This window comes from Cupressus sempervirens, chromosome 7, assembly GCF_028749045.1.
Source record: "Cupressus sempervirens isolate cs-2001-9-10 chromosome 7, ASM2874904v1, whole genome shotgun sequence".
Taxonomy (NCBI): Eukaryota; Viridiplantae; Streptophyta; class Pinopsida; order Cupressales; family Cupressaceae; genus Cupressus; species Cupressus sempervirens.
Window position 1 is genome coordinate 4,159,181 of NC_143124.1, and position 144,179 is coordinate 4,303,359.

The window sequence follows — 144,179 nt, forward strand, 5'->3', positions numbered from 1 at the left end:
ATCAAGTTTTGGCCTGATAGAGTAATATTTATTGGTAGTTGAGTTGGATAGAGTGACTAGGGGGTCCTTAATTATTTAAGGTCCTATAGGTGACAAGTGGTGTGGAAGAGACACCCTAAAATCTTGTAAGAAGACCAAGAGCATGAATCAGTGAGTGATTCATCCAACCTCCCTATTAGAGTGGAATTAGACCCTCAAAAGATTTGGCTTGTGGATAGATTGTAACAACCCCTCTAATTATAAAATTAATTAGTATAGTTGTTAAGTCTAAGATTGGAACCCAATAAATATATTTAATCATAATTCATTTAGACATTTAATATATTGAATTTATGATATTAGAGCATAAAATATAATTCAATTGCACATATATCAAATTAATTATAAAAATATACACTTAAAAATTTATCAATAAATCAATGCATTGAGATAAACTGAACTACAAATAATAACAAAGGATGGAAGAAATAGTAAAGTAATCATCTATTATTTCCCTAAAACCTTAATTATTCTGTAATATTGAATCCATACTCTGCACACCCCTACATGTCACGTCCCTTTGAAATAAGGGGTATATATAACATGTGACTCAGCATTAAATGGGGAAAGGAAAAAAAATAGCAAAAGAATATACCATCCATTCCATCAGAATGGAGAACGAAAAAAAATGAAGTGAATATATTGAGCATCCCATCAAAGAAGATAGAAGACTAATCACCACGGACGAGAAGTGCAATAGCTATCTAGGGAATATTGCAAGGGAGAAATTCTAGGTGGAGGCCATGTCAGACTATGGAGGATCGCCTTTGGGACATGCAAGCATGGTAATTACATTGCACACTACATCCCCGCTAACATAATCATCATTGTTGATGTGACAAGTGTAAGCACAATAACATTGGTGGATTTTGTGAGATAGGAATAGAGTACTAAGTGGCCACATAGGAGGAGGTATGACCAGAATAAAAGGGGAGAGACACAATCAATAGGAAACCAATCAAGCCTCACACTCAAAATTAGTATATGCTCAGGCCCTACACTCATAAAGTAATTGCCAGTAATATATATTCCTTTTATATCAAGTATAATAAAAAGGTAACATATTTATAGAGATTTATATATATGGTAGTATTGAATAAATAATTAATTAATAAACAATTATCATAATGGAAACATATAATAAAATGAAGATTAAAAAGAAAGATATCAGATTTTTGATCCAAGTAAATCTTGGTGGAGGGCATTCATTTGAATGTCATATAATGGTCCAAGGTTATAGCTTCACGTATTTTGTATTAGAGATGGGTTCATTCCCATTTGGCAATTACAATAAATTTAATGGGAAACTCTTAGTGTCAATATCAAAGATAGGTATTACTACCTGTTTGGCTGACACAACAGAGATGGATGTAAGTGTTGGTATCAAAGATGGGTGTAATACCCAATTGGCCAAAACTAAGTGGGTGTAATAGAGTACTAAGTGGCCAAATAGGAGGAGGTATGACTAGAATAAAAGGGGAGAGACACAATCAATAGGAAACCAATCAGGCCTCACACTCAAAATTAGTATATGCTTAGGCCCTACACTCATAAAGTAATTGCCAGTAATATATATTCCTTTTATATCAAGTATAATAAAAAGGTAATATATTTATAGAGATTTATGTATATGGTAGTATTGAATAAATAATTAATTAATAAACAATTATCATAATGGAAACATATAATAAAATGAAGATTAAATAGAAAGATATCACATTTGTGATCCAAGTAAATCTTGGTGCAAGGGCATTCATTTGAATGTCATATAATGGTCCAAGGTTATAGCTTCACAAATTTTGTATTAGAGATGGGTTCATTTCCATTTGGCAATTACAATAAAGTTAACGGAAAACTCTTAGTGTCAATATCAAAGATAGGTATTACTACCTGTTTGGCTGACACAATAGAGATGGATGTAAGTGTTGGTATCAGAGATGGGTGTAATACCCAATTGGCCAAAACACTATCTAATGGATGCAACCTCTATAATGTCGGTATGTGAGAATTATCTCCATCTAACCAACAATACTTTAAGGAAGTATAATGGAAGGAATATTCTAATGGTTTCAACATATGTGTATGGGAACCTGAAATGGTGCACTCTAGAAAAGACAGTTGAATGAATAAGGGTTAGATAACCCGATCTAGAGACGTCTTTAAGGTTGGGTTAGGATAGAGGGTAGAATAGTAAGATATATTTTATTATTTTATAAATTCTAACATTGGTTTTGCAGGTATTAATATCCTAGTTAGTGGGGACATTATATAGGTGTTTCAGACTAAAGAGTCCATAGGAGAAACTACAATAGTGACTAATGCCGAATTGGCCAAGAAGGTGAATGGGCAAGAGGAAGAAAAAAAATCTCTCAGAGAGAGATTAGCCCAACTAGAGGATAAGTTGGATCAGGTGGAAGAAAAAAATGATGAAGACAAGGAAAAGGTTGATGGAAAGAAGCCAGAAGTTGTTGTAGAGGATGAACTTCCCATACCAAACCATGTTCTCATAGAAGAGCCTTTCTTGAAGGCATTGTAGGCTATGAGTGGGAAGGCACTTGAAGGCATTCCATTTTTTAGTGGAAATATGGAGGTAGATCTACTCATGGACTGCACATAAGGGATAGAAAACCATTTTGAATTTGATGGCATCATAGAGACACAAAAAGTTAGGGTGGAAAAATCAAGATTGAGAGGCTCTGCCCTGACATGGTGGAAATTCATCGAGGTAGAGAGGGAAAAGGTAGGTAAGAAACCAATCACATCATGGAAAGGAATGGTTCTTAAGGTGAGAGAAGCATATATGCTTGATGATTATGAAATTCAATTACACCAAAGAGGCAAAATCTGAAGCAAAGGGATCTTGATGTAAGTTCCTACACTAAGAAATTTCAAAAACTTTACATGAGATCAAATGTGGCAAAGGATAAAATCCTTAAGGTAGCTAGATAACTTAGTGGTATAAAGTGGAACATTCAAGAAGAGATGACTCTTCTCAATCCTAAAACAATGTACCAATGCCATCAATTGGCTATAAGGATTGAGGAAAAGAATAAAAGAAAGCATGACTAGTCCTCCAAAGGCAGAGGCAGAGGAAGAGATCAGAGAGCTCATAGAAGTGGTTACTAAGGTAGAGAGACTAAATTAAGGGGAAAAAGGGGATTCTAAATCTATAGAGCATGGGAGTTAACCCACTCCAAGAGGAGGCCATGGAAGAGGTAGAGGATCTCAAGGGGGTTCGAATAGAGGAAGAGGTGCAGGTAGAAGTAACTCATACTTTGCTAGCATGAAGTGTTATAGCTGTGTACAGTTGGGTCATCCTGCTTATAGGTGTCCTAAGAAGGCATCCTCTTCTAACAATGACAAAAGGGTTGGATATGCTCAAGAAGACACATCAAGTGTCAAGTCACTTAAGATCAACCATATTGAATTAGAAATGGGGGAGAACCTAATGTTTATAAGGGTTTTGGTTAGACAATCTATGAAGGAGGAACCAAAGTGAAGGATATCCTTATTTAGAATAAGATGCAAGATGCTTGGAAAAGTTTGCAAGGTTATTGTGGATTTAGGGTCCATAGATAACATAATCTCTAAAGAGGTAGTGGACAAGCTCAAACTTGAGAAGATACCCCATACCAATCCATATAGGGTGACACGGTCGAACAAAGGGAAAAATGTCCTTATGAATGAACAAGCATGGGTAGAGTTCTATATTGATGGTACAAGGATAAGTTGATTTGTAATATCTTGCCTATGGATGCATGCCATCTCCTATTGGGAAGACCGTGGCAATATGACAGAGGTTTCATCTATGATGGGAAGGAGAATACCATTTCTTTTAAGAAGGATTATAGGACATTCAAAATATAGTCACTCATAGAGAATGAAGAATCACAATCAAAGACCCCTGGTGTCTTGTTGGGGAGTAACAAGGAGTTTGTCAACATCCTACAACAAGATGGTGAAGGATATGCTATAATGGTACAACCTAAGGAAGGAAAAAAGACCATGCCAACACCTATACTAGAGGAGGTACAAAATTTGCTTGGCAAGTTCAAAGACACAATTAGTGATCAAACATCTACAACATTACCTCCAAAAAGGGCTACTAGTCACCAGATTGACTTTATCCCAGGGGCCTCTTTACCTAACAAGGCAGCTTGTAAGGCAGCCTACAAGCTCACTCCAAAGAAGAATCAATAAGTGGCTAGACAAGTACAAGAGTTGCTAGACTAGGGATTGATAAAGAAGAGCACTAGTCCTTGTGCAGTACCATTGGTATTGGCATCCAAGAAAGGGGGTAAGTAGATACTTTGTACTGATTCTAGGGCTATTAATAGGATCAAAATCAGATATAGGTTTCCTATACCTATGACTGAGGATTTGATTGATTATATAGGAGGATCTAGGTATTTCATTAAGTTGGATTTAAAAACTGGCTATCATCATATTAGGATCCAAGAGGGAGATGAATGGAAAGCAATATTCAAGACCACTAAAGGTTTATATGAGTAGAGAGTTATGCCATTTGGGCTTACAAATGCCCCTAGCACATTCATGAAGTCAATGAATTACTTTCTTAAGAACTTCACTGGTAGGTTTGTAGTAGTTTTCCTAGATGACATCCTCATCTTTAGCAAAACCAAGGAGGAATATATGAAACACTTGGAGAAGTCTGAATTTCCCAAGCGGGAACTTATACATCATATCTCAAGGTTCATTGAGGATGGATCCAAGCAAGGTGGAGGCTATCTTAAATTGGCCAACACCAACCACAGGGATAGAGGTAAGGAGTTTTCATGGGTTAGCTCAATTTTATAGAAACTTTATTAGGAATTTTATTGGTATTTGTGCACCAATGTTAGACACCATCAAAGGTGGATTGAAAAACAAATTCAAATGGACTCTTGAGGCAGAAAGAACCTTTGAAAGATTGAAATAAGAAGTGGATACCGGATACCCAACCTATCCTATTGTTTCCTAGTGTAGTCATTAAGGAAGTGGAGACATTACATCCTACCTAAGGAATTTGTTGTGTTCAGTAATAACCAAGAACTTAGCTACATTAATACTCAAGAAAAGTTGAGAAATAGGAACTTTAAATGGATGGAACACCTACAAGATCTCACATTCACGATCAAGCACAAGAAGGGACAACTAAACAAGGTAGTTGCACTAAGTAGAAGGATGTTGACAGTGCAAGAGGTTTAATTGCAAAGCATTAGCATAGAAAGTTTCAAAGACCTCTACAAGGATAATGAAGATTTCTTTGAAGCATATAAGGTATGTGCTGATTTTCAAAATCATTTTTGTAGTTAGTTCTCTAAATATACCCTACAGAGTGGGTTGTTGTTTAAGGGGAATTGATTATGTATTCCACAAGGTTCAATGAGGCAAAACCTTATTCAAGAGAAGCACAATGGTTGTCTTAGTGGCCATTTTGGTGTTAATAAAACATTGGAGTTGGTTCAAAGGTTCTACTATTGGTCGAAGTTGACAAGAGATGTTAGAAGGTATGTAGAGCAATGTGTGGTGTGTATGAAATAAAAAGGGGGAACCAATAATGCAGGTTTTTACCAACCCCTACCAATTCCTAACAGGCCATGGGAGTGCATTAAAATGGAATTTTTGGTAGGTCTTCCTAAGACTAAAATATAGTTGAACAATATCTATGCGATGGTAGATAGGTTTAGCAAGATGAGTCATTTTATCCCTCGTAAAACCACTCATGATGCTAGCTATGTTTCTCATTTGTTTTTCAAAGAGATTATAAGAATCTATGGATTACCATTAAGCATATTCTCTGACAAAGATGTAAAGTTCATGAATCACTTTTGGAAGACTTTATGGGGCAAACTAGAAACTAATCTATCATTTGGTTCATCTTACCATCCTCAAACTGACAGTCAAACTGAGGTGGTCAACACAATGTTAGGTAACCTTCTAAGATGCCTAACCAAGGATTATGGATAGACATAGGATTTAATCATTAATCAAGCTGAATATGCCTACAACGCTAGTGTGAATAGGACAATAGGTAGAAGTCTTTTTTAGATAGTGTATGGTATGCACCAAAGAGGAGTGTGTGAACTCAAAGATCTAGGATCTATGCAGTATAGAAGTGGCAATTTGAACATTTCATTAGTGTTCAATGTGGCTGATTTTGTCAAATACAAGGGACCATTGTTAGAGGTAGGTCAAAATAGTAGAGAGATACTAGAAGATGTCACTGCAACCTTACTTCCCAAGATGAAGCAACAAGTTGAAAGGATCTTGGAATCTAGGGTAAAGAAGTCTACATGGCACAGGATCAACATGGAGCACCTAATCCAATGGAAAGACAACCAAAAGATGAAGCTACATGGGTAGAAGAAGAAAATTTCAAAAAGCTTGGCATTGATATGTTTCTGATTTCTCCTCATGTTCCTTCACAATTATGCAGAGGGGGAGAGCGGTGTAGGAGCACCTAGGGATTGCCTATGCAATCTAATGTTTCATGTTTTTGTTGTGTGGGTGTGAGCCTCAAGGAATTTTTGTTGTTTTGGATATAAATTCATGTTGACCATAGTGGTAGTAGAATCGAGATTTTTTTCATAGGGTCCTTAAAGCCCTTTACTAAGAGCAATTAAGGGCTAGCAAGTTGTAAAGCCTTTGATTGGCCCAAGGCATGATGATGATGTCATCATGAGCTCAATAGGGTCTAGGAAGAGTTAGGGTGAGGTTTTTACCTTAGTTAAGGTTTGCGGTTATCTTTGGGAAGAAATGGAGGTCATTTGGCCACATTGGGGAAAAGTTGCTAAAAGATGTAAAAGTTGAATTATGCAACTTTTCTTGGAGCAAATTTTGGCAAGAAAGTTGAAAATCAATGGAGAGGAGTCCTAAGGATTAAATAACATTAATTACAGAAGTATATTAAATCTAATTACAATAATTTTGTATATCTAATTCCAAATAGTTTGCTACTTCAGAATCTACAATTTTTGGCTTAGTCACTCAATATGAATTTGGTCGAAAAATAATTGATTGCCTCTCTTCTGCTATGTTGAAGGATTTATTAGGAGAGGAAAAGGTTTCAAAATAAGCATTCTAAGATTGTACTTCACAAGAAGAATTGTAATGTCCAAAGAGTACCTCAAGTTGAATTCATGGTGCTCAAATATAGGTGTTAGACATGAAAATAACCCACAAGCTAACCCAAAACCAAACTGTTCTAGTATAGGTCAGCCACCAAAAACACAATATTTAATCTTATTAATGGTGACCCTTGAGAATAACAAAATATTTAGTGTTCCCATTCATGTTGGCCTATTTTTATTCAATAAGTCAATTGTTCTTCATTGCTGGAACAAGATGACTACACCTTTATAACTCCTTGCATACACACTTTCTCCATGTATTATAGTGGTGAGATACTTGCTATTTTGAGTAGAGTATCAACAAACAAATATCCTAAGGTTACTAGAGGGCATAAGAAGCCATTGAGTAGGCTCTTTAGTGATCTCAAGGTGGCACTAGATGTTAGGAGAGATTTTGAAGAGTTTATCTCAAGAAAAAATGCAAATCTTAATGCAATCGATGACCAAATTAGAATGGATGCCATTGAATGGTGGTACCTCCAAAGGAAAGATTATGTGTACCTCTAGCCTCTTACCATTAGGATCCTATCACAAGTAAGCTTTTAAGTTTTTCTTCCCTTTTTTATGGCCACTTAGCTTGTAGAATTAACACTCTTAAATTCCTATTGTATTACAATTTCAAGTTTAAAAACCAAAATTGGTTGTCTCTATAGGTTGCAAGCTCTTCTGTTACTGAGAAGAATTGGGGTACCTGCTCCTTTATCCACTGAGTGAAGCATAACCGTTTGGGTTCTAACAAAGCAGAGGATTTGGGATGTATTCACAACAACTAGCACCCCCTATCATGCAAATCCAAAATACAAAAGGTGCCAAATGTATTAGCCGAATCTACTGACTTGGATATGGTTGTCCAAGATTTAGCTACAATTACCTTGCTAGATGTTGAGGGGGATATAGCAGCATTTGGGGCTAGTGGAACTAGTTTTTGGGTTACAATAATGAGGATCTATATATAGTTGTGGTTGGGAATGAAGCCATTGATGCCTCATTTTGATGACCCATTTGACCCTTACAAGGCATTTGATACTATGATCATTGATCAACTATTAAACACTTGTCATCTATTATATGTTTCAAGCTATATTATTTGATGAACTAGTCTATGTTTTCAAATTTTATTTTGCAATTTACTAATTCAATATGTGATTTTCTTTAAAATCATGAACATAGATTAATGAGCGAGTATTTAATGTTTATCTTTGACATTTGGCATTGATCGATGATTAGGAAACATATATTCATACTATGAAATGACTTAAAATTTACAATAATGCATGTTTCTCTTTTTTTTTGTATATATATTGCATATATAATATATATACCCATGAACCTAATCGTGGGAGAAAATTACTCAAACCCACAAACCCAAACTTGAACCTGAATTTTTCCTTGAACGAATCGATAACTTAGTTCTTCATGCTTCATCTTTGATCAATGGAGTTGTAGTTAGCATTTTTCAATAGCTCTTTAACAAGCATACACTGCATGCAAAGATTACATAAAAATAAATCATGTATCAGGTTGCATAATAATAGGTTAGCACTTTTAACAAGTAGCCAATGATCAAATAAATACAATTCAACAAACCAATTTTAAAAATTGCACAAAATTTAACAAGCACTACAGTAAAATGCAAAAGTGCTACAAAAATATACAAAGACACTATGGGAATTTGTAGAAGTGCTCTACGGACTTACAAAAGCATTTCAGAAAAATAGAAAAAGCACTACTTTCTCTTAGATAGAGCAATAAAACATTTACAAGTTGCATTGTTTCAAAGAGGTAGCTTGTAATGGATTTGCAAGAACCCTATGAACTCCATAAATGCACACATGAGAAGATAGTGAAAGCTAAGAAAAATACAAGACTAAACGATGATGAAGTATCACAACCCATCCTAGTTAAACTATGTGGTAGAGCTCTCCCTTATATAGATTGTAGAAATCAAGATACTAATGAGATGAAGAAATGAGAAATGATGAAGATCTAATCATTGGTGATCTATGTACTCATTGTTTTAGAAGTTTCCCAATAGTGTGCACTTAAGTGTTATTATTTTATTTTATTTTATTTTAGAAATGGGAATTTCATTTGCACTTTCGAACAGGGATTTCATTAATTTAATTAAAAGTGAAGAGGTTCTTCTAATTAAATAAACTTAGGATATAATGATCAAACATAGGATATAATCAATTTAATGATTATTTGATGAGCATATTAAAGGTTTAATGATGAATTTAACTATGCAAATTTGATTCAATGCATAATAAGGTCTGGTGTTAAATTTCATTTAATTATTCTAGATTGGGGGCATATAATTTACTAGACCAAATATGGATGATTACATCTGGTGGTAATCTCCAACACTTTGGTGTATTTGTTCAACAACTCCTATATTTGTGGAGGATACTCACATTGCTACTCAATGACCTCTAGCATCACCAAAATCTATGTTACCCACAACACCCAATCATGTCATATCAATCTCTCCATCCACCAGAGTGATGCCACTCCAGGGCCCCCATTGTATAAGGACCACTTTCCTATCTTCATATTCAAACTTCATCTCTATTCTATCTTTGAAAGTGAGATCATAGAGTGACTTCATCCAAGTCATGTTGAAAATAACATCATAATCGTCCACGTTGACTACAAAAAAAATCCCAACTACAATATAGTCTCTCATCTGCATGTGTAGATCATTAATCAAATGAATGTTTTGCAACTTATGTCCACTAGTCACTATAACTTTAAAGCCCTTGGGCCCCTCAAAACCAATTTCTTTGAGATAAAATTGTAGGAATCACTTATGTCCACCATAGAAATAACTTGTTCCCTTGTATTACACTTCTCACCCTCAAAATTTTCACTTGATCATCACTTGAGGGACGTTCAATAGTTTTTCATCACCTATTTCCTCTCTTACAAGTTTCACCTCATTGCTTCCTTTAGAATCAAATTATTGTTCTACATCCTTGGAGACTGACTAATTGTTATCACTTATAGTCTTAACGCATCCTGGTATCTTGGTATCATGTTCGTCACCAAAGTTGAACTTGAAGTTCTGTTTACTTTGACTTCAACTTCAGGTCAGCGTCAATCATCATCCGCCAGCCCAGTTCTTTCCTCACATCTACCTTATTGAAACCGAAATTGAAGTTGAAACCCGTCCCTCCAAAACTTCAACTTCAGGTTCAATGTTGATTTTGTGCGCTAACATAAGTTGTATGCAGGTTTTATTTCGCCGAATCAAATCAAGATGGGTCCGAGTACAACATCTCTTGAGGCATGTTAAGTCATGAATAGAAAAATCTAAGGTGGTACGTGCTCAAGCTACGGCAAAAATTGGAAAAGACTAATATTGTCATGTCATGATTATCCAGTTGAGCTGCATGCGTGCGAATTTGATGGAATGTGTAAAACAGAGCACACGCGGCGTCCTTCCCAGTGCATGCCACATTAATGAACAATTATTGCCCTTACTTGCCGAATCTACCCTATAATCTTTTGCACAAGCCTACCTTTAAATGCATTGATTTTTGGCCTTTTTCCCACTCTTTCCATTTTCTCCATAGAAATTTCAGCATACTGGATAGGAAGGGCGAATTGCAAGTTGTGTCTCTGTTGAGTTGTAAGTGCATTTTTCATTCCCTTCTGCATTTCAAATTATGTTTGCTTTGTTTTAGGCCATTTCTAGCCTTAGCTTCTTTTGATAATCATGATGTTTTTTCGCCCAAAGTTGCCTAAGTTAGAAAAACCACCTTTGCTCAGCTCCCTCCCTGAAATTCGCGACACATTCCTGGTAAATAGAAACCTATCTGAAATAGTAGAGCAAGCCAAGAACACCCCATCAAGTCTCATTTACCAGAGATTAGTGGAGAGCGGGTTAATAGAAGTTGCTTATTTTCCCGCTGCTATCCAATACCCTGAATGTATCCTTGAGTGTGCAAATCATTTCGACCCTGTTTCTAGGTGTGTTAGGAAAACCTCGGGGGAAGTAGTTGTCAAAATCAACAAAACCAGTGTGAATTCCGCCCTCAAGATCCCTCATAAAGAATCTTATGAGCCATGGACATTTGAGGAGGTTGAGTGCCTGTATGCAGCAAACAAAACCAGCTATGACACCAAGATTGCTCAATCCTGGCTCTTGAAGCCCGCAGAGGGGGGTTCTAGGCTGCCTAAACCATTGACTATTGACCATTTTATCAAAGAGATTGCTGATATTGTCCTCTTGTTGAATAGAATTAAAGGGAACGAGCATGCTTTCCACTGGGAATCCTGGATGTATTTCTTTATACAGAAGATAGTTGAGGGAGTCAAGTTCATTGATTGGTCAGACCTCATAGCCGAGAACTTGCACAGGGGCTTGATTAATGTGACCAACTATGGTCCGTTCTTCTTGTCTTCTTACCTGATCTACATCTTAGCGGTGTCCAAAGATTGGGACTATCTCCCACATTCACCTTGGGTAGATGACATGCCTATCTATCAGTATTACAGAGATCTCCAAGAAGACACAATATGCAAAGAGTTTAAGAAAATCAATGATGTCTTTTTAGGGAAATTGGTTTTTGAACTACAAGGTCGAGAGAATGATAGGATGTCAGAGGAAGCCATGCAAGCTGTTCAAATTTATGGTTGCTATTTTATTCAATTTCCCAGATTTACCTATATTAGAGTAGGTGCTTTTCCTGGTGAGCCCTTGAAATTACCACGCTACTATTTAGACTCTATGGTGTTATCAAAGATGTGTAGACAGTTTGCCTCTCTTGTTGAATCCTTTCAAATTTCTAAAAAATCCTCTTCAGTATTCTTCCCAATTGAAATTGGACATTATAGATGCCCTAGTGTGAAAGAAGCTCTAGTGTCAGCCGAGTCATTGACCCACTTGTTTCTTAAACCTTTCACCTCTCGGTTAGATTTTGATTACACTAGCTTTACCAGAAACAATGTCAAAAATGCATTTTCTCTGTTTCACTCCCCACAACTAGACGATTTTTTGGGCGAATTGTCACAATGAATTCGAGGTGAGGAAGAGGCTTTGGTCACACTTAACCATTAAGCAAGTCATCATGTTCAACGTGGAGCTGGATACTTATGGGCTAAAGGATGATGATTCTGAGGAAATAGTTGATCAATTTTACATGGATCAAATTGAATGGATGCCTATTCTGGAGATCGACTGGGAGAAAAGAGAAGAGAATGATGTGTATGCCCGTACCAAGGATGTGATAGCCAGAACTGCCAAATGGATAAAGTCAAAGGCGGCAGTTACTCCAAGCTTTTCTGAGAAATCTTCAAGGAGCAAAGATAAAAAGGTTGCCCAGAAGAAAACTAATCAAAGTGTCCTTGAATTTGTTGCAAGTCCACTTGAAGTTGAACTTGAAGCAGTTCTGGAAACACTTCAACTTCAAGTTCAAGAGGAGACTCTGAAAAGTAAAAGGATAACTCGCTCGAGTATGAAGAAGGCACTGATCGCTAAAAGCAAGAGCACCATAACTGTGGACCTCGAGACAACGGAAGACCCACCCATGGTAGACAATTTAATAGAGCCTCAAAGCTTGTCAGCGACAGCCGAGAATCAACAGGGTAACCTTACTCTGGTCATTACTTCCACCACTGCAGAAAAAGAACAGGCAACTCCCAAATGGCTGGAGACATCAATGGAAAAGAAGAGAAGCATTGTTCCCATATCCATGCCAATTGATGACCTGGTTAGCAAGTTCCTTGGTAAGGCGCCTAAAGTGAAGAAAGCGAGAACAGAGTCGAGGATCAACTTTGACAAAACCTCAAGGTGATGGGCGGCAGAGATAGCTACACCACCTGATGGAAGTGCTCACGACTCTGTAGCTCCTCAGGATTACCAAATAACCAAGGTCGACCTTGGTAAGGCAAACCGCGAGACAGATATGAAATTCTTCGAAGTATCCAACAAGAAGATCACAGAAAGGGTGTTGAAAGATGGGCAAGATAAGCAAGAGATGAAGGAAACGATTAAAAGCATGGCTCAGTATATCAACGTTGTCCTTCATCCCGAGGCTAAGCCAATCAGTGAGATGTTAGCGATCATTGACGTGTCTTCCCTGGCCAACCAACAGTCACTGGAAAATTTGCACAAGTGCAAAGCGGTGGAAAAAATAGCAGGTGAGTGGGTGTTGGATGTTCTGCATAACACTGTCAAACACATAGGTCACCTAGATCAAGCATCAAAGGAAATATTGAATACCTCCAAGAAGGTGGAAACAAGAAATGATGGGTTTGAAAAGGAGATGAATAACTAGTCCAAAATAGTTATGGGGTTGGAAGACGTACAGGAACTCGATCTACAAAAGTTTCAGGCCAAATGCCCTATGGCCGATCTCGATGAAAAAACCTTGTATGTCATTAAAGATTGTATTGAGTGGATAAATGAAGTACTGACATAGGGAATATCTGAGATTAAAGAAGCTCTGCAAGAACTCAGAGTCATTCAGTAGATTATTCAGAATGATCTCAAATGGTTCGCCAAGCAGTTCATGGAAAAGAATGATGACTTCGTTGCCCAATCAGAAGAAATAATTAAAGAAGTGCAAAGGAAATTCCAGGAGTGGCAGGATAAAAAGTCACCAGCTAAATAGGACTTCTCCAACGTAGCTCATACCGAGGAAATGCTAATCATTAACTTAAAGCACCTAGAGATGCACGAGGAAAAGGTCGCCAAGCTGAAGAAGATAAAAGAGGTCTGAAAGCAGAGATTCGCCTACATCGGCTTGCCACATCAGTCGGTTATCTCAGCCTTTTCGACTGCGTATAAAACATGGAAAATAGCTAAAGGCGTGGCCAGTGGAGACAGCACTGCAAGGGGTTACGCTTGATAGTATTTTTCGTTATCTTTCCTTTGCTGTTTTTCAATTTCGGTTACTTTTCAAGAATGACAGTTTTCTTGGCAAAAAGACAATTAACTCCTGGCGGGGTAATTTTGGCTTTGGTCCAGCCCCATGCCTATAAATGTAATAATTAGTATTGTTTAAGGGGTTCAAATTTCTCTAGTAGACCGGTAGACAGAACTACTTTTGTTTATGGTTTTATTTCCGGTTTAGAAGTAACATTTCAGAACTTCAGCAGATATATGAAACTCTATAGTTTGATTTTGGGTTGAAAGCTTTGTAAGTGGATACTATTGTCTACTTATTTTGGTATTTCTATAGATACTATTTAAGCTTTTAACTGCACCTGTTATTGATTTTGAAACTGTGAACTCTGAATTTTGAAATTTTGTGGGAAATTAGTTCATGAAATTTGCCTGCTCGATAATTTAATTTTCAGCTATGTGGATCATTTTGATAATTAAAATTGAGTGGTTCTTCTGCATTAAGGTTTGTTTCATGTTGATGAGATAAAATAAGTTGTTTCAACATCTCCAGCAGATTACATTCTTGGAAAGTTATTCTTTTGAGTTTATTTAGTTAAAACTTTCAATGCAATAAAGGTAGCTGCACCTGTTTCAATTGAAGAAATTTTAAGCAGAGAATTCCTAAGTTCTTCAAATAGGAATTCATTTGTTAGTTTACTTTCTTTTCTCAGTCTTGATATATGAACATGCATGGGAAAAAATGTTCACTAACACAAATCAACTAGAAAATACTTGATATGTGTTTCCTTTGCCTTTACTAAACATTTGTGTTTGAGATCCCAATGCTCCTTGCAATGAAAATATTATTTTTTCCTTAAATCATTCAACTGTTCATTGTCCAACTTCTACATTTCATTTCTATTTTGAGAGTCTTTTTAAAAATCCTTCTTATCCTTGTTATTTTTTGATGCAAATCTCTTTGAATCAAACTTGTCATTTGAAGAAGAAGAAGGCTGACTCTAGCCTTCTTGTAGGCTTCCTATAGTATGGGTCGATAAAGGCCCTTAATCCATCCCTTCAGAGGTTCTGTAAGCCCATCCATGAATAGCACCAATAACCTCAACTGAGAACTCTATAACTAAAACCAAGTCTCTCAAACTTTGATATGGAAGTATCAAATGAGCCCCTCTATTTAAGTTGACCCAACAACTTGAAATGCAATTTTGGATCAATTATATCAGACCAATCAATCAAACTCTATGACATCCATATATTAAGTAATCTGATCATGCCATAGAGTGACCATGTGATAATGCCACCACTCATGTGCTAAACTATTAGATGGGATGCAACAAATTTTATGCCTTCTTCTAGCGTTAGGTTCATTTGGATATAAGTGTCTACCATTTATACTAATGCTTTAGCAGTAGTTTTCCCAAATCCATTGAAGTATAGGATGGAGAGCTTGCTAACCTTCTTTTCCAAATCACTATGTTGGCTTCTACCACTTGTGAGTGGAAATTACTAAAACCTAATGTCCATATATTCTTTGAAAGAAATGGTTTCCTAGAATTCCTCTACTCTGTTTTCCCAATCTGTCCGAGATTGGACCTATAACTTAGTAATTTGTGGCTCATTCTCCTACTGAACTAGATCTCTAGGTGGGAATGTAGGCATGGGCTATCTTGAACATACTATTCTCGTTGGTCTAGGGGCCTACCCAAAATTATCATCCACCTATCCTCCTCCATTACCACCATTCTACCCATTATTCCCTTTGTTGTTTCTGCCATTTTTCCCTTCAATATTTAAATTTATTCTTATCTACTTTGCCATCATTTACATCATAAGTTCGATTTCCTGATTATATTCATGTGCTCTATCTGGCCAAACATTGTCCTTGTGCCAAGGTATCTAGCATGTAATAACCCTCAATAGGTGATTAGCTTAATTAAACATCAATTTTTCTTCACATGATTAATGGTTTGACTTTGCATGAAATCTCTATCTCGTTGCCTTTAATCTTCAAATTACTTCCGCTTGCTTGTAATGGTTCAAATTTTGATTAGACAAATTATCATCCACCTATCCTCCTCCATTACCACCATTCTACCCATTATTCCCTTTGTTGTTTCCGCCATTTTTCCCTTCAATATTTAAATTTATTCCTATCTGCTTTGCCATCATTTACATCATAAGTTCGATTTGCTAATTATATTCATGTTCTCTATTCGGCCAAACATTGTCCTTGTGCCAAGGTATCTAGCATGTAATAACCCTCAATAGGTGATTAGCTTAATTAAACATCAATTTTTCTTCACAGGATTAATGGTTTGACTTTGCATGAAATCTCTATCTCATTTCTTTTAATCTTCAGATTACTTCCGCTTGCTTGTAATGGTTCAAATTCAGATTAGACAGATGCAAATGGCTAGTAGATGTCCAAACAAAGAAGCTGAAGTACAAATGCAATCTTTTTTTACCATTCAAACACATACATGTGATATCAACCTATGAAATGTACATCTACATCCAATAGATATTTTTACAAACACTTGGCATGCAATCTACTAATTGAAACATATAACTACAGCTCTCATAAAATTTGCAATTAAAAGAATCTGTAACTGACTATTGTAGATATCAAATTGCAGTAGATTTGTATGAGGGCATACAATAATATGCTCCCTCCAACTTAAGGCAGATCACAATTAGCACGTAATAGACATTGCCCCAAGAAAAAAAATATCAAACTCCAAGGAAAATGTAGGTCTACAACTTATAATTTCTATCTCTAAACCCTTTCAAATCAAACCAATTCACTCACAAATATCAGCTTCTCTTGCATAGTTAATGCAATTGAGAAGACAAATCAAATTGCTATACTTCAATAGTAATTTGCCACGGTTCATAGCCTCCTCCATTACCACCATTCTACCCATTATTCCCTTTGTTGTTTCTGCCATTTTTCCCTTCAATATTTAAATTTATTTTTATCTACTTTGCCATCATTTACATCATAAGTTCGATTTCCTGATTATATTCATGTGCTCTATCCGGCCAAACATTGTCCTTGTAAAAATATCTCCTTGCCACGGTTCATAGCATTCCTTTGTCCCTTAATTATCTATCCCTTGATAACCTATACATGTATGATCTTTTGGATTTCTCTGTTCTTGCCCATGATTTCTTTGTGTATGATCGTGATGAATTAAACTGTTACTGGATGCATGTTCCAATCAGTCATAACAGTGAAAGTTCGTAATAACCCCTTCAAAATGGCAGGAGTTTTGGCTCTTATGCCACTATAATAGGATACCCCATTATGCATTGATATTTTCAAGTGTTTATCTTGCAAGAATGTTAGCAATTAGTTTTCATGCACCCTTTCAAATTAAATTTACTGATTTATTTTTTTGATTTAGAATTGCTTGGTTTAGAAATAAGAGAAGACTAATCATGCAATTCACAATAATATTTGAACAATCATAGCTTTCCAGATTTTTGAACGCACAAGATATTTTTCCAGAAATCATTGAAGTCAAATATTTTAATCGAGAAACTCATGTGACAGTAATAGCAATGTCATTTGCGGATTTGGTACAAATTGTAAGAACACAATATTCAGATTAGCAACTATGGTTCACATACCAGATGTCTAAGACATAAACGCAGACTGCGAAATGGGTTGCCAGCAGATATGTAAGTGTCTAATTCAGATTGACTATGGCATCTTGATGTCTAATTCCAGCTCACTTCTTCCCTCCTAAACAACTCTTTTCCTTGCTGGAATAATGTGCAGATCTGTATGTGGTCCACGTTTTTCTGGTGTCCACCTCAAGCTCCTTCCTTGGAAGTCTTCAAGCATCAGATGGGCGGTGAATGGGTTACTCACACAAGACCAATCTGTAATTCTAATCGTGCTTCATTTTACTTAAAAATCCCTAGGATTAAGAAATTGAACCCAACAACATAACCCAGTATTGCAGATTTAAGTAAAACCCTATCACATGAATATCATCAAACTTCCCTATAAAGCTTCCTGAGTGTATAGTTACAACAACAATGAAGATGTTAACCAAGACGCATAACATCCTCAAAGCCCCAGCATTAAAGCCTCCAACAATTTCTCAGTATAGAAGCAATCTTCAGCATGCCTTCAAACTGGTCTCAAAGCTCTAGTTTAATACATTCTCCAAGAAGTGAGCTCTTTTGAGTTATCAATGTGGGATAAAGTGAAATATATTATTTTAATATTATTTCTTGAAAAGACTGCTCATCTAAGTTGCTTTAATTTTTCAACTTTTTTATAAAGTTCTTTATGAAGACAACATATGATATTTGATTAAATAATTGCTTTATAAATATAACTTCGAACATTAAAATATATAGAAAAGGAACTCAGAACCCCATGTATAATAGCTCAGTTGAAAGATCTGGACAAAGCACATCACAAGCACAAAATCTCTACCCTACCAACATACTAAAAACAGTAAGGCTCGTCATAACTCCATCAAATGAATTCCATTTGACCCAAAACTGAATTTAACTATGTCAAATCTCAAGATTCCTCTAATTTCCAAATTAGCCTAGACCATGACAGAACAGCTAACGACAGGTCATATCATACCAGCTAACGACAGGTCATATCATACCTTGCTAAAAAGGGGAAATTACAAAGATCAAATACTTTTTCAAGTAAGAAAGCCAATCATTTACAGAAACGTGGACTTTCTGCTAAATCATGACCATGAGATATGAGGGGGTTGACTAGCTGTAAAACCACCTAAGACATGATCGAGAGGACCTGGGCGAAGAAGATGAATTGCCAGAGTTTCTGTTTGAAATTATAGCAAGGGGAAGAGGGTCACAACTCCAATGCGGCAACACCCAATGCCATTAGAGAAAGACAAGACAAGATAGGCAAGAAGCTTCGAAATAGGCCATATTAAATAGAAGTCTTGACTAAGATTTGGGATATTTATGTAGCCTGAGCAGGTTCTCTGATAGGTGTATATACTATACGATTGGTTAGGGTTTAAAGTCCTATTTTGTAAAGTTGTATAGCTGATTATAAATAGAGATAGTTTAGGGATGTGGGTGTGATTAACTGTCTATGTTGGTTCAAGATAAACAATGAGCAGCTCTCTTCATTTTGGCAATTAAGTGTATGGGAGAAAATTCAACAATTAATAGAAAACTTAATATTATACACATGTTGATATAGACTTGTCCCTCTGAAAATCTTATCAGGATTTAATTTATTCATTTTTGTTCTGTGGAGAAATTGATTAATCCAGATAATTAGGTTGTGGTCTTACAAATGTTGATAAAAAATCATGTTTCATTTAAAACGATCTCCAAAGGAATTATAGATATGTAGGTATCAGAGAAAATCCGGGAGTATCATAATTAGGACATGTATGGTGTCAATTCTTATTCAATTTGGTTTTGGACTGTTATAAATTTATGATTGTTATCCTTGCACAACTTTGATTGATAGGTGTCCTAAAGAATAAGGGTTCGTAGTGACAAAAACAGCAAAAATAAACTATTCAAAAATTTGGGGCATTCTAGTCAAAGTCTTCAGGTAACTTTGGCACTAAATGAGTATTCAGATTTTCATAGGTAGTCTTCAGCAACAATGCCCTCTCAAAACTTTTTTGCTTTGGCACATTTCAACACCGTGCATCTTCTCCCAAGCTTGATGGTCTCAACATGCAAGATAAAGTTCCAAAGTGTTGTGTAACTTCACACAAATTTAAGGAAAAAAATAGAAAATATTTTGTTTTGATAAGTAGGAGATAATTTCCACAGCAAGTCAAATTGTGATATTGCTATCAGGATTTAACTGTGTGATTTTGAGTCAAACTCATTGACCCATATTTCATGAGTAGTGATTCAACATGAATCTATCTCTAATGAGAATAAATGGAACACTTAACACTCATTCACCCCTGTGAGCATCACATAGGTCCAATGAGTGCTAAGTGTTCCATTTATTCTCATGAGAGATGGATTCATGTTGAATCACTACTCATGAAATATGGGTCAATGAGTTTGACTCAAAATCACACAGTTAAATCCTGATAGCAATATCACATATTTTGTTTTACCGTGTGCCCAAACCTACAAAAGCCACATGTCATACAGGCGTGAAGCAGAAGGAGTTTCAAGCCTTTAAATGTCTTAGGTGTTGCGTCATTGGTCCACTTTGTAGGTAACCCCACTACAAGCTTCCAATAGATATTGCCACATTTTAGGACTGCACAACCATCAACAATAGAGTAAATGTTCAGAGTTCTTCATCTGAAGAATAGCTGGCACCACTTTCATTTACAGAGGAATTGTTGTCATTATAAAAAGTTCTTAGAAAACTGTAAGAAATATTTTTTTTTGCCAATTTCTCTTCTAGAGGAAAAGGGAATTTTCTATGAAGCCCAAAAATGGCTTCTGATTGACATTTAATAATCATTCTTGGTAAAATATAATTAGAATAAGTTTTGATTAGTGATTGTAGTACTTTCGAACTCGACATTTTGGCTCAAGAACATATAACGGACACATGTTATTCTATATTCACCTTTTACACATTATAATTTCTATTTCATTAATTAACTTTATGTTCTCCCTTTCTAGAAGTAATCATAATCATTAATTATTGTTGTTTGGATTTTCTAAATTCAATTACATCATGAAAATCTAGACTTTTGAATCATGTCAAAGACTCTTTCAGATTCATGTAATAACTTGTGACATTAAAATTGTATTAAGAAATGAGATGATTACAATTGTTTAGCATAGGACCTCAGTTTCGTGCATTTGCATATTCAAATTCTTTCCTATTTCCATCTACCTTAAAATGAAGAGAAAATTTATGAAATCCTAGAGCTTGCTCTATAAAGTCCAATGTAGTCCCCCAATTTGCAAAACTTCCCAAGGTTGTCTTTTCATATTTTGCTTCCAAGATTAATAGTTCTTTTCTGGCGAGCCCGGTGGGATGAATTTAAGGATGGATATATTCCTAAGATCAGTTGGAGAGTTATTTTCTATTATCAACTTCTCTTCTAGAGAAAAAGGGGATATTCTGCAAAGACCAAAAATGGCCTCACATTAACATTTGATCATCATTCTTTGTAATGGACACTTAGACTAAGTTTTGATTAGTGATTACAATACTCTCGATCTTAGCATTTTGGCGCAAAAATAGATAACAGACATATGATATTGTTCTATTATCACCTTTTAGGCTTTTACAGTATATTATTTTTATTTCATTACTTTATTTATGCTCGCTCTTTCTAGAAGTAATTATAATCATTAGTTATTCTTGTTCATCATGAAAATGTAAACTTTTGAATCATAATAAATAGTCTTTCAGACCCAAGTAATATCTTGTCATATTGAAATAGCATTGAGGAATGAAATGATTACTATTCTTTAGCATATGACCTTAGAATATCATGTTTTGTATATTTAATTTCTTTCCTTTTCCCTCTCCCTTAAAATGAAGAGCCAACATCTAAAATCCTAGAGGTCTTTCTAGAGAGCAAAATATAGAACCCCCATTTCCAGAACTTCCTAAGGTTGTATCTTTTAGTTGTTAGCTTTAGAGAACAATAATTTGCTTCTAGCACACCTGGTGCAGGTGGGATGACTTTAATGATGAATAAATTCCTAAGATGATTTTAAGAGCTCTTCACGACAAGTTTAATGATCTGTGAAAATGTAAGAATTTCCTACTGACTTAATAGGGAATGAAAGGAGAGATACTCATTGGTAAATTGAAAGAAATACATTTTAAGTGCTAAAAATATCTAATGAGGAGGCCAGTAATCAAGATTTTGGAACCTACTACTTAGTTAGACTCAAACCTTTACAGCAACAAAATCTTCATTCGCTTATATATAAATAGTTACTTAAGCATATATTATTTAACAAAATATATAATTTACAGCAATAATTCTTGCAATATATATTTAATATATTTAGTGGAATAAATAAACCTGCAGTGCTCACAATTGAATCATCAGACGGATTTCCATTATCTTAAACCATTATGGAATGTTTCGTAAACAGCATGGGGTGTATGCTAAAAAATATTGCAGCCCCTAAAATAAATTCTTAAATAAAGCTTTAAAAAATCAAAGAATTTCTATTTTAAAAAAAATCAATGTGCAACTAAACATTTATTTCATGCACACCTTTAAGATTGAAAAAAAAATCATTAAAACTACTCTTTAACAGGAAGGGTAATGGTTTCTTACCCCATCTCTTTCAAATTCCATCGATTCTAGCAAAACCATTTTCCATCGAATTCTGTAAAATAAGTTTGCGTCATCTCCTACCACTACCAATTTGCAGCAGAATAAAATAAATTGGTCATAGGTCAAGAAAAAAAAAATGAACAGCTAAGGGGATTAGAGCCAGAGTAAAGAAATTTGGATCAAAATTTTAAAAATTTAAGGCTTAAAGAAAAATAAAATTATATCCACACGTAACCATATACTTTATTAATTTAGTTATTTGTTTTTAATCTAAATTAAAACAAATTACAGAGTTGCAAAAGAAAAAATTAAAGATTTTATGAACATAGAGAAAGAATCTATGCTTTCACAAGGCAAAAATATCATCACCAATAGATTTTTGTTATGATAGTTTAAAGCATGGTTTGCAAACTCTTTGAGTACTCCCCGAGTTGCTGAGTACTCTCTATTTTTTTTCATTGGGCGAGTACTCTCAAGTTTAATTCTAGTGTTTTTATAGAACAAAAAACTAAGGGTAAAAATGTCTATGCAAGTAAAATGTTGGTTAAAGTGTGTTTTTCACATGTTGTTTTTGCTACAAAACCATGCATTTTCTCTTTCAAGATAACAATATTTAATTTAACACATTTTGTAATTGAATTTTACAAAAAAAATGTTTCTTTTGAGAATTTAATATTTAGTCATTTTTAATTTGCCGAGACTTTGGGTTTTCACCGAGCTGAAAATTTTAGGCTTATTGAGTACGCTCCAACTCCGAGTTTGCAAACTATGGTTTAAAGTAGAAAAATAAGTTATACTAACCATGCATCTGATCTTCCAAACTGAAAGCCTTGACCAAGTTTTGCTCATCCAACTTCTTTTAGAAGCCCTAAAAATCCACAAAAGAGTGAAGGATTAAATGGAGAGGGTAGCACTCGGAATATGTATAGAATCAACGTAAGGAAGAGAAATAATATTGTGATTACAATAGTCAATCTTACCAAAGCACATATAATGGAATTATCACAATTGTCTCCTCCATTGATTAAAACTCAATCCTATCCAAACTCCATCCTCTAAATGTCCAATTCTTGTGTATATAAACCTCAATGCAAGCAGTAAAATCCTTCAAAATTCATCAAAGTTCTAATGGTCACTGAATTGTCTAAGTATAGATACAAGAGACAATGATTAAATAACAGTCAAAATAATGCTTTTACATCTAAATGACTAGTACTAGTAATTTGTTGATTAACGGATATCCTCTTATCTTAGAAAACAATGATACAAATATAGTGCAAAAAAAAATGAAAGATACAAAACATTCAAAGATCATTAGAAGCAAGATCAAAGGACCAAAGAATGTAGTGTTCAAGAAATCATACATTGTAGTGCACTCCTTCAAGAATTAATATTTAGTGTCAGCACCCATTCAGCTCTATATTTCTGTGAAGTTGCAAATTTGTTACACACATTCATAAACAAATCTGCACATTTTTGTATTCAAATCTACATCTTAGAATGCAACTCAATTCAGATTCACTTTTTAAACAATATTCAAACACCTATACAAAAATTATATGGAAATTTTCTACCACCTCTGCATGCCAACAAATTGTGCTAGTAACAATAGTGAGTAGCCAGTCATGTGCTTGCCCTATTTACAAATGTTGTCAAAATTTCATTGATAAAGATTTGCTGAACTTTTATAATTGAAAACCACAAGCTCGGTTCAATCAGGTATGCTAATATTGCCTACTCCAATTGCCCTATGAACTTTTTCATATTACCTACTCTAATATATCACGTGGGTTAAAGTATGTTAATAGAAAAATAATTAACTTCATATTAATCATAAATTGCAAACAATTTAAATCTTCTAAATGATTTGGTCAATTACATCTACAAATATAAATATTTTTCATCTCCTGTTTAGGGCATGTGATTCCATAAGTATGCATTTTGAAGTGTACCATTTCCCAATTAATATTAAAAATAAATTGCAAAAGAGGATTCGCTTAAGCAACTTATGTCAATAACCTTATAATCTATTTTTAAAAACTCTAGAAATACCTCACAAAAATAGTTCAGTACTTCACTAAACTCATTGTCAAATATAGATTTTACCAAAAGAGTGATAGTTCATCATAATAATAATACATATTTCTAAATAGTTTAAGCAACTGATCGAGTTGCTCATCTTTATAAGCAACTCGATCAGTTGCCTAAACTATTTAGAAATATATATTATCATTATATAAATTTTTAAATAGTTTAAGCAACTAATCGATTTGCTCATCTTTATGAGCAACTCGATATGTTGGTTAAACTATTTAAAAATATATATTATCATTATACATATTGCTAAATAGTTTAAGCAATTGATTGAGTTGCTCATCTTTATGAGCAACTCAATCAGTTGCTTAAACTATATAGAAATATGTATAATCATTATAATGAACTATCATACTCTGTAAAATTTGTATTTGACAATAAGTCTAATAGAGTACTGAAATAGTTTTGTGAGATATTTCTGAAGTTTGTTTTAATAGTTTATAAAGTTATTGACATAACTTGTTCAAAAGAACCTTATTTTGCAATTTACTTTTAATATTAATTGAAAAATGTTACACTTCAAAAAACACACTTATGAAATCTCACGCCCCAAAATAGAGATGAAAAATATTTATATTTGTAGATAAAATTGACCATAGCATTTAAAATATTTAAATTTTCTGAAATTTACGATTAAGTATCAAGTTCATTATTTCATATTAACATACCTTAACTCACATGATACATTGGAGTATGCAATGTGTAAAAATTTACGAAGCAATTAGAGTAAGTAATATTAGCATACTTGACTGAATTGATGATCGATGATTTCACGATCAATATGATCTTGTACATCTTGATGAAGTAGATGCTTCCAACTGCCTTGAAAAATGTGTGACCCTTGTGCTTTAAAAGTATCTCTAATTGATTTTTCATGTGAATCTGGGTTACTTGCCAATGGCGAATGTGAAAAAGCTTTTAGCATTCGCTTTTTGAAGGAAATAGATGCATTTTTAACATTCTAAAAGAATGGATCTTTCTAAATTTCATTTATCTGCATCCTGAAATAGAAAAATTAACATAATAAATTACTTAATAGATATCTATTCGAATAAGATTCTATAATAAATTTATTAAAAATTGTCTTACATTCCATGACGAACAAAAAGTTAATTCAAGTCGCATGCTTCTGCAAGATGACATATGACCAAAATACTATACTTGTCTTTATTTTTGTTCTTCCCAATTAAGACTACTTTTGCGAAAGGCATGCTCTCCCCCAGCCAAACAATACAAAATCAACAATCCCAAATTGAAAACATTCATTTTAGTGATTTATTGATTTTCTTCTACTTTGCTACCCATCCATATGTTGCTCAACCTGTCATAAAATTACATTTTTAAAATATATCATGTTTATCAATAGTACTAATAATATTAAATATATTAAACTATTCAATCTAATTATAATAATCATTTATATCTAACTCCAAATAGTTAACATAAAACTAGTTGAAATATGTATATTTTGAATTTAAAAACATTTAAAATATATGTTAATAGCATCTACAACAAATTTTCAACTCAAAATATGTCACATACACCAAATTGACACAACCTACATTATTAAATCCTACAAACATTTACTAGAACCACTATTATCTTTCACTAGAAACATCCTATATCGATATTATTGATTCACTCAAAACTACAATATTTTAAGATTGATAAAAAATTGTAAATAGCTTAGGTTTTCTTTTCTTTTATTAATTAATAATGTAACTTGAGTGGAATAGGTAAGAAATACTAAAAAGATGAAATGTGAGTTGACCCTAGGTTTACAAATCTTCATTTTGTAATTTAAAAAAAAAAAAAAAAAAAAAGTAGATACATTGAAAGCTAAGAGTGAAAGAAGCAACAGTGAAAGATAAGATTGACAATCTGAAATCAACTTCAATTGCCACACATTGAAACTAAATAATAATACTCACCACCATACATTAAGACAAACTACCCCCTTCATTATGTCATCTTCACAGGGTTCTTGTGGTGCTGAAATTCTTGAAACCTCCATTAAACAAGAAGTAGCTATTAGTTTTATCTCACCATCTGAATGTTTCAGCCACTTTTATTAATTTAGTGTAGCTACTATAGGTACAAGAGCAAGCTTCAACAAGTCATGTGGTGACTTTTGTACAATGGTCAAAACACCCTTCCAATTGGATTAAAGTGATGAGAGCATTTTCTCTTGTTTGTGAATACCAAGCTAACTAGCTACCTGTCTCATAAAGCACTTTAGGTTTAAAATATTATTTGTTGCCATTTAAATCTCTGAATCTTTTGAGTCTGCTAGCTTCACTCCTCTTCCAATAATCTGTTAAAATAGTTTAAGATTTTGTTAAATATGAAAACCTGAAAGAATGACAAATTTGTGATGGAGAAATTTCATTGATGTCAAAGGGCTTCACTAGCAAGGATAAAATTATTAGCATAACCACCATCAATGTCAAAGGTATGAATATGAGCTTACAAGAAGTCATATGCAGAAGATTCTTGTATGAATGAAGGAACTATAATGAATAGCTTAGAGGTGGCATACCATTGATTAAGAGTTGACTACAAATATGTAGAGGAGATTAGACTAAATCAAGATGTGATTGCTTTCTTGCTAGGCTAAACTTTTAAGTGAATGGATATTTAGATGCAAACTGTGATATCATTACTCATTAAGCAATGATCAAGGAGAAGCAAGAGTTAATAGACAAAGAAGATTGGATTCCTCAGATTAGAAGAATGGTTATGAAAACTATTACTAATAAATATTCGAAATTAGATAAGATGTGTGATATTACACAATATTCCATGAAAGCAAACTCAAAATGTGATTATGATCTTTTGAAGGCACAAACCTCAATGTGTATACGAGGGCAATATAGAGACTGCATGTCAATAATTCTTCAAGTCGCGTATGGTATGAAGGTGCATATCAACGACAATGGAATCAATATTATGAGTATGCCCAACACTGAACAGATAGAGATTTGAGTCTGAGCAAGGATATATAATGACAATATAATCGTTTATTAGAACATGTTGGACAGAGCAAAGATCCTGGATACCTGGTGGTATTTATAATACATGTCTACAGGTAGAGTAAGACTAATGCACATGAATTTGAGTTGAATGTTTTTTATATTTATATAAAAAAGTTGCAAGCATAATCTACATACAATGATTAAAACAAGCAGCAAACAAAAATCCTAATTGAAATGTCAAAGAAATAACTAAAAATAAGAATTCATATTTTAAAGCTTAAATGTTGTAAAACATGTTATATAGAGCAGACACAATTCAATACAAAGATGCCAACAGCAACATGATCGATAGATATCAACTAAATGATGTGAATAGCAGAGTTATTAATGGAACAATTAAAAATGACAAAATTAAATTGTTACATATTATATATGTATTGGACGGTAAAATCAAAGGGCTCGATATTGCCCAGAATCAGGACACGAATCGTTAAATAATAAAAATATGACTATAGCAATATGACTGCAAACTGCAACCATGTCTTTATCCATTGAGAGTATAGCCAAGATTTCTTAAGGAGGAATTTTATCCTAAGTTTAATATGAGCAAAGGATTTACATCATCAACAATCACCAAACAAGTACTTGGAAGAGGGCAATGTAAGCATCTCCAGATCATAGGTGGAATCAAATCAATATTGTCAATTCACACATGGTCACCATATTGAGAGAAAATGAGTGGGCATGAATGTGTTGAAATATTTAATGCAGTAGGTCGGTTGCCCCTAGAGCCAAACACCCACCTACCACCCTGACGTCCTGCACAACAGTCAGGAACATTGAATGCACAGTAGGTGAGTTCAAATTTGAAATAAGAGAGAGAACAATTTTCGCAAGAGACAAAAGGAACGAATCTGATTCATTCAATCAATTGGAGTAGTAGGAGAGAGAGCAGAGCAGAGAAGTGCAAGAGCACAAAGAAAATAAGGAAATCGATCAACAGATCAAGTTAGAGTTCAGAAGACAGAAGGGTTTCAGTTTTGTATTTGCAGTTGCACGTGTTGGATCTTTTGTCATTCTGTAAGTTTTTATCAATTCGACCTGTGAAGCAGTGATTGCTCCAGGCATTGTTGTATGCAAAAATTAGAGCTCTAAGTTTTAAGTTTTAAGCTTTATCAATTTGAAGATTTTAGAGTTTTCTGGTTGAAGCCGAATGCTCCCATATTTTGTAATAGTTTTATCTTATTTGAATAACAAGAAAGCAAGCATACTAAACTGTGTTGTTTCCTCCTTCTATTCATCATTGCATGATATTTTATATTTGAGAAGTTCATAGTTGAAATCTTCATCCTTCAGCTCTCTACATTTTAGTGGCAGTCTGTTATACTGCCCACTCGGTCTTAGTCTCTAACTAGGTTGTATCTCTGTTGTTATTGCCAAGCTCACTCGGCATCCTCTATTGCCGAGCACCACCTTGCAACAGTGACCGAGCTCACTCGACATCTTCACTATCAAGATCACTCCACATACACTGTGTCGATTTTCCCTTAGTGCCGAGTCACTTGGCCCCTTCTTGTGTCGATCTTACTGGACACCGTTTTCCTGTCACTCGACACCCTCTTGTGCCGAGCAAGTCTGTGACTCAGCATTGGTTCTTGCTGAGTGAATTTTTTGAAGTTGTGATGTATTTTTCACATGATATCAAAGCTTTGAGGCCCCACATCTACACTAAGTTAGGGCATTTTTTTTTGGGATATTTGACATGACAGGAGATGCAGGAAAGATATAACAACAGCCACCGTCCTTTAATGGACAAAATTATGATACATGAGCAAAGAAGATGAAAACCATAATGGTTTCTAATGACTTGTGGGAGTTTGTAATGAATGCGTTTAATGATGTTACAGTCCCAGCATTGTATGCTACCCTCTCAAACCCACAAAAGACTTAGTTGAAAGAGTCAAGGAGAAAGGACGCTAAGACATTAAGTCTTATTGAGGCAACAATGACAGACACAGTTTTTTCCAAGATTGTAGCGGCAAATTATGCAAAGGAAGCATGGGATATCCTTGAGACGAACTTCAAGGGGATTGATAAGGTTAGAGTAGTGAAGCTACAGATGATCAAAAGAGAGTTTGAGAACCTTCAAATGAGGGACAATGAACCTATTGCAGAGTTTAACTCACGAATCTCCACTTTGATAAACCAGCTCAAATCAAATGGAGAAGATTATGATCAACAGAGGATTGTAGAGAAGATATTGAGTTTACCTCAAAAATATGACAACCTTGTGATGACCATTGAGGAAGCAAAGGACCTCACCACATTGACCATGGATGAGTTGATGGGAGCTCTTCAAACCCATGAGCATCGGATCAATAGATCAGCAACAACTTCCCAAGAGCAGTCTTTCAAGGCTCAAGAGAATTCAAGAGGTAGGGGGAGAGGAAGAAATGGCTCTGGTAGAGGCTCAAGAAGTAGAGGTCGTAAAAGGAATGGTCAAAGAAATGTTGGTGCATAAATCGAAGGACGAGCAAATAACCAAGAGGAAGCAAGCACCTCTCAAAATAGCTCTAGAGGAGGTAAGAAGAATTACAACTCCAATATGAGAAATGTTAAATGCTACTACTGTCACAAGTATGGGCATTATGCAAGTGAATGCTGGAAGAAGTAGGGTGATCAGTTAGAGAAGAACGCTAATGTGGTTGATGTGAACATGAGAAATACAAACAATCCCATAGCCTTCATCATGTGTAACATTGGTGAAGAAGGAAGCCCTGAGGTATGGTACCTGGAGAACAGTTGTAGCAACCACATGAGTGAAAGAAAGTTTATTCTCTTTTATTGATAAGACTTTTAAGTCTGAAATTAAGATGGGAAATAATAAAACCATTCGCATAGTGGGCAAAAGATCTATTATTGTCCGCACCAAGCAAGGTGAGATGAAGGAAATACAGAATGTGTATTTTGCCCCCGGTATGAAGCACAATTTGATGAGTGTTGGACAACTCATTCAAAATAGTTACAAGGTGCTGATGGTAAATGACGAGTGTTTCTTTCATTAGAAGGATGGGAGTTATAGATTACTCGCACCAGTCCAAATGACAAAGAACCAAATGTTTCTCTTCTCAAGTCAGTGTTGCGCCTCCCAAGCATGCGTGTACAACAATACATCAGCAATCAGCTCTTCGGAGCGTGATTGAAGACCCCTCCAAGCTTTGGCATCTCAAGTATGGACATCTTGGCTTTGTTGGTTTAAATTTGTTGTCCAAGAAAAGAATGGTAGATGGTTTGCCATGCATAGTAGATTCTTATGACAAGTGTGAGGCTTGCATTTTGGGTAAGCAACATAGGCTTCCCTTTAATTCTGTAAATTCTACAAGGGCTAGAGCACCATTAGAATTGGTGCATTTTGATTTGGTAGGCCCTATGCAAACTACTTCTATTAGGGGGGGTACTTATTTTATGACATTCATAGATGATTTTAGTCATAGGACATGGGTGTATTTCTTGAAGAACAAATTTGAAGCATTTGATAAATTTGTTGAATTTAAAGCCCTAGCTAAAAAAGAATGTAGACACTATGTAAAGGTCCTTAGATCAGATAGAGAAGGAGAGTATACCTCCAATATGTTTATAAATTTTTGCAAGCAAAATAGCATCAAGAAAGAGCTGATAGCCAGTTATACTCCGCAAAAAAATAGAGTGGTTGAGAGGAAAAACAAGACCATTGTTGAAATGGCTAGAAGCATGATGAAAGCAAAAGGGCTCCCAACTGAATATCGGGGAGAAGCTATAGCAACAACAATATACTTGATCAACAGGTGTCCTACAAAATTAGTTCATGATAAAATTCCTCATGGTCAAGGAATAGATGGATAGTTGAATACTTAAGAGTGTTCAGATGTGTAGCATATGCACATGTGCCTAACGAACAAAGGCAAAAGATGGATGACAAAGGTGTGAAGTGCATCTTCACAGGGTACAATTCAGAATCAAAGGCTTATAGATTGTATGATCCAATTGGCAATAAGATCATCATTTCAAGAGATGTAGAATTTCTTGAAAATCAGTCATGGGATGGCTCGGTAGATGAATTTTCAAGCACTTCAAGTAAAGTGCCTACTATTGAAGAGGAAAAAGATGACATTGGTGATCAACACGAAGATGGAGCACCAAAAAGGTAAGCATCCCTTAACATGCCAAGCAACAGCTCCAAGCACTTCAAGATAGCCACGAGCTAATATGCAAAACAATAGCAGCAGCAATACTGAAAATTCAGAGTCCACTCCTACCTCCCTGTTGCTAAGAAAGACTAAGAGTCTAAGGGAGATATACCAAGATGAAAGGTATAAGGAAGATTATGATGAGAGTGTAAATTTTACATTATTTTTTCATAGTAATCCAATTTATTTTGAGGAAGCTATGAATGAAAAGAAATGGTGCAATGCCATGGATGAGGAAATAGATGCTATTGAAAGAAATGAGACATGGGAGTTAACTACTTTGCCTCCCAAGAAACAAGTAATTATAGTGAAATGGGTCTATAAGACCAAGTGTAATGTTGAAGGAAAAATAGATAGGCATAAGGCACGTTTAATAGTCAAGGGTTACAAGTAGTAGTATGGCAAAGATTATGATAAGACATATGCCTGGCTGCAAGAATGGAAACCATGCATGTTGTCATAGCAATTGCAACCCAACACAAACGGAAGGTATATCAAATGAATGTGAAGTCTGTCTTCTTGAACGGTATATTGAAAGAAGAGGTTTATGTGGAGCAGCCACTTGGTTATGAAGTAGCAAGTGATGAACATAAAGTGTATAGATCGAAGATATCTCTATATGGGCTCAAGAAAGCTCCATGGGCATGGTACAGTAGGATTGACTCATATTTGATGAGCAATGGCTTTAGCAAAAGCGATAGTGAGCCCACTCTGTATATTAAGGCAACAAGTGGAAATGTGTCGATTGTTATCTTGTATGTAGATGACTTAATCTTCACTAGAAATAATAATTTCCTAATTGGTGAATTTAAAAAGGCCATGAAGAATGAATTTGAAAGGATAGACCTAGGTCTCTTGAAGTATTTTCTAGGTATAGAAGTAAAACAAATACATGATGGTATCTTCGTCTCTCAAGAAAAATATGCAAGGCATATTTTGGAGAGATTCAAATTGAAGAACAATAAGGCAACCCCAACACCAACAGCAGTAGGTCTAAATTTGAGCAAGGAAGATTGCAGCAAAAGTGTGAATCTAACACTATACAAGAGTATGGTTGGAAGTTTGGTGTATTTGACTACAACTCGGCCAAACATGATGCATTCAGTAAGTTTGATTTTCAAATTTATGGAAACACCAAAGGATTCCCATTGGCAAGCGAGAAAGAGGATCTTAAGGTACGTGAATGGTACCAAGGGATTTCGGATCTTGTATACTACATAAAATTATTTTAAGTTGGTTGGTTACACCGATAGTGATTAGGCTGGAAGTTTAGATGATAGAAAGAGCACTTCCGGATACATGTTTCATATAAGATTGGGTGCAATTTCATGGGTATTTGGTTGGTTACACCGATAGTGATTAGGCTGGAAGTTTAGATGATAGGAAGAGCACTTCCGGATACATGTTCCATATGAGATTGGGTGCAATTTCATGGGTATCCAAGAAGAAACCTATTATTTCTCAATCTATAGTAGAGGCTGAATACATAGCAACAAATGCAGCAACATGTCAAGCTATTTGCTTAAGGAGGATCTTGACAAATTTGAATAAAAGGCAAGAGGATGGTACCACAATCTTTTGTGATAACATCTCAATTTCTTTGTCCAAGAATCCATTCTTCCATGGAGAAGCAAGCATATAAAGATCAGATATCACTTCATCAGAGAGTTGGTAGAGAATGGGGATATCAAGATGAAATTTTGCAAGTCTGAGCAACAGGTAGCAGACATATTTACTAAGTCTTTAGGCATTGGAACTTTTGTGCACCTAAGAGAGAGTCTTGGTGTAGTTGATTTGGATTAGTAGTGATCCTTGTTTTGTTTGGTTTGAGACAAAGGGGGAGTGTTGAAATATTTAATGCAATAGGTCGGTTGCTCCTAGAGCCAAATGCCTACCTACCACCCTGACGGCCTACACAACAGTCAGAAACATTGAGTGCATGATAGGTGAGTTCAAATTTGAAATGAGGGGGAAAACATTTTTGGCAAAAGACAAAAGGAATGAATTTGATTCACTCGATCAGTTGGAGGAGTAGCAGAGAGTAGAGTAGAGAAGTGCATGAGCACAGAGAAAAGAAGGAAATCGATCAGCAGATCAAGTCAGAGTTCAGAAGACAGAAAGGTTTCAGTTTCATGTTTGCAATTGCACATGTTGGATCTTTTGTCATTCTGTAAGTTTTTATTGATTCGACCTATGAAGCAGTGATTGCTCCAGGCATTGTTGTATGCAGCCATTAGAGCTGTAAGTTTTAAGTTTTAAGTTTTATCAGTTTGAAGATTTTAGGATTTTCTAGTTGAAGCCGAATGCTCCCAGATTTTGTAATAGTTTTTATCTTATTTGAATAGCAAGCAAGCAAGCATACTAAACTATGTTGGTCCCTTCTCCTATTCATCATTGCATGATATTTTTTATTTGACAAGTTCATAGTTGAAATCTTCATCCTTCGGTGCTTTGTGTTTTAATGGCAGTCTGTTACACTGCCCACTCGATCTAGTCTTTGACTGGGTTGTATCTCTATTGTTACTGTTGCGCTCACTCGGCATCCTCTATTGCTGAGCGTCACCTTGCAACGGTGACCGAGCTCACTCGGCATCTTCACTACCGAGTTCACTCAGCATACACTGTGCCGAGTTGCCCATAGTGCCGAGTCACTCAGCTCCTCCTTGTGCTGAGCCTACTCAGCACCGTCTTCCAGTCACTCGACACCCTCTTGTGCCGAGCAAGTCTGTCACTCGGCATTTTTTCTTACCGAGCGAAATTTTTGAAGTTGTGATTTATTTTTCACAGAATCATCAGGCTGGAAGAAATTGTTCTGAAGTATTAAAGATTAAAAATCACTGTGAAATGGAGTCAACCCGTGCCATATCATCTTTAATATGCCATCATGTGCGTATGGTGATATTGTGGTATTTGTAAACATTAAAGAGAAAGCCACCCAATAATTACCTTATCATAATTTTAATTTTAATACGTATTATTTGGTTAAAGGAGATACATTTTTTCAGTTTGAAAAGTCACATCTTTTAGTTGAAAAAAACATAAGTAAAGAAACATCTCAAAAAGAGTAGTAGTTGTGTGAAGAATATGAAGTGAGAAACAGTGTGGCTGCGGAAAAGTGTGTATTCAATATAATTAGGAAGATTGCTAATGAAAAGAGTCAATGTGAATTTGATGCTGCTGTGAAGAATGTAGAAGAAAGAATGTGTGAGATATGATATAAGGGAGAAGAAGTCAGCAGATTTATTTAAAAGTGTGCGAGTGCAAGTCAAGGAATACATATATATAAAGAAAGTGAAAGTGCGAGAAGAAAAATATTGGCTAATTCTAAAGTTAGAGAAGGAAATAAATTGCATCCATCATCAAGTTAAATAAGCAACTATATAAAGGTAGGATTTCAGATTTTTCATCAGCAGTGGGAGTAGGAGCTTCCAGTAAATTGGAACCTGGAAACTGTGGGACTCGGACCTTCCTTCTCATATAAATTGACTTTCAAAGAAGTCCTTAAGCATATGATAAGGATTATCTGAAGTCAATAATGCCAAGACTACTTACACATCACACAAATTAGTTCACCGATCAGTGAACCATATTGCAGAGTTAATATATACAGTGGTGCTCTGATTGAGAGTCAAATGTGGGAACCTAAGAGTTAACGAGAGACTTAAAAGATTGACTACCATAACAAACAATTAAATCAATGTGTGATTCAGAAGTTCTGATTGTCCAAAAGATATGTGAATATGTTTAGCATCGTTGGCAAGTTCAAATATTTGAATATTTGATGGCAAACATAGATAAGTTTCAATATAAAAGTAGAGGTTGCGTCCAAGACTGGAAACAGTCACAATGGACACAAGAATTCTCGTCTAGACAATTATTAAAAAGATTAGGGCATTCAACAAACTACAGATAACATCTCGATGTGTGCAAGAAAGTTGAAAGCAACATGTAGTGAAGCGTGTCTCTATAGAGACAACGATTGAACAAAAAATAAGAAACAATGAGGAGTAATAATGGCAACGACAATCATTTTTGTTGATTATATGTGCAAAGCTTTGCTGGTGAATATCAAGCGTAAGTCAACAACACCATGCATTGTAGCAGAGAATGGTTATCGTCGAATCAACGAGAGTCTTCAAAGAATCAAAATTCAATATTATTAGTGACTCTAAAATGCTATAGCAGCGACTACAGTGGGTAACGGTCAAGAGGTTTTATAGATAATTTGATTGACACAATAATCAGTATCATGGTGATTTTGCTATACATATCAACAATTATATGTTTGATTCATAATATTGATGGGAATATGAGAGTGTATGTGTTTCTTGAGAGATAATCAAAACAAGAAGACGGATAGCTGATTGCATTGATGTCAAAGTCTAAGAGAGGAGTCTTTGAAGAGGTAAATGCATTAATAGTAGAACAACAACATGCAATAGCGTTGATGAATCCTTCACAAGGGGGAGTACAAGTGAACATTTACATGGGGGTAATTGACGACTTGTATAATAATCCAAACCTGAGGAGTAATGGAAATAACTTATCAAACGCAAAACGATGTAGAGAGTGGTGCCAACAATCCAAACCAAGTGTTCAATTTTGCCCAACATTATGCCAGTGACAGCATGCAACAATATAAATATTTGGAAAGATAATTCAGAAGTTACATAATGCTCCCAAAATGCATCAAATCATGTATTCAATGTCTTCGTGTGTTTTAGCCAATACAGGACATGTCATAGAAAGTACTTGGAAATCTCATACAATCGTGCTAGAAATCTAAACAATAGAGTAACAACATGACTGTAGAACAACCTTTATCCCACGCACGTGTTCAGCCAACTAGCCTCTCGTGATGAGGGGAATGGAATATCTGAGACTTCTTAAAGCTACATCCCTATCCGAGATTAATGTATTTGATCCTCACGCTCCAAAGAACGTCAAACTGACTGGACGTTTCCAGATATATTGAAGATTGATCATGCGGTTTCCAGCTATTATCAAAACCCACAAAAGCTTATACGTGTTAAACAGACTTACTTTTGAATGCAGATTCAACTGTAACAATGTTTCACAATGCAAACTCCCTGCCTAAATCTGAGTGAAATCTCCAATGAGATGCTTGGGCTACGTCCTAAAGAGTAACCTGTCACTTTTAAGCAACCAATATCATTTTCTGAATAATAAAATATTTTCATGCTCCAAATCTCAGGAAAGCCTATTGCTTTTATAAGCTTGATATGAGGGAGAGCACAACAACTATGCAATGTGGGATCAAGACCTTTTTCGTCTTTTAGTCACTTAAGTTACTTTTGTTATAAAATGACTTTAAGTCATAAAGTAACTTTATAAATCTGGCTTATAAAATAAAGTGACTCAACTATAGAAATAAGCACCCTAAACTTAAATATTTCACCAAACGAAACCAAATAAATTCCTGTGAATGCACTGGGATCCTCTTAGCCTATCTGGATGGGAAGATAGACCAACAAGGTGCTACAAAGGCCTAGCGCAGAGAAGGGGGCATTACATGTTAATATATTGATACTTGGCATTAGGTTTAATCATTGTGTCATTGTGTTCGTGTGCATAATTGTTAATTTGAATATTTAAATTTATTGTATGGATAAAAGATTTAATTTGGCAAAGTTGTTATTATACTAATTCAACCACCTTCACAGTATAATCGTGTGCTCTTCAACTGATTGGTACACAACAATTTTTCTTGGACTCCGTGGGTATACACTATTGGAGAGAGGATGGCTTGTTACGATGAAGAAAAATTCGTAATTGGAAAAGGAATACTCTTTCCATTAAAGCCAACGGCGGAAGTATGTCATTGACCTCTGAAACCAAATAGTATGCTAGCAGCTAGCCTTAGACTCAGAAGCAGACAAGGAAGAATGGGGAAAGGATGAAGGAATAGAACCTAATGAAGAGGGCATATTACGGTTGGGGAATTATTCAAAGGATGATACATGCTCCCTCAACGGGCTATTTTAATAGCAAATAGAGGATTATGGGGTTTCCCAACAATAATGTAATTTGTTTCAAATTCTAGAAATAGAACCAGAGGAAAAGTACCCAATAAATAGGTCCAAACTGAAAATCTATGCTTGAAGTGGAAATCCAACCTTAGGACCAATCAACACAAGAAGAACAACATTATATAAAGAGTGAAGGCAGAAAAAATCAACAAGGAGAAAAGAGTGTATGAGTAATAGACCTCCATACGCAGATGAGAGATGGAATTAAGTCTGTACGAAGCTACATAATTGACCTCTAAACCTAAATAGTGAGCCAGGAGATGGCTTCAGACTCAAAAGAAGACAAGGAAGAATGGGAGGAGGATGAAGGAATAGAACCTAATGAAGAGGGTATATTATAGTCAGGCAATTGTTTAGAGGATGATCCAAGCTCCCTCAATGGGCTATTTTACTAGAAAATGGAGGATTTAGGAGTTTCCAACCAAAATGTAATTTGCTACAGATTTTAGGAAATAGAACCAAAGGAAAAATACCTAGTAAACAGGTCCAAACTAAAGATCTATATGGAAAGAAATCCAGTGTCCCAAGTTAATCTACTTTAAGTGAAAATACAACCCAAGAACCAATCAACACAAGAATTAAAAGAAAGAGATATTAAGAGTGAAGGCAAAAAAAAATTAGCAAGGAGGAAGACAACATTTTCCCATAAAGGAAAGAAAGACGTGTGTATGAGTAATAGACCTCCATACACGGATGAGAGATATAATCAAGTCCATACGAAGGTTTCCATACGAAAGGAGAATTCGTACAAGGTATTGACGGAAAATGCGACAAGGAGAAAGAAAGGAAGGACATATATGAATGACGTAAAAACGACATATAAGGGACCAGACTTGCATATGGATAAATCAGACTTTCGTACAGAATGAGGAAAGACCACCCTTCTGGATGGTGTACGGGTGCAGGAGAAAATTTGTTGAATGAAAAGATCAATAACATTGAGGTTGAACGACGTGTGGGTGGGGTAAAATTGTTGGAGAAGGAAGAAGGGTGATTGTATGATGTACACACTATAGAGAAGGTTAGAAGAATACATTATTTTGTACAGACACAGACAATCAAGTAGAAGGAAAGGAACAAACATGCGGTTATAAAAAGAGGTAGGTCATGAGTAAAAAGTCGTCAAACGCAATAGTAGAAAACCTAAGTATAGCTTGAGGGAACTTAGACGAGCAAGACGAAAAGGGAAAGTTCGTACGAAAGGGGCTATGCAAACGTGAAGGGAAAATTTGGATAGCCGAAGGAGGCCACAAGAGGACTAGAACTTCTATACGGGAAGAGGAGGACTACAAGACTGTACAGACCGATCACACAAAGACCGTACGTGAAATAGGGAGGATGGTTCATACAATGTACAGATGCCAAAAGCTAGAAGAACCAGTATGTACGATGTACGGATACCACACAGCCGGAAGCAACCAAACTGTACGACATACAATGTCTAGGAAGTTGAAGCGCCATGCATACCAAGATGTTGGAGTTGCCACATTCCTGCCACTTATAAGTGTAATTTTGTAGGTTATTGTGTATAGTCATCCAAAAGATGAATTCTTTCATCTTTTGAGGGGATAATGTAGGATATAGTAAATCAACAATGTAATTAAAGTGAGTTAATAGTGGGTTTGGGTAGTTAGGAAGCAAGGGGGTGCATCTGTTAGTCTCTCTAACCAACCAAGAACTATTAAGAACATTGGAACATGAAGTACTGGTTGTTTTTTGGTAATAAAGAAAGAAAATTATTTTCCCTCACGAATATCAAGTACGATTTTCATTGGTAGTAATTGCTTATGTTGGAATTGGTAATATTGAATTCATGCTTTAATATATTGTATTGTAACCATTATCAACAAAAGAAAGAATACAAGAGATCATTTTTGGAATGGGAAGTTTCAATCAATAACACTGAAAAGGATATCTCTCAGTAGTTGGATTAAGAGATAAATATTCAAAACTTTATGAGTTGGCTGTCAAACTTCCCACATCACTTTCTTTCAAAAAGATTATGTCATGTCAATGTTATATGGAGCAAATAAGGTGACAATAGTTCAGAATAAACAAAAAATAAGGCGACCGTAGTTCAAAATAAGCAACAAAAAGTAATGGCTTTAATGTGTATGTTGCATGTGGACTATAAATATGCAGCATTCAATAAAGACTAAAACTACTGAGCAAATCAATAAAACTTGCAACATCATCATTAATGGGCCAATAAGGACGCAAGGTTAAATTACTTGATATAGCAGCGAGAATGTATATATAGAGAATGAGATAACTAGACACTGATCAAGATAGATCCTATTAAACATAAAGTCAACCATATGTGGATGGTACGATCAATATGTTAACTCCAAGATGGTTTATTGCATATAAAATCAGTGGAAGTCAGCATCCAAACTATCAAGCATATATGTTTACTAGCAGAAGCCATAGTAGGAAGGGGAACAATTAATGATGAATATCTCCCTAATAGTGGTAGAAATCAAATGCAAAACATAGATGGTTAAAATACATAAAGTGATGAATAAATTTAAGTAGCAATATCGGCATGGTCAAGTTCATATGTTGACAAAACTACATAACTATATGGCATGTAGTCGGCGAGAAAGCAGTACAGGTGAATCATTAACAAGCATTGGAAGCAGTAATACTCCAAAATTGGTCTCCTAAACCATTTTGTTCCTAATCTCTAAATTGATAAATGAAGTACTAATTTGTTAGGCATTTTGAGCACTAATTGTCTCTACTTATTTGAATATCACTTGCAGAGAATCACTAATTTGCAAATCACTAAATCTTAATAAAATCCTAATTATCCACATCTTGGCTATTAAACCCACTTAATTAGTTGATTTATTTTAAAAGACCTAACACTTTTATTAAATTAATTACCCCTTTTGCAAAAAACAAATGACAAGGGAATTTATTAAATATTTGAATTAAATGTCTCTAAACATTCATAATTTCAATTTAAATATTCAAAATATGAGACAAGATTTAAATAATATATTCAAAATCTCCTCTTGAGTTCAAAAATGGAAACATTAACTTTCAAAATAAAGAAGGAAATTGAAGAATTAACTCTGTCTTAAATGGAAATTTCCCATTTGAGTTGAACTCTCACTCAATCTTGACCGTTCATCTAATTTAATATATACTGTTGATTTATTTTGGATTTGTATAAATTGGGAATTCTCATCTCTCATTTCTAAGGTTCAAGTTTTGAGTAAAGAAAATATGTCAAATCGAATACTCATCATTTGTGCATCCAAGCTATTTTGTTGCTATTGTTTATTCTTATTTTAGTTGTTAGATTGCATACATGCTAGCTTAAATTTCTATTTATTGTTCTCAGAATAAATTGCAATCATCCAATTTAGATTCCTATGTGTTATGCTTTGATTCCTAGAAAAGATAAGGAAGGTAGTAGTGAAATTCCACTTGAAGTTTCAGATCTCTTAAGTGAGTTTGGAGATATCATCTCTGATAATGTTCCAAAAGGGTTACCACTAGTAAGGCAAATCAGTAATCAGACAGATTTAATCCTTGGAACTAGTTTGCCTAACAAGGCTGCTCATAGGATGACTCCTACTGAAACTGAGGAGCTAAAAAGACAGGTTCAAGAGCTATTGAGGAAGGGTTTGATTCGAGAGAGCCTGAGTCTATGTGCAATACCTGCAGTACTGGCACCAAAGAAGGATGGAGAGTGGAGAATGTGTACAGACTCCCCAGCTATAAATAGGATAACCATCAAGTATTGGTTTCCTTTGCCAAGAATGGATGATCTTATGAACTGTTTGAGTGGAGCTCAATACTTCACAAAGATAGATCTCAAGAGTGGCTATCACCAAATACAAATCCGAGAGGGAGATGAGTGGAAGACTGCATTCAAGACCAAGGAGGGTCTGTATAAGTGGTTAGTCATGCCCTTTGGATTGACCAACTCCCCAAGCACCTTCATGTGGCTTATGAATGAGGTACTTAAGAAATTCTTGGGAAAATTTGTTATTGTCTATTTGGATGATATTTTAATTTTCAGCAAGACTTTGGATGAACATTTATTGCACATTCGTAGTGTCCTTGAAAGGTTGAGGGAAGAGAAATTGTTGATTAATCTGAAGAAGTGTTGCTTTGCTAAAAAGGAGTTAGTCTACTTGGGGTTTGTTGTATCATTTGAAGGTCTCAAAACGGATCCAGAGAAGGTAAAAGCCATCTTGGAATGACCTACTCCAAGGTCTACTACTGAGGTGAGATCATTTCATGGTCTGGTTAGTTTTTACAGAGAGTTCATTAAGAATTTCAGTGGCATATGTGCACCCCTGACTGACACGATAAGGGGGGATAGAAAGGAGTTCAAATGGACTACAACAATTGTGAGAAGTTTTGAATTGCTGAAGAAAGGTGATAGAACAACCTGTGTTGGCACTTCCTAATTTCAGTAAGGTGTTCCAGGTGGATTGTGATGCTAGTGGCAGTGCTATTGGGGTTGTATTGAGCCAAAAAGGTAAGCCTATTGCATATTTTAGTGAAACATTGAACGATGCAAAGAAGAATTATTCTATTTATGATTAGGAGTTCTCTGCAATAGTTCGGGCCTTAAAGAAATGAAGGGATTATTTATTGCCAAAAGAATTTGTCTTATATACTGATCACCAGGCATTACAGTACCTAAATAGCCAAGGTAAATTGAACCAGAGATATTTGAAGTGGGTAGAGTTCATGCAGAGCTATACCTTTGTGTTGAAACATAGAAGTGGAAGGTCTAATAGGGTTGCAGATGCATTGAGTAGGAGACAGTTGTTGCTTATAGTAATGCAAGTTGAAGTGGTTGGGTTTGATGAACTCAAGAATCTGTACCCTGAGGATCCTGATTTTGCTGAAGCGTGGAAGGCTTGTACATAACCTATTACTATAGACAGAACCTGGTGGCTAGACTATTTGATTCAGGATGGTATGTTGTTCAAGGGCAGCTAATTGTGCATTCCAAGGAGTTCCATGAGGGAAAACCTGATTAAGGAGAAACATAGTGGAGGGATGGCAGGACATTTTGGTCAAGATAAGACCATTGCCATTCTTAGAGAACATTATTTTTGGTCTCAAATGTCACAAGATGTGAAGAAGTTTGTGCAGAGTTGTCAAGTATGTCAAGCAGCCAAAGGATTTAGTCACAATACTGGACTATATCAACCATTGTCGGTTCCATCAAAGCCATGGAAGGAAATAAGTATGGATTTTGTTCTTGGATTGCTGAGGACACAAAGGGGTAATGACTCAGTATTTGTGGTTGTTGATAGGTTCTCCAAGATGACACATTTCATCCCATGCCACAAAACTCATGATGCCGTACATATTGCAAATTTGTTTTTCAAACAAGTGGTGAGACTACATGGTCTCCCAAGGAGTATAGTTTTCGACAGAGATACTAAATTTGTAGGGTACTTCTAGAGAACTTGGTGGAAGAAGTTGAGGACGGACTTGAAGTTCAGTTCTACACATCACCCACAGAATGACGGATAGACAGAAGTGGTTAACAGAAGTCTAGGCAATTTGTTGAGGTGTTTAGTGGGAGAAAAGCCCAAGGGATGGGATTTGATTCTACCACAAGCAGAATTTGCTTACAATAACTCTGTAAATAGGAGTACTGGTAGATCACCATTCCCAATTGTACATGGAAGTAGCTAAAGGACTGCACCAGAATTGAGGAAGATGGAGCAAGGGGAGAGGACAAGTGCCGAGGCAGAAGAATTTGCTGAACATATCAAGCACCTACATGAGAAGGTCCATGCACACATTATCAAGATGAATCAACAGTATAAAGCTAGGGATGATCAAAGGAGGAGGCATAAATAGTTCCAAGTAGGGGATCTGGTCATGGCACACTTAAGAAAGGAAAGGTTTCCAGCAGGTACTTACAATAAGCTGAAGATGAAGAAATTTGGCCCCTGCAAAATTCTGAAGAAACATGACTCCGAAAATGCATATGAGGTAGAGTTGTCAGATGGGATTCACATTTCTCCTATCTTCAACATTGCAAACTTAACAGAGTATCATGATGATGGTGCAGATGAGGGGTTGACGCTGGAGCCCTGTCCAATTCCTACTTCTAAGAAGGAAGAGATAGAAGAGATTCTAGATAGCCATGTAGGTAGGAGTACCAAAAGTAGTCAGTATGAAGAGTACCTGGTTAAGTGGAAAGGATGGCCGATAGAGGACTTGTTGGGGGCTCGTTTGACACGAGGCCAACGGTAGGAATCTGTTGCGTAATTCCTCTCTTGGAAAGCTAATCCCTTTTGAGGATCAACTCCAAGGTTCCGTATTTGTCTTATGACGCACCAAAATCCGCTCAATTGAAAATAAATGTAGTTGTTCACAAGGAGGCCTTTGTTGGTACTATGAACCCTTTCACTCTCTGGGAATCAAAATCGATTTGATCGTTGTCTCAAAATATCACATCAAAAGAACAATGTTTTTGTATTTTCTATTTTTTTTAATGAATGCAAGTCTAACAATGCAACTATGATGAGGTCCTAGTCTAACAAGGGGGTTAGCAAAGCAAATAACGAAATTGAAAACAAATAACGCGAAATTGAAATAACTTGAATTTGAAATTCCTAAACAGACATAAGCTACAGAACACAACACGCTACGAGTTAAACCTTTGAAGAAATCAGTGGGAAACCAATGAAAACAGGAGCAGCGCTTCTTAGAATCCACTGATGCAATCGTCGGTGAGAATCTTTAACAAATCGAATGATGTTTCACTCTTCATCAAATTGCAAGGCCACGAAAAGTGCGCTCATGCGAGACAAAGAGCTATGTAGACACAATCGGGTGATCTCTTCGCAAGCTCGTTACGTTAACGAAATTTGTATATCTGCAACAAACACCAGAACTAAAAGATCGCACAACTAGAAACAATGCAATAAACCTTTGGCTCAATCACAATCCTACGAATAAAATCCACAAAATGATGACACATTCAGGCAAGAATAACTACACTGCAAATGCTAGCCCCAAAAGCATAATTTTATTGCATAATAATGGCGGCCCTTGTTACATTTTACAATGGGGTATATATAAAAAATAGTCTCCTCAATTTGTGTTGAGAGTGAGAGATATCTTACATGCAACAAAATGCTTTTAACAATAAAAACAAACTAAAATATATACAAACTACCAACTAAACCGGTGCTTAGAGGGACTCCATCCATATTTTCCTCATTAATTGGATGCATGAGCCCTTTACATGTCAAGAACAAAGAAAGCATGTGAGAGAAAGTAGGAAGAAGCCATCAATCGAAGAAGAAGTGCATGGAGGCATCAAAAATGAGAACTGGCTCTTTACTAGCTGTGTGTTGGAGTTAACTCGTCATCAGAATGCGCTCCCGATGCATGAAAGGTGCTATTTTTGGAACTGGTAGTTAACTGTTGGTGCACCTCTGAATTGCGGAGCTGTATGAAAATGCAGAGCTACAGAGCTATAGATCTTGGGACCTGCAGAGCTGTGGAGCTCAATTCACCAAAAAATCAAAGTCCTCAATTTTGAAAACGGTTTTTGGGTTTTACTCAAATAGGATTTTAGATCACTTTTTTTATACATTCCATGCCTCTTTTTGATGATTTACACCCTCTTTATAGCCAATCACTCCCATAAACTTGCACTCCTTCTGCTTCTTCAATCGAAAATCCCAAGGCACCTATGTTGAATCTTGTCATTAACAGCTACATAAGATGAGGAGCATATTTCACTTCATGTGTCCAACCTCTATATCTTCAACCTTTATCTTCTCTCCACCTATCGAATCCTTCCCGGCGAGAAACTGATCTTCAGTTCTTCTTTCCAACGGCGTAAATTTTTTTGATTTTTGAGCTACAGGTCAAAAGTTATGACCTCGACAAGTTAAGATGCCATTTTTACCTACATGACACAAAAGAAGCAAATATTAGTCCGTAGAGTTGATGATGCATAATGAAGACACACCGGCTACTTAAACAAAATCAGAGGTGAATCCTGAAATCTGGTTAAGTTTGAAATCTTGAAGCCCCTGAAATTTGGCTAAGTCTGAAATCCTAAAGCCCTGAAATTTCTTAGAATCTTTACCTTATCTCCAGGAGGTCTAAAACCTATCTCAAAAGATTCGTCGCATATATTAAAATATATCTTAAGTATAAGGAATTATTAAATATACATCAACTCCTTATATTTTAAACGATATATTTTAAACCCCTTATATGGCTTATGAAACAAAGCTAGCTCCCAAGGTGCCTTGGGCGCGCGCGCGTCCGCTGAAACAAAGCTAGCTACCAAGGTGCCTTGATGGCGCGCGCGGGAGGCAGAGGCGGTCGCACGCGGGAGGCGGTGGTGGGCGTGCGCGCGTGCGAGAGGCGGAGGCGGACGCGTGCACGCATGAGCCGGTGGTGAACGCGCGCGCGCATCAAAAAGGGGGCATGGAATGTATACAAAAAGTGATCTAAAATCCCATCTGAGTAAAACCCAGAAACTGTTTTCAAAATTGAGGACTTTGATTTTTTGGTGAATTGAGCTATGCAGGTCCGCAGATCCGCAGCTCCGCATTTTCATACAGCTCTGCAATTCAGAAGTGCGCCAACAGTTAACTACCAGTTCCAAAAATAGCACCTTCCATGCATCGGGAGTGCATTCTAATGGCGAGTTAATTCCAACACACACCTTGGGATGCCTTTTGCTTTGGTGTGTGATAATGGGCCTGCTTTCATATCTGCATTTTTTACTCAATGGGCTTTTGAAAACAAAATCATTATCAAGTTCTCCTTGAATTACTACCCACAAGGGAATGGGGTAGCAGAGTCAACAAATAAGAACCTGATGCACAGGACTTCGGCATCACTCCTCCATCTCCACCACAAGTTACTTTGATAGATAAAGGCTCAATTACTCCCCCACCTCCGAATTCAGAAGAGGAACACGTTCAAAAGGAGTTGTCACAACAGGAACAACTAGGACCCAAGGCTACTGAAGAAGCATCAAAAGTGGCACCGGTGGTAGAATATTCCCAACAACCTTCTCAGGATGTTGAGGATCAAACCACTGGATCTACGGAGATTGAGACTACAGAAGATGAGTCTTCACAGCATCGTGTAGGTAGGAGTACTAGAAATAGTCAGTATGAAGAGTACCTGGTTAAGTGGAAAGGACAGTCGATAGAGGACTCAAATTGGATATTAACGTCTTCCATGTGTCTTACTTTAAGAAGTTTTTCAGTCACCATGAGCACATGATTGATTGAAAATTGTTGCAGGTACGAGAGCCAGGGGTGGTAGAGGTAAAACCGCTCAGAATACTCGAGATATGTAAGTTGTACTTACAAAATTGAGAGGTAACTCAGTGCAAGGTCCAGTGGGACTAGTATACAAAAGATAATACTACATGGGAAGATTATCATGATATTTTTCAGAAATATCCCTATCTATTTAACAAAATTGGAAACTGAATATTTCATTTCTTTTATTTTAAATTCTTAAATACAATTGATATTATTTCATCATGGATGATGAAAAATATAAGGGGGTGGGTATGTTGCATCCCAATTTTTGCCCTAAAATTTTAAACTAATTATAGTTGTTGAACCAAATAAGTTTTCATGTTCATGTGAAATCGAATTAGTTCATTATAGCCGTTGTTATATCATGTTAGTTATAGCCGTTATTTATTTTTCATGTTCATGTGAAATTGAATTAGTTAATTATAGCCGTTGGATCGATCTGATTATCAAATAAAACTAAGTTAGTTAAATCTAGCTGTTGTGTTCATGTGAAATGGAATTAGTTAATTTTAGCCATTGTACATTTATGATGAATGAGTTAGTTATTATAATGCAATTTCCTAACGATCACTTGATGATTTTGTTTAACAAATTATGAATCTTGAATTGATGTTTTGGCAAGAATGTTGTTTTAAACGTTTACAGGATGAAGATCGAAGAGAGAGGGGAAACATTACGAAATGAGGTCATCGGAATGGGATGGTCATAAAATTTAGTCATCAAGAATGACAGGTTTGACCTAAAAATCGCCCTGGCAAGATTATTAGGACTTGACAATAAATTTCTTGGTGGAATCGCATGAGCTAAAATTTAAAAATAAACAATATAACTATTAAAAATAAAAAAAGTTCTTACTTTTATTAAATTTATCAAATAATAATATCACTTAATATTATTTTACTCTCTCGATTAAGATCATAGATAAATAAATACAAAGTGGCACCATTACATTAGAATTAATAATCCAATAATGCCACTTTGCAAATATGTATTTATAAACTTAACCAAGATAATAAGATAATATAAAGTAATATTAATAATAAACTCTTCATCAATTTTCCTTTTCATTTTATTTTTTCCCTCTTCCTTACCTTTCTTTTCAAAACCAATTGAGTAAATATCTGTGTATGAATCTTTTAATGGCAGGGAAGCCATAAGGTCGACTCAAAAATATTATATGTTAACCTTGTCGTATACCGACACCCATGCTTGTTTCTAGTCTCCTATCTTTACATTTTCTCTTTGAATACTTCTCTGCTCTGCTATGATGTCAATAGCACCCGACTATATTTCTTTTCTTGCTTTTCATTGCCAGTACAATCCATGGAAAGTCCAGTAGGAGACGACTGAAGTAAGAGAAAGCATTTCAACTGCAAAACCATGTGGGGGTGTGTGGGGGTGTCACGTAAGGAGACATGCCTATTTTCTTTTCCTTTCTTATGTACTATGCTTAACAGAGCTGATTATGAGTTATTCCATGTTCCAAATTTTGTTTTAAGCTTGCCACCTTCAATATGTTTTAGACCAGTTGAAATCTTCTTAGAGTCTGCCTCTACATTTTACGTGCCGTGTAATTAGGCAGGAACCAGAGATAAATACGTTCTTCCTATCCAAGGAAATTCTTTGATTTTTAGTTGAATGTCTCAGAAGATAGATTACATTCAGGATTGATAATCTTTATGAACAATCTCTGAAGTTCTTCATGAAACTTTATTTTTATCCATTTGAAAATATGTTAAATATCTGATAACAGTAATGAGAGCACCAAGGAAATCACCCAGCTAAATGCTAGAATGAGGTGATGAAGGTGCAAGCTATACAAAAAGATAATTGTTCAGGCACCAAGGAGTCAATCTAATGCATTTAGCTCATGCGAATTCCACTTTTGAAATTAGTTGTCAAGCTGAGTGGAGGAGATCAAGTTATAAACCCACACTTTGAAATCTTTGGCCAGGGTGGTAATAGGCAAGCATGCCACAACAAATTGATCGTGTTGTTGTCTAGACTCTTCATTTATTCTTTCAAATAACTGTTGGGACCTCAACCCACCTAATTACTCTTATGGCTAGATCAATTAACATCCCATGCCCAACCTCGGGGTATGGAGGGTTGTTCTATTAATTTAGAACTTGTGGGAATAAGTAAAAAGGTCCACGGTTGGGAGGTTAAGCCTATGATAATGCTTCTCCTCTCACCAAAGTCAGAGCTTGGACAAGAAATTTAGAAAGTCTCACAATTAAAATTGTATGTTCTATTAACCTATAAGTTTAGTATTTTCCTTTCAAGCAAAAAAATCATTTACTAAAAAGTTAGATATTTTCTTAAAATTAGTTAGTTGATCATGTGCATTTTTTATCTGCATTTCCATTTTAGTAAACTATAATTAGTTCAAATTTATTTTCAACTTATTATTTAAATTATTTGTTAATGATAACCTTGATAGAATAGAAAAGCAATGTAGACTTAAATTCAGTTTTGAACCGTTAATGAATTCTATGTTATGTGAATATGAGATATCTTCCACTTAGTTTAATGATGAAGTTAGTTATAAGAAAATCAGTTGTTACATATGGTATTAGAGTCAGGTTCAACACTAAACCTAGGGCACATCACCTTTCTAAAATCTAATAAAAATTGAAAAAAATTGAATACAAGATGTTAGTACGTAAAACACCTCGTAGGAAAGCACAACATCCTATTTTTCCTTACCATATTAAAAATATGACTAAGTACAATTATTCTTGTTGTTTCGAGCCTCAAGATGATGAAACACTAAGCCAAGCCATTCAATGAACGAATGCGAGAATTCAATGGACCCCTGCTAAGAAGGCAGCATACAAGAACAAACTGATTTAGATTTGGAACGTTCAATAGAGCAACCCCCTCCTCCATTTTCATAGATCATGGATGGTACGAGACATGTACCAGACAGAACTAGATGTTGCAAAACAAGAATAAAGATATTCTATGGATATAGACTACCTCAATAGAAGAATTTTGTAAATAAAGATTGCTTTGTCGAGCAATGGATATGATTTTGTAATTAAAAATTTTGCTTTTTCGAGCAATGGATATGATTTTGTAATTAAAAATTTTGTTTAGTCAAGCAATGAAAATAAATTTTGCTTTGTTGAGGAAAGGATATGATGTTGAAACCAAAGATTTTCTTAGTCGAGCTATATAAATGAGTTATGTAATTGCTTAGTGGAGCAATGAAAATAAATTTTGTTATTGAAAATGACTTTGACAAACAATGAGAAAATTTTGAACAATAGAAATAAATTTTTCTTTTGCTTAGTTGAGCAATAAAAAACTAAACTATAAACTTAACTGTGTGAACTAACAGGTGAAAGACTTGAAATACAACATGAGTAACAATGAGAATGCGCAAAACCGAGAGATAGTTTGAGAGAACTATCAAACCTCCAACGAACTATTACTTCAAATTTTACAAGAAACACAACTAAAACTAGAAACTATGGATAGAAGAATGAGTGAGATGGCAGCCCAGATGGGGCAAGAGCGTGAAGAAGTGCAAGACACACCCAAGGCCAAGACAGAAGTTTTAGGGCATAATAGAACCCCCTCCCCTAAACAAGCTGATATAAAAAAGAAAAAGGAAATCGTGGTTGATGTATCAACAGATATTAAGAAAATTAAACCCCCTAAATTCTCTAGTATTGATTCTAGAGGGGAAGCTGAAGCATGGCTGATAGAGATGGAACAATACTTCGAAGTTCGAAACTTTTCAAAGACCTCAAAGGTAGTTTGGGGCATATACCAATTCACCAGGGAACCAGCAACTTGGTGGAGAAACATCAAGGTGGAACTGAACATTAGATCTACTGACATTACATGGGAAAAGTTTGTAGACATATTTAAGACGCGGTGGCTGCCTCAAACTTTCTATGACCAAAAACTCATAGAATTTCAAAATTTGAAACAGGGGGATTTGTCAATTCATAGATACTGGTAGAAATTTACCAGTTACTTAAGTACGTACTACCCTACCAACAAGATAACAACCTAAAGGTAAGAAATTTTATCATGGGACTAAATAACAGGATAGGGGGAGCCGTAAATGTCCTTGCACCATGAACCATGGAAGAAGCCTTGGGAAAAGTTGTTTGACAGGAACAGAAGATTAATAAGGATGATTCTATTTGGGAGAATAAGAGAAAGACCAATTGGAACTCAGAAGGTGTTGAATCTGGACCACCAAGGAAATAGTTTAGGGACTTTAAGAACAACAAACCTGAAAACAAAAGCAGTGGAACCAAACACATCCAAAGAAATTTTCAGGTGAACAAAAGTGACAGGAATAAGGAGAGAAGAGGACCACCAAGGGGTTGTTATATTTTCAAAGGAAACCACTTTAAGAGACAGTGCCCTAACTTCAATCAGCCACAACAACAGTAGTTTTTTCAACAGAGAATTCACGCAACCTTGGATAACAGACAGATGGAGCAACAGTTAGGTCCCATCGAAACACTAGGTGAGATTTACGGAAACCCCGTGATTGTACTCATTGATACTGAAGCAATTGAATGTGTTATTTCACCTAAACTATTAAGTAAGTTTTCAAAAAGATCTAGTTTTATGGCAAAACCATGGACAGTCGAATATGCAAACTAGACAAGGGCCAAGGTAGAGTAATGCCTATTTGAAGTCCAAGTTGATTTTCCAAACTTCTCCACAGAATTGAATTTATATGTAGCGCTATTAGGATCTTATGGTATTATCATTGGAATTAACTGGCTCAACGAACACAAGGCTAAGGTAGATTGCCTTGCCAAAATGGTCAACTATGTGGATGATCGAGATAGACCCACAAGTATCTCAGAGATCAAACATGAAATTAGAGGCCAACAGATTTCAACAATGCAACTTAAGAGGTATGGAAGAAAAGGCTATGAAATATTCACAGTAAGGGTTGAAGATACAAGGGAAACCACATATGGGGATGACTATATTTATGATGGAGAAATTAAGCAAAAATTAAAAGAATCATTTGAAGAAAAATATCCCTATTTTAGAACTATCAAGATGTATTCCTTGAGGAACTTCCTGGATTACCCCCTTCTCAAATATTTGATTTTACCATAGACTTAGTACCAAGATCAGAGCCTATATCCATAGCCCCATACAGGATGACCACCACAGAACTTATGGAATTGCAGATTCAACTGTAGGATATGTTGGATAAGAAAATTATTCGACCTAGTGTTTCACCATGGGGAGCCCCTGTGTTATTTGTAAAGAAGAAGGATGGAACCATGAGGTCATGTATAGACTACAAGATGCTTAATAAGGTCACCATCAAACATCGGTACCTGTTACCCAGGATATTAGATCTCTTTGACCAAATGAAGGGTGCAACTGTGTTCTCAAAAATTGATTTAAGATCAGGATATCTTCAACTATGAATTAAGGATGAGGACATACACAAAACTACTTTCAAGACTAGATATGGACATTATGAGTTTACGACGCTACCGTTTGAATTAACTAATGCCCTTGTAGTCTTTATGAACTTAATGAACAGTATATTTCACGATTGTTTGGATAAATTTGTGTTGGTATTTATAGATGATATTCTTATATATTCTAAAAATGAAGAACATTAGAGACATTTAGAGATAGTATTACAGAGATTTAGAGAACATAAGTTATACGGAAAATTATCAAAGTGTGCCTTTTACCATAAAGAAATTTAGTACCTAGGGCATATTATTTCGGCACAACGCATAGTAGTAGATCTATATAAGATTAAAGCAATTAAGGAATGGCTCATACCTAGAAACGTATCTGAAGTCAGGAGTTTCATGGGTTAGCTGGATTTTACAATAAATTTGTCAGGAACTTTTCAAGGATAGCCTACCCAATCACATCATTTCAGAGGAAGGGAAAGAAATTTGTCTGGATAGAAAAATGTCAATCAGCTTTTGAGTTTCTGAAAGAAAAACTTACTACTGCACCTATCTTAAGGGTACCCGATCCGCAAAAACCATTTGTGGTAATCATTGATGCCTCAGGTGAAGGATTAGGGGGTGTGTTAATGCAAGAAGAACAAGTCATTACCTATGAGTCTAGGAAGTTGAAAAATTATGAACAAAATTATGCACCTCATGACCTGAAATTAGTAACCATAGTACATGCTTCACAAATGTAGAGACATTATCTAATTGGAAAACCTTTTGAGCTCTGATTCGATCATCAAAGCTTAAAATATATTTTCACTCAGCAAAATTTGAATGCTAGACAAAGAAGATGGTTAGAATTTTTAGCAAATTATGAGTTTCACAATAGCTATATTAAGGGAAAAGAAAATAAGGTGGTTGATGCCTTAAGTCGAACAAGACATATTTCAGCTATGACTAATATCAAAATTCAGTTGACGGATCAAATTTTACAATATTTAGAGCATGACGAATTTTATGCAGAAATCAGCATGGCACTTATTAGAGATCCACAAGACCCCAAGTATTCAAATTTTAATTTAGAAGATGATGGATTGTTGAGATATCACCACAGAATTTATGTACCTAAACATCCTGAGCTAAGAAGATTAATTTTAGGTGAGTATCATTCAGCCTCATATTCAGGACACCCGAGAGTAACAAAAAAGTTATCCAACATAAAACCCTTATACTTTTGGAAGGGAATGAAAAGAGAGGTAAATGAGTTTGTAGCAAGTTGTTTAGAGTGTTAGAGAGTGAAAGAGAAACATCGATACCAAGCAGGACTGTTGCACCCAAATGAGGTACCTGAATGGAAATGACGAGTAATATTTATGGACTTTGTACAGGGGTTGCCTATGACTCGAAATCGACATAACACTATTTTGGTCGTAGTTGATAAATTGACTAAGGTTGCACATTTTATTCCAAAGAATTTATCCGATGGGGCACTTGAGATAGCCCATAAGTTCATGAAAGAAATTTTCAGATTACACAGGGTTACAGAGAAAATTATTTTAGAACGAGATGAAGGATAACTTCCAAATTTTGGTGGACACTATTTTCAGCCTTGGGTACTAAATTGAATATAAGTTTAGATTATCATCCTGAGACAGATGGTCAGATAGAGCGAGAGAATCAAGTATTAGAGGACCTTCTAAGGGTTTATTGCATGGATCAGCAGTATTAATGAGAAAAGTATTTACCTTTGGTTGAATTTGCATATAATAACTCATACCAATCTTCAATTAAAATGGCTCCTTTTGAAGCCTTGTATGGCCGTAGATGCAAGACCCCAGTAAGCTGGAATTGATTAAAGGACAGGGTCATTATTGGGTCAAAAATGCTTCAACAGATGGAAGAACAAGTACTTCAGATCCGCTAGAGGTTGAAGGAAGAAAATGACAAGTAGAAAAGTTATGCTAATGTGAAAAGAACACCCAGAGAATTCACAGTAGGGGACACGGTGTTACTGAGATTTAAGTCTCAAAAGAGTACTATTAAGTTTGGTAAGAATGCTAAATTGGCCCCCAGTTATGTAGGACCTTTCGAAGTTTTGCAAGTTGTTAACCCAGTGGCCTACAGGATTGCTTTACCTCCAGCCCTTGCCAGGATGCATAAAGTCTTCCATGTGTCTTACCTTAAGAATTTTGTTAGTCACCATGAGCACATGATTGATTGAAAATTGTTGCAGGTACGAGAGCCAGGGGTGGTAGGGGTAAAACCGCTCAGAGTACTCGAGATACATAAGCTGCACTTACGAAATCGAGAGGTGACTCAGTGCAAGGTCTAGTGGGACCAGTATACAAAAGATAATACTACATGGAAAGATTATCATGATATTTTTCAGAAATATCCCTATCTATTTAACAAAACTAGAAACTAAATATTTCATTTCTTTTATTTTAAATCCTTAAATACAATTTGATATTATTTCATCATGGACGATGAAAAAGCTAAGGGGGTGGGTATGTTGCATCCCAATTTTTGCCCTAAAATTTTAAATTGATTATAGCCACTGAACCAAATAAATTTTCATGTTCATGTGAAATCGGGTTAGTTCATTATTGTCATTTTTATATCATGTTAGTTATAGCCGTTATTTATTCTTCATATTCATGTGAAATTGAATCAGTTAATTATAGCCGTTGCATCAATCAGATTATCAAATAAAACTAAGTCAGTTAAATCTAGTCGTTGTGTTCATGTGAAATGGAATTAGTTAATTTTAGCCATTGTAATTTATGATGTATGAGTTAGTTATTATAATGCAATTTCCTAACGATTACTGGATGATTTTGTTAAACAAATTATGAATCTTAAATTGATGTTTTCGCGAGAATGTTGTTTTAAATGTTTATAGAATAAGATCGAAGAGAGGGGAAGCATTACGAAACGAGGTCATCGGAAGGGGATGATCATAAGATTCAGACATCAGGAATGACAGGTTTGACCTAAAAAATGCCCTGGCAAGGTTATTAGGACTTGACAATAAATTTCTTGGTGAAACCGCATCAATTAATATTAAAATAATAATAATATAAATATTAAAAATAAACAAAATTCTTACCTTTATTAAATTTATCAAATAATAATATCACTTAATATTATTTTACTCTCTCGATTAAGATCATAGATAAATAAATACAAAATGGCACCATTACATTAGAATTATTAATCCAATAATGTCACCTTGCAAATACGTATTTATAAACTTAACCAAGATAATAAGATAATATAAAGTAATATTAATAATAAACTCTTCATCAATTTTCCTTTTCATTTTATTTTTTCTCTCTTCCTTATGTTTCTTTTCAAAACAACCGAGTAAATATTTGTGTATGAATCTTGTAATGGCAGGGAAGTCGTAAAGTCGACTCAGAAATATTCTATGTTAACCTTGTCATATACCGGCACCCATGCTTGTTTCTAGTCTCCTATCTTTACATTTTCTCTTTGAATAATTCCCTACTCTACTACGGTGTTAACAGCACCCGACTATATTTCTTTTCTTGCTTTCCAACGCCAATACAGTCTGTGGAAAGTCTAGTAGGAGACGACTGAAGTAAGAGACAGCATTTCGACTACAGAACCGTGTGGGGGTGTCATGTAAGTAGACATACCTGTTTTCTTTTCCTTTCTTATTTCCTATGCTTAAGAGAGCCGACTATGAGTTATTCAATGTTCCAAAAAAATTTTAAGCATGCCACCTTCAATATGTTTTAGACCAGTTGAAATCTTCTTAGAGTCTACCTCTACATTTCATGTGCCATGTAATTAGGCAGGAACTAGAGATAAATACGTTCTTCCTATCCAAGGAAATTCTTTGATTTTTAGTCGGATGTCTCAGAAGATAGATTACATTCAGCATTGATAATCTTTATGAACTGTCTCTGAAGTTCTTCATGAAACTTTATTTTTATCCATTTGAAAATATGTTAAATATCTAATAATAGTAATGAGAGCACCAAGGAAATCACCCGGCTAAATGCCAAAATGAGGTTATGAAGGTGCAAGCTATACAAAAAGATAATTGTTCAGGCACCAAGGAGTCACCGGCCTGATGGCCCGATTATGGTGAGGAGGTGTAGATGAACCTGTTAAAAAGAATTACAAGAATGAAATCAGTAATCAATACTACATAAATAAAATCTAATGCATTTAGCTCATGCGAATTCCACTTCTGAAATTAGTTGTCAAGTTGAATGCTGGAAATCGAGCTATAAACGCACACTTTGAAATCCTTGGCCAGGGTGGTAATAGGCAGACTTGCCACAACAAATTGATCGAGTTGTTCTCCAGACAATTTAGTTATTCTTTCAAATAACTGTTGGGACCTCAACCCACCTGATTACTCTAATGGCTAGATTAATGAATGTCCCATGCTCGACCTCAGCGTAGGGAGGACCGTTCTATTAATTTAGAACCTGCGAGAATAAGTAAAAAAGTCTGTGGTTGGGAGGTTAAGCCTATGATAATGCTTCTCCTCTCACCAGAGTCAGAGCTTGGACAATCAATTTAGAATGTCTCACAATTAAAACTGTGTCTTCTATTAACCTGTAAGTTTAGTATTTTCCTTTCAAGCAAAAGAATCATTTACTAAAAAGTTAGATATTTTCTTAAAATTAGTTAGTTGATTGTGCACTTTTTTATCTACATTTCCGTTTTGGTAAACTATAATTAGTTCAGATTTATTTTCAACTGATTATTTAAATTATTTGTTAATGATAACCTTGATAGAATAGAAAAGTAATGTAGACTTGAATTCAGTTTTGAACTGTTAATGAATTCTATGTCATGTGAATATGAAATATCTTTCAATTAGTTTAATGATGAAGTTAGCTATAAGAAAACCAGTTGTTATAAACTATCTCCTCATCTAGCTCAGAGTCTCCATAGTGAAGTACCCTAGTCATCTTTGTTGAGCTCGAGCCTGGTGTAGAAATTTGTAATGGCATTACCTTAGTGTTCGGCTTTTGAAGGACTTTTGTAAGAGTGCTAGTTATTGGTAACTCTACCAATGTCTGTATGGCGGCCTACTCCCCTTCCTTTGATGTGTCCTTTTCTTCTTCTGATCTCCCCTGATCACTAACAATAATTTGGGGTGTACCTGTTGGCTATACTGTAGGATCAGATGTAGCAATTTGTCATGTTGGCCCTGTTGTTGTATCTTTCCCTTCTTCTGCACTCGGCTCCTATTGCATTGTATCACTTATTCCTGATGTGTCAATTGTTGGAAATGGTGATGGAAGTATTAGGAGTTGAGCACTAGTTGCTCTAGAGTTTACAGAGGGTGTTTCTTGTGGATTCACCTTGTCTCTAATTGAATCTACTACTGCTTTCTACAATTCATCCACACTAACCAATACAGGATCTATACATAATTTTGTATGTTGTGTGGATCGGTCAAGGATATTTGTGAGATCCTCTGCAGTTAATGGATTGATGTTCTGACAAGATTTGTCAGGAACATCCTTCACAGTTATAATATCTGCAAGTGTGATGATGACATGTGAAGGGCTAGGATGTGGCAGTTGTGTATCTTGCACACTCTATTCTTCTCGTTGCTGTTGTTGTTGGTTAGCTATTGCCATTTCCTCTTTTTGTGCCTCATCCTCTCCTTTTTCCTTGTCCTTTTCCTCTTTCTTCTCTTCTTCTCCTTTCTCTATTTTCTCCTCTTCTATTTTCTCCTCCTTTTCACTAACCTCAGCCTTATTTACATCTTCATCCTGTCCCTTATCTTCTCCATCTTTTTCATCAGTCAATTTTTAGATTGACTTCCACAATCTTGTGGAATTATTTACAAGTTCCTCAATTTTATGTTGTAAAATGCTAATGGCTCTATACTTTGAAGCAAACTTGCCCGAATGTTTCTTATTAGCCTTAGCAATTTGTCCTCTGGTCAATTTTGGCATCACTTGTGTCAGTTTTGATTCTCTTATTTCCTTTTCCATCTTAAGACAATAATGTCATTTGTTTTCATTAATCTCATACAACTCCTTGGGCATAGTATTGTCCAATTCAAGAGGTGTGTTCTTGAATTCTGCCATCATGGCATACACAGATTCCTCTATCTTATTTTGATCTTCTCTACTTAGTTTATTAAATTAAATATTTTTCAAGTCACAGAAGTCTACATTCTTAACATTTTCACAAATTTTATCAATAGCTGACTTGGGAGGATGGCTTACCACTCTAAACTAGCTGATGTCCTCTGATTCTGTTCTCTCCTCATCATCTGAGTCTGGTTGTACAACATACTTTCTTCTTGGTTTCTTCTACACTTGACCAGTCTGCTCAGTAGCCTTCTTTTCTTTGGTTTGCTCCTTTTCTTTTTGAGTAGAGGCTCTTGTTGTGGCTCTTATTTTTGGTGTTGGCTTGGCTTTGGTTGACTTTGCAACCTTCTTAACTTTGGGTTGAGCTATATGCTGAGTTTTTTCTTTTCTCTTCTTTTGCTCGGCTTGAGTTGGTGCTTCCTTGGCTTCTTCTTCCTCTGCACCTTTTCCCTTCTCTTTGTCCTCACTTAAGCCTTGTGTTATCTCCAATGGGCCTTGTCCTTGTTCTTATTCTTCACTCTCATCTTCTTCTTCTTCCTCCTCAACTGCTTCTTCAATTCCTTCACCAAATATCTTCTTTATCTTCCTCACCAATTTATCTTTCCTCTTGATTACAGAGGCTGTCTTTAGCTCCATTTCCACTTTGGACTTTACAACATCATATGTACCAAAGGGTTTGGAAATCTTATCTATGTCTTCTGCTAGCAATGTTGTGATTGTTGTTGGTGCTTCATCAACATCTAACTCATAACCTAATGGCCTGAGCCATCTAACCCTTGGAACTACTGCTTGGATGTAAGTATGATCAATGTCAACTAAGAAGGAGATGTCATTGATATGTTATTCCACTAAGGAAATTGGTATCCTAAGTCTTTGTTTCATGGATTTCTTAAAATCCTCAAAATAACCTGTCATTTGTGCTTCAAAATTATCACCCATCTATTCAATGTACTCATTGATTTGAGTAATGGCAGACTTGTTTGATTTCCAATTGAGGGAAATTCTTCCAAAACATAGACGAATATGCAAACCAACACTAAACCAAACTTACATTGAGCACCTTTAGACCTTCTGATTGCTTCTAAGTTTTCCATGATCTGTTGTAATAATAGTTCTGCCAAATCATATGTATGATCTTTCTTTACAAGTTTGTATGCCACATCAACAACAATGCAAGGTACACTATTCAATCTACTAGATTGATAGAACTTGTGTGATATGAGTCCCACTGCAAAATTCAGAAGGGGATCTGTGATTGTGTCAATTGTCATGCCCCTCTTGTTCCATTTAGCCCTGGTGTTCTTTTCAATGGCTTCTTTGGAATCACTCCGCAGGGTCTTGTGCTGATCTAGGGTTTCAAAAAAAATGAAACTTTAAAACTGTGCAACTCAACACTTGAAGAATACCTTAGATTGACGAAAACGGTGTTGAATAGTTGTTGAAATCCACGTAAAAGGCTTCAATGCTGCTCTTCAATCACTTTTGCGCTCTTCTCATTCTTGCTTTGCGTTCGAACGACGTGAAATGATCAAAAATCTGACCTTATACCTTTCAAAACCTAGCATTAAATGCTTAGGGCATACAGCTGTACACTTGGCTCTTGAAGGTTTCAACATAACTTGGCTTCCATTCAAATTTCCAACTCAGCACTAGCTACCAACTCGGTCGCTACTGACAACTCGACATGTACTGACACTTACTTGGTATCTGAAGACAACTCGGCAACATTTCAAAACCTTTAAATTTTGACTTTGCATCTTTACTTATGCTGATTTTGCCTTTGCAGTGCTTGTTTGTCTTGGGACTGATGTATGATATAGCTTTGTATATTAGTCCCTTACACCTATCATTGCTTAGTTGGATGAGGTGTGACCGCTTGATCTCTTGGGTGAAGTGATCCCTCCATTGGATGTGCTGGCTCCATCCCTTCTCTTCCATGTTTTGTTCATCTTTGCTCTGATGTGTTCCACATCAACCTTTGCCTTCCCCTTGTTGAACTCAGAACTTGGGCAATACCTGCTGATATGACCAATCTTCAAACAAATAAAGCATGTGGTTTGCCTTAGCCACCTACTATATTTTCCTCTGAAATGTGTTCTTATGCAATTTTTAGGAACATGCCCATACTCCTGGCAGTAGTAACGGCTTTTCCTGGTATTGTAATCCCAATTGTAGTGGTGTTCATGGCTATTTCTTTTTGCAGGTTGATTAGGTGTCTGTTGTGGTCTTCACAACACACGCCCCATTCCTCACTAGGAATGGGGACCCCCTCCTTTTTTTGACTCCGAGCTCATAGTTTGAGAGTCGGGAGAAGTAGAGTTTTGTTAGATGTTAGATTTTTTAAAGTGTCAAAAGGTCAAAAAACACCAAAAAAAAATTAATTAATTAATTAATTAATTTTAAAAACTTGAAAAACACAAAACAATCGAAAAATTGAAAAAACACAAAAAAATAACAAAATTGAAAAAAAAAAATTGCGCCGCACGCACAAGCCTCCGCTGCGCGCATCGCCCTCGCCTCCACCAGCACACGTGCAACTCCGCTCTGTGTATGCACTCACCTCCACCCCACGTGCGTGCACCTCCGCCGAGCTGCATGCGCGCACTTTCGTCGCACACGCGCGCATCGCTCTCGCCTCCGCCGACGCGCACACACCTTCGCAGCGCGCACACCCAAGTCCACGCACGCGCCAATCCGCCACCCTCTGCGCGCATTGGAGCCAAAGGAAAAAGTGTGCACACATGCTCCTAAGGCACCTCTGGAGCCACCATTTCAGAAGGCATAAAAGGGGGTTTAAAATATATATATTTTAATATATGCGACGAATCTTTTGAGATAGGTTTCAGACCTCCTCGAGATAAGGTAAAGATTTTAGAAAATTTTAGAGCTTTAGAAATCCAGACTTAGAGAAATTTTAGGGCTTCAGAAATCCAGACTTAGCCAAATTTCAGGGCTTCAGGATTTCAGACTTAGCCAGATTTCGGGATTCACCTTTAATTTTGTTTTAGTAGCTAGTGTGTCTTCATTATGCATTGTCAACTCTACAGACTAATGTTTGCTTATTTTGTGTCATGTAGGTAGAAATGGCATCCTCAACTTGTCCAAGTCATAACTTTTAACCTGTAGCTCAAAAATCAGAACCGTTTACACCGTTGGAAAGAAGAATTGAATATCTAATTTTTGTCCCTAAAATAGCGAGCCTTCAGCGGCCCAATTTTATGAACCGACGAAGGTGGAGAGAAGACAAAGGTCAAAGATGCAAAGTTTGGACACATGAAGCAAAACAGGTTCCACATCTCATGCAACTATTAGAGACGAGATTCAACACAGGTGCCATGAGATTTTTGATTGAAGAAGCAGAAGGAGTGTAAGTTTATGAAAGTAACTAGCTATAAAGAGGGCATAAATAATCAAAAAAAAGGCATGGAACGTATACAAAAAATGATCTACAACCCCATCTGAGAAAAACCCAGAAACCATTTTCAAAATTGAGGACTTTGATTTTTTGGCAAATTGAGCTTCCCAGATCCGCAGGTCCGCAGCTCTGCATTTTCATGTAGGTCCGCAACTACGTAGGCCCACAACTACGTAGGTCTGTAGCTCTGCATTTTCATGTAGGTCCGCAGCTCCACATTTTCATGCAGGTCTGCAGCTACGCAAGTCCGTAGCTATGCAGGTCCGCAGCTCCGCATTTTCATCTAGGTCCGCAGCTCCGCATTTTCATGTAGGTCCGCAACTCCGCAGGTCCGTATTTTCATGTAGGTCCACAGCTCCGCATTTTCATGTAGCTTCGCAATTCAGAGGTGCACCAACAATTAACTACTAGTTCCAAAAATAGCACTTTCCATGCATCAGGAGCACATTCTGATAGCAAGTTAACTTTGACACATGCCTAGTGAAGGGCCAGTTCTCATTTTTGATGCCTCCATGCATTTCTACTTCGACTGAAGGCTTCCTCCTACTTTCTCTCGCATTCTTTTTTTGTTCTGGACTTGTAAAGGGCTCATGCATCCAATTAATGAGTAAAATATGGATGGAGTCCCTCTAAGCACCAGTTTAGTTGGTAGTTTGTATATATTTAGTTTGTTTTTATTGTTAAAAGCATTTTGTTGTATGTAAGATATCTCTCACTCTCAACACAAATTGAGGAGATGATTTCTTATAAATACCCCATTGTAAAATGTAACAAGGGCTACCGTTATTATGCAATAAAATTATGCTTTTTGTGCTAGCATTTGGAGTGTAGTTATTCTTGCCTGAATGTGTCAAAATTTTGTGGATTTTATTCATAGTATTGTGATTGAGTCAAAAGTTTATTGCGTTATTTTTGGTTGTGCGATCTTTTAGTTCTGGTGTTTGCTACAGATATACGAATTCTACTGACGTAACGAGCTTGAGAAGAGATCACCCGATTGTGTCTACATAGCTCTTTGTCTCGCATGAGCGCACTTTCCATGGCCTTGCGATTTGATGAAGAGTGAAACATCATTTGATTTGTTAAAGATTCTCACCGACAATTGCATCAATGGATTCTAGGAAGCGCTGCTCCTGTTTTCATTGGTTTCCCACCGATTTCTTCAAAGGTTTAACTTGCAGCGTGTTGTGTTCTGTAGCTTATGTCCATTTAGGAATTTCAATTTCAAGTTATTTCAATTTCATGTTATTTTCTTTTAGTTTTGTTATTTTCTTTGCTAACCCCCTTGTTAGACGAGGACCTCACCATAGCTGCATTGTTAGACTTGCATTCATAAAAAAACAGAAAATACAAAAACATTGTTCTTTTGGAGTGATATTTTGAGACAGCGATCAGATTGATTTTGATTCCCAGAGAGTGAAAGAGTGAAAGAGTTCATAGTACCAGCAAAGGCCTCCTTGTGAACACTCACATTTATCTTCTACTAAGCAGATTTCGATACGTCGTAAGACAAACACGGAACCTTGGAGTGGATCTTAAAAAGATTTGCTTTTCAAGAGAGGAATTATGCAATGGATTCATGCCATTGGCCTCGTGTCAAACGAGCCCCCAACTGTGTCAACATAGGCTTTGATCTGCACTCAAAAGCTCTATGACCATACTTTTTGCAGTTGTAGCAATGACCTTCAAATCTTGGTGTCCTAATAGTCCTAGTCCTGCAGTCTTGTGTTTGGTGTCCCTACGTGTGACACTTGTGACAATGACCCTTATTCTTAGGTTTGCCTTGCTGGCTGATCTTCTTACTCCTGCATACATTAGTAGTGTGTCCCTTTTTACTACTGAAATGACAAGTGGGTTTAGTGTTCTTACCTTTGTCACTTCTTTCCTCAGCACTCTTTGATGTCTCTCCTCCTTCAATACTGGTGAAACCTGGTCCTGAAGTGTCATTGCTAGATCTTGGTGATTTCAGTAATTGTTCAAAGTGCTTGATGGCTTCACTTGATTTTTTGAAGCTTTCTTCTATCTTCTCTCTCCTCAACTCATTCTACAATTGTTCATTTTGCATTCTCAAGGTGGAAATCTCAATGTCCTTGACATTTAATTCATGATGAGCATTCATCATTTGGCTAAGGGTATCTAATTGCATGTTGGAGACTCTTGCTAACTCTATTGACTTCTCCAGTCTATTTACAAGGTTTCTTTTATCATCCTCAATGGCTCTTTTTCTTCTGTTCAATTATCTCACACAGCATCATGGCTTGTAATTCTTGCTCCATTTTAAGAGATCTTATCTCTTATGCTTGAGCTCTGTCTTTTTCCATCATTTCTACTATTGTTGCATCAAATTCTTTGGAATCTCCATTGGCAAACACTTTTGTGGTATCAATCGCCTTGTAGTGTGTGTCATTTTCAACTATGGCTATATCCTTCTTTTCAAAGATTTTCTCAACTCTCCTTTGGCTTTCTCTAAGTTGTGTAGAGTGAGTTGCAAATTAATCACCTAATTCTCTATGATCTTCCCAAGTTTGAAGACTTCCATCTTCAGATCTTTTCTCTAAGTTTTTAGGCTTCTCTTTTGAGTACCGAGCTCTAATACCAATTGTTGGAATAATCAAATGGAAAGAGTACTTCTGAGAGGGGGTGAATAAAAAATAATACAATTTATTCTTAAACACTTTTAACTGAAAATAAATTGCATGCATATAAACATATCAATAAAGCATAAAATAAGCACATGCATCAACACACATAACACCAGAATTTGGTAACCCAAAAACCCTCCGAAATGAGAAGGTAAAACTGAGGTGGGGATGATACCCACAAAATCACTGTACCAATAATGTTTAACCACTTCTGATGGTCTGCCCTATTAAAGGCTTTACACTATATCAATAGTGACCTGGTTAAAGGATTTACAAACACTTTACATGAAATGTCACCTTGTTAAAGGATTTTATCACCTCTTCAAAGGATCTACAACCTAGTTGTTAAGCTAACCTATCACCATAGGATTTTCTTTCTAATACAATTGCTAGAGAGTATTAGATTCATAACTTTGATTGCTTACAATCCTTGATTGTTGAATTCAAGCACTTGATCTACTCAATCTGATCTGATCCTTGCTTGATATGATATTTGTTCGTTGCCCTTGCTTTGTTTTGATCAACTAGATATGCAATTGTTGATCAATTCACTAAGTCTTTGACACCCCTGCTACTTGCCCTGTTCTACAATTCACTCTTTCAGTTTTTCATGTGCTCAACAATTCCTTATCATAGGGTCTATGCCTTCTTATAAAGGCTTCTAAGACATAGGTTTTGAGATGAATTCACAAGCTTAATTTTCCTGCTCAAATCTTTAGATTTAGCTTATTGGTTGCATGCAATCTCCACTTTTTTTATTGGCTGCATGCTGATTGCATAGGTAAAAGAAAATTTTGAACTTATCTTTAAAATCCTTTGAGAATCATCCAAAAACAGTTTGCATCTGAGTTTGTGAAGGCACAAACTCATATGTTCATTCTGTGTTACTCGGCACATACTTGATTACTAGTGATCGGCACATATATGATCCTGGTTTTCTTGGCACCTATAATAGCATTCTGTCTTGCTCGGCACATGTATGATTCTAGCTTGCTCGGCACATGTTGCAATCTGACTCGCTCGGCATCAACTGTGACTCGACACCTATATATCACTTGGCACCTAAAGTCACTCGGCACCCGTTGGAATTTAAGCTCGGCACATATAGTGTACTCAACTTTTATGTGAAAATTGGTTAAGTGTGTTGACACTCAATTGTCAAAACCAATTTGAGACCAACATTATCAATAACAAAATATTAAAATAATATCGAGTCAAGTATCATTGCTGTCTCTTTCAACAATAAGAACTTTATACTAAGTTTTAATCGTCTAATGAATTATCTAAATCTTCATCTTCTTATTCTCATCATTAAAGGCAATAGTTGATTCACAATGGGATCAACTGCACTAATGACTTTCTTCTTTCTAAGTTGTTAAATCTTTATTACTTTTCATTGTACAAAGATCTCATTAGTTTGTAATTAACATCCTACTTGGAAAAATGTTATATAAGTAGCTTGGAACTTCTTTCACCTATTGAATATGTTGTTTAATGTTTAAAATATCATTTATCATGATACAAAGCTTCCAATTAATTGAATAGGGGTCATTATTGGCAATTGGATATAAAAATTTCACTGGAAGATATATTGAGTGCTAGTTTAATTTGATGTGATAAATATCTAAACTTAAGAAATTTTTTTTTTGTAATGCCAAAGATTTTTATTCAAATTCTGTAATAATTATTTTCTGCACTAAATTTTATAATGTATCTAAATGGAACTCTACTTGGTTCGCACTTGGCTTGCTTGGGTCTATCTTGTTTCGACCATGGTTCGACCTAGTTTCGGCCTAGAAGAACTAGCTTTCCTGGATTTGAACCCAAGTGGAACCCAAAAGGGATCCAGGACCAGAAACAAGAACTGGTTAAAAATTCGCTTGGTTCGAAGGGCTAGGGGTAGAATTGGGTAACTAAGTATATAATGAATATATACTTGCATTCAAAGTCACTACAAGTAGTTATTGTCATGTATAATGCCACTACTCTTATATTTGAAACCATCATGCCTTTGTCTTGATAAATGGATTCTATGTTAATAATTTTTCATCTAAAGATCATTGTTAATGACAACTTCTTTGTATCTTTCCACCAATTGACATCAATGACAATAATTCTATCATAAAATTCTAGCTACTTTAAGATATCATAATAGGTATCATATTTTTTATTATTTTTTTTTGTAGATATCTTTCAAACAAACTGTTGAAAAATTTTGGGTGACTACTCAATCAAGTCAAACGGATAATTTTTTTAATGAAACCACATATAAATTGAAGATAGTATTAGAAATGGACTACATGAGACACATGTTTGCTATAACGTATGATAATAGGAAAAATATTATTTTCAAATCTATGAAAAAAGAACACCGTGAGAATGCTAAGAAAGTAATCGACATCCTCTACGAATCAGACGAACATCCTTATATTATATTTTTTTACAGTTGTCTAAAATATAAAGAGTTCCTTATATATTGTGATGGAGATATGTGAGTTTGATTTGAAACATTTTATTGATGCACAAAATAATTGGTTCTTAAAAATAAAAAATTGCAGAAAATTATTCAATCCAAAAAATTTGTAGAGAAAGAAAAATAAAGATGCAGGAGAACTAGAATGGGGCTAAGTTTCCCTCTAAGATTCTGAAGCTACTATAGTTGTAAAATAAATATTATTTAATATTAACAAATTGTTTCTTTAATTTTATTATCAAAGTTGAAGAAACCATTTGTCAAATATTAAAATAATAGTTATTTTACAATTAATTTTAGTAACTTCAGATTTTTCTGCCACATCTTTATTATTTTTCTCTACAAAAAAATTTAATTAAAAAAATATATTTTTATTTTTTTCAAGAACCAACTATTTTATATATCAATGAAATGTTTCAAATCAAATTCACACTTTTTTATTGCAATATATAAGGAACTCATATTTTCTGCACGACCATAAAAGTTAATAATATGAGAGTGTTTGTCTGATTTGCAAAGAATGTTGATTAGTCTCTCAACTTTCGCACGGTGTATTTTTTTCACAGATTTGAAAATAATATATTTTCTATAATCATACGTTTCAGCAAATATGTCTCATGTGGTCAATTTTCAATACTTACTCCAATTTTATATTTAGTTTCATTAGAAAATTTATCCGCTTGACTTAATTGATTAGTCATTCAATGTTTGTCAATGATCTATCTAAAAACTATGTACAATATATATATATATATATATATATATATGATACTTGTTATAATCCCATAAAGCAGTTAAAAGAAAAAATTTCAATACAAAATTTTTATAAAGAAAAAAAAAAAGATGTAGGAGACTGGAATGGAGCTAAGTTTCTCTTGCAACAAGATTTAGAGCTGCTAAGGTTAGACGTAAAATTACTATTATTTTTATATTTAACAAATAATTTTTTCAACTCTGGTAATAAATTAAACTCGTTGTACTCTGATCTATCTTTTATAATATTTAAAAGTTTTGACTTGCAAATTAAAAATAGTAATGAAATGTGTTTTTTGATATAGAGAAATAATGTTGTCTTTCACACATTCAAGATAAAAGAATCATTCACAGAGACTTAGTGCCAAATAATGTTTTGTTGAAATTTGAAGATGAGAGTCTATGTGTAAAACTTTTTGGTCTCATCATAAGCAACAGTTTTGAAACTAGCCATGATTTTGACATCAAAAATTGGTAAGGTTATTTATTTTATTTTATTACTATGTAATTTATTTTTGTTGATGTATAAAATATTTTATTTTATTTTATAATGTTGTGCGGTTTCAATTGCTATGGAGTATGCCAACCATTTAGTTAATAAAGATGTTTTTTTTGAACTTTAATTGATCTCATGTGGACCCCTATAATCCTGGGAAAGACCTTACTCAAAGGCAAAAAAAAAAGCCAACAAAATCAATTCCTTGATTGAGTTTTCATAACAACTACAAAATGTTTTGCTTATAATTCAAGTCTTCAACAATCAATCAATAATTTTGTCTTCTTTAAAGATCACATAGTTTCTAATATAATAAACACTTAACTAGTGAAAGTGATTTTTAGAATAAGTATGCAAATCTATTCAAAAATCAAATACCACTAATCAAGTGTAATTCCAATATCACAGTCTTACTTGAACACATTTAATAGAATCACCAACTAATACATCAATGTTGTAAGAAAAAACTTGACTGTCACAACTTTTGATAATATCAAAAAAAATTATCATTTTTATTTTACTAACTACCCAACACACAGATAGACAACTCTCAATACACATGCTCACACGTAGGCAATGATCAAGCAACTCTTGATGCACAATCAACCAATCAGCTCTAGATACACCACAAGGGCTCTGATTAGATTGCTCTTGTTGTCAAATATTCAGTTAGCAAGTGTGATTCATGCAGAGCTTTATCAATGAAGAGTTTTTCTTAGCAAAAATGCTATTAATATTGAAATTTTGATTATTTATCGTATGTATATTCTTGATTATTTCATTTACTCTAATTCACAATAAGCTAGTTATCAAAAGGAATTCACATTAGTCATCTTAATGAATGAACAATCATGCAATGTACAATTGGTGTTGATTAGCCCAAATAATATAAGACCAGGGTCTAATTATTAGTATATAATGAGCTTAACTATGTAATGGGCTATCAACTAAAATAACAACATAGCCAATAATCCATTAAAAAAATATTGATCATTTATTGTATCTTCTTTACACATTACATCTGATAGCGCCCACAAAAAAAATTAAACAAAGCTACATAATTAATATTTAAACCCATGACTTTATATCTCCAAAATTAAACAATATAGTACAGACTTCTAAATTTTCAAATATATAACAAAAGTCATCTAACATAAATGTCTCTATGTTCAATAATTAATAATGTCTATTCAATCAACAATATTATCATTGACTCTCTCTTCAATAAAAAATTAAATTTATAGTTGATTTCTTCTTCAATAATAAACTACTTGCTCCTTAATGCACTGTCTGTCCTACAAGTGCTCTTTTTTATCTGATTCAGATGATCACTTGGCCAAAGTCGATAGGCTCAACGAGAGTAAAAGAAGTTATTTAATGTCAGCCCTAGATTGATAAAGTTCATCTCACGTGGGCTCCTAAGTTGTTTATATTGAGTCACTACATTTTGGCCAACTTGCTATATCTTGACTCTCTGATCACAATATGCAATAGTTTACTTACTCTAATCAACCCGACTCTATACCATTTTAATCAGATTTGTAAAAGTCGATTCTTGATTATATTTGTCAAATCAATATTAATATTTATCAGAAACAATTTCTTAAACTTAATTTTTATTACATAAATAATAGTTTTGTCATACAACTATGAGTACAAATTGTATTTTTAACAAAATCATATTATGAATATGTTTGTCAAAAATACAATAACTTGAAGACTAAAGAATATTATGTGTTCGTTGTATTACTGAAATTAACGATGAATTATGCATAAGTATCACCATGGATAATCAAGAGACATGTCTATGAATAAACATGTCTCCATGGTACCTAGTGACATGTTCTATCATAGACCTGTCTCCATGTTGAACACAATCAACATTAATCGTTAGTCATGACTTTCTCGAAATTGTCAATTGAATTGGTCAACACATAAGTTAATGCATGATTTGATAATTGGTCAAACAACTAATCAATCAATATTCTTTATAATAATAGTAGATATAATTTCCTGAATTATTATTATTTATATTAATTTTTTCAACACTTACGTGCAAAGCTTTCTATTAAATAAATGTTATATATATATATATATATATATATATATATATATATATATATATATTTATAGAATTATTCTTTATTATATGTCACATATATACTCATATACGTCTCTACTAATAATATTTAGTCACATAATTTTACTTGACTGAAGGTACAAATCACTAACAAGGGGATATATGAAAATATGGAGGGCTTGGTTGATTGATCTTCCAAATATTATTAAAATATAAGAACAAACTTTGATTAAAAATAGCTATATGCCCCCTTCTTATGGAGAAACCACATTGGTTGGGATGGTGAATAGAAAGAGGAAAACCTCATTTTAGAAAGGGAGATTAACTTTCAAATCTCGCCGAATTTGTCATTTTAAGGGTTTATTATTTAATTGGAAAATCATAAAACACAACTAACTCATTCAATTGCAAAGAGTCCCACTTGGCTTAGCAGTGGAGAGAAAAATTAAAAATTTGCCAATTAAAGGTTCAACTTCCACTTTTTATCCTTATCTTTTATTCATTTTTCTTTATATAGCATTAGACATGTAATCATAAGAATAGTGTCTCAAAATGTATCCATTAAGCATAAACATAGTGGATTGTAATTGTCATGTGGCACCATCCCATAAAAAACACACAATTATATTGACATGGGAGAGGGGTGTGAATCAATAAAATAACAAAATTTTCTATTTAAAACTTTTATCTACACTATAATTTCAAATACTCAAATAAACAATTATGCACATGAACACAATAACACAATGTTCTATGTGCAAACCAAATAAGAGAGGAAATCATGATGAATAATTATTTTTATATATTAAAAAAAATTACAATGTTTTGTAGGCATCAAGATACTAGAGACTGCAACCTCTATGTTTACGAGCTCCAACTCCCACACTTTGTAGATATTGACCTAATATAAGCACCAACTCCCACTGCTTGTCTTTGTGAGCATCGATACGTTGCACACAAACTTCTTTTCCCCTTTGACATTGTTGCTTTCTCAATTGATGGATAATTTTATTGCATCATCTTCTTCTCTTATCTATATAAGTGTGTACATTACTCTCCTTTCATGATGTCAACCTTTAATTAATATATATTCCCAATTTACACACATTCATATATTTATATAAATCAGATTTCCATTCTGATTTTCTATCTTGATCGTTGTCTAGTTATCTCAGTCACTGTATATAAATTCTCACTACTATATCAAATAATCTAACCTTGCATCTTTATTGGCATTAATGATAATGTGGCAAGTTTTAATGATTTTCTTGATATTTTTAGTCCTTATTGGATGCTGCATATTTATAGTCCACATGCAACTCACTTCAATTACATTGTTGATTTATTATGCCCTACATTATCCTCCCAAAAGAAGAAGTCATCTTTTGGACAACTATACACAATAACCTACAAAGTTATACTTTCAAGTGGCAATTCTGACATCCTCGTATGCATGGCCTTTTAGCTTCCTGGTCATTGTACATCATACAATTTGGTTGCTTCTGGCTGCCTAGTATCAGTATGTCGTAAAAACTAGTTTTTCTACCTTTTGCATCCGTACATCGTATGAACCATCCACCCTATTCCACGTACAGTCTTGATACGACTAGTCGATACAATCTTCTAGTCCGTACATCATATTATCAATTTGTCTCTTTCCACAGTCCTCTTGTCATACAGAAATTTTGGCCCTCCTTCCACTGTCCAAATTCGCCCATCACGCCTGCATATGGAATATCCTCTTCATAAGGCCCCTTCTATATGGACTTGCCCTTTTTTTCTTGTTCTTTTAAGTTCCCTCAAGCTATACTTAGATCTTCCTCTTTTGCATTTGACAACCTTTTACTCATGACCTGCCTCTTTTTATAACCGCTTGTTTGTTCCTTTCCTTCTACTTGATAGTTTGTATGCTGTAAGAAATATGTATTCTTCTCCCATTCTCCATAGTCCATATGTCATACAATCACCTTTCTTCCTTTGTCTAACAATTTGACTCCACGCACATGTCGTTCGACAAATTTTATCCTCCACCTGCACATCGTATGGAAGGCTGATTATTCGTCGTGTCATACGGAAGTCTGATTTATCCATGCGCAATTTTGGTTCCTCCTATGTCGTCTATACGTTATTCATTTATGTCCTTAATTTATTTCTCTTTATCGCCTTTCCTGTCAGTACCTTGTACAAATTCTCCTTTCGTATAGAAACCTTCATATGAACTTGATTCTATCTCTCATTTGTATATGGAGGTCTATTACTCGTACGGACGTCTTTCTTTCCTTCATGGGAAAATGACTCCTTTCCTCCTTGCTGATTTTTGTTGTCTTCACTCTTAATATCTTTTTTCTTTTAATTCTTGTGTTGACTAGTCCTTGGGTTGTATTTCCACTAAAATCAGATTAACTTGGGACACTTTATTTCTCTCTTTGTAGATCTTTAGTTTGGACCCATCTACTAGTTTTTTTCCTTTGGTTCTATTTCTTGAAATCTGTAGCAAATTACATTCCGGTTTGAAACCCCTTAATCCTTCATTTGCCAGTAAAATAGCCCATTGAGGGAGCTTGTACCATCCTCTGAATAATTTCCCGACCGTAATATACCCTCTTCGTTAGGTTCTATTCCTTCATCCTTCTCCCATTCTTGCTTGTCTTCTTTTGAGTCTGATCCCCTCTCCTGGCTCACTATTTGGTTTTAGAGTTCAATTATGTAGCTTCATACTGACTTGATTCTATCTCTCATTTGCATATGGAGATCTATTACTTGTATGTACATTTTTGTTTCCTTCATTGGAAAATACCTTCTTTCCTCCTTGTTGATTTTTGTTGCCTTCACTCTTTATATATTTTTGTTCTTCTTGTGTTGACTGGTCCTTAGGTTGCATTTCCACTTCAAGCATATTAACTAGGGACTCTTGGTTTATTTTATTGTAGATTTTCAGTTTGGACTTGTTTATTGGATACTTTTCCTCTAGTTCTATTTCTAGAATTTGTAGCAAATTATATTCCGGTTAGGAAACCCCATAATCCTCTATTTGCCAGTAAAACCATAGCTCCCATAATCGCCTTGAAATTACTTGAATCGTCGGTTTGGCAATTCAGTTAAGGTCGGGCGGTTTTTTTAGAGTCATGAAGGAGTCGTGAAGCAGGCTCAAGCGATTTTTTGCCATGAATCACCGGTTCATGCGATTCATGGAAAAAACGTCTGAATCGGCTGAGTGGCAAGACTTTAAGTGGACTTAATTTTTTAATAAGACACATTTTTTTGTTTTCTTTTTCGCCTTTCCTCTTTGTTTTAACCCTAAAGGGTCTTCTAATTGTTAAGCATGAGTAGAAAAGAGGAAAAATGAGAGAGAAGATGAGAACAGAAAAATCACAGGTTTGCAACCAGCAAGAAGGAAGAGCACCAAAGAGATCATAAGTCCATTTGGGGAGGCCATAAATTGCATTGGGAGCATTATTACTCCTCAACTCATTTGCAAAAGGTAAGTGCTGATAGTTAGTGTATTATGCATTTTTTATTAAGTTTTTTTAGTTTTCATTTGCAAATCTTGAATGTTTTTTAGTTTTGCTAAATTGCAAACTAAGGTTTGTTGTTTTGTAGCTTTTGTTTATTAGTTCCAAACTTTGATATTTTACTTGAATTTTAATATTTTACAAAATATATATTTTGTAAATAAATAAATTTTGGAGGTATTTATAGATTCAAATACCACATTCCTGCCATTTTTGGACATGATATTACAATTTGCACTTAGCAAATTGTTGAGACAAAACACACTTGTTTAGTGGCATTAGAAAAATATGAACAAGAGAAATTGAATAAGAAAATGCAACTTGAAGGGTTAAGGGCTATTGGCTCCCATGTCCTGTAGTCACAGTTGCATCTGCATCAACTTCCGCATCTGTAGGTTGTGTTGGAGAGGGTTTTTCCAGGCCTCATTTTCGTCCTAGTTCTAGTGCTCATATGAGTGCTTGTGCTATTCGGTCTTATACTAAGATTGAGTCCAACTCCAACCTACTGCAGCCTAGAATGCAAAAAAATAGAATAGATAGTTACTTTGTGCCCCGCACTACTCCTAGCTCACAACCCACGCTCGAGGGCATGGGTTTAAACAAGGAGATTTATAATGCTATCAAAAAAAGATTTGCAAATTTTGGTACTTTTGGAACATTCCATTTGTTGTAGTCAAGTAATTGATTTTTTTTTCTTTATTTTCTTTAAGGTTAAACTTAAAAGTAAAACTTTAATTATATCTACTTGTTTTATGATTCATTAATAAATCATAGATTCACTCTATAATATTGCATAATAATTTGACATCTAAATTTCTAATCATAATCTATTTTTGATAGGGCTCCTTATTGGCAAAACATGATAGGTGCAATTGCTATTTGTGGTCCAGGGTTTAAAGCCCTAACTAGGGCTGAGTTGAGTGGATACCTCTTGGATGATATAGTAGAGGATATGACAGTTGAGCTTGAGGAGAACCGAAAGGAGTGGATCGAAAAAGGGTTGCACCATCATGATTGATGGTTGGACAAATAGGAGGAATAGAACACTCCTCAATTTTCTTGTATCCTATGAAGGTGATTGATCATTCTACTTTCCTACATACATAATTGTGAATTGTAATTGAATATTTCAAATTTTGATTTGTTGATTGCTAATTTGTTGATGATCTATTATAATTCGTTGTTTTGTAAGATATACCATATTTTTCAAATCCATTGATGCTTCTGCTCATAAAAAATGTCACATAATTATGTGAGGTTATTGAGGAAGTCATAGTAGAGATGGGAGAACATGCGGTGCAGGTGGTGACAGATAATGCAGCAAGTTATGTTGTTACAGGTAAACTTTTAACTTTTCAAGTTTTGAAAATAAATTCATTTGAATTTTGAACTTTTTTATTTCTAAGTTTCTTAAGTTCTAACATGTTTGAATTCTTAATTAACTTAAAATTGTTATAGGTAGACTTTTGATAGAGATGCACCCCACCATATTTGGTCCCCTTGTGCGGCACACTACATAGACCTCATGTTGGAGAAAATTAGCAAACTTGAGTGGGTCAAATCATGTGTTGAAAAGGCAAAAAATATATACAAGTTTATTTATAATCATTCATTTGTCCTTAGCACAATGAGGAAGTACACATGAGGCAAGGAGTTAGCTCATTCAAGCATCACAAGGTTTGTCTTGAATTTCATCACACTGCAATCCTAGTTGACATCAAGGGACAATTTGAGGAGCATGTTTGTTGGGTGGAAGTGGATTTCATCTTCCTATGCTATGACCACTGCAGGGGTAGATGTGGTAAATTTCATATTTGATGATGATGGTTTTTGGAAATCTACTAAAGAAATCCTTAAGATAAATTTATTGCAATTTAACATTTAGTATTGTACAGTTTACTATTTAGTGTTTAATATTTAATTGTTTAATGATTTAGTTTTACTTTAAGTTATATTATTTTATAGGTAAATTTTAACTCAAATTTTTATTTTACTTTATATGTAGGTCATTGAGCCCCTTGTATCTCTCCTACAAACTGTTGATGGGGAGAAGCCCTCTATGGGCTACATATATGAGGGCATGGATAGGGCCAAGGAGACCATTAGAGCCCAGTATGCAAGAGTGCAGGAGAAGTATTCCCCTATTTGGGATATCTTTAATAGGAAATGGCAAAATCAGCTCCACCAACCCATCCATGTAGCAACTTACTTTTTGAATTCGACATTTCATTTCCGTCCAAACTTCAAAGGGGATGAGGAGGTTCTCATTGGCTTATATAGAGTGATCTAGAGGTTGAGTAGTGATGAGGATAGCGCAGCTGCAATCATTGAGCTCAACAAGTTCAATAATAAATAAGGGCCACTTTTCTCTAGCAGGATGGCCATAGAAGCTCGGACAACAATACAGCTAGGTAAAAATTAAATAATATATTCATGAATGTAAAGTTTATGACATATAAGTTGTGCATTTTAAATTTTAATTGTTGATTATGTAATTTTAAAGTTGTAAATGAGACTAATTGTTTTTGTTTTCCCTTATTTCAGATAGATGGTGGCAAATGTTTGGGCCCACAACCTTAAAACTTCAAAAAATTATCACCTGTACTCTGAGTCAGCTAAGAAACATTTATGGATGTGAGTACAGTTGGTCCATGTTCGAGAACATCCACACGAAGAGGAGAAATGGGTTGACCGTGTAGAGGTTGAATAATCTTGTCTTTATTCATTACAACCTTCGTCTTAGAATCAAACAGATTTGGGTGTTGACTCCTCTTCGATCATTCTGGAGGAGATTGATTTAGAATTAAAGTGGCTCAATCAAGCTGTGGATCCAGTCTTCACTGAGGAAGACCATGAGTGGGTTGACCAGGTGGATATAGGATCGAGGTCATGGCCATGGCATAGGAGGCAATTAGAGCACATTCAAGCACTAGTAGACGCACACGCACACGCATAGACATATGCCATAGTGATGTTCGTGAGCTCATCTTACACGCGGGTGATATGGCTCGATGGTCCTCTAGGACCTACCTTAGACACCTTTCTAGTAGACAGACTGGATACTCAGAGGCTGAGGCTAAGGCTGCGACAAACTTGAAGATGATGATGAGGCTTGAGCTAGAGCCTTGTTTTTTCATCTTGTTTACAGATATTGATACTAATAGACATGCATTTCATGGATCTTCATCTTAGATTCTTACATACATTTATGATTTGATGTCCTATGGATCTTCATCTTACATACACTCTATAATTTGAAGCATTATGATCATATGATTTCTATTTATTTCAGCTAGCCTACAATTTACATTTTATAGGTAACATAGTTACGTATGTGATGGATTTATCATTTATGTTCCATATTTATGTATGTTAAGTTTTAACTTCTATTTGATGATGTTATAGTGTGTTTAAGTTATATTCAATAAAAGGTGCATGAAATAAGTTTTAAACTGTTAAAATTTCTAAATTTAAAGAGTTTTTTAAATTTGTCAATTCATGGGCGATTAATGGCCAATTCACGATTTGATTCGGCCTTGCTGATTCCGATCCGATTTTGATTCTCGATACTTTGGTTCTAACATAGAATGAACCTGTTGAAGTGTGTGTTTAATCCATTTTAGCACATACACAAGCAAGGTTCAAATTAAGATATCACACAACAACGATTTTATAAAAATGTTAAATAAAATAGAGAAAATGTGTGAATTACACGAAAGAATGGACCATTCAAAATGGTAAAATATCACACATAAGGAGTGATATTGATAGCATTTATGATGACAATGATATGGACTTTGATAATTTTAATAAATGGTTGATAATATTAAAATGATTAAGTTATTTATTATGTTGGTCAAAGTCAATTGAAAGTTGTGGTTATATTAAAAGAAAACGTTTTAATGAAAAATTGTGATTATAATTTAAAAGGTGTTATTCAACTTTAAAGAGATACAACCCTTCACTTTGAAAAGTCACGTTCCTTTGTAAAATATAAATAAAGAGATGTATCATTGGCAATGTCCAAGTTTGTAGTTTGAGAATTATCGAGAATAAGCAAGCGGAATAATAAGAATATGTATGCAAGAAGAATGGAATGGATGAAGAAGTCAGACATTAGTAAAGAAAGGAAATATATAATCAGCATGAAAATCTGATTTATATAAATATATGAATGTGTGTAAATCGGGAATATATATTGATTAAAGGCTAACATCGTGAAAAAAGAAGAGTGTACACACTTATATAGATAAGAGGAGAAGATAATGCAATAAAAGTATCTATCATCAATTGAGTAAGCAATAGTGTCAAAGTGGAAAAGAAATTTGTCTGGTATAGATCGATGTTCACAAAGACAAGTAGTGGAAGTTGGTGCTTCCATTAGGTTGGTGTGTGCGAAGTGTGGAAGTTGGAGCTTCCAATGAGTTGGTGCTCATAAACATTGAGGTTGCAACCTCTAGTAAGCTGGTGCCTACAAAATATTCTAAAAAAAAGAGTCTATATAAAATTAATTATTCTTCATAGTTTCCTCTCCTATTTGGTCTGTACCTAAAACATTGTGTCATTGTATTCATGTGCATAATTGTTTATTTGAATATTTGAAACTATTGTGTGGATAAAAATTTTAAATAGAAAAATTTATTATTATATGGATTCACCCCCTTTCATGTCAGTATAATTGTGTGCTCTTTATAGGATGGTGCCACATGGCAACTACAATCCACTATGCTTATGCTTAAAATATTAGTTGTGAAGTTCAAACCTTGAACCTTCGCACCACAATTCTAACCTACCACAATTAGACTATCAGAGTTGCTTGGATACATTCTAGGCCATTATTCCTATTACTATGTGTCTAACGTCATATAAGGAAAAATGCATAAAAGACAATAAGGACAAAAAGTGGGAATTGAACCTTTAATTCACAAAGTTCAAATTTTCCTAAGTCAAGTGGGAATCTTCGCAATTGAATGAGTCGGTTGTATTTTATGGTTTTCCAAATAAATGATAAACTCTTAATATGGCAGATTTGGTGGGATTTGAAAGTTGATCTCTCTTTTTAAAATGAGATTTTTCTCTTTCTATTCACCATCCCAACCATAGTAGTTTCTCCATAAGAAGGGGCATATAGCTATTTTTAATCAAAGCATATTCTTGTATTTTGATAATATTTAAGAGATCAACCAACTGAACCCCCCATATTCTGATATATCCCCTTATTGGTGATATATATCTTTAGTCAGATAAAATTATGTGACTAATACTATTAGTAGATATATATGACTATATATGTGAGATATAATAAAAAGTAATTCTTTATATTTATTTATTTATTTATTTTTATTTTTATTTTTATTTATATATTTAATAAAAAAATTGCACGTAAGTACTAACAAAATTAATATAAATAATAATAGTTCAAAAAATTATATATATTATTATTATAAAGAATATTAATTGATTAGTTGTTATTTTGTGGATATAAACTCATGGGCTTAAATGTTATTTTTGTAACTATGTTTATATTTATTTATGGACGTTGTCAGATGTAATGTGTAAACTAGATACAATAACTGATCAATATTCTTTTAATGAATTATTGGCTATGTTACTATTTAAGTCAATAACTATTAATGGGTCGATTACATAGTCAAACTCAATAGATACTAATATTTGGTACTTGTTCTTTGATTATTAAGGTAATCAATACCAATTATACATTGCACATAGATTCTTCATTCATCATAACGACTAGCGTGAATTCTTTTTGATAGCTAGCTTTTTATGAATATGAGGGTGAACATGTTGACTGAATGTCTAACAACAAGATAAATCTAATCAGAGATGAAGTGATGTATCAAGAGTTAGTTAGTTGATTGTGCATCAACAGTTGCTTAAATATTGTCTACCTCTGAGCATGTGTATTAGGAGTTGCTTTTCTATAAAATAAAAATGATAAAAATCATTTTTGATATTATCGAAAGTTGTCTATGTGTGTGGCAGTCAAGTGCTTTCTTATAGCATTGATGTGTTAATTGGTGATTCTATTGAATGTGTTCGAGTAAGACTATGGTATTGAAACTACACATGATTAGTGGTATTTGATATGTGAACATATCTACATACTTATTCTAAAAATCACTTTCATTAATAAAGTGTTTATTATATTAGAAACTGTGTGATTTTTTACTAAAGCAGAATTATTGATTGATTGTTGAAGAGTTGAATCATATGCAAAATATATTGTAGTTATTATGAAAACTCAATCGAGAAACTGATTTTGCAAAATGTTTTTTTACCCTTGAGTAAGGCCTTTCCTAATACTATTATACATAGAGTATCGAGTCAACATGAGATCATTTGAAGTTCAAAAAATAAGTGTATCTTCATTAACTAAATGGTTGGCATATCTGATAGCAGTTGGAACCGTACAACATTATAAAATAAAATAAAATATTTTACACATTAACAAAAATTAATTATATAGTAATAAATAAAATAAAATAAATACCTTTATCAATTTTGTTGTATTCAAAATTGAGGCTAGCTTCAATTATGCTAAAATTAGAAATTTTAAACATAGACTCTCATCTTCAAACTTCAATAAAATACTATTTGGCACTAGGTTTCTGTAAATGATTCATTTATCTTGAATGTGTGAAAGACCAAACATTATTTTCCTATATCAAAAAAATATTTCGTAAGTCTCCTTAATTTGAAAGCTAAAAATTTTAAATATCTTTAAAGATAGATTATAGAGCAATAACGAATTTTATTTATTACTAAAGTTAATAAAAGCATTTGTTAAATATAAAAATAATAGTTATTTTATGATTAACCTTAGTAGCTTCAGATTTTGTTCAAAGGGAAACTTAGCCCTATTTTAATTTTCTAGCATCTTTGTTTCTCTTTCTATGAAAATTTTGGATTAAAGAACTTTCTTCCAACTGCTTTGTGGAATCATAACAAGTATCATATTTTTCCTTTTAGCTTTTTGTAGATACATTTTCAATAGACCATTGAATAACTACTCAATCAAGTCAAGTGGATGAATTTTCTAATTAAACTAAATGTAAAATTGGAAAATATATTGAAAATTGACCACATGAGACACATTTGTTGGAATATATGATTACAGGAAAAGATATTGTTTTCAAATATCTGCAAAAAGAACACTACAAAAAAGATGAGAGAGTAATAGACATTCTTTATAAATTAGATGAGCATCTTCATATTATATATTTTATATTCGTGCAGAAGATCTAGGTTCCTTATATATTGTGATGGAGAGGTGTGAATTTGATTTGAAACATTTCATTGATGCACAAAATAATTGGTTCCTGAAATATATATATATATAGAAAAAAATTTAATCCAAAATTTTTGTAGAGAAGATAAAATAAAATAAATTATTAATTTCCAACAAGAGACCAATGAGGGTCTAGGGATTGGAAACAGTACAATGGGAAAATGCCAACAAAGGGAGCACCAAACGATGTCTGCAAAAAAAAAGTGAAAGCAAAATAACAAAATAACGAAGAAAAGGGAATAATAACAACTAAGAACTCACAGGCGAGAAGTAGTCCAAAATGGAAAGGTGGACATTACGGAAATCAAGTACTCTGGAAGGTTGCCTCTGAAGTATATTAGAGGGACATTGCTGAGTGTAATCTATGTGGGGTCTCATAGATCTGGTGTCAATCGATAGGGTAGAGAGGTCGCTTCAATCCTTGAGCAAGAACTGTAGGACTGAAGAAAGAGGTGATAAGCTGCGTAGGGGTCGATGTTGAGCAAAGCTAGAGTTGTATGGTGTGCTCACAAAGCTACATGGTCTCCTGAAGATAGAGTGCAAGATAATGCTGATCAATATATCTGAAGAATGAGGGAAGAGACCGACACTCTCTAAATAAACAATAGAATCTCTCTCGAACCTCATAGTAAATGGGACAACCAAAAATAAAGTGAGACTCGGTCTCAACCTCCCCGTGTGACAAAGCTAACAGATTCTGTCCTCCTACCAATCTGGTGATCAGTCTAAATACGTAGCCAGTGAGAACCAACCCTGAAAGATCCCAAGGAAATGCAAAGAGTGTGAGTCCAATAATGGGTGAGGTACAAGGGACGTAAGATGATCCCGTCCTGGATCTCAAGAAAGTGCTCAGCATAGAAAGCCATACGCGGATGGAGCCCACCTAGAGGATTCCTCCAGGTCATGATAACATACTGTCTGTAGATGTCAAGTCTAACATGCTCATTCAACTCCCACTGAGATGAAGGAAGATGAGCTGAGCATCTAGAGAAAACTAGAAAGGGGAAAGACAGTCCAAAATAATACCAACAAAGCCCAAGAGAGCAGAGACCTGGGTGTACCAACAACGAGATCTGTGACAAGAGTCAGAACTTGCGACCTTCATAGAGGAGCAATAAGCCGAGTAGGAATATTTGTGATGATCTTCGGAGGAATCAGCGAAGCTCCGAAGCTAGTGAAGTAGCCAAACTAAATCAAAGATGGTCCCCAATCTGAAAGGCTGAGCACCAAACCCAGCCAGAACGATGTTGTGGTGTGAATCAGTGACATTTGATAATGCACCGAAGGAAAAGAGTTTGGACTCTCTCAACAAAGGCCCAATCAGACTCCAAGAGAGAAGGGCCCAAACAATAGAACCATAGAGGATAATCGGCTTAACTAAGGAGTCAAGAAGAGACATCTTAGTCGTGGTGTCCTAAAAGTAGTGTCGAAAGCACTGCCACTCAAGAAGAGCAAGGGAACCAAGCCCCTTGTTGACTCTGGGCTGCATGGCTAGTCTTAAGCTGAATCGAGGTCCAGAAAACTTAACCCCCAAGTAAGTATATATGAAGATACAATCTCGATCTTGGTATCCTAAAAGTAAAAATGGAGATGGGATGTTCTTAAACAATTGAAGACCATAACTCGAGTCTTGCCCAGATTTACAACTAACTCGTGTGATTCGCAGAAAGAGGCCAAGCCATCAAGGAGCTGTTGAAGACCCTTGAGAGAAGATGCCAGGAGAATCGCATCATCAGCAAATAGGAGAATAGAGATAAATACCTAATGTAAATAACAACCATCACCAGGGAGTGAACAATCACGGAGAAAAGCCTCAAGCTCATCAATGTAGATGCCATAGAGAGTGGGGGAGAGAGGACAACCCTGTTTTACCCCGATAGTGCTCTGGATAGGATCACAGAATCCCTGTGGAGTCCTAAATCTGCCTACAACATGTACATATAACCTCATAATAGTTATAAGAAGAATCTCTGAGATCCCAATGTCTCTAAGATGCTGAAAGAGAGCCATTTGAGGAACAGAGTTGAAAGCTTTGCAGAAGTCAACAAAACAACAATAAACTTTCGTGGAGCAGTGGCGAGCCTCCTCAATGATGGCCCGTAAAGTCAAAATGTGATCAATGGATTAAAAATCTGAATGAAACCCAACCTGACCTCTAGCCCGACAATGTTGTTGATCGAGCTCACTGGACAGGATACTGTTCAACACAGACATTGAGTTTGGCGAAAGTATGCCCAACCATAATGCTCCTGTAGTTTTTGAAGTCAGAGGTTGGCCCAGATTTATGGATCAGATAGATAATATGTCATGACCAAGAGTCAAGGAAGTCAACATAAACCACTTGATTAAAGAGTACTATAAGATAGGGACAAAGAGTTAGGGAAGCCGACACAAACCACTCGATCAAAGAGCACTTGAAGAATTCAGTTTGAAATCCTTCATCATCTGGAGTTCTGCTACTGTTCATAACTCTAACTATCTTACTAATGTGGGGGAAGGAGAAGAGGTGACAACAGGTGGGGGGAGGATGAGACGAAGAGGGGGTTGGCCAAGGATATCATAAAGTGTGGAGGTGTGGGAGGCAAGGGAGTGAAAGTCCAGAGTAGAGGGAGGGGGGCATGGTGAGGAAACATGGTGTGCCAAAAGAGCTTTGGGGACTAAAAGAACATGGTACAAATAGACTTACACTACATTAAAGTGAACTTCCATTTCTTATGGCAAAGAAAGCGGCGGTAGTTGAGCCTCAACTGAGAGAAATAGGAGGAAGAAGTAGTGGGTGGAGTAGAGAGAAGCATGCGATAAAAGGATTTGCAGTCCTCATCGAACCACTGATTCATGGGGCAAGACCTGTGATTGGGATGAGGGGTGAACAAAGAGGTGTAGTGGGGAATGGAGAGAAGGGAAAACTCCCACAAGGCGGACGTAAGTAAGCGGAACATGGAAGTGATGTCCCTAGAGCTAAGGAAGGGGTCCTGGGGGAGAAGTCGTCTGAGATGATGGATGAAGGGCTCCACGTCACCATCGAAGAAGTGAAAAGAAGTGTGAGCATGGGAGAGGAAAGAGGGGGGCAAGAAAAAGCGGATAAGTAATGAGGAGAAGGTGTCAAGGGTCCCCGAAGGGTAATGCTAAGGAGGACATGGTCAGCCAGTGGAAGGTGAGAGATGGTAAAGAAGCAAATGAGAGGGATGAAGGAGGCAGTAGAGAGAACATAGTCAACAACGCTAGCACCACCACCATGTGGCCAACAAGTGAAGAGTTTGGATCCAAGAAAGAAAAAGAGTCCATTCAAGATCACTAAATCAGAAGACTCACAAAGTTGTAACAAATTACAACCATGCCTGGTGAAGGGCCCCTAACAATCTTCAGAGAGCCAAAGCAGACCCATAGAACCAAGATTAGAAGCAGTCATACACATGGGATCAACCCTGTGATCATGGAGAGGAGGCTGTAGGTCTTTGGTCTGTGCCTAAAAGTCTCCCAAAATAATGATGTCCCCCATGGCAGAGAATCTGGTAATGTGCTCAAGAAGGTCCTCATAAGGGTCCCCACCCTCAGTACTATGAATTGTAGAGAGAAAAATAAAGATGTCGGAAAATTAAAATGGGGTTAACTTTCTTTTTGAGAAAAATATGAAAATGTTAAGGTTAGTTGTAACATAACTATTATTTTAATATTTAACAAATGGTTTTTTCAACTCTAACAAATAATGAGTATTATTAGAGTTGTAGAAACCATTTGTTAAATATAAAAATAATAGTTATTTTACAACTTACCTTACCAACTTCAGATTTTGTTCACAGGGAAATTTAGCCCCGTTTCAGTTTTCCCACATCTTCATTTTTCTTTCCCAACAATTTTAGGAAGATAGTTGGACCGTTTGGTTGACACGGAAGATGAATTTTCAAATCCATATTCTGCGTTTGGTTGCCAATTTAGAAATTGGAATTGGAACAGAATATGACTAGGAATATCTTTTTGTTGCGTTTGGTTGTTCATTTTCTAATTGGAATTGGAATTTGATGTAAATTTTTTTAATCTTATTTAATTAGTGAAACACAAGGATTAGAATGAGTAAAGTATTAATATTTATGATTTAATTTATTTATAATTAGACTACATTATTATTATTATTTATTCTTGAATATTCACAGTTTTATTTTGTTAGTCAATAATAAATAAAATGATTATTATTTTTTATTTTAATTCTATTTATTAGCAAAGAAAAGTAAAAAATAATCATACATGCAATCATTTGTACAAAGTTATTTTTTGTCCCATTGTTGGAAATTGTGATCATATATATTATATATTTTTGAAAAATTGTGTAAGACAAATTTATCGTCGAATTGAATTTATTGTCAAGTTCATCCGAACTTCATAATTGTCGAATTCGAATTGAAACTTGAACCTTGTGACTTAGCCGCTAAATATGTGTGTTTGTGTCCTCTCTCTATCCCTCCCTATGTTTGTGTTCATCCACGTGATTTGGCAGAAGGATTGGACACAATAAATGTTGTTTATGCAGATGAATTATTGCCTACACTATATGAGAATTCTCGCATCTCTTAAGACTAGTTGCCGACACAGAGAGGGATTGTGAGGCGTGTTGTGGCTCTTGGTCGGTATCTTCAGAATCCATTGGCCATGGTTGCAACATTATATAGTCTTGGCAAAGAAATATTATCATTGAAGCTTCATTCACTGGAACATTTCCTTACTCCAGATGAAAAGTATGAAGCTGTTGAGCAGGTAATAGTTACAACAACCAACTGTAGAGGCTATGAAGCCACTTGTCTTTATAAATGCTATTGGTTTTTTTATGGGTTAGAGGGAATGGACAAGCAGCATCCAAAAACCATGTTATGGATCCATTGGATGATACTAGAATTCATCCAAAGTCATATGAATTTGCCAAGAAAATGGCTAAGGACATATATTGTGAAGAAGCTGGACATGATATAGATGATATGGATGAGGAAACACAAGAAATGGTTGTTGAGCATGTCAAAAATATCCTGATCTGTTAAATGCCCTTGATATTGATGAATATGCTAGAAGTGTGGAGCAATGGACATCCAATAAAAAGCAGGAAACCCTTGCTGACATAAAGAGTGAATTGTTACATGGATTTCAGGATTTGAGATCACCATATAAAGAGCCATCCCAGGATGAGGAATTTTATCTGCTGACTAGAGAAAATGAAGAGACCCTGTTAATGGAAAAAATTGTCCCCGCAGAGTCCAAAATCATCGTATAATTTGTGATCTGGAATCAAGCTTGACATGAATAATATTGAAAGAGGAGCTTTCTGATGATCTAGATATAGATCCTTTAGAAAAAATTGCAGAAGGCAGCATCCTTACCTGTTGGGTGAAAACTATGACAAAAGTGAAGTACCTAGTTGAGTTAACTTGCAAAGAGAGTTCACTAAAGAATGATAACTATCAGGGTGCATAGGATAAGGATAAGGAGGTTAAAGATCCATATTTTGCGGACAAGGATTCCATTTCACGAAGTGAACAAGAGAATGAAACCATTAAGTTCCTAACAGATAAAGAGCCAAGGGAGAGTATTATCCGTCCATGCTTGAAAGGGCCTACTCACTTGATTCTAACACTGAACATTTTCAATGGAGTTTATGCACACAAGGATATTGTGGAGGGAGGAAAAGACCAAAAGGATTTTGCTAGCTATCTTCGACTTGGAAAATACTTTCAATTGGGGAGGAGACATTTGAAGATCTTGATGAGGTCATAGACAGATATATATTCAAGAGAGGATAAGATATTTCAGTATTTCGTTCTACTGTTTGGTGAGTCATAAAACACACATCAACAGACACCTTTCTACAGATGCAGGAACACACAAGCTCCTCTCTCTCTCTCTCTCACTCTCTCCCTCTGTCCCTCCGTCCCCCCTTCTTATCCCGCACTCTCTGCCCCTCTATGTATCTCTCCCTTTTAATAAATTTATTAAGTTAGCTAATTATTCAACAAAATATGCAACTAAATTTTACGTGAAATATTATATAAGAAAAAATATACCATTTTACATTCACATACATTAAACATTTGATGAGAACTTTAACAAGAAAAATGATGCTTTGTTAATAATTGCTCTTAAAAAATGTGGAATTTTGGCAACATAGATTTTACATGCAATTTAAAAAAAAAGATCATGAAAATCATTAATCATATAAATCATATTTTAACATCATGAAATTCTAATAATGAATTTCACATAATTACTACAATATGAAAACTTGCTAACTTGATAGAACAATATCCATGATTTGATGGTGGTGTGAAAACACACCGTTAAACACGAAAACACTGAGAAATCCACGATGTATGCCTTTATGCCCCACATTCGATGACACACCGTTACATATGAAAACACTGAGAAATCCACGATGTATGCCCTTATGCCCCACATTCGACGGCAACCCTCTCATGCTGCTCAATCTTCCCATTACTGTTTGTGTTGTTAGATGGTCAATCCTGCATATATGAACTAAACATGCTTGAAAAATTAAAACCTGATTATTTTTTTAATGGAATACACCAAGGAGTGGCATCAGAAATATTGATCGTTTACAAACACAGTAAACAATCATCCGATAGCTCATTTTTTATCAGCATGTGTGGTCTTGCAATATTAGCAAATCAAGAACAATAAAAAAATACAAGAGAAAGACACTTTATCAATACCGTTGACAATCTTGTCAAGAAGCACGTACATAGGAAACCAAACTGTGGAAAAAAAAATATCCAAGCAAATTATGAATATACATATAACATGGGACATAATCATGACTGTACAATCATCTACCAAAAATCCTCAATACTTTTGATAATCTTGTCAACGAAAACATACATAGGAAATCAAATAGGGACAAAAAGACAAAAAAATAAAAACATATGCAAGAAAATTAGGACTATAGATATAACATAGGACAGAATCATGAACTATACAATCATCTAGCAAATCACATTTCTATATGCTTTCAAGTTCTACAATTGAGCATTCATCATTTGCCACTCCTTGTGTATTCCACGTATGTATGGTTCAAATATAACTCTAATTAACAATGCAATGAACAACTATACCAAACGTTTACGAGATCATAAACTACGTGTTGTGAGAGATCAATGCAATACCATTAAACAAAGCCAACTAACCCTCTGGAATTATTTCACATGCCAATCGTGTGAATGCCAATGAAATGAACAACTAAACTATGTACTGACCAATGCCAATCATGTCAATGAAATGAATGACTAAACTATGCATATATCAAGTATGTATACATACGTACATACATGCGTGAACATACATATGCACAGACATACATATATATGCACATGCATACATACATACACATGTACATACATGTGTACATACATACGCACCTACATACATACATACGCACATACATACACACATACATACATACATGCTTAGCAAAATAGAAAAAAAGTGCTCAGTAATGATTTCCAATATAGTGTTGTGACAGATCAATGCAATACCATTACACAAAGCCAATTAACCATCTGGAATGACTTCACATGCCAATCGTGCGAATGCCAATGAAATGAACAACTATCTTGCATATTGACCAATGCCAATCATGTCAATAAAATGGATGACTAAACTATGCATAGATCAAGTTTGTATACATACGTACATACATGTGTGTACATACATATGCACATACATACATGCATACATACATACATGTGTTTACATACATACATACGCAAATACATACATACATGCTTAGCAAAATAGTAAAAATGTGCTCAGTAATGAGTTACAGTATAGTGTTGTGAGAGATCAATGCAATGCATAGATCAAGTATGTATACATGCGTACATACATGTGTGTACATACATATGCACATAATACATACATATGTACGTACATACATACATGTGTGTGCATACATATTGTTTGTTTCAAATCTGTTTAGCAAAATAGTCAATATGTGCTCACTAATGAATTCCAATATAGTGCTGTGACAGATCAATACCACTGAAATGGACAACTAAACTTTGTAATAGTTTCTTGCCAGTAATGAGTTCTAGTATAGTGCTGTGAGAGATGAATGCAATACCATATAAATAGAGCCAATTCATAAGCTATGTATAGATCAATGGAAATCATGGCTTTTATCTAGACATAATCAATATGTGTTCAATATGTGCTCAATAATGAAATTTACAAGTATATCACTAGCTTTTATCTATACATAGCTGACCTATACATAGTTTATCATAGTTCTATTTCTATCTGCTATTTGCTTAGCATAGTCAATAGATGTGGTAACTATTTGTTTCAAATCTATTTAGCAAAATAGTCAATATGTGCTCACTAATAAATTCTAGTATGGTGCTATGAGAGATCAATACCAGTGAAATGAACAATTAAACTTTGTAACAGTGTCTAGCTGTTTGTGTCAAATCTGTTTAGCAAAATAGTCAATATGTACTCAATAATGAATTCCAGTATGTGCTCACGTGATTACTTGTATATATCATAATGCCAATCATAATAGAAAAACATGACAATTATGCTTTTATCTATACATAGTTGACCTATACATAGTTTATCATGGTTCAAATCTGTTTAGCAAAACAGTCCAATATATGTTGTAACAGTTTGTTTAGAATCTGTTTAACAAAATAGTAAATATATGCTCACTGATGACTTCCAGTATAGTGTTGTGAGAGATCAATGCAATACCATTAATCAAAGTGAATCATGCCAATGAAATGAACAACTAAACTATGGATATATCAAGTATGTATAGATCCATGTAAAATCATTCAACATACTTATAATGTCATAAACTATGTACAGATCAATGCAATACCATTAAACGCAGTCAACTCATAAAATATGTATGGATACATGGAAGATCAATGGCAATCATGGCTTTTATCTATACATAGTTGACATATACATAGTTGACATATACATAATTTATCATGGTTCAAATCTGTTTAGCAAAACAATCCAATACATGTTGTAATAGTTTGTTTAGAATCTATTTAACAAAATAGTAAATATATGCTCACTAATGACTCCCAGTATAGTATTGTGAGAGATCAATGCAATACCATTAATCAAAGTGAATCATGCCAATGAAATGAACAACTAAACTATGGATATATCAAGTATGTATAGATCCATGCAAAATCACTCAACATACTTATGACGTCATAAACTATGTACAAATCAATGCAATACCATTAAATGCAGCCAACTCATAAACTATGTATGGATACATGGAAGATCAATGACAATCATGGCTTTTATCTATACATAGTTGACATATACATAATTTATCATGGTTCAAATCTGTTTAGCAAAACAGTCCAATACATGCTGTAACAGTTTGTTTAGAATTTGTTTAACAAAATAGTAAATATATGCTCACTAATGACTTCCAGTATAGTGTTGTGAGAGATCAATGCAATGCATAGATCAAGTATGTATACATGCGTACATACATGTGTGTACATACATATGCACATAATACATACATATGTACGTACATACATACATGTGTGTGCATACATATTGTTTGTTTCAAATCTATTTAGCAAAATAGTCAATATGTGCTCACTAATGAATTCCAATATAGTGCTGTGACAGATCAATACCACTGAAATGGACAACTAAACTTTGTAACAGTTTCTTGCCAGTAATGAGTTCTAGTATAGTGCTGTGAGAGATGAATGCAATACCATATAAATAGAGCCAATTCATAAGCTATGTATAGATCAATGGAAATCATGGCTTTTATCTAGACATAATCAATATGTGCTCAATATGTGCTCAATAATGAAATTTACAAGTATATCACTAGCTTTTATCTATACATAGCTGACCTATACATAGTTTATCATAGTTCTATTTCTATCTGCTATTTGCTTAGCATAGTCAATAGATGTGGTAACTATTTGTTTCAAATCTATTTAGCAAAATAGTCAATATGTGCTCACTAATAAATTCTAGTATGGTGCTATGAGAGATCAATACCAGTGAAATGAACAATTAAACTTTGTAACAGTGTCTAGCTGTTTGTGTCAAATCTGTTTAGCAAAATAGTCAATATGTACTCAATAATGAATTCCAGTATGTGCTCACGTGATTACTTGTATATATCATAATGCCAATCATAATAGCAAAACATGACAATTATGCTTTTATCTATACATAGTTGACCTATACATAGTTTATCATGGTTCAAATCTGTTTAGCAAAACAGTCCAATATATGTTGTAACAGTTTGTTTAGAATCTGTTTAACAAAATAGTAAATATATGCTCACTGATGACTTCCAGTATAGTGTTGTGAGAGATCAATGCAATACCATTAATCAAAGTGAATCATGCCAATGAAATGAACAACTAAACTATGGATATATCAAGTATGTATAGATCCATGTAAAATCATTCAACATACTTATAATGTCATAAACTATGTACAGATCAATGCAATACCATTAAACGCAGTCAACTCATAAAATATGTATGGATACATGGAAGATCAATGGCAATCATGGCTTTTATCTATACATAGTTGACATATACATAGTTGACATATACATAATTTATCATGGTTCAAATCTGTTTAGCAAAACAATCCAATACATGTTGTAATAGTTTGTTTAGAATCTATTTAACAAAATAGTAAATATATGCTCACTAATGACTCCCAGTATAGTATTGTGAGAGATCAATGCAATACCATTAATCAAAGTGAATCATGCCAATGAAATGAACAACTAAACTATGGATATATCAAGTATGTATAGATCCATGCAAAATCACTCAACATACTTATGACGTCATAAACTATGTACAAATCAATGCAATACCATTAAATGCAGCCAACTCATAAACTATGTATGGATACATGGAAGATCAATGACAATCATGGCTTTTATCTATACATAGTTGACATATACATAATTTATCATGGTTCAAATCTGTTTAGCAAAACAGTCCAATACATGCTGTAACAGTTTGTTTAGAATTTGTTTAACAAAATAGTAAATATATGCTCACTAATGACTTCCAGTATAGTGCTGTGAGAGATCAATGCAATACCATTAATCAAAGTGAATCATGCCAATGAAATGAACAACTAAACTATGGATATATCAAGTATGTATAGATCCATGCAAAATCACTCAACATACTTATGACGTCATAAACTATGTACAAATCAATGCAATACCATTAAACACAGCCAACTCATAAACTATGTATGGATACATGGAAGATCAATGACAATCATGGCTTTTATCTATACATAGTTGACATATACATAATTTATCATGGTTCAAATCTGTTTAGCAAAACAGTCCAATACATGCTGTAACAGTTTGTTTAGAATTTGTTTAACAAAATAGTAAATATATGCTCACTAATGACTTCCAGTATAGTGCTGTGAGAGATCAATGCAATACCATTAATCAAAGTGAATCATGCCAATGAAATGAAAAACTAAACTATGGATATATCAAGTATGTATAGATCCATGCAAAATCATTCAACATACTTATGACGTCATAAACTATGTACAAATCAATGCAATACCATTAAACACAGCCAACACATAAACTATGTATGGATACATGGAAGATCAATGACAATCATGGGTTTTATCTATACATAATTTATCATGGTTCAAATCTGTTTAGCAAAACAGTCCAATACATGCTGTAACAATTTGTTTAGAATCTGTTTAACAAAATAGTAAATATATGCTCACTAATGACTTCCAATATAGTGCTGTGAGAGATCACTAATTAAATAGTCAAAATGTGCTCAATAATGAGTTCCAATATAGTGATGTGAGATTAATATAGTTTTAGTTTAGTGCTATTAGAGATTAATGCAAAACCATTGAATAGAGTAATCATGCAGCATAAGTCATTACGATCCAGTCAGTAGCTGAAATAGCTAAATGGTACCAAATGTCATTGCAATCCACTCCACTCTCTCCACCTCATCCATCATCAAGAACCCTTTGGCTCTTTCACGTTGAAGCACGAAGGTATCATGTGCTTTCACAAAAATTGCTCGACTCAGTTCAGGGACAGCTTTGAGAGCAATATATGCAGCAGTCAAAATGTTATCATCTTCAGATTTATCCACTTTTACAATCTGAGGCTTAATGAGGCCATCTTTTAGTTCCTTCATAGTTTCGCATATCACATCCAATGATGCAGCCAAAGATGTCTTCTTCCTCTTTCCCCTCCTTGATGATGATGGTGGAGGAGTCCCTCTAGCACTTGCACTCGACTGATTGGAATGATATAACTCTTCATCAATAGTTGGTTGGCTGTCAAGAGGTGTACCACAATTGGTATCATCCTCATCAAGCACATTAAATGCATCGTTTATAGGGTGCCCTTCTTCAGCATCAAGGGGTGTTGTAGATGCGAACCCTTCAGGAATGTCATTACCAACAATTACAGCCAACTCATTGAAATATTGGAAAGGTGACCTCTTATACATTTTTGCATTTTTGAATTCTCTCCTCTAATAGATTGATTAGGTTGTAAGTTTTTCATTATTAAAATAAGAAGGAAAAATTTCTTCAATGAAAAGAGTACAAAGATGATCCTACCTTCAAAAGGTCATCCCACACTGAATCCTCAACATCCACAGTTTGAGTTTCTTCATTCCAAGCTAACCCACTTGTATTTTTCAAGTCCTTCATTACTTTATATCCTACTTTCCATGTTTTTAGCTTATTCTTAAAATGATCTCGTGACAGATTCAAGTTCATCGCTGAATTGAATGTCCTCTCTATCGCAGTCCATGCCTCTTTTTTAAACCCACTTCACCTTTCCGTCCGAGATGGACTTGTTCAAGGAGCAAGTCTAAAAACTTGCGTTCCATCGATTTTGTCCACATTTTCTTCTTTGAAGAAGAAGATTTGTTGCTCACAGCGAGGGATCCATCTATATCACTCAAAGTAATGGGAGAACACATCTATTTCACATGATCAGATCCATCCATGCTCATCACGAGCTCGGTATATGCCATTGTGTACTCCTTGTATTTCATTTAAATTTGAAATAGAAAATCTTTAACTATCAATTTGTAATACGTCATAATGGAACAAGGCTAACATATTGAATAGGTAAACGTATTACGATTTAAAGTAATCATACGACTGAAATTGAAAGTTATTGCTCTTTAAATTTAAATAGAATGCAGCAAGCAGTAACATCAGAAAAATAAGATTTTCAACGAATTCGTTGTTCTCTTCTTACTAGTGGGCTTATGATCTTCATCATTTGGTACTCCTTGCTGTATTTCATTTAAAATTGAAGATGATAAACTTTAAATATCATTTTTTAATACATCCTAATGCAATGAGGCTAACATTTAATAAACTTGAAAGAATTTAACTGAAGATGATACACATTTTAAGCAATAATTGATGATAACACATCAACATCAAAAAAACTACCAGTAAGACAAAATGGTGATATCAATGGCAAGTAAATAGTCATGAGCCCCATTATGAAGCATGTTATTGTACTTTCTCAATGCAAAGATGTATAATAATTGTGCTTTCTTGCATTTAAATCAATGTAATCTATATTTCAAGTTGAATTGTGTATTGCAGATATGATCAACAATTTTTGTACATAATGTAGGTGTGAAATTGAAAGTTAATGTTCTTTTTATTTAATTAGAATGTAACAAAGACTGATATCAGAATAACGAAATCAAACACCATCATTGTATATGCATACATCAATTTAATCATATAAAGCACATTGCCTTCTAATAAATCATTTATTCTCGAGATCTATAATCTTCCCACATCCTATTTGCTATATCTTCTCGAAATTGGGCCCACTCATTTCTATCCTCCTGAGACAACCCATATGTCTCAAGTAGTGGCACCTCTATCCCATCACGATCATCTTCCTCTTCAATAGCTTCTTCCGATGGAAGGCCATCCTCTATCGTAATGAAATTGTGAAGTATGCAACATGCTAAAACAATATAGGATTGTGTCATGATATCATAAGACGTTGCATGTCTTAAGATTGGAAAACGCTGCTTCAGAATACCAAATGTACGTTCTACTGCATTTCTAAGAGAGGAGTGTCGATGGTTGAACAACTCATGTGCAGAGTTTATTGGGTTTTCTCTTGACCACTCTTTCAAGTGGTAGCGTGTACACCGATAAGGAGCGAGAAATCCAGGTGCATTTGGATATCCAGCATCCACGAGATAATATTTTCCTATATAAAGAAAGTATATTGTCAATACTTGAACCATTTAGCATAACCTTGAGTATATTAAAATGTGATTTGGCTTACCAGGGGGAACTACAAGTGGATCTGATCTGGATAGAGCTGAGGCTAGAACACGACTATCTGCAGCAGAGCCTTCCCAACCAGCAAGGCAATACTGAAACTTACAATCAAAGGAGCAGACACCCATAACATTTTGCGATAGGTTCCCTTTTCTATCACGATATTTACCCTGTATGTCGACATCAACTCGCACTGGAATATGGGTACCGTCGATGGCTCCAATGCAATCCTGTGGGATATGATACACTGATCAAATGTATGCTCAAGTAATAATAAGATAAGGACAACATTCTAGACAATAAACTTGTAATAATGTGTGATTTACCTTGAAGAATGGTTCAAAACGATCCTTCCCACTAATTTCAGGAGGAGTGCCTGGACTAGGTGGTATGAAGTAATCTCTGTGAAGGGATAAGATAGCCATCAAAACCTTGTGGAAGTACCGACTGACTGTCTCTCCTGAGTGCCCAAAGTTATGGGCAATCTTGCGGTTCCTTAGATTGTGCCCAAGGGTGTGGAAGAACATCACTAGTTGTTCCTCTAACTTCAAGTGGATCGTATCTCTCAAGCTTCCTTTCAGCCTCAGAATACGAGCTAGAGAAAAGAAGGCTACCCTACTCATCTGAATCTGATCATGACAATCCACCTCATTCGAATGAATAATGTCTTTACAAAAGAAATTTCCTTTTCTTATTTGTTTACCCATTTGACTACCTTCTCGGGCTACCAGTACTTTGGCTATGCCAACAAAAGCAAAAAGAATTGTGAGAATGCGGGTGTATGTGGTCTTCCTAACTATGCTTCCTTGGACCTCTATACTCTCCATAGGATCCATTAGTGACCTGAAATGTGGACAATTTAAACACTATCAGTTATGAAATATCAACTATCACCTATCGAGATACAACATGATTATTTGCTAGCCTCATTGCATTAAGAAGTCAATTATTTATTCAAATACAACAAGGAGTACCAACTACCAAGGATCATAAGCCCATAAAGAACAAATTACAATGTTTCATTATACTCCATGTAATCTATCTATACCAATGAAAGCATAATATTGATTCCATTTGTCTATATGTATACACACATGTATGTATATATGTATGTGCACACACATGTATGTATGCATGTATGTACGTACACACACACATATGTATGTATGCATGTACGTACGTACACACACATGTATGTATGTGTGTATGTACACACACACACATGAATGTATGTATGTATGTATGCATGTATGTACGTACACACACACACACATGTATGCATGCATGTACGTAGACACACACATGTATGTATGCATGCATGTACGTACACACACAAGTATGTATGTGTGTACGTACATACACACACATGTATGTATGTACACATACACATGTACAAACTATAACTTGAATTTGGGCTTTTATGAATGTGTTTTAATAAATCGTCAGGTCCGCTGAAATTGAGGCTCGTCTTTTAGAAGATGAAAAGTAACTTAGTTGGCAATAGGAATAGAGTTTCTTTCTGCATTGATCTATACATAGTTTGAAATCATGGCTTTTATCTATATATAGTTTATGACCTCATAAGTATGTTGAATGATTTTGCATGGATCAATACATACTTGATATATCCATAGTTTAGTTGTTCATTTCATTGGCATGATTCACTTTGATTAATGGTATTGCATTGATCTCTCACATCACTATACTGGAACTCATTGGACTATTTTGCTAAACAGATTTGAACCATGATAAACTATGTATAGGTCAACTATGTATAGATAAAAGCATGATTGCCATGTTTTGCTATTATGATTGGCACTATAATATATACAGGTAATCACATGATCACATACTGGAATTTATTATTGAGCACATATTGAGCACATATTGATTATGTATAGATAAAAGCCATGATTGCCATTGATCTATACATAGTTTATGATTTGGCTCTATTTAATGGTATTGCATTCATCTCTCACAGCAGTACACTAGAACTCATTACTGCCAAGAAACTGTTACAAAGTTTAGTTGTTCATTTCACTGGTATTGATCTCTCACAACACTATACTGAAAGTCATTAGTGAGCATATATTGACTATTTTGTCAAACAGATTCTAAACAAACTGTTACAGCATATATTGGACTGTTTTGCTAAACAGATTTGAACCATGATAAACTACGTATAGGTCAACTATGTATAGATAAAAGCCATGATTGCCATGTTTTGCTTGATTGGCACTATGATATATACAGGTAATCACATGAGCACACACTAGAATTCATTATTAAGCACATATTGAGCACATATTGATTATGTATAGATAAAAGCCATGATTGACATTGATCTATACATAGTTGATTCATACATAGTTTATGACTTGACTCTATTTAATGGTATTGCATTCATCTCTCACAGCAGTATACTAGAACTCATTACTGGCAAGAAACAGTTAGAAAGTTTAGTTATTCATTTCACTGGTATTGATCTCTCATAGCACTATACTGGAATTTATTAGTAAGCACAAGTTTATGACTTGGCTCTATTTAATGGTATTTCATTCATCTCTCACAACAACATACTAGAACTCATTACTGGCAAGAAATTGTTACAAAGTTTGGTTGTTCATTTCACTGGTATTGATCTCTCACAGCACTATAGTGGAATTTATTAGTGAGCACATATTGACTATTTTGCTAAACAGATTTAAAACAAACACCCAGAAATTGTTACAAAGTTTAATTTTTCATTTCACTGGTATTGATCTCTCACAGCACTATACTCGAATTTATTAGTGAGCACATATTGACTATTTTAAAAACAGATTTGAAACAAACAGTTACCACATATATTGACTATTTTAAAAACAGATTTGAAACAAACAGTTACATTTGAATGAACCAAAAAAACTTAAAAAAATCCAGTATGCAAAGGTGGGTGTGAGAGGAGAACCATTTACTGCTGCCACTGTTCAAAGTGGAGAAGAGAAATCGCAGAAAATGCCACAGCCACACGCCACGGCCACAGGAAACCACGGCCACAGAAAACCCACAAACCAGAAACCCTCGCAAACCACGGCCACAGAAAACCCACAAGCCCAACAAAAGCAGCAAACCAAAAACCCTCGCCTTCGCACAACAGAGCACGAAAACAATACAACCGTCGTCTTCCAAAAAACCCAATTTGTTCTTCCAAAAACCTAAGGCGGATTCGGCGGACCCGACGATTTATTCAAACGCATTCATAAAAACCCAAAACCTGGTTTTCATTTCAACTTCCACCTATTTCTTGGAAGAAATTTCTTCCAATTTTCGAGCAAAATTGGCAGACGAAACCCGAAACCGGGTTATGCGTTTGATGAACCAAACGCCACCGTTTTCTTCCATAACCCGATTTTGGCGCTGAAAACCCTATTCCGCACCCGGTATTCCCGTAACCAAACGGGGCCCTAATGAACTTGCCACATGCTCTAGGAATCCAAAGTTTGGTCTGTATAAAAAAGAATGTACATTTTTGTCCTTAGACAATCAAATTACTAAAGCATGTTTCTAAATCCAACTAAGAGAAACAAATAATAACATGTTTACCTTTGATGTGTGAAAAATAAACATAGTAACACCAACCACAACAACTACTTCAAGAATTAGTCCAAACTAGTGTTACTTGAATATGTATTTCCATCATAAATGCACCCATTTCAAAGAAATAAATGACCCAGTTTTGGGGACGGGGTACGGTGATCAGTTGGAATGTTTCCAAGTTATTCCCAATGAAGCAAAATCTTCTGAAACTGTGCTAGAATCTCAGAATTGGGCAATGCCCATTTCAGAAACCATTGACTGTCCACCAGACAGCTGGAGATAGTCAACCCCCATCCATCCCAGGGACGGTTCATTTCTGACAGCTGTAGCTTTATTTCATGAAGTTTTTAAAATATATTTTGTATTCTCTAGAAAACTTTCATAGATAAAATAACATCAGTAGTATCGACCCAAGATCAAATTTTTAAATTCTAGACTACTGAAACATATGGTACTAGATTACAGACTATTGAAACTTATGATCACACAGGGCATATATATGCTTTCACAGATAGTTTCAGACTTTAATGTTTAAGTTTGTATTCACAGTTCCAATTGTAAATTGGTAAGTAATAGAAACACTTGTTACATTTCAGAAAATGAAATAACACTTCAACATCTAAATATATGCAAAGGTTTAAAATGAACAGGATATAAAATTGTGTTTTCTGAACTGCGTATTAAAATATAGAGAATATGGTCAATAGGCTTGACCTGAATCCCTTCAGCTTCTTTGATGAGTCCTAGGTAACAATTTGCTCCCCTTTAAAAAAATGAGAACAGTAAAAATTTATAGTCTCCATAACAATGATAATAATCTATATATCCAAAATAAATATAGCTGAAAAGAAGTTGTTCATTCTGAAGAAAGGTACCTCTGCAAAGACCACTCCTTCCAATTCCGTCTAGTCTATGAAACGATAGCGGCCGGAATAAACTTATCAAGCATTCTGCTCAAACAAATACATCAAGTTAGTGTTGATGCAACAAAAACGAGAAAAATAAACTTCAAAGAGACAAGGTTTATCACCAAAAACAATTAAAAAGGTAAGAAAACAGAGCTCTATGAGTTATACCTGGTTCCTGCATTTTGGGGAAATTTCATCATCTTGAAATGTTAAGAAATCCATAACATTATCACAACACAAAGGCAGCTAGGAGCTTTTGATTGCACCCAGAACAAACCCTCATTATAGGGTTTCAAGGAACGGAATTTAGCAATTTCAACAAGGAAAATCGGGTCGAGTTCATGGAACTAAATGTGTGGATGCCGTACTGATAGCGATATTCGACAGTAGCAGAGATGTGGCGAGAGAGGAGAGGTTGAAATGGCAACGGATACTTCTGCAACTATCATGACTTTTGCAATATATTTTAACTAGCTTTTTATCTAGTATTTTACACGAGACGAGATCATTTTAACGTAAACTTAACTTTTTCCTTTAATTTTTTTAAATTAAATATTGTTCATAGTAAAACAATAAAATAATAGAGTAAAATGTTGTGTAGTAATAAACTATTAGAGAGTAAAATATTGTATATTAGTAAAATAATAAATGTTATTAAAATATATATATTATATAGTTTTTTTATTAATGTATTTTTTTTAATTTATGATTGAAAAAATACTTTTTAATAGATTATAAAATAAAAAATTAATAAATTATAATTGGTTACATAAGTCACATTTTAAATTTTATTAAATAAGTCATATTTTAAAATTATTTTTTAGGCAATTTTTGTTTCTTTTTTTAATTCATAGATTATCAATAATGTTTTCTAACTTATTTCTTATCTATTTTTTTTCAACAAGTTGAACAATTACATGTTTATTTTAGCATTAAAATAGTCAAAAATAACTACAACAATAGATTATTAATTTAGATAAATACAAAACACATATGTTTAACTTTATATATATTTATTACTTAAAATTCATTATTAATAATCTTAGCTTGTTGCTTATTGTTTCACATTTTAATAAACTTTATTTTTTAATCTAGATTTTAATAACCAATTCATTATAACCTTTTAACTATTCAAAACAGTCTCAATAAAACAAATCACCTAATTTTATTTCAGTAATTTTTAAAAAATATTTTTCAACTTTAGTTTCAAAATAATTGTATATAATAAATCTAACCAACTTTTACAAATTAACAAACTAAATTCCAAAGCATAAAAAAAAAAACCTTCGAAATTTATTAGCGATTTGCTAAACAATTAGATATAATATAATTATGAATTTCTTTTTATTTAAAAAAAATCATTTAATACCTTAATATAACAAACTTAAATCAAAGCACAATTATGTTATCAAAGAATACGATGGCTTCCCGCTTCTATGGCCATGGGCATACCTAGACAAATTGGTTGGGTAGCCGTTGCTTCACCACCTGACCAACCTTCCTCATTGTCAAGCCTTTTTCAAATACCAGCGAGCTAGGAATGTCCCGCCAAAATAATTAAGTGATGTTGTTATGTTTCTTTAATTTTAATTTTCTAATAATTAAAAACATTTTACCATAGTTTTTAAAAACATTTAACAAATGATGTTTTTATGTTTCTTTAGTTTTAATCATCTATAATTTTCGAATTAGATTTTTTAAAAGATTAGTTAAAATGTTGAAGAGCAAAATTATCAAATATTTTGATGCTAAAAAACTACACAATCGAATTCAAAAAACAATTTATTTTACAAATGGATTGTGGAAATATGATAATGTTAATTATCAAATATTTGAAACAGATATAAATTGTATATTAGTATGTAATGGGTACTCTATACAACATGTGAGTTCAGTTAAGATTTTGGCCTTACCTTTGCATATATCTATGCTATACCATTAAATTTGTGCATCTTTATATTTCTTTCCCATCTCTCCCTCTATTTGGTTCTCTCCATCACTGTATATCCCTATATCTTTCATCTCTACCTCTTTAAATATCACTTTCCATCTCTATCTATATATCTCCCCTACTCTTAATCTCTCTTCTTTATATATTAATATCTTCCATCTCTCATTTCTCTTTCTTTCTCCCACTCTCCTACCCTCTTCATGCCTCCCTTCTTTATCTATATTCATTTATCTCTTCATCTCAACCATCAACCCTCTCACCGCACCGTCAGCATGCTAGTTTCCGTCAGTGTCACTCAAGTTTAGGAAGATGTTTCATTTGATATTGTCATGGACAAAGATGTTTTTCTTTTCTTTTCTTTAATGACTATTTCATTTGAATTGTAACTCTTCAAACTAGTTTCTTTATGGCACAAGTTGAAAGGATAGTAGTTTGATTTTAAAATGGAACTATATTTTGTAAATTTATTGGACAAAAAGTTTGATTATGGATTAAGTTTTGGTGGTTCATTGAAACTCGTGCTAATTTTACTTGAATGTGAAGTAGGGAAAATGTAAATTGAGACCACATTGTCCTTTATTTATATGTTGAGTTTGGATATAAAATTATACTTCCAAATATGTCAATTATTATTATGTATGTATATATATGATCTATACATATCTATACATATATACATACATACATATGTGTGTGTGGGTGTAATGCCTTGCTCGGAGGTCCTTGGAACAATGATAAACAAAAGCCAAGATTTTTTTTTTTTAAAACAACAAGCATGGAATTATACAACATCAACATGCAAAGGATCACAAAGATCGCAATGAAAGACTTATCCAACCAATCTCAAAACATCCAATGATCTCCAAGCGTCACTATTAATCAATGCGCTCAACTGAAAATGGGAAAATAGAAAACTACAAAACCTAGAATCTCTTATATGTCAAAGCCTAGAAAGATGAGCAAACATAAAGGGTACTCAAAACACCAAGATGTGTTTTCTGAAAACCAATGGAAATACCCCATGCTTTCCACACAAGGAAATGCAAGCCCCCAGACTCACGTGAGAGATTCGCATGAGGAAGTACATCATTGCACACAAGGAACTACCTTCTCACATGAGGAAACACTAGTCCCGCACAAGGAAATTCTAGGGTCAGCCAACAAATCTCTCAACTCTTCTATCAAGGCTTGCACAAGAGAATGTCTAGCTCAGCGTGAGTGAATGGCACATCTCGCATGAGAGAGTACAATCTCACATGAGCTTTCACTATGCTTTGCACGAGAGAATGGCTTTCTCACACGAGAGAACACATTTCTTGTGAGAAACCCTTCTCTGACATGAGGAACAAAAATAGCAAAAGAGAAAAAGCATAGGAGGAAGTAAAAATGAGAATAATTTCTCCAGACTGATGAGTACCAGATCCACAAAATTGAGGCTTGGACACTCGAACTCAAGAAAAAATTTGACACTAAGCAATAGGAAGGAGAAAATATCTATCCATCTAATCTGCAACAACATATGAAGGAACATGCGGAAAGCAACATCGCAATGTACATATTTGGTTCATAAACCAAACATCATAAGAAGGGAAAACATTAATAAATGAACACCCAAACAACTAAAACTTGTGCTTGGTTCCTCCCATCGTAATAGCATCATGAGACCTCAAGGGCCCTAGCCATCCCCCAAGTGTAACATCCCAAACTGCCAACAAGATAGTCAGAGCTATCTTATGAGGGTGTTACTACTAGAATGTAATAACATCATAAGAAAAAGAAGATCTAAAATGCTAATCCAACAAGCATAAATACTCCAACTAATAGTGAATCACATCATCTAACCATATGCTAAACTATCATAAAAAGGAAATGCATCAATGTAACATCATCTAAACATTATATCCAAGCATTCCAATTAAAGCATAAATCACCAGGAAACATACTCTAGAAACTCGAATATACCAAGTGAAACATCAAGCATCGGTCTTACCTAGAAATAGATTGTCTTTGTACACCTATCCCCAACAATGTTAAAGGTAGCCACACCTCCCAACCACATGGAACCTATAGGCCCACTCTCATCGTACTGATGGAGATAATGATCCAACCACAAACACACACACAAAATCGTCCATGGCTAACACTCATGCTAGACAATAAAGAGGACTAAAACCAAGATCATAAGACAATGCAAGTACAATAGGTCCTGGTTAGACACTCTATGGATCAACAATGTAGGGACTCGATGGACAATAATTCACTTGGCATTAGGGAGCCCAAGTCAAGTATCGTGCAACATCAACTCCTCGGGGAGGCGAATGCACTGTGTCGTTGGATCAACTCTGGGTGCTCACATTTTTAAGTGTCCTCGAATCAACTCTGGGTGCTCATTATTTTAATTATCATAGATTTATTACCCAATAATTTATTTAGTTATCACTTATTTAGAAACATTTTCATGCCAAACTAGGAAATAGTCACAAAGGTTGCAAGAGAAACTCCTCCATAGTGCTACCCTATATAGCCATGCTCATCACACGATGAGTGCCCATAAGCAATGTATATTCTCAACCCAACCCCAATGAACATAACTCCACCAATAACAACCAAGAGATTGAGCCTTGCAAATACATGAGAAATACACATGCACGTGCTCGTATGTAAGCACACCAACAACATGAAGATCATAAAAACAAGGGTTGGATGAGAACACAAGCAAAATAACACTTGACTGAATACAAGCTTAGGAGTACAGATATGACACAAATGTGGTACGTATCCCAATGCAACATAAAAGTGCAATAGTGGTCGGATTGACATCCTACAGATAATCCAAATCTATGACCAACATCATGCTAAGAAAACTCAAGAAAATTGGGCAACATGCAAATTGAGGCAAAAACCTCAAAAAACTCAACATTGATGAAAATCAATGAAAATAAAACCCATTCAACCCATGGGTGAACGAGCCCTATAAATCATATAAAATTAGGTTTGAACATTGTATGCAAAAACAACCAGCTTATATAATGGTGCAAAACCCCAAACCCCCATCCCAAGAATTAGGAAAACGGTCATACACGACCAACCGGGTAGAACTAGCAATTAGAAATAGAGGAGAATACTAGTTCTCAACCTCCTAATAAGTAACTACCAAAACTAGAAGTAGAAATCGAGATAAAACAGGAAAACAGGAGAGCCCTACTTGACAACCACAAGGGAAAAAAAGGGAAATATGAACAATAAAATAAAAATACCACAGAAGTTGTTGAAAATTACGGCAATCCAAGGTCTCCCAAGCTGGATCCAACAAGAATGATCTCGTGACGATCCCACACCTGTAGCTATTACAATGAATAAAAATGAAATCCTACAAAAGAGGATTTGGAAATTTGCTCTCAACTTTTTATTTTCAAAAGTGAGAAGTGAGGAATAAAATTCCTTTTTAAATACTTATTCACTTTTTGAGTGAATAAAGGATTAGGGTAAATAACCAGGTCACCTAGTTAAACCCTAAATCAACCCAAATAAAAATAGGCTATTCCAAGTAATTGGAATTCATCTACGACAAAGCTGTTAGGAATTAAATTAAATAAGATAAAGCCCAAAATTCCCTTAAACCCAAAATCACAAAATTCCTTAATAACCTTTGGTGCACAGACACGCTCATGGATCCAATCACATAATGAGAATGAGTCTGGATTTATTAAATCACCGAAGGGTTTAATTTAAACAATTAAATAGAATACATCGACCATACAAGGATGAAATTGGTTAAATATGAACAATTGAATCACTAACTCCATGTGCCACTACCAGGGATATAAATATTGCACACTAAGATGCGCAATTGCATATAATAACATAGTTGAAGCAACAAATGCATTAAATGACCCAATTTAACCATTTATTTAATTATACTACAATAATCCATTTATATCACTCACTTTCGCATAAAGAATCAAAAAGAAAGAATGAAGTAAATAACCATAGCATCAAATCCAATCATATAACATAATCAAAAGATATGTCCAAATACTGAATAACCAGATATTATCATAAAGCATATTGTCATATCAAAAGGCATCATCATGTAGATATGATCAACTAAACAACATAGTAATCTAACATCTATGATAGTAGAAATCAAAGTATAACATCTGACTATCAAGTCATCTCAAATGTAAAAATAACATGAGTAACAAATATCTCTCGAATCAAAATTTAACAAGGTGTAGACTAAAAATACAAGAGATACTACATATATGTATGTGTGTGTTTGTATTTGTATGTGTGTGTGTATGTATATATATACCTATATACATACATATACAAATATGTGTGTGTGTGTGTGTGTGTGTGTGTGTGTGTGTCTATACATACATACATACATACATATATATATGTGTGTGTGTATATATATACATGGATATACATATGTGTATATATGCACATATGTGTGTGTGTGTGTATGTATATATATATATATATATATATATATATATATATATATATATATATATATATATATATATATATATATATATATATATATATATATGTATGTATGTATGTATGTATGTATGTATGTATGTATGTATGTATGTATGTATGTATGTATGTATGTATGTATGTATGTATGTATGTATGTATGTATGTGTGTAGATATTTATTTATTTATTTATTTATCTATGTATATCTCTATGTGTCTGTGTGAACTAAGTTATCATAGTGATGTCAAGGGTAGGAGTGGTGTCTAACCTAAGTCTACATTTTTCAGACTTTCAAACAAATGTAAGTGGCATGGAAAGCCAATTTATGTCATTTGTGGTCAACATCTAGCTTGCTTTTTACTATGAATGATCTAACTAAAATGCAGTCTCATGGGAAAAGTGCTAAATGAATTTGTTAGAAAGGCTCTTGAGAGTTTCAAGAAAATGCAACAGGCAGATGTAAAGCTCGATTCCATGACCATTAACAACATTTTTCATACTCATGCCATTATTTCAAACTAGAAAAGGTTAATTCTTGTTTCATTTTAAGGATGGTTGGTTTTGTTATTCTTCTATTGGAAAGCTTGAAATATCAAGCTTTTAGTTGACAAATCTAAGGACATGGAGTCTTAAGATTTCTCAAGAATTGGACAAAAAAACCAATTATGTATGTACAGGCAATACCTTTTGTTGGTGCCCTATTGTAAGATGTTTTGGGCTATAGATCCCATATAGATGGGATTTTTAACACTAGTGCATGGTAATGCATGGCAACAAATTGATAACATTAGACATGTTGATATTATTGTGCATAATGTTCAATAGATCATGACCTCCTCACATTGTACAAAGTAGCATAAATGATTTTGTTGAGTGGTATGACATGCAAGATTTCAAGGTCAATATATGAATTCCATAGCTAAATGAATTATGTGTGCCATGTTTAGTTGACCTTCATATGTGAAAGGCATTAGGAGGGTCTAAATAGAGGCTTGTGGAAGAGAATTTTCATTGGGTTATTGAGTTTTTATAGTGTCACTTTCCTCTTTCTCCATCATGTGAATCACATCGATGTAGAACCAAAACATGGTTGTCATGACCCCTTTGAGATTGGAACTCAACTACTAAAAATAATTACAGTATTGAATATTTACTAAATATAAAGTAGTTGTGATATTGTTGCCAGGATTCAACTATGTAGTTTTTGAACCAAACTTATTAACCTGTTTTCATGACTAAAGGTTTCACATGACCCCTCTCCCATCAGAATAAACATAACACTTAGTACACATTGGATCTAGGTGATTCTCATAAAGTTGAAGCTCTAAGACTTATGATGTAGGAGCATCTTGGGTTTGATCAGTGGCCACTTTGGAATTCATGGGAGGAGGCTAGGTAATTGCTTTGGAGTGTGCTTGGACTAGTACTCGATCGAAGAAGAGATGCTCAGTAGAGGTGGTTACTCAGTCATCTCTTGGTATTTCTTGGTCCATAACTTGTTGGATGAATGGACTCGGTGATCCTGGAGATGCTTGGTTGTCAAAGGAGCTTGACATAGATTGGGCCACTCGGTCACTGAAGGCACTTGGTGATGCTTACAGTAACTCAACATGGACTGGGAGCTTAGTGAAGCTTGGTTATAATGTTACCTAAGTTACTCGATGTATGAAGGGACTCGGTCACCAAAGGAGTTGAACTCGACATACACTAGGGAGCTCGGTTATGTCTAGTGGAATGTTGTTATGTGGTGTGGTTTCTTTGATGCTTGGTTTGGTCTTGGTTTTCTGTTAATCAAGTTGTTTGTGGGCCAACTTGAGCATTTAATTTGGGTTGTATGTATTTAATATGTATTGTAGCCACCTTGTGGCTTGCATGGGCATTTAATATAAGGGCTTATTTTAATTTGTATTGGGATAGACCAACTTGTGGCTTAGTTTGGTACAAGTAGGGGGGTCTTGTGGAGTTTTAAGGCATTCATTTGAAGGAGTAAGTCAAATAGAGTGAGTGAGTGAAATTTAGAGCGGGAACTAGACAGTATCTTAAGGGCAAGTTTTCCTAAGTGTGTGGATAGAGCATCAAATATGAGGCAATTTACAATAGGATTGTGGTGGAGTTGTGAATTTGTGAGAAAAGCTAGTAATTAAGGCTTGGAAACAAAGAGATTATTTGGTGGGCTTGTGAGCACAAGTTTAGATCTTCCTTGAAGGTTTCTACTAGAGTGTGGATCTAGGCTAGCTAGGGTTTGGATTGGATCTTGAGGGATCTTGCAGTACTATTACTTGCTTTATATTTGGTCATAATCAGGAAGGCCTTACAACCTGACACATAGCATGTAATCAGTTATCTTATGAATAAAGAGTTGTGTTTGGTATCACATATTGCATAATTGTGTTGTTTCTATTGTATGGTAATTTGCAAGGATCAAGGTTACCTCCAATACAGGTACCTTTCGATTGTTATTACATCAAATGGTATCAGAGCGAAGGTTTTCCTAAGCGTGTAGATAGATTGCCAAAGTTGAGGCAGTTTGCACCAGGACAGATTATCTGATTGTGATTGGATCTAATTAATCTTGTGGTGGATTGTTCCTTCTAAAGTTCTAGATATCTTTAATGTGAGTGGCAGATCGTAGTTCTAACTTATAATTGCAGAGCACTTGCAGATGGATCGATGGTCGCAAAGATGAAAATTTGATCTTGTTTACTAAAAGTTTGATATGGTTGGTGATTACTAAGAGTGTGAATTTCTTGTAGAGGGTTTGCAAAGATCTTGAAAGATTTTGATGAGAAGATTGGACCCTGGATGATTGTGATCTCCATAATTTTCATGGAGAAGAGGCTTTCAGAGATGTCAGCTAGGTTGGAAGCTAGTTTAGTTGAGTGAGCTAAGGGATGGTTGAGTTTTATAGATGTTTTTGGAGTTGGAGTCTATCGATCCTAAAGAGAGTCATATGGGTGGTTAAAAGACTTGTTTGAGAGAGAAGAGGGCATGGAAAGGTCAAGGTGGAGGTTGGTTTGTTGATCAATTTGTGGAGTTTGATATAGAACTTGTAGAGCAACTTGTGGTTATTGCTAAAGAGGTTCCTGACCTTGTTGATGCTAGGATGGAGGTTGGTTTTCATGATCAATTGGTTGAGTCTGACATGGAGATTGTAGAGAATTTGGTTGTAGATAATTAGGTTGTTGTTGGTGATGAGTTATATATTGTTGAGCATCTTGTTGTGAGTAATGAGATTGCTGGTGTTGAGTGTTTGCAATATGTTGTTGAGGAGTTACACATTGTTGTTGATGTGGATTTGGTCTTGGATCTACATGTTGTCATTATGGATGTGGAGCTAGATGCACTTGTTGTTGATACAAATGGATGTGATAAGTTGTATGTTGATTGGTTGGTGGTAATTCAAATGCTTCTAATATTTGGATGGCTAAAGCAGATCCAGATGATTTGCAGATTGGCTTTCTTGTCCCTGTTGGAGTGGAAACCTTTGGTGAAGATGAAGATGGTTGCATAATATTCTTTGGGCATTAAAGTGTGGGACACACTTTTCTATTTACCTAAGGAGTCTAATGTAGGAGCATCTTGGGTTTGCTCAGTGGCTATTTTGGAGTTCATTGGAGGAGGCTCAATAGTTTCTTTGGAGGGTGCTTGGGTAGGTACTCAGTTAAAGAAGAGATGATTAGAAGAGGTGGTTACTCAGTCATCTCTTGGTAGTTCTTGGTTGAGAACATGGTGAATGAATGGACTCAGAGATCCTAGAGGTGCTTAGTTGTAAAAGGAGCTTGGCATAGCTTGGGCCACTCGGTCACTGAAGGCACTTAATGATGCTTGCGAGAAATCAACATGCACTGGGAGCTTAGTGAAGCTTGGTTACAATGTTTCCTGAGTTTCTCGATCAATGAAGGGACTCAGTCGCCAGAGGAGTAGAACTCAACATAAATTGGGGAGCTCAGTTATGGCTAGTGGAATTTTGTTACTCGGCATGGTTCTCTAATACTTGGTTCAGTCTTGGTTTTGTGTTAATCAAGTTACTTATGGTCTAATTTGAGCATTTAATTTGGGTTCTATGTGTTTAATTTGTGTTGCAACTGACTTGTGGCTTGCATGGGCATTTAATGTAAGGGTTTATTTTAATTATTATTGGGCTAGGCCAACTTTTGGTTTAGTTGGGTATAAGTAGGGGGTCCTGTGGAGTCTTAAGGAATTCATTTGGAGGAGTGAGTCAAATGGAGTGAGTGAGTGAAATTTAGTTTAGAGAAAAAAGTAGAGAGGAGCTAAAGGGCATTTTTTCCTGAGTGTGTGGATAAAGCACCAAATGTGAGGCAATTTACAAAAGGGTTGTGTTAGAGTTGCGAATTTGTGAGAAGAGCTAGCAGTGGAGGTTTGGAAACAAGGAGATTGGTTGGTGGAATTGTGAGTCCAAGTTTAGATCTTCCTTGAAGGTTTCTACTAGATTCTGGATCTAGAATAGCTAGGGTTTGGATTGGATCTTGAGGGATCTTGCAAAACTATTACTTGCTTTATATTTGGCCATAACTAGGAAGGCCTTATAACACATTGCATGTATTCAATTATTTTATGAATAGATTTGTGTTTGGTATCACATCTTGCATCGTTGTATTGTTTCCAATGTGTAGTTATTTGTAGGGATCAAAATTACCTCCAATAGGGGTAGCTTTGGATTCTCACTGCATCAACTTCATGGGAGGTCATTCATCCTAGTACTCCCAAGAAGTCTCTGGGATGGGTAATCTCTCAGGAAGTCTTGGTGGTTCACTTCTATGAGCATCTTTTAGACCAATGAGTGCTAAGTGTTATGTTTATTATCATGTAAGATGAGTTCGTGCAAACCACTTCTCATGAAACATGGGTCAATGGTAAAAAACTACATAGTTGAATATTGATAGTAGTATCACAAATTGACTTTTTCTAGAAAATATCTCCTATAATTTATCAAATATATAGTAATATGACACAAAATGATAAAATATATTTTAATAATATATTACCATGTATTATTATATATCCTATGTGTGTGTGTGTGCGCGCACGTACACATATGCATCTAAGTGATACCAATATAATATATCATCATATACCCTATTTTTAAGTGAGCATCAAATAAAATTAGTAAACTTAGAATGGTCCACCACTTATAAAATGGCATGCGAGTAAGAACGATCCTTATAATCACAATACCTTAAGGCCATAAAATGATGACTTCCCTAAGTCATGCATAATAATAGGAGAACATGATAGACATTAAGTAATCACAACAATGATAACATAATTTATTTAATACATTAATAAAATTATTCAATCTAATTAATTAATGTACATTCAAGGCAATGGTAATTTTCAATATATAATTCAACAATAATAATGATAAATAAATCAAGTTATATTTCAAAACATAATCTTAATGTAAAGATCCCCACCATTATCGTGGTCTTATTTCTATGTTTAATAATAATAATAATAATGACTAGCTAAACACACCCCTTTGTTGTATAGAGGGATACCCCCTTATATGCATGGCTTGAGACATATATAAAACTAATGAAAAAGAGGATATAATGGAACATAGATGAAAATGTATAGGTGGCTATATTGAAGACTTATTGGCATTAAATTCAAAGAACAAGGTTGGAAAGCTAGTGTAAAAGAGCATTTAGCAACATTAGGGGGAGAAAAAAAAACCATATACATTTAAGGATGTATAAGAGCCTATGAAGGTGTTAGAAAGTAAAATTCATCAAGATAGTTGAGATGGGGGTGAATCAATTGTCCAATTAAAATAACTCTCATAATCTTAATTAATTCCAAAACATATAAACAACATGTATGCAATAACCACAACATGAACACCATACCGAATAACACTAGATCTATTAACTAGGGAAACCCTTGATCAGAGGGAAAACCTTGGTGGGGATGGTACCCACAAAATGATATACTAATATAATTTCCTTGTAAAAGGATGAACCTTGTTAGGAGTCAATGAATTAGATTTAGTACATATCAATCCATGTTAGGAGACTTTGAATCCCTATTAAGAGTTGATAGGAAGTCAAATGGACCCATTGTTCAAACAACTTCAAGGGAAAGACCACTGAACTTACTGCCCAAATAATCTTCATATTATTCTTCACAAAATAATAGAAATGACCAATAGTCTTCAAGTCTTTCTCAAAACCACTTACAACCACAACAAGGAAACATTTTTTCCTTTATACAAAGTCCTAGAAATGATTATTGAGTTGGCCTTGAGGCTTTCTCAATTTTATAGTTACAATATGGGACCACTTTAAGATAAACAATACATGTTACATTTTTTTCACAATTACAATAAGTTGTTAGATCACAGTCTTTATAAATTTTCACACATGCACTACCAACCTTAACGCACTCAGTCATGTCACCCTCACATTGTCTTCTTCCTCTGTATAGCTATACCAAGCTAGGTTCCATCTCTTCTAGGAGATAAAATCCAAACATCAGTAACTTCTCTCTGCAAACTCTGTCTAAATGTTGTCTTCTATAAATATTGAATAATTTTCACCAGTCTTTGACTTTTTTACGTGCACATAACCTGAACATAAGGAAAACTTGTAAATCATGTCCTTGACCGCACATAGTCTCATCTTGCATCCATAATTCATAATACCTCAACCTATGTTTGTTGCTCAATCTTTCTACACATAATGCCTAATATGTTGACATCGATGACAAACTTTGTCATGAATGCAATCAGAAAAATATGTCTCTAGCAATGGTAGGATACTCCCCCATAGGAATACCATAAGCATTCATGCTAGCAAAATGGGATAAAGGCATCAAAGAGTGTAATGGATTAAACATTAAAAGAGATGATTTGAAAAGCATCAGAAGTATAAGGGAATACAAGGGGAATCTAAAATGAGCGCATGAATATGGGGATAGTGGAACATAGAAACCACCCATTAATAAGGGAAAAATATTAAGTGACATAAAAAAGGGGAGATATATGAAACATAGAATTTTTTTAAAATAGTATAAATTATGAAGGACCAAGGTAAGTATTACACATTTTGTGGAAATAAAATTGACAATGATGAATGGATAGGACCTCTTTCATTTTCTTGCATTCATTTCTTTGAAATCTATATCATTGACGCTAATGAACACATTAGATTTCTCTCATGATCTTGCTTCTTTTTGCAAGATTGACAACTATTTGATGAAACAATCATGTACTCCCTTTCAAATGATAAATATATTTGGCAAGATAATAGATAACACTAAACAATTGATAAGTAGGAGATGCATTCCATAACAAATAAAGTTCTAATATTTCCATTAGGATTCAACTTTATAGTTTTCAAGTTAACATTATTGGCCCAAGTTTCATGAGTAGTGGCTCATAAGAATTGATCTCTCATGATAATAAGTAGCAAATATTTTCCACAACAAGTCAAATTGTGATATTATTATCAAAATTAAAATTGAGCTAAGTTCATTGACACATGTTTCATGACTACTGGTTCACAAGAACTTGTGTCTCATGAGAATAAATGAAATACTTAGAACTCATTATATTTAGGTGATACTCATTGAGCTAAAGCATCAAGACTTCCCATGAGATTACCCATCACAATGTTACTTGAGCTCAAGTGCACTTAACATCAAAGTTTCTTTCAAGGTTAAAATAACATTACTTACAACCATAATTTACGAAACCTTCAATAAGTTTTACAAGTTGCAAGCCATTCATTATAAAAAAAAACCTTAAGCTGATCAATTGATAAGTAGGAGATATTTTCTAGAGAAAGTCAATAAGGTGCAACAACTATAATGCAACATGTAATATGTTGTAACTGTCATCTATCATCTCATTCACTAATATATCTTACTTTTGTATAGTCTAGATACATTGAGAATAGTTCCAATAGAGAAACAATGCATCCCTGAAATATCTTGACTTGAATGGATTCATTACTGCTTTAGCAATAGTTTTTAAAATATGGATGATCATATTGTCAATGCTCATCATTATAAAGCAATTGAAAAAGGGTTTTGTGAGTCATAAACTAGTTGATGAAATGGCTTCGTACACTACCCCAAGCAATGCATTATTGAGAGTACAAGTATTTGTTGCTTACTGTGTTGCTATCATAGAATCCACAAAGAGATAAGTTGCAAAAGTTATCCTCTGTAACATCCTTAGTTGTGAGCACAAATACAACTCCACCTTTTTATTTCTTTTCTTTCAATCTAGATGAATAGCTCTTACACTTTCAAATACAATAATTTTCCCTTAAACAAGTATTGTGGCTTATTGACTTGATGTGGAAAATAATTCCTACTTATTAATTGACGAGCTTGAGAGGCTTTATAAGGAAAATTTTGCAAAATGGTATTGTAAATGAAGTGGACTCCTTGGAAAGTGGCGACGCTTCACGTAAATAAGCATCACCTAGATACAAAAAATAGATGCTTAAAATTATCCCTTATGAATTTATAATTTATACTAACTGATTTATTTTCTCACCTTATAAAAAAATAATGTAATAATTATTTTTCATTAATATAATTAATTTCAATAATTAATTATTTTATCGAACCTCCTTTCTTGATGTTTAATTCACTAAAAATACACTTGAATCTTGTCCTAAAGTTTATTAATTCTAATTGATTAAGATTACCCACAACCTAACACCTTTATTTCCTCCTAAACCCTACCCACTAATTAATCCTTGATTAATCATCTTGATACCTTCAGTACTAACCTTGTGAACATCTGCTCCAATTAAAATTCTTCTAGCATGTGTTGCCATCTTGAGCCACCCTACTCTTCCTTTTTTTTTTGCACCTATCTAGCCACAATGGTTTACCCGATACATATGCTTAGTATTTTACAAACTTTAGCCCAAAAGTGGATATTTTTAACAACTTTATAACTTTCGTAGGAAATAAACTAGCTATGTTGAATAGTAAACAAAACCATGCAATAAAGAAACTCATAACACCATATTTTGTTAACTAGTGAAATCTTGGCCAAAGAAAAAATCTGGCAGGAATGGTACCCACAAAATGATCTACTAATCAAAAATACCTTGTGAAAGATATTGACCCTGTTAGGAGTCTATTACATCTGTATAATGTCTCAGTCCTTGTTAGAGGACCAAGCATTGTTAGAAGTCTCAACCTTGTTAGGAGTTGTTTTGACCCTATTAGGAGTCGATAAATACAATTACAAAACGTATGCAAGATGAGCCCACTGCCCAAACATGCAATTTACAATATAATTCTTCAATATAAAGACATAGATACAAAAACCTCTTTGCATTGCTATTGATATCTTCAATAATTGATATTGCCTTTGCTACTCATTACAAAATTCCCATTCCTCTAATCATATATTAGAATTTGCATAAAAAAAAATTACAATATAATCCATACATCTTACCATAACCTCACATTTAGTGATATTCCTTTATACCTTTCTAATTTATAATCGTGTACCTAGTCAACCTTCATGCCTTTATACACTTAACCAAAATAAAAATATAACTTTTTCCCACTTAAGGCTAACACCTAGGATGTCACCCTTAATTAGTTCAGTAATTATTTTGGTAAAAAAAAAAATTCCTTTACCTAAAATAGCCATTTCCTCATCATGCTTTGTTTTGCCTATATGTTGTTGTAATTGGAAAAATCATCATAACTATGTCCATATAGTCTTGTGCACTTGCAGGCCTCATCATTACAATCTCTTGTAGTTGTACCTAAATATGCACATGTTTGTGATGTGCCTGTGAAGCTCACCAATAAAAAATCTATTTTTTCTTCCATATAAACTATGTAACACTTAGATAATTTTCCAAGTATACAAGCCACAACTTCATCTTCATGTTTTGTCCACTTCATATGGATAATATGTTGTCGTAAATGACAACATCAAAATGTCTAACCTAGACAAATTGCCAACAATGTCCCCTTTTGGCATTGATGACAATATATGGGAAAATTGGGTAAGCCCCAAAATAGAATTTCAAAACTTTACAAAACTTGACCTTTACAAAATTTCAAAACTATGGATCATTACATATATTTACCATATTTTCCTTGCAACCCCCCCTTATAATTCTACTAATCTCTCCTTTTCTTATATATATGTATACAATTTTCCTTATATCTCCCCCTTTGACATCAATGACAAAGGTGTCAAAACTTATGTACAAGTTAAAATTTGTTGTCTTTACCTTCAAGGTTATTGCTGACAGGCAATCTGTGAGATGAAATCATTAAAAATCTTTTTCAAAATGTAAAAATCTTTTTTCAAAATATGAAGACCAATTATAGTTATGCAATGTTTGGTAAAGACTATTATGAGACAAAGTATGTGAGAAGTAGTTTCTAATTATCAGATTACATCTTTTAATAGGGATGCAATCTAGATACATGGAGTTATAAAGAGGAAGAAGAAATCTTTGTGGCAATGTGAGTAAGTGTACAAGGTCTGAGATCACATGTGTGAAAGAATTGAATTGACTATGAGCCAAAAATGTTAAGTAATTGTTTATCCTAATGAGATATTTTAATAGTTAATGTGAGTAAGTGTACAAGGTCTGAGATCACATGTGTGAAAGAATTGAATTGACTATAAGCCAAAAATGTTAAGTAATTGTTTATCCTAATGAGACACTTTAATAGTTAATTGGGAAAGCCTCAAGGCTGGCTCAAGGAATTGCTTTGAGGACATGGTATAAAGGAATGCTATTTTCCTTGTTTATAAGTGTAGACTGAGAAAGTAAAAAGCGTGTTGAGTGAAGTATTTGGTAAATGCTTGTAAGTGATTTAATGGATTATTGGAAGTGAAGTTTATTGAGATTAGAAGAAGAGGATTGGTTTGATCAAGAGAACAAAAAAAACAAGTACATGTTGCAGTTCATTCTATTATTCTCCAAGGAATAATATAGAGGCTAGTTGGACAATGAGTTCGGTGGTCTTTACCTGAAGTTGTTTGGAGAGTGGTCCTTGCCTTCTACAACTCCTAACAGGTTTGGAATCTCCTAACAAGGATTCAGAGTCTCCTAACATGAATTGATATGTATTGAATATATTTCACAGACTCCTAACAGGGTTGGAATCTTCTAACAAGGACTCAAAGTCTCCTAACATGGACTGATATATATTGAATGTATTTCATAGACTCCTAGCAAGGTCTATCTTCTTACAAGGAACTTTTATATTAGTACATCATTTTGTGGGGACCATCCCAACCAAGGTTTTCCCTCTGATCAAGGGTCTCCCTACTTAACATATTTGGTGTTATTGTGTATCTTCTTATAGTTTTTGATCATATTGCTCACATGGTTAAGAATTAATAAGGTTGGTAAATATTTTAATAGTCAGATAATTGATTTATCTTCCCCCCTTCCTACTCCCCTCCTCTGTTATCTTGATGGACTTTATATTCTAACAATTGGTATTAGAGCGTTAGGTCCTTGAAAGAAAATCTTAACATCTTGAGGAGATCTATGATGAACTTTAGGAAGGAAAGTTTGAGATTTGATGGAGTAAACTATGACAATTGGAAAGAGAAGATGAAGACAAATATGTTATGCATGGGTCTAGGATATTGGTTAATCACTAAGTCTAAAAAGGTAATGATTGAAAAAGATAAGATTAAGAAATGTACCAAAGAAGAAAGAGATATATTCATGTGCAACATGAGAGCCAAAGAAGCACTTCTATCATCTCTTCCAAAAAATGAGTACAATCAAGTAAAATATTTGAATACATCTCATGTAGTTTGGGAAGTTTTAGAATATGTTTATGAAGGTGATAAGCTTGTAAAAAGGATTAGATTACAAAATTATATATGTTTATTTCAAGAGGCTAGAATGACTGAAGATGAATATGTTAGAACCTATATTGGTAGAGTACTAAGTTTTTGCAGGAATGAAGACTTGTAGAGGAACTAAAGATGAAGATGAGATCATATGGAAGATCTTTAAATATTTGACACTACCATTTAAGTAGACAACAATGATGATTGAGCAAGTGATACCTTCCACTGATAAATTTTCTAAAGAAACCTTACTTGGAAGATTGGAATCAACAAAAGTCAATTTGAATCAAAATGGAGATCTAGATAAGATTGAGACAACCTTCAATGCATTGAGTACGAGACCTAGTCTATCTAGGAGTGTGAGTACTAGTGGAAATTGTGCTAACATCAGAAGAAGTAAATCTAAAGAAGACATGAAGATTGAAGAAGATATTGCACTAATTGTGAAAAGAGAACCAAATGGTGAGAGAATATTTAAATGTTGGACTTGTAAAGAATTTGGTCATTTGCATCGAAATGTCCTACGAGAGTTAAGAAGTATAGAAGAAATTTTTAATCTAGAAAACCTAGAAAGTATTTTTGTGCAAATGATGATGATGAATCTGAAGAAAGGAGTGAATGTTGAGAAATTAGGATTTGTTGCTATTAAAGAAGAAAGAATTGAGAAATAAGCTAGAGAAGAAAAAACCCTTGTATCAATAGTTGAAAAGAAAGAAGATTGGATTATAGATAGTGGATGTTCACATCATATGATTAGTGATATGGTTAGGTTTTTTTGAGTTTAGTAGGTATGATGGAGGAATTGTGAGAGTTAGAAATAATGTAGCTTATCACATTAAGAGAATGGGATCTCTTACCCTTGATGGTAAAACTAATATTGATGATGTCAACTTTGTTGATGGATTAAAGCATAATCTTTTGAGTGTTGGATAGTTGGTTGACAAGGGATATTAGTTACAGTTCATAGAGAAGACATGGACTATCAAAAAAAAGATGGTAAGATGAATGTATTATATTTGAATTCTACTGAGATGACATGTTTACTTGCAAAGGTTGATAATAATTAGTTATGGCATAAGAGATTATGTTATATAAACTTTGATAACATTGTGAAAGCAAGTTCCACATTTGAAGTAAGGGAATTGCCTAAGATTGTAAAGCCTACTAACATTATATGTAAGGAATGTGTGATGGCTAGACATAAGAAGATCTATTTTCCCAACAAAAAGTTTACTACCACAACAAAATTGGAGATTATTCATACTTATATGAGTGGTCTTATAAAGATAAGAGGATTCTATCGTAAAAGGTATTTTGTGATTCTTGTTGATGACTTTACGAGGATGATGTGGGTAGAATTTCTTAGAGAAAAGTATGAAGTATTTGAAAAGTTTAAAGTATTAAAGAATATAGTTGAGAATGAACATCAAATGATTTCAACAATTTTTGTGAATAAAATGGTATTAAGAAACATCTTACAACCCCTAGAACACCTAAGTAGAATGTAATGTTAGAGAGGAGAAACAAATCAATGACTTAAGAAGCAAGAGCAATTATGTTTGAGAATAATGTATCAAAGACATTTTGGAGAGAAGCAGTGAATATAGAAGTGTACACTATGAACAAATTTTATATAAGAAAAAGGTACAAACAAGACACCCTATGAATAATGGTTTGGACATACACCCTCAATAAAGTATTTCATACATTTTGGAAGTGTTCCATAAAAAAGAGGTGATGACATCAGTAAGTTAGATACAAGATGCACGTGATGAAGGTATGTTAGTTGGTTATTCATTGAAAAAATAATAATAGATGTTATAAGCATAGAACTAACACTATTGTTGAGAGTGAAAATGTTAAAGTGGATGAAAAGTTTAGAATTTAGGAAAGGATACTTGATTATAATTATGGTGAAGAAACTAATCATGGAATTGAAAAAGTTATCATTGAAACTAACAATGATTTACAAAATGAGATATAGATTCTAGAGTAGAGATTTAAATTTGAAGAAGAAGTAAGAGTTGAGACATCAACTCCTAGCAAAAGCATGACAAAGAACCACCCTCCTGAAAAAATCATTAGAAGTAGAAATAGAGGAGTTATGATAAGGAATCAGGTACATGAATAACAACAAGAAGTATGTGAATTATGTTTTATTTCCCGAGTTGAACCTAATAGTGCAGATGAGGCATGTAAATATGGATATTGGATTGAAGAAATGAAAGAAGAATTGGATCAGATTGTGAAAAATGAAACATGGGAATTGGTCCTTAGGCCTAAAGATAAGAATGTGATTGGAACTAATTGGCTATTCAAGAATAAGATGAATGATCAAGGAGAAGCATTAAGGGACAAAGAAAGATTAGTATGCAAAGAATATTTACAACAAGAAGGTATACATTATGAGGAAACTTTCTCCCTTTTTTCCAAAATTGAAGCAGTGAGGATATTTTTGGCTTATGTAGAAAACAAGAAATTCAAAGTGTATTAGATGGATGTAAAGTCAACATTTTTGAATGGACAATTAAAAGAAATCTATATTGAATAGCCAGAAGGATTTCTTTTCACAAAAGAAAAGAATATGGTATGCAATTTGAAGAAGGTATTGTACAGATTGAAGCAAACATCTAGAACATGGTGTGCAATATTGGACAAGTATTTGGCACAATTAGGATTCATTAAAGGTACTATAGACAATAATCTTTATCCAAAAGAAATAGAGAAAGGATTGTTGACCATTGTGATATTTGTTGATGACATAATTTTTCGAGGCAATGATGAAGCAAGTGACAAGTTTTCTGATAAAATGAAGAAAGAATTTGAAATGAGCATGATTATTTAAATGAAATATTCTTGGGTTTGTAGATTGTGCAAAACAATGAAGTTATTTTCATTTCTCGGACTAAGTATTTGAATGACTTGTTGAAAATATTTTGTTTAGTGAGTTGTTAACTTGTTGGTACACCTATGATAATTGGTCATGAGTTTTCTAGTAAAGATGGGAACTCTACAATTAAGCAAAATAAGTACATATCCATGATTAGAGGTTTGCAATATCTCACTCATACAAGACTAGATATAGAAAATGCAATTGGAATAGTTGCAAGATTTCAAGAAGATCTTAGAGAAGCACATTAAGCAATAGTAAAAAGAATTTTTAGATATTTGAAAGGTGCACTTGACTTTGGATTATGGTATGATATATCAAGTGACTTTACTTTATATGCATATACTAATGCAGATTGGGTAGGCAATATGGATGGTAGGAAAAGAACTAGTGGTGTAGCATTCTTTCTTGGAGGAAGATTGGTTTCTTGGTTAAGAAAGAACCAAGGTTGCATTTCATAGAGTGCAACAAAAGCAAAGTATGTTACAATAGCAAATAACTATAAATAAGTTATGAGGATGAAACAAATGTTGAAAGACATTGGGATTAATTTTTTAGAATATGTTGTTATGCATTGTGACAATACAAGTACAATAAGTATGTCTAGGAATCTAGTGTTGCATTCTAAGACTAAGCATATGTCTATTAAGTATCATGTGTTGAGAGAGATAGTAAAAAAAAAGGAAATAAGATTGGAAAATGTTAATACAAAGGAGTAGATTGCAAACATTTTCACTAAGCCTTTACCTAAAGATAATTTTGAGTGCTTGTGTGATATGCTTGGGATTACGTCCATGCCTACCTCTGAGTTGATGATGCAAAGAGTGCATCAATCTAGTGGTACAAAGCACCATTGCATATCTGGACTGAATACCAATGCTTCCTATATGGGGGAGTATTTGTGGATGAGAAGAATCATAAAGGACTATTGGTAGCTGGTATAAATAATGTCTTTGGACACTTGAGTTGATTGAAGACTTTGAGTTATAGATTGACATAATGATGCCTTTTTCATTGATGTCAATGGGGGAGATGAATACATAAAAAACATCTTTTGTTATGGGGGAGATAAGTAATCTTCTATTATAGGAAGATGAGTACATACCGACAGTATGAGGAAGATGTGTATTAATGGGGGGGGGGGAATATCACAAAAAGATGCCAAAGGGGAAGATTATCTATGAAAGACATGAGGAAGCACATATGGATAGTTATTCAGGTAGCTTTGAGAATTGATTGATGAAGAGGATTTGAAAAAAAGATGACCACAACAGTAGTGACTAATTTGGTATTCATGGACTTAGATATTTTTCATCAATGTTTCCATCAATGTCAAAGGGGGAGATTGTTAGCAATGAATGCTAATGGTATTCCTTTGGGGGAGTATCCTAAGTAGTTGGAGAGATTGTTAGTATGACTGATATGTTGCATTCATGATTGTGTTTGTCATTGATGTCAAGTAGCATTGTTTCTATATAGACTATGAGATTGATAGGTAGAAGTTGAGACAATTTAGTTTGTGTTTAACCATTGAAGATGTGTGGTGTTAAGGAGTACACAATTAACTATGTGAATAGAAATATGAAGTCTGGTTATAGTTATGTGGTGTCTAGTAAATATTGTTACGAGATAGAGTATGCAAGAAGAAATTTATGATTATCTAATTATATCTTTTAACAAGGATACGATCTGGATACATGGAGTTAGACAAAGGAAGAAGGCATCTTTGTGGTAATGTAAGAAAGTGCACGAGGTCTAAGATCACACATGTGAAAGAATTAAATTGACTATGAGTCGACAGTATTAAGTAGTTATTTATCCTAATGAGGTCATATAATAATTAATTGGGAAGCCTCAAGGCTGACTCAAGGAATTGTTTTCAAGACATGGTATAAAGGAAGGTTATTTTCCTTGTTTGCAAGTGTGGATTGAGAAAGTAAAAAGTGTGTTGAGAAAAGTATTTGGTAAATGCGTATAAGTTATTCAAAGGATTATTGAATGCAAAGTTTATTGAGATCAAAATAAGAGAACCAATATGGTTAAGAGGCCAGAGAAAAGAAGTACAAGTTGCAGTTCATTCTATTACTATGCAAGGAATAATACAAAGGCCATTAGACAGTGAGTTCAGTAGTTTTTCTTGAAGTTGTTTGGACAATGTGTCCTTGCCTTCTACAACTCCTAGCAATGTTGGAATCTCCTAACATGAATTCAAAGTCTCCTAACAGGCTCAGATATGTACTGAATGTATTTCATAGACTCCTAACAAGGTCTATCTTCTTACAAGGAACTTTTATATTAGTACATCATTTTGTGGGTACCATCCCTACTAGGCTTTTGCCTCTGATCAAGGGTTTCCCTAGTTAATATATCTAGTGGTATTGTTTATGTGTATCTTCTTATGGTTGTTTATTATATTGATCACATGGTTAATGATTAATAAAGTTGATAAAAAAATTTAATAGTTGGATAACTGATTCAACCCCCCTCTCAGTTATCTTGGTGGAATTTATATTCTAACAAGTGGTATCAAAGCATCAAGTCCTTGAAGGAAAGGTATAACAACTTGAAGAGATCGATGAAATTTTGTAGAAAGAAAAGTCTGAGATTTGATGGAGTAAACTATGATAGTTGGAAAGAGAAGATTAAGACACATGTTATTCATGGGTCTATGATAGTGGTTAATTGCTAATACTAAAAGGCAATAATTGAAGAAGATAAGCTTGGGCAATTTACCAAAGAAAGAAGAGAGGTGTTCATGTGCAACATGAGATCTAGGGAAGAACTTTTGTTAGCTCTTCCAAAAAATAAGTACAATCAGGTAAAATATTTGAATACATCCCGTTGTTTGGGAAGTCTTGGGATTTTTTTATGAAGGTGACAAGCATGCAAAAAAAATTAGATTATAGAATTTGATATGTTTATTTCAAGAGGCTAGAATGATGGAAGATTAATCTGTTAAAACCTATATTGGTAGAGCATCGAAGATTATTGTAGGAATCAAGGCTTGCAGAGGAACCAAAGATGAAGATGAGATCACATAGAAGATGTTGCAAACTTTGACACAACCATTTGAATAGACAAAAATGATGATTGAGAAAGTGATACCTTGCACTGAGAAGTTTTCTAAAGAAACCTTACTTGGAAGATTGGAATCAACCGAAGTTAGTTTGAAACAAAATGGAGATCTACCTAAGATTGAGACATTCTTCGATGCATTGAGTATAACACCTATTCCATCTAGGAGTGTGAGCACCAATGGAAATTATTATAGCAACAATAGAAGTAAATCTAAAGATGGCATGAAGATTGAAGAAGGTATTGCACTACTTGTGAAAATAGAACTAGATGGTGAGAAAATCTTTAAATGTTGGACTTGTAAATAATATGGTCATTTTGCATTTAAATGTCCTAAGAGAGTTAATAACTATAGAAGAAATTTTTAGTCTAGAAAACCTAGAAATTATTTGTGTGCAAATTATGAGGATGAATTTGAAAAAAAGAGTGAAAGTGATGATGAATTAGGATTTTTTGCTATTAAAGAAGAAATCCTTGAGAAATAAATTAGAGAAGAAAAATCCCTAGTATCATCGGTTAAAAAGAAAGAAGATTGGATTATAGATAGTGGATGTTCATGTCATATGACTAGTGATATGAATAAGTTTGTTAAGTTTAATAAGCCTTAGTTAACATATCTAGTGTTATTGTGTATATGTATCTTCACCTGGTTGCTAATTATAGTGCTCACATGGTTAAGGATTAATAATGTTGATAAATGTTTTAATAGTTGAATAACTAATTCACCCCCCTTAGTTATCTTGGTGGACTTTATATTCTAACATCTTCTTCTTTCTTCTTCCTTTCTTCCTCCTTCTTTACATCTTCTTCTCTTTTCTTCTTTTCTTCTAACTTCTTCATTCTTGCTTCTTTTTCTTTTCTTCTAACGTCTTCATTCCTACTTCTTTTTCTTTCTTTCTTTCCCCCTCTTCTTTTATTTTCTTGTCCTCTTCTACCTTAATCGTCTCTTCTTATTTTCTTTTCTTCATATATTCTTCCTTCCTCTCTTTCTTAGCTTCATTCTTTTCATCTTCCTCATTGTTTGAACTAGTATACTGACAAAATTGTCAATAATGGATGGCCCCAAATCCTTAAAGGGATCTTTTTCTTTTGTGTCTAAGATAATTCTTGTACTATCCACTTGCATGGTATTAGTAATAATAGTTACCTTTGCCATCACTATGTCTTTAGAAACTTTTTCCACTGATACTTTTGCTCATATTACTATTGCAAATGGGGACTCAGATAAAGTTACTATTATTGTTATTAGTACCTCAACTAATGGTGTCTCTTCATCCATTTTCTCAACATTTAGAGGGATTTCTCCCCTTAATTCTTTTCTTGCTTGTTCTAAGTTAGGTGTTGAGGTCATAAATTTTATAATTGCTTGTTATGTTTCCTTATTCACCTCCTCATAATTTCATCCCATAATTAGTATTTCCCTTCTGTGTTTCTCAGTAGGGGCTCAATACCCTTTATTATGCTATCAAAGTGTTCATCAGTCTTCACTTCACATAGTTTTCTTACATAGTTTTCTCTTATACTTCTTTCGTCTTCACTTAATTTTTGATTTTTGTTTATTACTCTATCATAAAAGGTCTTTATGGATTTGACCTTGAATGTCTTCAAATATCATATAGACAAGATTGTATGTCTAATGATTGCATTCTCTAGTTGTACCTTGTCAATAACTGTGCATAAGTGATAAAATTTATTTAATTGCACAAAATTGCCTTCATCAATAATAGCACAAATTAATTTCTCAAATTTAGGCTTCCAAGCCTTTCTTCCTTTGCTTGCAATCTCTTATTTCTCTTCTTTCTTTTCTAGCTCAGTATCATTGGAAATGTCTACTTGACCTCTCATCTTCTTCCCTTCAAAGGTCATTAAGACCTTTTGTCTCTTTCGTGGCCCAACAACCATTTTCTTTACTCTCTTTTGTTTGTGTGTCTCTTTTGGTTCTTGTTTGATTTTTACCAAATTGGTTCATTTTCTCTCCACTTCCACAATGCTTACTTATTCTTCTTCTTTACTAGATTCCACTTATGGAATAGTGGGTGCTCTTTGTGGTTGTTCTTGTGATATAATTACATAAGGAAATTTTGATGTTGTTACCTAGGATTCTACAACTGGTATCTCTTCTATTAATGGGTTTGCAGACAAGTGTCATGCTGCTACAAGTGGTGTGACAAACATAATACCTTCTTGTCCACGTCTCTTCATTCCTGTCACTATTTGTCTTATAATTGTTCCTTCTTTAGAAATCATTTGGACTTCTTCCATGATCTTCTCCATTTTGGCCTCAAATTTTTTCTTAGTTGACTTCTCAAGCTAATATTGATTAGTCATTTTCATTATCTCTTCATAGGTTCCAAATCTATTGAATTCCCCATCTCTTGATGACTTGAGAGTTAATTCCACATAGCCCTCAAATTTATTTTTAGTAACCTCATATCCAACGGGTTCTATATATGCCATTTGGGGTTCTACTACTTCTATATAGGTGAAATTAGTATCAACCATAAAGCATATATCATTCTTGAATTTCTTCAATACTGAAGGCAAAATTTTGTACCTTTGATTTATCTTAGCTTGAAATTTTTTGATAATTAAATCTACACCTCTTTCTATCTTATCAATAGGGTGTCTTTTGTATAGGTATTTTGTCTTCTCTATGGTGCTCTTTTCATTTATCAACAACTTAGTTAGAAACAAGAATGGAAATATTTTGATCAAGTGGACAAACATGTAAGTTATCATAGATCTGAATCTAAATGGACTATTCTTCACCTTCTTTATCCTTTCCGAATTCTCCACTAACTGCACTCTCAAAATCTCACACATTTCTACTTTCACTTTTCCTTTCTCAATACACATCTTGTAAGATGCATGGATAAAGCTTGATGCCATGTCATACTCTCTAGAACTACAACATATATTTGATGCCATGATTCTGCATATGAATCTTACACCACGTTGCTAAATCTTACTTACTACAATTCCTTTATCATTATATTCAACTTCATATTTTCCAACACAAGTTTCTTCACATTCTTTTCAATTACAAGCATTGAACCTTCATTGCATAGGCTAGTCACTTCATGAATTAGGTTTGTTGATATATCTATCACATCCTCTCCAAATTGGAAATGTCCATCATGAATTCTTTGTAATATTACTTTTACCCATTCCTCATTGTCAAAATCATGGGAAAACAAGAACTTAATCAGTTCATTCTACTCCAAGTGCTCATAACCACTCTTAAAACTCATGTCTTGATTATAAATTAGGTTGAATTCCTTAGTTGCATTAGCTTCTCCTACTATTTTAAACTTTCTCTTAAGATAACTACCAATGTTCTCTAAATAAAACACTCCATCTGGAATGATAAAAAATGCCATTAAAGGATCATCTTCCAAGGGTTGTATAGGGTTTATCTTCATTTTGGGTTTGGCCTCATCCTCAAAATTATGAATTAGATCTATCTATTTATCTCTACTACAAATATTGAGTTCAAATTCACAACTTTAACTTTCAAAATCTATAAAACACCTTAGCTTCGCAGAAACAAGGTTTACAAATGAATTCTCTTTAATGACTCGCAATTGATCTCCTTAAGTTGTTAACCTTTTTCTTCAAGGATCTTCAATGCTCTAACACCAATTGTTAGAAAGAAAAGTCCACCAAGATAACTAATAATGGGTGAATCAATATCTTGGTGCACTTTACTTTCTAATATTTATTTCTAACCTTGTCAACATCTCCTCCAATTTAAAATTGTCTAACATTTGTTTCCACCTTAAGCCACCCTACTCTTCCTTTTGCCCACAACTATCTAGCCACATTATTTCACCCAATACATTTGTAGCCACCTTGAGCCAACTTGACCCACCTTATCCTTCTATATGTCCCCCCATTTATACTTGAAAAACTACCTCACCTTCACCACAAAGTCCTAGCCCTCTATTTACTTTAAATACCAACCATCAACTTATCTTAAAAATCTATAAATTAAATCCTTTTCCACATCCAAATGCATACAATTTATTTATATTATTATCATGTTAATTTTCCATTAGATTTCATTTGATAGTCTAGTTTTATCTTGTCGTTCTACATATGTGAATCTTAGAGTGTATCACCATTTCTATTGTCTTGCATTCATATCTATTTGTATTGTATATATCAGTTACAATATCATTCAAGATGCATTACATTTTAGTTCTCACTTTGTATTGAAAGGAGGCATTCCACATTAAGAAGTAAATGAGAAAACTAAATGGTAATGGGTGTTGCAAGTTTGGTTCAATTAGTGTGTGAGTAATAATATGTATTTTGTTTTGTTTCAATTAGAACCTTCCAGAAAATAAGTTAAATACAAAATTCCTTAGTTAGCTTACAACACCCATTAAATGAACCTAGAATAAAGATCCAAGACCCAAATAGGTCCACACACATCACCAAACTAGTCCACATCATGATCACATGCTACACACATTAGATGCACCAATTCAACCGATAAAATCTACAAGAACTCCATTCAGCAAGCAAAACTATCAAGTGTTAGCAAAACTATTGAGCAAGCACTCTTTTTGAACTCGTAAGCATTGTCGAGCCAACTCCCATAAACAACATCGAGTATAGGGTCTATCGAGCACCATAATCTTTGTTGAGCTCCTTCATTGACTAAGTTCCTTCAATGATGGAGCACCTCATTTAACATAATATCCAACAAATACTCCAATGACTGATAAACACCTTTTCTTCAATTGAATTCTCCAACTCCAAGGTCAAAGCACTCCAAAATCCAAGATTGCCAACTACCCTAGGATGTTCCTACATCAAACACCCTAGGTGCAAAAAGATGTTCTTAAAAGTTAGAAGAACATCTTTCAATATTCAACACATAAACCCTAAACTCGTTCTTCACATACATGTCCTCCAAGCCCTCAACTAAAAAGATCTTTCCTTTGTCCTCTTTTGCAAATCACTTTATCAAAAGATAACTTACTACTCTGCCTCTTCTCATCCATCCTTGTTAAATCACAGGTCTATTTTTTGCACTGATCCCCAACCCTTTTAGAATCCTTCAACTCAACTCAACTACCAAAACTCAAGTTCCTCCTATCAAGTTCTTCATTCTACAGAGGAATCAATGAAAACATTCTTGACACAATCATACACATCCGTGCAATCATACTAGCAATGTCTACCCAGTAATATGTGACAACTAGTCATGTCAACAATATCATACAACACTTGATCCTTATACTACCCAATCTAGAAATTAACAAGATGCTACTCCCTCACTTCTAAAGCATGTCCGTCTTGCAACCAATTGATCCTATAAGGATAAGGATGTCTCACTTTCTTCAAACCAATTTTCTAAACCATCTCCTCAGCAATAAGGTTATTAGTACTACCATTTCCTATAATCACATTACATATTTTACCAGCAGACTTACAATGAGTCCTAAACAAATTTATCCTTTGACAAGGTTCCAATACCCTTTTACCAAACAATACTTATCAAGCCAACAAGTTCTCTCCTTCCGTCTCTAGTCCATTGACTGAATCTTCAGCCTCATTCACAAGAATAGCTCTTCTATCACTATCCTTCTCAGAACATTCATAAGCTCTATGTCCTTCTTCACCACAATGAAAATAATTACCTTTAAAGGAAACCTTACCCATGCTCTTCCTCATCTCAGCAAGTTTTGGTTCATCTTCTACACTTGGTTTATCTTTTACCAAGTGATCCTACTTCTCTTTCCCCTGGGAACTAATTTCATGTCATCTCTTCAAAAAAAAATTTTGCCCTTAGTGCATACTAATAAGCATCCTCAAATGAAGAAATATTCAAGACACTAATCTCATCCTACATATTGAATCTCAAACCATTGATATATCTAGCCAACTTTTCTTTAGACAACTTTCTATGCCTGACCAAATTATCAACATGTAAAACTCCTCAATAGAATCCTTGACAATCATATCCTTCTACTTTAGATTCTACAATTTCTTAAATAATTCAAACTCATAATTAGCACATAGAAACATAGCCTTCAGTTTTCTAACCATCAATCTCCACCAACTGATCTTCATTTCACCTTCTTCTTCCCATCTCTTTGTAATTTTTTCCACCATAAAATAAAATGTCCTCTCAACTTAGTCTATGCCAACCTCACTTTGAGTGGATCGCCATATCCTCTTACTTAAAGTAGTCTTCCAATTCACCAATCCAATTGATCAAGTCTTTAGAATTCAAAGTACCTAAGAAATTAGAAACATCCATCTTGTGCTTTAGCTTTAGCTGAGTCTCAGATCTATCAAACTTACCAACTCTATTTTATAAAGGTCTTTCCACACAAAAATTTTGATCCTCACCACTAGCTCCAACAACCTCAAAGTCTTGAGTAACTTCTTCATAACCATCTTTAGTACCCACATTCCTAGGTACACTAGATATAACTCTTGTGATCTCAACAACCATATAATTCTTCATCAACTCCATCTTAGATCTAAAATTTGTTTTAACCTTCTCTAAAATTTTAGTCTCCACAACATAATAGAGATCTACAATCACACCAGGGTCTAATCTTCTCGAAAGCATCTTCCAAGATCTTTGTAAACCCTCTGCAAAAAATTCTATCTGAGCACCTTGTGAAAATATCGAGAGTCTTGCTAGTCATATCGCAACCTTCCACCTCACATGATGCAACAAGATTCTAAAGGTATCCTTATAGGAGGTAATTTGGATCCTTGCAAATAACTAAACAATGGAAACACAACAAGATACACAATTTGATACTAAATGCAATTCTTTATTCATAAAAATAATTGTTTACATGCAATGTGTCTAGCTGTAAGGCCTTTCAAATTTTTCCCAAATCAAATAGCAATTACGAAAATAGTTCTGCAAGGTCTCTCAAGATCCAATCCCAAATACTAGCTAGTCTAGATCCACACTTTAGTAGAAACCTCCAAGGAAGATCTAAACTTGTGCTCGCAAGCCCACCAACCAATGTCCTTGTTTCCCAAGCCTCAACTACTAGCCCTTCTCAAAATTTGATCTTTTGCCACTAGGGTAAACTTTAAGAAAGCCGCCTCCAAAAAAAGATATAAAATATTGGCGAATCTTTCATATTTTTCAAAAAATAAAATTATTTTTGTTGGCGAATATCTCAATTTTTAATTCTAAATATTATTAATATTGGCAATTATTTTTGAACCATAAATTTTTTTTGTATGAAATATTGACGAATCTCAATAATAATAGAAAGTTCATTAATGACCATGTAATATTACAAATCAAAATTGAGCATTCTTTTACCTGATGGAATATTATGATGATTGTTACATATACTTTAAATCAATAGTGAAGATTAAATATTTGTGATATATCCCTAAAGTAACTAATAATTATGATAATTAATGGTCATTTGAATTTAATTTATCCAATAATATTATATTTAGATGACTCAAATCTAATCATGTAACAAATATTATGGCGAATATTTGAGTTTGATTTTTTTAATGAAATAAATTATTGAGCGATTTTAAATATTCTACAACTAAATTTTATCAAACTATGGCGATTTAGGTTGTATCAAATCTTAAATTATTAGCCAAATCACAAGCCAAAAAATTCTAAAATTAGCCAATTTATGAATATTAGCCACTAAAAAATACCCTGTCTGCCACATCCTCTTCCCCAAGTTGGATGAATCGTGACTTAAGCCTCCACAAGACCCCCTACTTATACCCAACTAAGCCACAAGTTGGCCTAGCCCATTACAAATTAAAATAAGCCCTTACATTAAGTATATGCATAAGCCACAAATCAACTTCAACACAAATTAAATACCTACAACCCAAATTAAATGCATAAGTTAGCTAACCACAAACAACTTGATTAATATAGAACCAAGACCAAATTGAGCATTAGAGAAAAACTATGCCGAGTGTCAACATTTCACCAGACATAACTAAGCTCCTTCATTGACCAAGCACCAGAATGTGTTGAGTCCTCCAAAAGCAACCTGAGTCCCTTCATTGATCAAGCTACTTGGTCAACACTGTAACCAAGCATAATTGAGCCCTATAGTATGAACCGAGCCCCTAGTGTACGCTGAGTACCACAAGCATTGCCAAAATGCCTTCATTAACTTAGTCACTCGGTTAACACTACAAATACAAAATACTCAGTAATGACCAAGCCACACATCTTCCTGACCATGTCCTCCAACTCCTAGGTCAAACCACACCATCCTGTAGGATTGCTAGCCAACCAAGGATGCTCTTGCAACAAGCACCTCAAGTTTGAAAATGATGGGGACACAACCCAAGCACATAATGGACACAACAGGAAAGGGAAATTTTTATTAATTGTGAAAATATGCTAGTACATCAAGTACAGAGAAAACAGACATCAAAACATGCCCTATGGGCTTACAATAGCATAAATCTGGAGATAATTTCTCCTTTCAGTACCTCCTCTCAAACTCCACTCTGAACTACCTTTTACAATGCCAGAAATGTTCTTAAATAGACTTTGGAGGGTTAAGGATTAGGAATACATTCTAGAAAGTGCTAGTTGGCATCCACCGACCAAATAGAAGGCTCCATAAGCTGTGTTAGAAGTTGGCACAAATCTAGAAGAATCTAGAAATGGTAACCAAACTTTCGAGAGGCATAACTTTTGAACCGTAGCTCCGATTGACGAATCGTTTACATTTTCGAAAAGCTCTCAAATCGCTCTATAGTCTTATGGATAGGATTCACTCATCTCCCATTTTTTGGCCCTATTCAAGGTCATTTAATGCCCCTAACCTAACTTTGAAGCATTCTTAGGAGGTCTCAAAAAATTGAAAAATTGCAATAACTTTCAAACCGTGGGGCCTTTTGACCTAATTCATTTTCTGGAATACTCTAAATTACAATTACATTCATCTGGCCAATTTACACCTTCTATTTCACTACAATGATGGCTTAATTACATACTCCTATTTTTTTGGCATTTACATGTATCCCAAGGCATTCAAATACTCTATCCTAGAACACTGATAGTGGAACTGTGAGAGTTGGAACCTTTATTTGACCCAAATGGGTATCCAAAAATGAAAACAAATGAAACAGAAACTAAGTCTAAATACATTTTTTTGGGTGACACATGATTGCCCTTATACCTCTGGATGCTCCTGCATCAGACACCCAGGGTAGATTGAAAAGTGACCCTGTCATTTTATGAATGGTAGAGGAAATCCCAAATGGGAAACCTCAGCTGCTAAAATCCAAGTTGAGTCCTCTATTGGCCGTCCTTTCCACTTGACCAAATACTCTTCATATTGTCTATTTCTGGTACTCCTACCCACACGATGATCTAGAATGTCTTCTATGTCCTCCTTCTTAGAAGTAGGAATTGGACATGGCTCTAACATTGGCTCCTCTTCTGTACCATCATCATGATACTTTATTAAATCTGCAATGTTGAAAATAGGAGAAATGTCAATACCATCTAGCAACTCCACCTCATATGCATTTCCTACACCATGTTTCTTCAAAATTTTGTAGGGGCCAAATTTCTTCATTTTTAGCTTGTTGTAAGTACCGACTTGAAATCTTTCTTTTCGTAAGTGTACCATGACTAGATCCCCTACTTGGAATTCCTTATGTCTTCTTCTTTGATCAGCCCTAGCTTTATACTCTTGATTCATCTTGGTAATGTGTGCCTGGACCTCCTCATGTAGACGCTTGATATGTTCAGCAAATTCTTTAGCTTCAGCACTTGTCCTCTCCCCTTGTTCTATCTTCCTCAATTCTGGTACAGTCCTTAGGCTACTTCCATATACAATTTGGAATGGTGATCTACCAGTACTCCTGTTTATAGATTTATTGTAAGCAAACTCTACTTGTGGTAGAATCAAATCCCCATCCCTTGGGCTTATCTCCAACTAAGCATCTCAGCAAATTGCCCAGACTTTTGTTTACCACTTCTATTTGGCCATCAGTCAGTGGGTGATGTGTGGAACTGAATTTCAAGTCTGTTCTCAACTTCTTCCACAATGTTCTCTAGAAATACCCCACAAATTTAGTATCTCTGTCAGAAACTATACTCCTTGGTAGGACATGTAGTCTTACCACCTCTCTAAAAAACAAGTCTACAATATGGACAACATCATGAGTTTTGTGGCATGGAATGAAATGTGCCATTTTGGAGAACCTATCAACCACCACAAATACTGAGTCATTACCCCTTTGTGTCCTCGGCAATCCAAGAACAAAATCCATACTTATGTCCTCCCATGGCTTTGATGGAATAGGCAATGGCTAATATAGTCCAATATTGTGACTAAATCCCTTGGCAACTTGACAAATCTGACAACTCTGTAGAAACTTCTTCACATCCTGTAACATTTGAGGCCAACAATAATGTTCTTTGAAAATGGCAATGGTCTTATCTCGACCAAAATGTCCTGCCATCCCTCCACTGTGTTTCTCCTTAATCAGATTTTCCCTCATGGAACTCCTTGGAATGCATAATTGACTGCCCTTGAATAACATACCATCCTGAATCAGATAGTCTAACCACTTAGTTCTATCTACAGCAACAGGCTCTTTACAAGCTTTCCATGCTTCAGCAAAATCAAGATCCTCAGGGTACAGATTCTTGAGTTCATCAAACCCAACTACTTCAACTTGCATTACTGTTAGCAACAACTGCCTCCTACTTAATGCATCTGCAACCCTGTTAGATTTTCCACTTCTATGCTTCAACAGAAATGTATAGCTCTGCAAGAACTCTACCCACTTCATATGCCTCTGATTCAATTTGTCTTGGCTATTTAGATACTATAATTCCTGGTGATTAGTATATAAAACAAATTCCTTTGGCAATAAATAGTGCCTCCATTTCTTTAAGGCCTGAATTATTGCATAGAACTTTTGATCATAAACATAATACTTCTTTTTTGCATCATTCAATTTTTCAGTAAAATATGCAATAGGCTTACCTTCTTGGCTTAATACAACCCCAATAGCACTGCCACTAGCATCACAATCCACCTAGAACACCTTTCTAAAATTTGGAAGTGCCAACACAGGTTGTCCTGTCACCTTCTTCTTCAGCAATTCAAAACTTCTCTCAGCTATCGTAGTCCATTTGAACTCTTTTCTATCCCCTCTTATTGTGTCAGTTAGGGGTGCACATATGCCATTGAAATTCTTAATGAACTTCCTGTAAAAACTAACCAGACTATGAAATGATCTTACCTCATTAGTAGACCTTGGAGTAGGCCATTCCAAGATGGCTTTTACCTTCTTTGGATCCATTTTCAGACCTTTGGGTGATATAACAAACCCCAAGTATACTAACTCCCTTTTCGCAAAGATACACTTCTTCAGATTAATTAACAATTTTTCTTCCCTTAACCTTTCAAGGAAACTACGAATATGCAATAAATGTTCTTCCAAAGTCTTGCTGAAAATTAAAATATCATCCAAATAGACAATAACAAATTTTCCCATGAAATTCTTAAGTACCTCATTCATAAGCCGCATGAAGGTGCTTGGGGCATTCGTCAATCCAAAAGGCATGACTAACCACTCATAAAGACCCTCCTTGGTCTTGAAGGTTGTTTTCCACTCATCTCCTTCACCAATCCGTATCTAATGATAGCCACTCTTGAGATCTATCTTTGTGAAGTATTGAGCTCCACTCAAGCAATCCATAAGATCATCCATTCTTGGCAAAGGAAACCAATACTTGATGGTTATCCTATTTATAGCTCAAGAGTCTGTACACATCCTATTTCAATCTCCTGGTTCTCAATAGTCTTTCCCAACTTGTAGACTTCCATTCCAAGATCTTTCCTCAAAGTTGCAAAGCTTCTCTTTTAGAGAACAAGGCTCTGATATTGATTGTTGGGATTACAATAGGAAAGGTGAACTTCTTGGGGTGGGGGGGGTGGGGTGAATCAGCAGTTAAAACATGAACCCATAAAAACTTTCACCTCACATCCATCTCATACATTCAATTGATAAAATGAAATAACATGTAAAGCACATACATCTAAATCATGTAAACATATAAGCAATCACACATTTGACACTAGATATGATTACCTAGAAACCCTCCAAGTGAGAAGGTAAAATTGGGGTCAGGATGACACCCACAAATCTTCACTACTACAATTGTAAAGTGTATCCAATTAAGGTTACAATATTTTGATCATAAACTATGATCTACCTTGTGAAAAGCAATGCCCTATTAAAGGCTTATAAAGACTGCTAAGTCCCACCTTGTTAGAGGATTTTAACACCCTATTAGAAGTGTGCCTTGTTAGAGGACTTCAAATTACAACTAAGTAAGCACCTTGTTAAAAGAGTTCATATAGCCTGCTAGGACTACAATGTTAAGAGATTTGACTAAAATCACCTGCTAAAATGTCTCAGTGTAGATCTTGCAATTGGCACTTTCTTGCCTAATAACATATCACCTCTAAACACTTATCTACTTGATCATTCTTGATCAAATGTCTCACTATTGTATCCTTCTCTCTGTCCTCTATTCTTCTCTAAATGATTCTACAATTTACAACTTTCTTCATAACTTCCAAGTCTCCATGAATGCTCTGTCTGCGCATGCAAACTTCTTTCCAATTCATTCAATACTCATAGATAGTTTAATGTTTCATCTTCCTTAAGAAGACTAGGAGACTTAGGGTTAGGTATGAATCTGATGAGAAGAGGAAGAGAGATAGGATAGGCTCCCCCCTAAAGAAGAATGCCTACCAGTGATTGCTTCGATGAAGAAGTTGATCGCAAAATTGTAGAATGGTGTTCCTCCCCTTTGGAAGAAATAAAGGCAACGGTACAAAGGAGATGTGTCCCCTATATGGAGAAGGAATCTCTATGATGAAAGGTATCTCTGAAACCTGTTCAGGTGTCCCTGTGTTGATGCTGATGATAGCTTCCTCCAAAATTGTTGAGAAGAAGTGCATATTGAACAAGGAGTGATGTAGAACCTATTTCAAGGAACCAATAGTCTTCTCAAATGACAAAGAGACCTCCTGCAGATGATTTACATAATTATCCACAATCATGTCAACCTGTAAAGATTGATCATGTAGAGAATGGACATGAGGGTCAAAGTGAGCCTTCACAAAAACTATAGAAGAATCGTCCTCAGTAAAGAGAAGCGGTAGATCATCAAAGAAGTCCTCTAAATCTGCTATGTGTGACTCCACGAACAAACCTAAGATGTTAGCCAAGAAGTTATCACTTGAGATTGGGACTAGAAGACCATGTGTACCCTACTGTGCTGAAGTATATGAATCTATCACTACGAAAATTGATGAAGTATTCAACTCAAAGAAAAGATGAATATCATCTAGGATGTCTCCCACATCTTCAATGTGAGACTCCATGAACAACCTTGCAATGTCTGGAAGGAAGTCATCCCATGAAGCTGAAGTAGGAAGACATGGAAATTGGGATGCATGGCTATGCATATGCATGTTGCTAGAATAGGCTTGGCGTTCACTAGCAAGGTCAAAGACTATTGTTGCCAGGGGTTGGGATTCCTTTTGCCAATGCTGAATTGTCTAAAAAAGATCCCACATCGATGGGCAATTCATAGAGAAAGTGATTTATAAAAAACACACTACAACGTTCAAATAAAGAAGTTATTGCTGGTTGGATCAGGCACACTGGTAGATACTGTTGTCGAATTTCTAGGTTGGAGGTTTGGTCATAATATGTAAAGTAGTCCAGTGGAATTTGTAGTATGTGATAAACGATGCACCCGTCAAAAAATGGTACAGTCTCTTCCCGATTGAATAAATGGAACAAGGAATATTCCCTTTGAATTGCAGGGCCAGGGTGTTACTACCTAGTTCTGCAAAAAAAATTATCTACTAGGCTGACTGGATGAATTTTTTTATAAGAAATTTGCAATAAAATCGTGACAAAAATATAGAGAAATTAAAATTAGATCTAATAAATTAAATTGTAGATCTAAAAATGACCATACCCGAACTTGCAAATTGGAGCCTTCGAGTTTTGATTTGCATAAAGAATTTGCCTAACGGTCTACTTTGGGCTAAGGTAGCTGAATTTATAGTTGATCTTCACCGAATTGATGTTCCAGATGCAATGACGAGGTCAAATCTAGCTCTAGATGCTCCCCGTAATAGCAATACTCCAGATTCGGGTCGAGGTGCTAAAGTAATAATGGTCTTGAATGGCTATGTGAAGAAAAAATCTCCAAGCTCTGATACCATGTAAGAATTTGCCTTAGGGTCCAAGAACTAAGAACTCAAACACAAGCACAATTGTAGATCGGAAAGGAGTATGATTAGAATAACAATGTATTTGATTCAATATGCCTTAAAGTACAATAGGAGTGCTTGTATATAAAGCCTCTGAGATGCATTTAGAATGCCTAGGAATCAGCATCATGATAAGTCATACAACTAGGTGCAACTAGATATGGGTTATCCTCCATTATGCATGTAAGTAAGTGTGATGATGAGAGGATAAGCCTACAAGGGTGTAACATGCAAATTTATGTTGTAGAGAACATGTGCTAAAAAGGGAGTGAGAATAACTGTGTTGTCTACATGACAGCTCAGTGAATTCAATGCAAACTCCAATGTTGTAGACACCATGTGTTGAAATAGAGTTGCATATTTCTGTGTTGTCAATATGACAACTCATAAAGGTAAACAAACTCCTAAGTGTGTCACAAAAAATAATAATAAAATAATGCAATATAATAAAATAATGCATTAACTTAAGTAAACTTAAGTAAAGTGTAAATAGTGAATACGTGTTTACACCTACAATATGCATAACCCTAGTGAGAGATACATTACTCTTTCTAAATACAAGGAAATTTAATTGTGTAAAAGATATCTTGCAACATGTGGAAAAGTATTATAAGAAGGAACAAATATTTATTCCAAGACATCTAAATCAAAATGGAGCTCTTGAACAAATATACATCTTTTACTTGGAGATGGAAAGAAGAACAAGAAGAATGTACCTATCTACCCCCTATTACTAGGGAAAAAAGGGGTTAATGATGAAGGACGATACACTTTAAGCCCCCAAGTAAGCTATTTGATTATGATGCAAATAAAATTATAAATGATAAAGATAATTTTATCAAGGATACACACCTTTTATATTGGAGGGAATCCCTAATGTAGACAAACAATTTCATGTAAGATTAGACATCATATAGTAGACAAACACAACCTCACCAAGGAAAGTGGATCATCTGAAAGGATAAAATTAAGGTAACCTTTCCCCCCAAGGATGTAGATGAGGAAAATGATAATGTGCTATTTACTAAGTATTTATATCATAAGATGTTCGTAAAATAATAAATTTTATATAAAGGAAGGTGGTGCTAATAAATTGATTTATAATGGATATTGAGAAATATAAGAAATTGGAGAAAAATAGGTCTTCCCCCCAAAGGGTTAAAAAAACTATTATGTTTCTCACAAAGAAAAGATGGATATAAGATCATGTAAACATATAAACAAAAAACTTAGGCCAATAAGGTGCACTTACAAAGATTTATATGCGTGGAACAACATAATAGGTGAAGGGAATGCTTAACACCACATTAATAGTATTATTGTTAATAAATTATTGTATTTTTTATGATAAATCATGATGGGATGAGAAAGAGGAGAAGTTTTAGTACTCTTCTTAGATTAAAAAAATGGTTGCTTAGGTTTTTAAAAGGTTGTGAATTTTTTTATTGTGTTGAAAAAATCTAATAACGTGTGAAGGAAGTAGACTTATATATAATTGTGTCATTTTTTCAATACATCCCCTATAGGATTGATTGTGTACAAATTATCTCATGGAAAATCTCATTAGATACCTTTGACTTAGAAAGTGGAAGGCTTTACTCACATGAGGTTTATGAAAAGGTATTGTATAAGAAAGTCAAGTATGATGATTGATCTCTGTAGCTAGAGGCTTGATCCCATCAATTTTGAGCTAACATATACTTAGTTAAATCAATTTGAGGTTCTTTCATCTAGAACTTTATCTTCACTTAATAGAATATTAGGAGATATCATGAATGCAATTCATAACATTATCTAGTCTTGAAAATGATTGATAATTATACTAAGGTGTAGGAGAGGAAGAAGGATCTAAATAGATAACATGCTTAATTTCTTTCACCAAGGTAAATTTAGGAAGAGAATGTTGACATCTGCTTTTTGGAAGAGTTGTCTAATAACAAAAACATGTAGCAAGCAAATCAAAGTAGAAAACACCTCAATTAAGATTTTATAAATTTTAACAATTATATATATATATATATATATGTGAAAAAAAATCCAAACATCTAATAAGACAATATAAATTATGCAAGACCACAAAGCAAAGTAATATAAAAGAGCTTGTTGAAAGCATTAGTGTCGGACTAGAAGGTGAGGACAAATATAACTTCTTTAAAAATCATTTTTAAATATTAAAAATAAAAAAAAGTCAAAAGTCGAATAGAAGAACAAATTTCCAATTTTTAATATCAAAATTTACTTTTAAACCTTCTTCGAGCATTTATTCTTATCTGGCCTGCTAATTTTATTTTTCCGTCTACATATTCCATTTCACTTTTACAGTACGTTTTGGCCTTTTCCACGCAATTTCCATGGTGCGGAGCAAACATTATGAAAGGCAATACCTTACCTAAGCGTCAAGCAGAAAATGTGAACACAGACGAGGCATAATAGTCCAAGCGAGATGAGTAGGACGATTTCGGCATATTTTTTACGCGCACTTGTTGAGAACCCATGTATTTAGTCATGTGGACCCTGTGTTTGCACTAATTTGAGGACTGCATTCACATGGTGTGTTGTTAACGTGCCGGTGAAGAAAACCCCAATCAACTTTTCAGCTTATCGGATGACTGATTTGGACTGTGTTTTGGCAATCCTCCAAAGGTACATCTGACATGTACATTTTATCTGATCACATGCACTTTTTCCGTGAAGAGCGGTTAACTTGTTCCAGACGACCAAGCAAAGTGAAAAGTATGTGTTGCAGAAAAGAATCAAGAAAGTCCTGTAGCTCTATGAAGTTAGTCGCTTTTATCTATCCCTAAATTAATGCATGCTGGTGAAGCGAAGTCTGGTGAAGAAATGAATTGTAGCTTATAGGTATTGATGACTAACACAGTTAATGTATGAAAGACCTCTGGATCCCGCTGAGGATTAGTCTAGTCTATCGCTATAAATACCTCATCCTTTAATACCCAAAAATCGTGTTTTTGAAGTTTACTTTTGGCAAATGGCCTATCCTATTCGGTATATTCCACCAATACCTGGCAGTTATGGCACCAGCTACGGTGTAACATATTTGCACCTAGTCGCTGGGCACTGCCTAAACAGCCGAAGATTTGCACTTTCAAAAGTGCCCCACATTTGTCCTATGCTGCCCCATCCGCTGACAACATAAGCGTACTTCTTCAGTTTCTTCCAGATTTCGTCTAATCACGAGCTGTCTGTACAGTCATGTATATAATGCTGAAGAAATTCTTAATATTTTAAAAAATTTAATAAGTTAAAATAAAGTTTATCAAATTATTCTAATTCATATTTAGATATAGTATTTGCTAAAAATGTTCTTAATATATTTTTTAAATTAATAAGTTAAAATAACAAAATGTTCTTTAGTTTATCAAATTATTTTACATTCATATGTAGAATAATTTTTAACATTGAAGGAAATTAAGAAATTAAAGAAAATCAAGAAAATAAATAAATTTTATTTATATTTATGATACTCATTAAGTTATAATGTTTCTAATTCTTTTTTCTTATGAAAAAAATGAAATGAGTTGAATTTTTAGATATATTTTGTTAATTTTAGAAAAAATGTACTGATATATTATAAATTGTAAAAATAATCTTAATAATAAGTAAAAATATTTTATATATTATAACTTATAAAATATGAGAAAGAATGTTAGTGAGTAGAAACCAAGAAAATCAAAAAGATTGTAAGTCCACTTCAAATTAAATATATTCAACAAGTTTCATTTGTATTTATGATAATACTAAGTAATAAAATTTTGGAACTTTATATTAAAAAATATAAATTAGATAAAATTACTAATTATAGTAAGTAAAAATAGTTTATATTTTTAACTTTTAAAATAAAAACAATTTTTTTAAATTTTATTTATATTTATGATATTAACTACATATTAATTATAAATTTCAAATTTTACTAAATTCTTAATTTTTACTCCTAATATAAATATATTTTTACCTTCTAAGTATTCGATCACTAATATTTTTTTTTGTGAATTAGCCAATGAAATATTGTATAATAATTTGTGAGAGAAAAATATAAATATAACAATGAGAAGAAAAATTCACTTCTTTAGAAAAGTTAATAAGGTAGAAAAATAATTAAATTAATTGAGTAAATTTTTTTTTTTTTTTTTTAACCTATTTGAAAAAGTTAATAGAATATAAAAATAAATAAAATTAACAAGTGATTACAAATATTTTTCTCTTTATTATACTTATATAAAGCTAATAAGATATATTTAATTCAATGTTAATAATATATTTATTTTGTTACTATTATTCAATATTGATAAAAAAAAATAAAAATTGATCAATAAAAAATTATGAAATCCTTTTTATAAAATATATTTAAAATTTACAATAAATTTATGATAATTAAAAGTTAAAGTGACTTCTAATTTTTTATTTTCAGTTTCTTTCTAAAATTATTGAAATGACTCTATTTAAAAAATATCTCATTACAATATCTAAATAAATAAGATAGATTAAAATATTCATTTTATAAACAAAACCTACAATATTTTTAACTTAAATAATCTTCAATATGAATGTACAATAATTTACAACAAACTTTTCTTATTTTAACTTATTAATTTATATATAACTTCTTCAACAAATAGTATGTATATATATATTGCTACATTGCTGTACAGACATAGGAAAGCAAAGGTAGTACGTCTGTGTTGTCGGAGCGGACGGACGAGCAACACATGGCTAGGGTAGGTCAAATGTGGGGCACTGGCTGAGGTGCAAATTTTTGGTTGTTTAGCCAGTGCCTAGCCACTGCCCTGGCCTACTCATTTGGGTGACCTCACTGTTTTGTCCTTCTGTCCTTCACTGATAGAAATATATTTATACTACTGGACAAAAAATTGATTTTTGGAATGAATTAAAACTGTTAATACTTTTTAATTAAAAAAACCAAACCTTTTATAATTATAGATTTTTTTAAAATACATTGAACAACTTTTTACATGCGATACTTAGAAATGATTTTAAATCAAACTTAAAAAATAAAACTGCAAGAAATACAACAAATTCACATTTTTGCAATATTATATATATATATATATATATATATATGGTTCAGTAGGATGCATAGTGGAAAATTATAAATTAATAATAATTTTTATTTGAATACATGGAATGCTAAACTTAATTATTTTTTAAATGTTTTTAAACATATTTTAGCTAAAAATTATAATTTAATTTTTATTTGAATATTTAAATTATAAATAAGAATACATTTTATTTAGTTTTAAACAATTTATTTAATAATAAGATTAAGATCTTATTTATTTTTATTATTATACAATATTAAAATAATAATAATTTTTTAGAAATAGTTAAATTTATATATGTAATAAGTTAGTTTTTATTTTAAGAGGGGTAAACGCTTTGACCTGGAGCTATGAACTAGTAAGGCCACAAACGAGGGACCTCATCCCCACGAGATTTGAACCTTGATGGTAAGGATAACAACACAACATCTTAACCATCACAACATGTCAGTTTTTATAACTATGAATACATTTCTTAATTTTTTCATTCTCACTAAAAAATGTAATGTCTTGTAATGCAAATAGTAGTATAGAAAATTTAGAATTAAATTAATTATTTTTAAAGACACAATCATAATTTTAAAATTATTTA

The 144,179-nt window shown here is 34.4% G+C and overlaps 1 protein-coding gene across 4 annotated transcripts; it reads right to left on the reverse strand.

The window, feature by feature from the left end:
- Nucleotides 1–8,318: 8,318 nt before the first annotated feature.
- Nucleotides 8,319–100,386, reverse strand: LOC149545124 (protein ANTAGONIST OF LIKE HETEROCHROMATIN PROTEIN 1-like). Of its 4 annotated transcripts, XR_016353529.1 has the most exons (8): nt 100,127–100,386; nt 99,926–100,000; nt 99,765–99,813; nt 23,636–23,696; nt 23,252–23,376; nt 23,073–23,139; nt 22,272–22,323; nt 8,319–8,653 (listed from the first exon to the last, which is right to left on the reverse strand). XR_016353529.1 is itself a non-coding variant. In XM_089790523.1 (7 exons), the coding sequence occupies exons 5-7, from the start codon at nt 96,305–96,307 to the stop codon at nt 94,943–94,945; spliced, it is 1,191 nt and encodes a 396-aa protein (XP_089646649.1). In that variant the 5' UTR covers nt 96,308–96,314; nt 98,422–98,958; nt 99,765–99,813; nt 99,926–100,000; nt 100,127–100,386; the 3' UTR covers nt 94,804–94,942. The 4 variants fall into 4 exon arrangements, 2 of the variants coding, with proteins under 2 accessions (XP_089646649.1, XP_089646650.1); XM_089790523.1 differs by lacking the exons at nt 8,319–8,653; nt 22,272–22,323; nt 23,073–23,139; nt 23,252–23,376; nt 23,636–23,696 and adding exons at nt 94,804–95,397; nt 95,476–95,701; nt 95,798–96,314; nt 98,422–98,958; XM_089790524.1 differs by lacking the exons at nt 8,319–8,653; nt 22,272–22,323; nt 23,073–23,139; nt 23,252–23,376; nt 23,636–23,696 and adding exons at nt 94,804–95,397; nt 95,476–95,701; nt 95,798–96,314.
- Nucleotides 100,387–144,179: the final 43,793 nt, after the last annotated feature.

Coding starts and splice junctions, on each gene's coding strand:
- LOC149545124 (XM_089790524.1), bottom strand. CDS start 96,307: ATGGATCCTATGGAGAGTATAGAGGTCCAAGGAAGCATAGTTAGGAAG. Junction 95,702..95,797: donor GTTTTGAACCATTCTTCAAG/GTAAATCACACA, acceptor CATATCCCACAG/GATTGCATTGGAGCCATCGA. Junction 95,398..95,475: donor TCCACTTGTAGTTCCCCCTG/GTAAGCCAAATC, acceptor TTCTTTATATAG/GAAAATATTATCTCGTGGAT.